We start from the raw sequence: 144,179 nt of genomic DNA, 5'->3' as shown, positions 1-144,179 counted from the left end.
GGGTTCACTTTTATGGCATGTAATGAACCCTGTCCTGTCAATCAGTGGGTCCGGTAAATGTATTTTTAATCCATGATGTTATGTACGTGTATGTAATTTGTGTTAATTCAAACTGTGACAGGGGAAAAGGTATTTGTGTTTCTGTGGATAATACTTAAAGCGTGCACTTAAAACAGTACTTTGAAAAATACTGGCCATAATAGGGGCAAAATTAACAATCAGTATCAGTTTTTGACACTTAGGACAAGATGGATGCAGATGTGTGAAGTTATACTGATATACAGAACTGATTCCTAGTTGAACGCATAGGACGACAAACAGGAAAACATGTACTTTAAACATGATCCCAACTTTCACAATTGTCTCGTCACACGTCCGATGCAGTTATATGAATTTAAAGCACAAATGTATACTATCAAAATATGGCTTATTCCTGCAGTTCTCATGAATAAATAAGTCAAATGCATGATGGAATATGTCCATCAACATTAAGAACCCTAACGGGACAACTGATGAGTGGAATACTAGTAGTCAAGCCAACACGATGAAGGGCATCATTGGGTAAAGGAGAAACTGAAAAAAGCATTAGTAAAATCATTTCCCTAAATTTCCAAGTCTTCAAACTGTCATTTTTTCCAATGAAAATGTTTTGAAAAATGATATTTCCGAATTGTAAATTTTCTTTCGCGTGTACGTTTAAGATTAGGATCAGATGTTTTTGGATGTAGTGACAAAGTATTATTAAAAGTTCAGGGGACAAAGCAGTGGGAAGAGAGTATTGCAGTGTTAACGCGCATGCTTGTTATTGATTTTGTTGCACGTATTTAAGCAAACGATTTCTACCGAGGAAGTGGTGACTGATTGAAGTGGGTTTCGTTCTATTAGATTTTCTGTTTTAGAAAGTAAGTAATTGAACGAGAGCATGAAGCAGTTGAAGTTCTTCCAAAACCTGTGTCTTGTATTAACCCTTCATTTCACGTTTGTTTTGGCCACGGTGGAAGGTGACAAGGCGGCTCGGCGAACGGTGCATTCGGAAACACACAAAGTTTATTACACAATTGGCATCAGATTGTGTGAAATTAAATGTCTGGAATATTATTACTGCTTATGCATTGCATATAACAAAACTGCTTTAAGCTGTAACTTATTGGATACATTTTATGAGGCAGGAGATAAGTATGGATTCACCTTCATTCCCGTGGATTCTAAAGTAAGTTTTGCTTTTGTTGGCAGCAAGATTAATGTCTGCTCGTTATCTGCATCTGCCATTTAAATGGATGTTGGCTTGTCTCACCAACTCCTTTTCTCATCGTTAACGTGGTCTCATCAGTTTCTTGCGGTTTAGCAGTTAGAAATGGCAAAGCACTGAAAAGGCTTGACAAAACAGACTTTTAATCAAACAAGTATGTGGTTTACTTAATATTTAGTAGTATCAGAGCAACCTTCAATTTCCACGTGCACATCATTCAAAAGTTTAGTTAATTTACTATGGGAACATAACAAAGAAAGTCAGAAATAGGTATGTTTGGACCCTATAAGGAAAATCATGCGGCCCAAAAGATGAGAAATCCAAAGTGTATCACCACCAATCTAATTTTTAGACCAAATTGTTTCCGTGTAAATCGACAAAAATATAAATGTCCTAACCCACAAAAGACACATCTTCTGTTTCATACATCTGTTGAAGGATATTGTAAGGTACCACTTTAGCCTCCAAGTTTGGATGAATATTTTTTCATGGTTTTTAAGCTGTATTCCCGAAACGAAATTCCCCACTCGTTTGAAACAAAGTCGTATGTTTATATGGAAATCGAGAAACATAAAAACTTACCATCAACCGGCAAGTAGTAAAGGTGCCGCTTTTTTTCTGCAAAGTTTGGTTGGCAGATGTGGAGCATTTTTAATTATCTTCTCGAAGCAAATGAAACCCTATTTTGATATTAAGTCCAGATGGTTACCATGGTAACCGAGGAAAGTAAAACTTCCAAAGATGAGCAAAAACCAAAACATAAACACATCAGTTGAGGTTCTAACGTTAGAATATTTCTTGATGAAACGTGATGTTTAATCAGCCAGGTGATGATGTTTGTGATGTTCAAATATACTGATCTGCACACGTGTCGAAATGCTGAATAGCATGAGAACAGACAAACGTGTATTATATATGTGTTTTACTTCTTTCAAAGGATCGAAATGGCACGTGTCTTTCGGAGCCGGCAGATGAGAACATGAAATGTCAGAAAACTCGATCTGGAAAGTATGCCTGGTTCGATGAATATGGGATAGCATTTTGATTTAACGCAGCTTTTGAACAGTGTTTCATCCATTCCATATCTTGTCAGCTTACAGTGGGAGTGGAGCCCGAAATGATGAGATTTTTTCCACCATCATCTTCCATCGTTTTCACTGGTCAAGGAGACGCACAACGATGTATTTTGCATTGTTGCGAAACCTCATATCTTCGGTTTTAAAATTGTTGGAAACATTCAGTTACCTTAAGCAATAAAAAAATTACCCCAGACGTACAAGGCTGAAGCGATCTGATTAATGGAAAGAAGAGTTACAACATAACATTTAATGCCACAATGGCATTGTTGCAAGAACATGTATACTTGAGCAAGAGACATCTAAATATCATGGTTTGAAACTTGAAGAGAGAGGATCAAACAACGAGGAGGAAACTTTTCGAATTGCTCGAGGTTGTACCGTCAAAGGGGGTGAAGTATTGTAAAGATATTGTCTTCCTGAGAGGGTACGTAAGTCCATATACATTCAAAGTAAATTCAAACTCTCCCCTATTTTAATCATAGTATACGTGTTCTTTTAAATTTATGACTAGATGTGTCTAAATTGCTAACGACGTGAGGGGGTGGTGTAAATCCATCTAGGGTCCATACAGGAAGCAAAACTAATGTAAGTCCCCATGGACCCTAGAATGGTGATCTACCTTCAGTTGTTAGCAATCTATAGCCCATTTTTATATTGTATTGTCAAAGCGTCCCAAAGCGTTCAAAGTCAATGTAAACGTACCAGGAATTTTAAACGTAGTATTCTTCTTGTGTTAATTTTGGCTGAAATTTCTTACTCTCCCCAGCAACTGAGAGGATGATGTACTAGGCCAATGCAGATAGCAAAGGTACTAGAAGTTCCAATAGTCCCTAGTGTGGTGATCTAACTTCCGTCGTTGGCGATCTATACATCATCCTCTCATCTGTTATCAATTTAGACACATCTAGCTAAACATTAAAAATACACACATGCTGTTATTAAGAACAGTGGAAAGTTTAAACTTAATTAAATGTTTTACATGTTTTGGGACCTGAAAGAGGGCAATAATTTTACAGTACTTTAACCTCCTCGAGAATGCAGCCGCTAACAATCTGAGTTACTAATTCAAACTTCCGATAATAAAATACTCATCTATTTAGAAAACATGTTAGCAAATCTAATTCTTTCAAAAATGAAATAATTAAATGAGGACTATTTTCGTTAAAATGATCCTTAAATTTCGTGAGTTAAAATATTTATCCCTTGTCATGGAGTATTCAACAGTGAAGCAGGACATGCTTGACTTTGTGTCTTTAATCACAAAGGATACAAAACGGAGGATCTTCACCTTTCAATAAATATCCATGAGTATATCTTGTATGGCCAATCCGACATCATCAGATAATGATCTCTTCAAATCTGGAATGACTACTCAAGTAAGTATAACCGATGTAGGGTTTTATTGCATGCAATTTATTTACACCCACTTGGGTGTCCCACTTCTTCTGCATCATCCCGTGTGGAGCCGGGACAGAATGTGTCCACAGCACCCCATTTCTAAGAGGCGACTAAATTGGGCAACCTGTTTGCCGTGGGTTGCCTCCCGTGTCGGTGGAGGACGGGGTCCGGGTGGTTGAGGGTAGTTGGGCTTTTAACTGCGTTCCATTTGCCCAACTTACCACTTTGCCCCTTACTTCACCTAGACGGGTGGTTGAATGGGCCCGATTCAACCAATCGGCTGGTGCTGCCAAGCCCTGTGCATAGACTACGTATGTGTCATTGCGCAAATCTGATTTTTTCAATTGTTTTGAATTTTGTCTTGGCACTATTGTTAACCTGTAACTTTTTGCATTGAGAATTATGATAATATGAACTTTGCCTAGAGTCTTATGCCAGAAGACGATGGCTCATGGGCCAGTCTGGTAGATTAATTATATATAATTCTTCTACATTAGTATATCATCCGGGTATCGTTGGTGCTACAAGCTGGAGGCCCGCTTGCTTTAGCATTGCCCTTGTGATACTCCGTGGTGGGTGGGGAGCTCGGATGATGAACTGTTTTACACTAATCATGGCTTATGAAATCCCAACGAAGAAAACAAAACGTCCACTTGATACTGACCCTGTTGATAACGACCACAGACCCTCTGCATCGATGAGTATTGGCCGCGTTTCGTTGTGACTGAGACTTGACAAGACACCGTTAAAGCTGAACCCCTTCGCTGTCTCCAAAGGTATTCAAGGTATTGCTGGGGATGTTAAAAACATTAGACGTTAACGTTCGGCTGCGCTATTAGTTGCGTGTGGGAAAAAACAACAATCAACCAAGCTGATGAACATTAAATCTTTCGTGGGCATTACGGTTAGGGTGTCTGCTCACAAAACCTTGAACACAAGCAAAGGTATAGTTAGATATCGTGATCGATTGTTTGATGACATGTCGGACCTTGATATAGATCTGAAATGAAGGATCAAGGTGTACTCTACGTCAAGCGCTTTTCAACAATGAAACAATCAAAACTTGTTCCTCTCCAAATGCGCCCAAATCAGTGAAGGCAGGCTACTGTAACATTCAAGTTGACACCCACATCCCCAACCCGCTCAGGTGTTTTAAATGCCAGAAATATGGAAACGGAGTAAATACTTGCACATTGTCTGTTGCGTGTGCTCACTGTCGTGAGAAGACACACACAACAGAAGATTGTGACAGTGATTATACAAAATGGACCAACTGTTCAGAGGACCATTCATCATTTTCTAAACAGTGGAAAGAGCAAATGGAGATAAACAGAATACAATATACTCAAAATATCTCTTTTTCAGAGGCAAAAAAAACTGGTAAAGAGATCTGAACTTCCAGAAATTTTTGCTACAGTAGCAAAAACAACATCGGGGTGTAGCTCTAAAATAACATCAACCACAGGCTGCCAAACTACCTTGACTTGGGTAAAGGGCGACTCTCAACAGCTGTTGTACCCTGCTATATCATCTCAGACTGAGGAATCACTTCCCAGTACATCAAAGTCTTCTTCTTATCACAAATCATCAGCATCTGTCACACTCAAAGTCTCAGTTGACAGCTGATAGTCAAACTGTTACAAGTAAACCTAAACCTAAGCCTGATGCTTCAAAACAACAGAGTGGCAGAGGGTCACAAAATAAAATTCAATTGTTTAATAAATATGGGTCACTTAAAGACATGGACGTTTCTGAGAACGTCCATTCTAGGGCACACAGCTTGTCGCCCTCCAAAAAAGATCGGGGTAGATCCCCAGTAAATCCCCCCAAAAGAAAGTTTATTCCAATAATATTGTACAGTGGAACTGCTGAGGATTGAGGACAAATTTACATGAATTACAGCTACTAGCCTTCAGGGTTATGTCTCTAAAAGACATATTTAAAACAAAGAGATACATTTGACCTTCGTCATTTTAATTTAATCATTGTTTTTCACCTCCGGGTGATAGGGCCACTGGCGGATCACCCATTCTAGTCAGACAAAACGTTATTCAAAGCCCTTAACTTCACTTAGCCCTTTCACTTAATACTAGTATGCAGGCTGTTGCAGAGAGATTACTTTACATGTAGCGTTTACGCTATGCTCTCTTTATATTTCGCCGTTTGCCAAAACTGATCTTCAAGCTGTATATGACCAACTCCCGAAGCCCTGTATTATAATGGGAGTTTTAAATGGGCACAACCCACTCTGGGGTAGTGTAAATACAAACACTAAGGGTAAATTGTTGGAGGACTCTTGTTCTGACAATGATTTATGTATTTAGAATGATGGTTCCAGCACATATTTACACCCAGGTACAGGGACTTATTCTGCTCTCGACTTGTCACTCACAAATTCAGAACTACTAAATGAATTCGAATGGTCAGTCCACTATGACCTCTGTGGAGGTGACCATTTTCCTACTGTATTAAAAGCTGTATCTCCATCTGATGTTCCTCCATCATCAAGGCGGAGTTTGAAAAAGGCTAACTGGGCTTTATGTGAAACACTGTGTGCTGCAGAACTTAAAGCTCAACGTTCCTGATGATATGAAATCTTTTTCTGATGAACTGAATTCCATAGCTGATAAGTGTGCACCAAAGTCCTCTGCAGTTCCACATATTCGAAAACCATGGTTCAGCGATGAATGGAAACAAGCTAGGAAGGCAAGGAAAAAAGCAGAATATTATTTCCGTCGCTATCCTATGGTGCATAATTTAAATAAATTTTAAATTTTAAATGCTAAAGCACGGCGTACTTTTGAACAGAACAAACGCCAATCTTGGCAAAATTATGTATCCAAAATAAATTCTCGGACACCCATGTCCAAGGTATGGGACATGGTCCAGAGAATTAAAGGTAAAGGTACTAAATCTACTGTCCATCATCTAAAACATGGAGATCAATTACTCACTGATAAATCAGATAATGCAAATAATCTGGGCGAAACTCTCGCTAAACATTCTTCCTCTTCTAATTATACTCCTAAATTTCAGCAATATAAAAAACAAAAAGAAAAGAAAACTATTAATTTCAATTCTGATAATGGGAAAGATTATAATGAAACGTTTTCTATTCATGAACTCCCTACTGTTCTTGATCAGTCTCCTGACACTGCTACAGGAGCTGATAACATACATTATCAGTTCCTAAAACACTTACCAGAATCCTGTTTAGAGACGCTCTTATCAATTTTTGATGATATTTGGACTTCCGGGAAATTTCCCTCTTCATGGCGTAATGCTATAGTAGTACCAATACCTAAACCTGGACGTGATCATACGGATCCGTCCAATCGTTTTAAACGATTCAGTTTATGGATCGTTATTTGTCTATGATTTTAATATTTCTTGTCGTGGTAAAAATATGCATACCATTGAACGGCAACTGCAGTTGTGTTTAAACAAGAATAATAAATGGTGTCTTGAAAACGGCTTTAAATTTTTTAAATCGAACACTAACTGCATACTTTTTTGTCTGTCAAGGAAGGACCGTAAAACAACTAGAACATCACAGTTTCAATTAAAGGTAGCATGGAAGTTAAAACTAATATCACTATTCAAATCTGGACCGACAACTCAAGTGGTTATAACCAATGTAAGGTTTTTTTTCTCATGTAATTTATTGATACCCATGATCCGTATGATCCAGATTTAGGTATTGGTACTACTATAGCATCACGCCATGAAGTCCAAATATCATCAAAAATTGATAAGAGCGTCTTTAAACATGATTCTGGTAAGTGCTTCAGGAGTTGATAATGTATGTTATCAGCTCCTGTAGCAGTGCCATGAGCATGACAATGTGCAAGTATTTACACTGTGTCCATATTTCTGGCATTTAAAACACCTCCAATACTCAGTCGATAGAGACCGTCCATGGTCAGTATCAACAGGATCAATTTCAAGTGGACGTTTTGTTTTTTGTTGGGTATTTCATAAGCCATGGTTGGTGTTATATGGTTCGTCATCCGAGCTCCCCGCCCACCATGGAGTATCACAAGGACAATGCTAAAGCAAGCAGGCCTCCAGTTTACAGCACCAAGGATACCCGAGCTGACGGAGGGGCAAGAATTAGCCTTGAAACGTCGTGTTAAAAGAATTAAAGAAGTTGTCATCCATAATAGTGTCTTGTATTACCTCACCAACTTCTAAATGCCTTTGAAGAATTTCAAGGATACCCGGATGATATACTCCAGCAGAAGAATTAAAACATTAATAATTAATTACATTAAAAAAATAATAATTCCATCAGATTGGCCCAGGAGCCACCGCCTTCTGGCATACGACTCTAGGCAAAAACATGAACTAGTGAAATTGAAATTCAGAAGATCCAAAAATCGGCCAAGACCTAATATATACATATTACAATTCTCAAAATTTTGTGCAACATTACATACAGTAATGCTCAGGGTTTGGCGTGACCAGCCAATTGTTTGAACCGGGCCCATTCAACTTCCCGTCTAGGTGAAGTCAGGTCATAAGTGGTGTGTTGAGTAATAGTGTTATAGTGTCTACTTCAGGACAGCCATGTCCAAATATTTCTACTGACCAAAAACTATGTGGCCAGGCTATATGATATTTAGTTATTATTATTCAATCTGCAATCTTGATCTTTATCACTAGCGCAGAGCACATTGTTTTGTCAGCTACCTTGTTCCTCTTTGTCACTTCCATTAATTACTGTATATGACATTTGTGGCCTTTATTGGTCATCCCCCTTGGCTGAGCCTGTCATCCCATCAGCTGTAGAAGGAAGTGCTTTTAGCTTCTCTATCTGTCCATTGTTGAATCTTTGCCTGTCTATTGTTGTTAAAAACTATATATATGTATGCTCACATCTGTACTGTATGTGAGAGATGAGATGTGAGTGTGGAGGCCGGCATTCCGACTGTCTTTGTGGGGACGACCGCGAGCAGGATTATGTCGCTCACAGGAAAGGCCCTAGGGTTGAGCTGGAAGTCCGCTCACCTCATTCATGTATACTTGTTTGTCATGTCTTGTGAAACCAACTAAAGAAGTTTGAACAACTAAACCATGCCTTCGTCTTCACCAACGTATTCATTTGTCTTCGTCAACGTAGTGTTCATCGAAATCTTCAGCTAATTCACCCCGAGTCGATGAGTATATGAAACCCGTTGACAATAGGAACACTGGTCCTGCTCCCACGCCCTCAACCAACAGGATCCCCTCCTCCACCGACAGAGGACCGCAACCCATGACAACCCTGATCACGCCAAGCCCTGACCATTACATTTTATGATGTAAACATTTTTGAAATTTTTTATTAAGCTATTAGATTTGGCGATTTTTCAGAAGTTCAAAATTTCAAATAGTCCCACATTTTTGCTTAGAGTCGTATGCCCAGAAGGCGGTGGCTCGTGGGCCAATCCTTTATTTTTTCTGCTGGAGTATATAATCGGGGTATCCTTGGTGCTGCAAGCTGGAGACCCGCCTGCTTTTAGCATTGTCCTTGTGATACTCTCTGCTGGATGGGGAGCTTGTATGAAGAAATAACAGAAAATAACCATGGCGTATGAAACCCCCCAGAAAAGAACAAAACGTGTGCTTGAAGAAGATCACACTGCTACTGACCTTAGACTGTCCAAACCTACTGAATATTGGCCACGTTTTCTAGTTGTTCAGACTGAAGATAGAACACCCTTGAAATTAAATCCTTTTGCTGTGTCTAAGGTTTTCCGTATGGAACATGGTTGAAAGAATGAAAGGCAAAGGTTCAAAATCTGCTGTTCACCATCTCAGAGATGGTGAAAATTGAATTACTGACAAATGTGAAATTGCAAATAAAATTGGCCAAACTCTTGCCCAAAATTCTTCATCGGCAAATTACGTCCCTGAGTTTCAGAGATATCAGAAACGACACGAGAAGACAAAACTTAAATTTGAATCAGATAACGATGAAAACTATAATGAAGTGTTTTCTTTATATGACTTATACACTGCTCTTGAGCAAGCTCAATGACACAGCAGCGAGTGAGGACGATATTCATTATTAGCTGCTGAAACACTTGAACCTGGACCATGTCTGGTCACGCTTTTAGATGTATTTGACCAAATATGGACATCTGGAAACTTTCCTCCTTCATAGCGTAATACCTTTGTAATCCCTATACCCAAACCTGGCAAGGACCATACTGATCCTTCCAATTACAGACCGATATCTTTAACCAGCTGTGTCTGTAAAACCATGGAGTGAATGGTAAATAATAGATTAATTTGGTATCTTGAAAATAATAACCTCATTACAAATATTCAATGTGGTTTTCGGAAGAATAGAAGTACCATTGAGCATTTGGTACGTTTAGAACCCGTTGTCAAAAATGCTATAGTAAATAAACAACTTGCAGTAACGATATTCTTTGATCTAGAGAAAGCGTATGATACCACCTGGACGCATGGCATTTTAACTCATTAAGCCCGAGAGCCACTTCACTGCTCAACACCTGGAATCCCGTGCTGATTGCCTGGCTCGCTGTGGTGAGACTAATTAGGGCTATTCACGCCTGATATCCCTGTCAGGTTTCGCAGATTACAGGAAACTGTCTCGTCATACGAGCAAGTCCTGATTGTTAAATTGTTTAATTGCGTTGTAAAGGTATAGGTTGAAAGAAAGCAGGAATGAATACATGTCATATATGTAACGTTTTACGTAATTTTAGTGTAGTCTCTCTTGCAGACTTTTGGTGGCGTGTACATATGTATTTTCTTTACACATGTTTGTATTCTTTGTATGTAAGACATACTTAAACAAATTGTCCCTCTCATATTATTGTGTGAGGATAAATTGTTCAAAACAAACAAAAATAATTAACGCACATGCTTAATATTCTTCTATGAAAGAGGCGTTTTCGCTGATACATTGCTAGTGTATACTGAATATTGTAAGGAAAGTAATAATAAACTAGTGCTTGACTTACATGGTGCAGATTCACAGTTTGTCACTTTGGTTCATCTAGATTTAACGCAGAAAATATACGTTATCAAACAAACATACATGTATACATATTGTTTAATACTATTCCTTGCATATATATCAGACAACGGGCGTTGGGATGGGGTGTCATCAAAGATGCCAAATAGAACGTTTTGTATCTCAACTGTTCAATCTAGTGGGTCATTTGTTATCTATGACCAATCGTATCATGAGATACCTGCCACAGAGGAAATGATAGGTGATGGGGCGTGGGCTAAATTTACGAAGAGCTCGTTTGGTCACTAGACAGCTTGGATACAGATTGATTATTGGCTAGATCGTTGATCAATCGATATGCTGGATTTCGGCTTTATCAACTCTAGCTATTGTGAAAACGTTTGCGTATCGTGAACATACATAATCGCAAGGATGCATGAAATGTACACACAGGACTAATAAGCACGTTGGCGAGTTTATTTTTTCTTAAAGCTCTCAAGGCGCTACAATTCGATCATTATTATCCCGGATAGCCCAATCCAGCTATTGAGTAGAGATAGCATTTATTTGCATATACATTTTGAGCACACTGCATGTACATTAAACATAATGTCTTGCTGAACATTTCATTATAATCGGCACATTGTTACGAATGAATATCATAATTCAAGTACATGTATTATAGAATTGAAAGAGATACTGAACATTTCATTATAATCGGCACATTGTTACGAATGAATATCATAATTCAAGTACATGTATTATAGAATTCAAAGAGATACTGATTTATTACAATGTATACACTTGCAGTTGAATAACCCCCCCCCCCCAAAAAAAAAAAAAGAAAAAAAAAAAGAAAAAAAAGTTAATGAAGAATGCATATTTGTTTTGAATGCGAGCGATGTTCAAAAGATAGATAATGGGCGTGACTCCATAAAACAGCTTGTCCAATGCGCATTAGTTTGTTTAACACTCGTCACGGTACAAACATTACTTTGGCATGCATTCTGCTAGAGGCTGTATTCGGAGGTTGAAAGAGGTGTTCAAATATCTCATTTATGTTGTCTGATTAAATAGCTATGTGCATGTGTATCAATTTCGTAATTGATATATTGTCCTCCTTTTCTTGACGATGGATCTGATACACGTGATAATTATACTGGATAAGATAATTACCGAGATCAAATACAAACGTTTCTTACACAATGCTTATGTAAACTGCATTGAAAAATCACATTTCAAATCAACATGAAACTTTCAACAGCTTGAGCACAATGCTACAGTTAGCTATGTATGTTTTATGTGCGATATAGGTGTGTTCATACATATATGTATATATATAATGAGTCTGTGCAAGAGTTATCACTTCATTATCACTTCATATTCAATTACGTCTTATTATCAACTTTAGAATTATGAAAAATCAATAGTCGCAATTGAGTTAGGTGTAAATTAGTAACCTGGTTTATTTCAAATCTATACGAACATGGGTGGAATACCGAATTGCTATTTATGTCTCCGATTCATTATATAAACTATTATAACGAATGAATGACTGATTTTATTTAGAAGAAGGTTTTGTAACCTTGTCACCGTTAATCCAATTACTGTGTTAAAGTAGTATTTTAGTATTCACTCCCAGTGATGAGTAACAAACGCTTACCTCCTGTAACAACATCTCATAATTCCCTTTCTTGCAGACATGTGTTCATTTGCCTGTAAATTTATAAGCCCATGACATTGCTAGCTATTGCTATCAAAACACTTTAATACTTCCTGTGATTAACACAGGAAGTAATCTCTCTCGTAAGAAAAGCTAATCTTTGATCATTACTGCTAAATTGATTGAAATAATAGGTACAGCACGAACTTAAAATGTAAAACGCACATGCGAGTCTCTCGCTGAATGAGAGGTGCTTTCTGCTGACGATCATGTGCGGCTCTCGCTCAAAGGCTCTCGGTGTGACACGCTCCCGTGACGAGCCATCTTCTCGTGGTGGGTGCTGGGTTACGCGAAGAGCTCGCCAACCCAGTGTGGATCCGGGTCAACTAGGTCCATAGCACCCCATTGCTGGTCGCAAGGAGAGACCGAATCGGGCAACCTGTTTGCCATGGGTTTCGTCCCGTGTCGGTGGAGGATGGTAGTCTGGTGACTGAACTATATATTTTGCTCTTATTGTTCAACACACCACGTCTGCCCTTACTTCACCTAGACAGGTGGTAGAACTGGCCCAGTTCTATCAATCGGCTGGTCACGCAGAGCCCTGAGCTACAGCCATCTAATGCTCAAAATGTTTGAAACTGTTAATTTGATTTTTCATGCTTGGCTATTTTGAGATTGTTATTTCAAATGCATCATTTTATGCAGATTTTTGCCTACAGTCGTATGCCCAGAAGACGGTGGTTCATGGGCCAATCTGGTGGAACTATTAATCTTTTATTTTTTCTGCTGGGGTATATCATCCGGGTACCCTTGGTGCTGCAAGCTGGTCTTAGTATTATCCTTGTGGTACTCCGTGGTGGTGGGGAGCTCGGATGCCGAATCATTACCACTTAGCATTGAATACCAAAACCCAAACGAAAAACCAAACGTCCACTTGACAGTGATTATGATGAACAAAATCTGTTGATTATTGGCCTCGTTTTCTAAATCTTGAGACTCTTGATCAAACTCCATTAAAGCTGAATCCGTTTGCTATATCAAAAGGTGTCCACGGAATAGCAAGAGAAATTAAAAACGTGAAACGCTTGCGTTCAGGATCTCTGTTGCTCAAATGTAATAGGAAACAACAAGGATCCAATCTGCTGCCCACTGAAATGTTTGTTGGAGTTCCGGTTAAGGTCACTGCACAAGGTATTGTAAGAGATCGAGACCGTCATTTGCAGATATGACGGAGTCTGACATTGCATCGGTAATGAAGGATCATGGAGTGATACTTGTAAAAACATTTTCAAGCTGGAAAAATAATGAGGTTGTTCCAGCTAACACGTATCTATTTTCGTCCTCTGCACCAAATGCGCCAAAATTAACCAGGGCAGGTTACTGCAATGTTAACGTTGATTTGTACATCCCCAAATCTTTGCTGTGTTTTAAATGCCTAAAATATGGATACAGTGTGAACACTTGCACATTGTCCGTTCCATATGCTCACTGTGGTGAGAATATACATATAACAGAAGATTGTGAAAGTATATAGCTCCAACAAATGTGCCAACTGCTAACAGAATGTTATCCACAGCCATGTACCACTTACAACTAATCTCCAAGCAGTTGCAGTGAGACTTACACTTCATGTTGTGCTTACGTTATGCTCACCCTACATTCCGCCTTCTTCAACACTATATTCCGCCTTCTATGATCAACTTCCGAAACCATGCATGTTAATGGTCACAATCCATTCTGGGGTGGTACAAATACTAACACTAAAGGTAAAACACTGGAAGTTTTATATCAAATAATGACATGTGCATTTTTAATGATGATTCAGGCACTTAGATGCATCCTGCAACCGGTACTTACTCCTCTCTAGATTTGTCTCTTGCAAACTCTAATCTACTAAATGAATTTGATTGGTCAGTCCACAACGATCTCTGTGGAAGTCATCACTTTCCAACGATATTATTTGAATCTTCTCCGACTGATTCTTCATCTTATACAAGATGGAAGTTTTCCAAGGCGGACTGGTCCTTATTTCAAACCCAGTGCACATCTCAACTAAGACCCGAATGTTTCAGTGATATTGCGGATCCTATTCAGGTATCTTCTGATGTTTTAAATGTAATTGCTGATGAGTGCATACCAGGATCCTGTACAACTCCACATGTATGAAAGCAATGGTTTACGACAGACTGTAAAAATGCTAGAACAGCAAGGAAAAGGGCGGAGAAATATTTCCGCCATCACCCAACTGCCCATAACTTAAACAGATTTAAAATACTGAATGCAGAGGCGCGTCGTATCTTTAAACAAAGCAAGCGACAATCTTGGAGGAACTATATCTCAAAAATAAATTCTCGCCGGTGTCCAAAGTATGGAACATGGTTCAAAGAATTAAAGGCAAAGGTTCAAAATCTGCTGTTCACCATCTCAAAGATGGTGATAATTTAATTACTGACAAATTTCAAATTGCAAATAAAATTGGCCAAACTCTTGCCAAAGATTCTTCATCAGCAAATTATGTCCATGAATTTCAGAGATATCACAAACAACACGAGAAGTCAAAACTTAATTTTAAATCAGATAACAATGAAGACTATAATGAAGTGTTTTCATTACATGAGCTATATACTGCCCTTGAGCAAGCTTATGACACAGCAGCAGGTGATGACAATATTCGTTATCAGCTACTGAAACACTTGTCTAAACCATGTCTGGTCACACTTTTAGATATATTTGACCAAATTTGGACATGTGGGAAATTTCCCCTTTCATGGCGTAATGCCATTGTAGTCCCAATACCAAAACCTGGAATGGATCATACAGATCCGTCGAATTACAGACCAATATCTCTAAGTAGCCGTCTCTGTAAAACCATGGTACGTATGCTGAATAATAGATTAGTTTGGTATCTTGAAACCAATAACGTGATCACAAATATTAAATATGGTTTCAGGAAAAATCGTAGTAATATGCTATAGTAAATAAACAACATGCTGTATCGATTTTCTTTGATCTCGAGAAAGCTTATGATTCAACCTAGAAGCATGGTATTTTGAAGGATTTACATGATTAAGGGTTGAGAGGCCGCTTGCCTCTCTTTATATCAGATTTTGTGAAAGACAGGCAGTTTCAAGTCCACAACAATGGGTTCAACCCTGTCTAATCATTCCAATCAGGATCAGGGTCTCCCTGAAGGCAGAACTTTAACCCAGAACTACCTATAAATGGCGCATCCATCAAAGTTATAAAGGTGGCCAAGGTCTTGGATCCATGTTTTGATTCCCATTTAACATTCCTGCCACATATTAAATCTCTCAACGTTAACTACCTGAAGGCGCTCGATTTATTAAAGGTTGTCTCCAATTCAAAGTGGGGAGGGGATCAAACTACCTTCATTTGTACGATCATTAGTACGATCATTTGTATTTTTATTTGTATAGATCATTTGTACGATTTACACTTGATTATGGCTCCATCGTATATGGTGGAGCCTCAAAAGCAACCTAGGCACCCATGGCGAGCCACCTCCTCGTGGTGCAATGTCCATAGCACCTCATTGCTAGTCACGAGGCATTTAAACTAATAAATTATAACATAAACAAGAATAAAATCAACTAAAACATAAATACAGCAATTATAAATCCTTATTTACAGATGGGTCTAAGGATGGTGGCGCAGTGGCTTGTACCACCGTCACTGGATCGAGAACAATATCTTCTAGATTACCAGATAATAGTTAATTTTTACAGCTGAAGCTAACACCATATTAACAGTTCTTAAATATATTCAAAGACACCCTAAACGTAAACAGTATATAATCTATTCAGACTCTCTTTCTTGTCTTCAGGCGATTAAACATTGATCATGTAAACATCCACTTTTAATTGACATTATTGAATTGTATAATAATGTTGCTACTGGCCAATACGACATCGTCTTCTGTTAGTTACCCAGCCATGTAGGCATTTCAGGTAAGAAATGTCCGATCTTGATGCTAAGGCAGCACTCAACAAATCTGTGACACCACTTCTTATTCCTTATTCTGACTACAAAGCTAGCATTAGAGCTTACACTCGTGATCTGATGCAGAAGAAGTGGGACACCCAAGTAGGTATAAATAAACTACATGAAATAAAACCCTACATTGGTTATACCCACTTGGGTTGTCAGTCCAGATTTGAAGAGGTAATCATGCGGCGTTGTCGTATTGGCCATACTAGATATACTCATTCATACCTATTGAAAGGTGAGGATCCTCCGTTTTGCATCCCTTGTGATGAGAGAACCACGGTCAAGCATATCCTGCTTGACTGTGTTGAATTCTCCATCACAAGGGATAAATATTACAATGTCAAAAAAAAGTACCTTTTTAACACCGTAAGTTCTCATTTAATTCTTGGATTTTTAAAAGAAATTGATTTCATCATTGAACTTTGATTATTATGTTTTGTAGATAGCTGCATTTTAATTCATGGTAGTTTAGATTAGAAACTTGAATTGTTAGCGGCTGTACCCTCAAAGGGGATTGAAGTATTGTAAAATTATTGACCTCCTGAGAGGGTACGGAAGTCCTAAAACATTTCATGTACGTTTAGATTGTTTTTTTATCGTAGTATATGTGTATTTTTAATTTTTGGCTAGATGTGTCTAAATTGCTAACAGCTGAGGGGATGATGTAAATCCAACTAGGGTCGATGCAGGTAGCAAAGGTACTGTAAGTCCCCATGGCCCCTAGTATGTTGATCTGCCTTCAGTTGTTGGCAATCTATAGCATGATTTTATGTTGTATTGTCCGAATAGTGATATTAGTTTTAACTTTTTACACTAGTTTCATCCTATTTGTGATATTCTAGTTGTTTTACTGTCCCTCGTTGACAGGTTTTCATAGTATCCATATATTTCATTTCAGTATTAAACGTTCTCGTCACGATATAGCTGAGATATTGCCAATGTGACGTTAAATATTAACTCACTCACTGGTCACGAGGAGCGACCTAATTGGGCAACCTGTTTGCCGTGGGTTGCGTCCCGTGTCGGTGGAGGAAGGGATCCTGGTGGTTGAGGGCAATAGGGGCCTGCAACCGTGTTCCTGTTGCCTAACACACCGCTTTGGCCCTGACTTTACCTAGACGGTTGGTAGAACTGGCCCGGTTCTATCAATCGGCTGGTCACGCCATGCCCTGAGCATGGACACGTTCATGTTGACAATATATATTCCTTACATAGTATTTAGACACTGGTTATTGAGGGCATTCTGTTGTACGCATAATAATTGCCTAGAGACCTAATGCCAGAAGGCGGTGGCTCATGGGCGATTCTGGTGAATTATATGTGTCATGGGCCGAACCAGCCTGAATTTCTTCTGTTGGATATCATGGCTACTCGTGTCTTTATTCACTGGAGTATTAACACCTCTGTAGCCCTGATGTTACAAGCTGGCTTCCAATGTAACGTCGTCCTTGTTGACACTCGATGGCGGATGGGGAGCAGAGTTGTCGAATGTGTTTATCCCATCATGTTTCTCCACATTCACTCTGGTTCTTCAAAAGCTAACAAATGTTGACATGTTGATTCTGATGATGAAATATCGACTGAAAAATCTGAAATCATTGAAACTCAACCTATTTCTTATCTCCAAGGTTATTGAAGGTGCCTGCGGAGAAGGGGTTCATTGTTAGTTAAATGTGCTCGGGGGCAGCAATCTGTCAGTCTGCTCGGTCTTAAGCTGTTTGTTAATACACAGATTGTTGTCTCAGTGCACAGAACATTGTACTCAAGTATAGGAATCGTTCGAGATCGGGCGAAGTGTCTTTCCTTTATGAGTGAGGAGGAAACTGTAGCTGAACTGGGAACTCAAGGTGTTACAGCTGTGAAGCGTTTTACCAAAAGCAAGACGACAAAATCATTCAAACAAATACCTACCTGTTTACTGTCAGACCATTCCAAAGACTATTAATGCTGGTTATTTCAACCTTGTAGTGGACGTATACGTGCCTAATCCACTCAGATGTTAGAAATGTCAAAGATTTGGGCATGGTGCTAAGTCTTGTCATGCAAAGAGTTCTGTTTGCTACCGTTGCGGTGGCACTCACGAGAGTTCTCAAATGTACAAATGATTCATTCAGATGTGACAACTGTGACGAGGAGCATGCAGTCTCATCTAAATCATGTCCTGTCTTTGAACAAGAATAAAAAAATACTGAAAATTAAACATACACACAATGTTTCTTATCACGAAGCAAAACGGTTAGTTCCAGTTTCATCTCAGACTTCGTCTATTTCTTACTCAGCTGTAGTTTCCTTTCTTCCTCTACCTGTTGTCAAATCCTCCAGAGTTTCTACTCAATGCCAAACGTCGATCGGTTGGGTGAATGATGATCAGATCATTCTGGAACAAGTTTCTTCTGAAGCGGACACATCAGTATCCGAAACACAAACAGATGTCCATCTGACACGACACTCAGAATCAGACAATGTTACTAGAGAAACTCCAGTACAATTTTCGAAAACGGAAAAGAAACAAATGAGAAGAAAGGCTAGGGCCATACAAAACATGGAAGTGCATTCTTCTTCCTCAACCCCTGCTTCGGTTCGAAACCGATTTTAACCTTTGGACATGGAGGTCAGCCCTCCAGTCTCTACTCAAGGGAGTAGGCGATCATCTCGTTCACCAGTTAAACCACCATGAACGGTTATCGACCAGTAATCCAGTGGAGCTGCAGTGGACTTTGGAACAATTTCAATGATTTGCAATTGTTATCACAAGATCTGAAACCATCAGCATTTTGCGTACAGGAAACATATTTTAAAAGTACAGATCAGCTGAAAATCAGGCAATATGATTCGTGTCATTTCCTTTCACCTATGGGAGCTAAGACCGCCGGGGGTACTTCAATGTTGGTAAAACAAGGCATAATTCACAGTCCTGTTTCTCTCAAAACACCTCTTCAAGCTGTGGCTGTTCGTATCACTATGCACATTGTTTTCACTTTGTGCTGTCTTCACATTCCTCCATCTTATTCTCTTCAGCAAAATGAACTTCAAACACTCTATGACCAGCTCCCAAAGCCTTGTATTATAATAATAATACATAATTATAATAATCGAAACGCACATAATCCCCTTTGGGGAAGTACGCATACCAGCAGTAGGGGGAAGATTTTGAAAGAATTTTTGTCCGCCAATGATTTGTGTATTTTGAATGATACTTCTAAAACACATTTACATCCTGGTACTGGCACATACTCTTCACTTGCTGACCCAACTCTTCTTAATGAATTTGAACGGTCAGTTCATGATGACCTCTGTGGTAGTGATAATTTCCCTACCATTCTACAACCTGTAAACCCTACTGATGTTCCTCCATCATCACGATGGAACTTTTCAAAGGCAAACTGGTCTTTATACGAAACAGTATGTATGTTCCTGATCCTATAAAATGCTTTTCCGATGTGCACTAACCACTACAGTTGATGAGTGTATTCAGATGTCCTCTGTGGTTCCCCACATCCGTAAACCATGGTTTTACAACGACTGCAAACAAACTAGGAAGGCAAGGAAAAGGACGGAGAATTATTTCCGTCGCCATCCTATGGTCCTTAATTTGAACAAATGAAAATCGTAAATGCTAAAACGCGGCGTACCTTTAAACATCATAAACGCCAGTCTTGGCAAAAATATGCATCTAGAATCAATTCACGTACGCCAATGAATAAGGTATGGAACATGATCCAGAAAATCAAAGGCAAGATTCTGAATCTAGCATTCGCCATCTTAAAGACGATGACAAATTATTGACTGATAAATCGGATATTGCTAACAAACTTGGTGAAAGTCTGGCTGAACATTCTTCCTCTTCAAATTATGTAACCCAATTTAAAAAATATCAAAGACAGCATCAAAAGAAAACTATCAATTTCCATTCCCATAATGGGGGAGATTATAACAAATTATTTTCTGTTCATGACCTCCATACTGCCCTTGGACAAGCTCACGATACGGCTACAGGTTCTGTTAACATCCATTATCAGCTCCTTAAACACTTACCGCAGCCATGTTTGGAAACTGTCCTGGACACTTCCCACCATCATGGCGTGACGCAATTGTTGTTCCCATACCAAAACCGGGTCGGGATCATACTATGTCCTTAACAAGCTGCAAAACCATGGAACGCATGGTCAATAACAGACTAACATAGTACTTGGAATCCATTAATTTAATAACTAACATTCAATGTGGATTTCGGAAAAATCGCAGTACCACTGACCATTTCGTTCGATTAGAGTCATTTGTGAAAAATGCAATTATCAATAGCCAACATGCAGTGTCTGTCTTTTTTTGACCTTGAACAAGCATACGACACTACATGGAAATATGACATTTTAAAAGATTTGCATTATGTTCGATTACGGGGTCGTTTGCCTAAGCTAATATCCGAGTTTTTAACTGACGGAGTTTTCAAGTCCGAGTGTCACATGGTTCAGCATTAAACTTAATAGTCTCTCTGAGGTTTTAAATGATTCATATGATGGATCGTTATTTGTGGATGATTTTAATGTTTCTTGTCGTGGTAACAATATGCATACCATTGAACGGCAACTGCAGCTGTGTTTGAACCAAAGAGATAAATGGTGTCTTGAAAATGGCTTCAAAATTTTCTAAATCAAAAACCAATTGTATGCATTTCTGCCGTAAATATAAACCTCATCGAGATCCAGAACTATTTCTAAGTGGCACCCCTATCAAAGTTGTCAAGGAGGCTAAGTTCTTGGGACTTATTTTCGATTCACATTTGACTTTTTTGCCCCATATTAGATCCCTAAAAGCCAAATGCTTGAAGGCTTGAAGGAGGGGATCAGACTACCCTCCTCCACTTATATAAATCGCTCGTCCGCTCAAAACTTGACTATGACTCCATCGTTTATGGTGGAGCCTGGAAAAACAATCTAAACCTATTAGATTCTGTCCATCACCAAGGTCTAAGACTTTGTCTTGGCTCCTTTAGAACCTCTCCTGTTGACAGTCTATATGTTGAAGTCGATGAACCATCTCTTACAGAACGTCGTATAAAATTATCTTTACAATATAAAACAAAGCTATATTCTCACGAATCTAACCCTGCATATAACTGTGTTTTCAATCCTCTCTACGAGGATTTGTACGACAAGAAGTCTTCTCTTGTTCCACCTCTAGGGCACAGAATTAAACCCTTTCTTTCTTCGGTCGGCATTGAGCTGGAAAATATAGCTCCCTCCCGTCTTCTTTCTTCTCCTCCTTGGCAGATGGTTAGGCCACAAGTTGACCTAATATTAATTACATAAGGCAGCACTCAAGAAATCTGTGACACCACTTCTTATTCCATACTCAGATTATAAAGCTACAATAAGATCTTATATCCGTGATCTGATGCAGAAGAAGTGGGACACCCAGGTAGGTATAAATAAATTACATGAAATAAAACCTTATATCGGTTATACTTACCTGGGTTGTGAGTCCAGATTTGAGGAGGTCATTACGCGACAATGTCGCATTGGTCATACGAGGTATACTTACGATTATCTATTAAAAGGTGAAGATCCTCCGTTTAGTATCCCTTGTGATGAAAGAATCACAGTCAAGCATGTCCTGCTTGACTGTGTTGAATATTCTAGCACAAGGGATAAATATTTTAATTCACGAACTTTGAAGGATCTGAGAGGGTACGTACGTCCCAAAACATTTGAAGTCAGATTTGATCTTCTTTTTAGCCGTAGTATTTCTGTCATTTTAATTTGTGGCTTATCTTGCATACAATCACCAGCGGCTGAGGGGATGGTGTAAATCCAGCTAGGGACCATGCAGGTAGCGGAAGTACTGTAAGTCCCCGTGGCCCCTAGTATGGTGATCTATATAGCCTGTTTAATATTGTATTGTCTGAATAGGGATATTAGTTTTAACTTTTCACGCTAGTTTTATTTCTTATTGCGATATTCTAGTTGTTTTACTGTCCGTTGTCGACAGGTTTTTATCATATACATAGATTCCTTTTTAAAGAAAGCTCTCGTCAGGATATGGCTGCAATACCGCCGATGCGACGTTAAATATTAACTCACTCATTCACTCACTCACTGACCTGGAGCATTGCGTTAACACTGTGCAGATTGTATATACCTCCCTCTTCTACCATTCAACAAGCAGATCTTCAAACCCTATATGATCAACTTCCAAAACCATGCCTCATGATGGGCGATCTTAACGGACACAAACCACTTTGGGGAAGTGCTCACACTAATACTAAAGGTGCAATCCTTGAGGAATTGATTTCCAACAATAACTTATGTATATTTAATGACAACTCAGCCACTTACCTACATCCAGCTACGGGAACATATTCTTCCCTGGATTTATCACTGACCGATTCAACCTTATATAATGAATTGGAATGGATCGTTCATGATGACCTGTGTGGGAGTGATCACTTCCCCACCATTCTCAAAACAGTCAACCCTAGTGATGATCCACCTGCGTCAAGAAGGAACTTTGCCAGGGCTGATTGGACATTATATAAGACTCTGTGTGTTGAACACTTGAAGCATGATCTTCTTAGGGACAATGAAGATCCTATACAGTCTTTTTCAGATATTTTAAATGATATTGCTGACAAGGCAATTCCACATTCCTCTGCAACTCTACACATTCGGAAACGGAAACCATGGTTTAATAATGAATGTAAACAGGCCAGAAAGTGCAGGAAGAAATTAGAAAAATATTTCCGCAAACACCCTACAGTCCTTAATTTAGATAAACTTAAAACTTTACATGCCAAGGCTCGACGCGCGTTTAAACAGAATAAGCGTCAGTCTTGGAAGAATTTTGTTTCCAGAATGAATTCACGTACACCAATGTCTAAGGTGTGGAACATGGTCCAAAGAATTAAGGGCAAAGGTTGTTCAAAATCTACTGTACACCATCTTACGGACGGTGATAATCTCTTAACTAATAAAACTGACATAGCCAATAGAATTAGGGAAACTCTTGCCAAACATTCTTCATCATCAAACTATGTCCCGGAGTTTCAGAAATACCAGAAACAGCAGGAGAAGAAAATAATCAATTTTAATTTTAATGTAATAAATAAACAACATGCAGTATCGAGATTCTTTGATTTGGAGAAAGCATACGATACCACTTGGAAGCATGGCATTTTAAAGGATTTACATGATTTTGGTTTAAGGGGTGGTTTACCCCGTTATATATCACAGTTTTCACAAGATAGGCAATTTCAAATCCGAGTAGGTCCAACTTTGTCTGACTATTATAATCAGGATCAGGGTGTCCAACAAGGCAGTATTTTGTTTGTCACACGTTTTAGTATCAAGATCAATAGTTTATCCAGGGTTCTAAATGATTCAGTAGATAGATCACTTTTCGTGGATAATTTTAACATTTCTTGTAGGGGCAAAAATATGCATACTATTGAACGGCAACTGCAATTGTGCTTTAACAAAATGAATAAATAAAACGGGTTTAAAATTTCTAATTAAAAAAAAATTGTATACACTTTTGCCGTAAACACAAACCCCTTAGGGACTGAGAACTATTTGTAAGTGGCAGCCCCATCAAAGTTGTCAAGGAAGCTAAGTTTTTGGGTCTAATTTTCGATTCACATTTGACCTTTTTGCCACATATTAAATCCCTAAAAGCAAAATGCCTGAAGGCACTAGATTTGCTAAAGGTTGTTTCTAATTCAAAGGGCACACGTGGCGAGCCACCTCCTCGTGGTGGGAGCTGGGTAACGCCAAGAGCTAGCCGACACCCCCGTAGTGGACCCGGGGGATATTTGGTCCACCAACCCGTTTGCCGTGGGTTGCGGCCCTGTGTCGGCGGAGGAGGGGATCCTTGTGGTTGAGGGCAATAGGGGCTTGCAATCGTGTTCCTGTTGCTCAATACACCACTTTGGCCCTGACTTCGCCTAGACGAGTGGTTGAATGGGCCCGGTTCAACCAGTCGGCTGGTCATGCCAAGCCCTGAACATGAAGTATATATATGTATGTCATTGCACAAATTTTATTTGGACTTTCACTTTCGGTCTTGGCGTATTTGTTCATTGAGCTTTTCTGATTTTAAAATGCATTTTTGAAGTTCTGAACTTTTGCCTAGAGTCTTGTGCCCAGAAGACAGTGGCTCATGGGCCAGTCTGGTACATTAATTATTTCTAATTCTTCCGCTGGAGTATATCATCCGGGTATCCTTGGTGCTGCAAGCTGGAGGCCCGCCTGCTTTAGCATTGTGCTTGTGATACTCCGCGGTGGGTGGGGAGCTCGGATGATGAACCATATTACACTAACCATGGCATTTGAAACGCCAACCGAAAAAACAAAACGTCCACTTGATATTGACCCTGTTGATACTGACCATAGACCGTCTGCATCGATTGAGACTCCTGACCTTTAAAGCTGAACCCTTTCGCAGTATCTAAGGGTATTCAAGGTATTGCAGGGGATGTAAAAACATTAAACGTTTACGTTCGGGTGCGATGTTGAATGCGAGAAAAAGCAACAATCTACCAACCTGATGAACATGAAATCTTTTGTGGGCATTCCGGTCTCGGTCTCTCCGCACAAAACCTTGAACACGAGTAAAGGTATCAATAGAGATCGGGACCAATTGTTTGATGATATGTCGGACCTTGATATAGGATGTGAAATGAAAGATCAAGGTGTGCTCTATGTTAAGCGCTTTTCAACTCGGAGAAACAACGAAACCATCAAAACCAATACGTACCTGTTTACTTCTTCAACTCCAAATGCACCCAAATCAGTGAAGGCAGGCTATTGTAACATTCCAGTTGATACCTACATTCCCAACCCGCTCAGGTGTTTTAAATGCCAGAAATTTGGACACGGTGTAAATACTTGCACATTGTCTGTTGTGTGTGCTCACTGTGGTGAGAAGACACACACAACAGAAAATTGTGACAGTGATTATAAAAAATGCACCAATTGCTCAGGCGACCATTCTTCATTTTCTAAACAGTGTCCTATTTGGAAAGAGCAAATGGAGATCAATAAAATCAAATTTACTCAAAATATCTCTTTTTCCGAGGCCAAAAAACTGGTAAAGAGATCTGATGTTCCAGAAAGGGATGCTACAGTAGCAAAAACATCATCGGATTTTACCTCTAAAACACCATAAACCACAGGCTGCCAAACTACCTTGACGTGGGTCAACAGCGATTCTCCACAGCTTTTGTACCGTGCTATATCATCACAGACTGAGGAATCACTTCCTAGTACCTCAAAGTCTTCTTCTGATAACAAATCATCATCTCAGTCACACTCAAAGTCTCAATCGACAACTGATAGTCAACAAACAGTGAAAAGTAAACCGAAGCCAAAGCCTGATGCTTCAAAAGAACAAAGTGGCAGAGCTCCTAAAGGGTCACAGAACGTTTCTGAAAACGTCCATTCTAGGGCACATAGCTTGTCGCCCTCCAAAAGAGTTCGGGGTAGATCCCCAATAAGTCCACCCAAAAGATAGTCCAAGATTTTACACCTTCAGTGTTATGTATCCAAGAGATATATTTGAAACAAACAGATACATGTGACCTTCGTCATTTTAATGCATATTATTCTTTTTCACCTCCGGGTGATAGAGCCACTGGTGGATCATCCATTCTAGTGAGACAATACGTTATTCAAAGAACTGTTTTACTTAATACTAATATGCAGGCCGTTGCTGTGAGAATTACTTTACACGCAGCGTTTACGCTATGCTCACTCTATATTTTGCCATCTTCGACGTTTGTCAAGACTGATCTTCAAGCTCTATATGACCAACTCCCGAAACCCTGTATTATAATGGGAGATTTAAATGGGCACAACCCACTATGGGGTAGTGTAACTACAAACACTAAAGGTAAGTTGTTGGAGGACTTTTGTTCTGACAATGATGTATGTATTTATAATGATGGTTCCAACACATATTTACAACCTAGTGCAGGGACCTATTCCGCTCTTGACTTGTCACTCACAAATTCAGAACTACTAAATGAACTCCATCTGATGTTCCTCCATCATCAAGGCGGAATTCTGAAACGGCTAACTGGGCTTTACATGAAACACTGTGTGCTGAAAAACTTAATCCTGAACGTTTTATTGACGTTCCTAATGCTATTAAATGGTTTTCTGATAAACTGAATTCCATAGCTGGATATACCAAAGTCCTGTGCAGTTCAACATATTCGAAAACCATGCTTCAGCGATGACTGCAAACAAGCTAGGAAGGCAAGGACAAAAACAGACCATTATTTCCGTCGTCATCCTATGGTGCATAATTTAAATAAATTTAACTTTTAAATGCTAAAGCGCAGCGTACTTTTAAACAGAACAAGCGCCAATCTTGGCAAAATTATGTATCCAAAATAAATTCTCGGACACCCATGTCCAAGGTGTCCAAGGAACATGGTCCAGAAAATTAAAGGTAAAGGCACTAAATCTACTGTCCGTCATCTTAAACATAGAGATCAATTACTGACGGATAAATCAGATATTGCGAATAAACTGGGTGAAACTCTCGCTAAACATCACAAGAAAAAAAATGGTGATTTACAAAAAATTACAAAATTTAAAAGTCATATGTACAAACATTTTACAACGATTGTAAAGGTGGTGTTTACAAGAGTTGTAATTTTTTGTAAATTTAGGAAGGATTTTACCACTACTGCTTTCAATTTTGCCATTTCTCAAGAATCCCCATGACTCTGTAAACTTACTAATTTATTATTTCTTTTGTTCTGTTAGAGTGCTTACTGTTGATATGCATAATGGATCTTGCATGTGACATATTTATTCATGAAAACTGAGGGAATAAGCCATATTTTGTGTAGTCCATTTGTGCTTTATATCAATGCAACTGCGTCTGGTGCGTGAAAACATGAAAGTTGATGTGTACGGCCAGCCTTGATCTATATACCAAATACTTGTGCATGTTACAACAGATGTCTTGCCTTTGTTCGAGATCATCATCCCGGCTCATTTCGGTGATTTTACCACTCCGTGGGAACTATATGCATTCTCTAAATAACACCTGTCACTAGACCTTTTATGTTGGTGCTCATTAACGGTGTTATGCAATTGACGTATTCAAGAAATCTCATAAACATGCCAATAGATAATTGGTTGTGATGTCAGTACGTGTGGATTGCAGCAAATAGTCAAATGAATTAATAAAAATCATTGTGTAACAAGATTTATATAATCATTTACAAGAAGCATGTTACAGAATATTTAAATGGTGCGTGCCGGTATATCATTTGTTTGTTTATGTTCGGCGTACATAAATTTTTAATTTATCATTCATACATAAAACATAACTTACATAACTGTACAATGTGTTTTGCATTTGGTAACTTTCGTGAATATAAGAAATTCTTAAAGTGCTACACAATCATGCATCATCAGTGTCAACAGTGATAGTTCACTTCATACACAACTGACTCAACAAGATGGGAAAAAACTTTTCCACGCTCTGTCATGGTCTTCCTTTCTGCTTGAAGATGTTATTTGTCTTACGTCTATGGTTACTTCGGTGAGCATCCACAATTTTAACATCAAGACACCCAAAATAATTATCTTACCAATAACATTCTCATAAATGCTCTATATTGATACAATTTGTTTGTATATGTGGAGTGCACTTTACAAAGGTAAATAAACCAAAGTTCTAATACAAGATTATCATATCACAAACCACGAGGTTAATTCTTCAATCATATTTAGTATCAAATCTAAAAGAAGCAGTGGCGAAGAGGTAGGCAGATCTTAAGATGGACAGATTATTAAAATCAGATAATTCACTATTTCCATATAAGATTGTCTTCAAGGTTTACCCATGTTTGTAATTCAAATTTATATACATATGTGACAACACATGCTGCATTTAAATTTTGTATTGTATGTTGTATGGTACCGGTGTCGATATAAACTGTAAAGCTGTTCACAATTCCATTTCATTTTTTATCAATAAAAACAAACACAATAATTACGCACAAAAAAATGAAATGTGTAAATCATTCCCTCTGCTGGTGATGGCTGTGTGGGATTAGTTAAACGACCAAACCAAGTTGAGCATGCCTTATAATCCTCTTACTCTTAAAACTTCAGTCCAAAGATGATACCACTAGTGGGATTATTTGGCTGATTTGAGTTAGTGTTTTCATGAACAATAGTCTATTTCAACAACATGGTCAATTGGTAAAATTCATATTAAAGTGACATGCCTTTATTAACATGTTTCACAAACTGTTATGTACACGTGCACTGTCCATTGTATTTCTTGGTTGGAGAAGTTACAGAGAGGAAGAGTAACTCAAAGTAATTCAATGACCTTTTGAGATCTAAATACATATATGAACACCCGATGGGAAAATGCACTTGATCATTGCACACCGACATACGGACAGTTTTGCTATCGTGAATTTGAGACTTTACATCTACAAAGCCGTTCAGAATGTCTGTCAGCGATATTTCTTCAGAGGGCACATTCAGCTCAGGTGAGTATATTGCAGATGACGCAAGTATATTATTTGTAAAACCAGTAAGGCAATCCTGATGACGCCATGTGTTCCTTCAGCAGCATGGTTGTTGAGAAATCTTACACTCAAGACTACCATGTCATTTAGCAGGGAGCTCAATACACAGAGTCGTAGAGTATCCCTGCCATACAGTAAGTGTTTAGTATATTGAATCACGATATGAGAACAACAGCCCGACTAATTGGCTGATCAAAGGTTCATAAATATCCTTCCTGGGACTTAATCAGGCTATGGGGGTGGAATATAGTCCCCAGGTAACACCAGATGTTTTTTGTGGTAGAGCTGAAGGATTACCTGTTGCATGTAATTTCAATCATGATGTCCAATTAGTATAAGACTGATTTTGGACGTATTCTTACAGACGTAAAACGTTCTGTTTTATGTTTTAAGAGATAGGTTTCATCAATAACAACAATGACGGAGCAATACAGACTAATCCCATTATTCATGCATATACATATTTTGGGTTCCCATATCACACGTCATTATATGGATGGAACAGTGACTTTAATAGATATATCCTTTTCAAAATCGCTAAGGTATTTCAAAATCAAATTTAACACAAATATATTTTAAAAACTAAATTGATTGTTTATTTCTTTGTAAATGTTTGTAACGTTTTCAGACAAGATATTTTTATACGAAGTTGTATTAGAAGTAATTCGACTTTATTTAAGACTTTAGTTGTAACACCTGCTAGTCATTTTGTTAGGTTTTTCAAAATAATAATTGCATTTTTCCCATGAATTTACTTTCACAGACAACTGTGAGGTAGGCTCTACGGAATGCTGCTGAGTCTGTAAGAGGAATGACCCTAAGTCCACAACAGACATAAGAATATATTTTAATATGATTTAAATACAGTAACTGCAAGAGTTTCAATACATTAAACCATTCAACAAGTACACCTTCAGGGGTTTCTACAATAACCTCGACATGAATTTATCTTCATTGTGATGACAATAAATTTAGAATTGTATTTTAAATACAGTAACAGCAAGAGTTTCAATATAATAAACTATTCAACAAGTAAAACTTCAGGTGTTTCTACAATAATCTCGACGTGAATTTATCTTCATTGTGATGACAATAAATTTAGAATTGTATATTGTGTCAGGTTGGAAACAGGACAGAGGTTCAGGTTGGAAACAGGACGCTAAGGCAGCTCTCCCTGTTATTCCAAGAGTTTCAAGGTATTGCAGTTCTGCTTAATGCTCTGTCCTATATACATCAGTGCACAACAAAAAATGAGCACAACCCACTGTCATATAAATAAGAATGCTCATTTCTTGAGTTCCAAACGTGACTTTTGTTGCACAGTAAAATTATGCAACAAAATGTGATGTTCATGGGCTATTTTGTTCAACCGTGTGAATCGGGTGCATGTGTTTGGTGACGACTTCTTGTTATAATTCTGTAATCACTGTATAATATACGTCAGTTTCATTGAAACATAAAGTTTCTGTCAGGGTATTGTATTTCCTTTGTTGCAGTGGCTATGACAAGATGTTAGCAGACAAAAAAGGAAACCGTCTCAAGAAAGAAAAACAACCAAAACAAACACAATGATGTCATGAGAAAATGTTCCAGAAAAACTACAGTAAGTAAACATGAAACCAATTTAACTGGCTTTCGGGAATCAAGAATTAGATGAAACTGTTTTAAAAGCATGAACTACGTAACTTGACTTACCATCAATTAACAAGGAAGAAGGCATGTTAATTGATGAATCTTAACTGAGATGATATCAATTAACAAGGCATTAGGCCTTGTTAATTAGTGAACCCTTACTGACATGACTTGCTCATCAATGAACATGGGATTAGGCCTTGTTATGTGTTGAGGCTTTGTTCAAGGCTGGGAGATACAATAACAATCACCCCACAGTATTGATCCGTGTGATCTTTCAAAGGAGAAAAAAGGTTGTGCCATACAACACCTGTTTTCTAATGCACTAAATACACAAGTATCAATAATACTTGCTATGAGATTATGAGAATAACCATTGATTCTATTTTCACATTGGTTTACCATTCACTTAATGCAAGTATGATCATATTGACTGTTTTCTTCAGAAATCGAGTCGAAGGGATGCAACAGGCAGACCTCCCCAGCCAAAGGAAAACAAATTATGAACAAGTATTAAAGAATGCACAACTACAATGCTACCCCATTGTTTGTGATTGTATATTTGATAATAATGTGTAACATATTTTCCGTAAATTTGTAAATGGAATGTTTTTGTATGAAATTTAATCTTCCTCTTTCTTGTTGTAATCTGTAAATAAACATCTAGTGTAAGCTTGACACTGTCTACTTGTTTTGGGATGATTTAATTCGCATGAAAGACGGGAGTATTATAAAAGTGAAACAAATTCCGCATTATAGAACCATTATATACCATTTCCATCAACAGTGCAGTATTGACCATGGAGCACTATCAAGCGAACATTTATTTCAATGCTATGATATGCTAAATTCCTTGTTCACGCGTCATAAACCAAATTCAGCACATTACAACTTTCACCACCTAAACAACCCACTCCTCGGCGCATTATCGCGATGATGACACTGCAAGATGTCAAACCAGCCTACAACTCATCAGAAACAATTTCAAAATGTTTTTTTATCCAATAAAGATGCAGCAGAGTAGCGAGGGAAATGGAAGCAGTGTGACTCACCACACCTCAAATATGGTTCCTATGCCATGTGAATCAAATGACAATGCACAAAGTCGAACGAAGGCAATTCTGTGTTTTTTACAGGCACAAGGTGGATCGGAACTTACTAGTATTTGGCGTTACCACTATTGATCACGAGATAAGAAAAACCCTAAAAACATATGAAATATCAACATGTCAAATATTCCACCACTATTAGTACCAGTAACATATATTCCATTATATCAGTTCTACTGTTTGTAAGAAAATAAATAACATTACAAGCGTACAATCGCGATTCAGAAGTGCAATATGTTGTACCAGGGAGCCTATATAGATCATTGTAGAGTATCCCTTGTTGTACTTGGACGTTCGTCCCTCGTAACGAAGCCCGTGGGAGACCAAACCCAGTCATAGCTGGTGGATGTGCACTCACGTGTAACGACGGCTACCGATTGTTTGCTTCATTTGCTGATACGCCGAGGGCTCATAAGGTGGGGCCCATAGTGTGTTCAGAAAGATGATGTGTTTGATGGGCATTTTAGTAGTATGGTGAGTCACAAGAAAGTAAGATTCTTTATGGATAACAACTTTTGTATTGTATATGATGCATCGTTTCAGTATGGATTGATATACCGTTGTCAAACAAAATCATATACACTATGTTGTTATCCATAAAGAATGTACGTAGAGATGTTGGGTTTTGTAAATCCATCTCTGAATTTCCGTTCGATCCCATCAAAAATCATCTCAGTAGAGATGGTGAACTACTGGAAACTGTCATTCGTCCAAGTACAAAGCAGGACTTGAAACTGACAAGCGTTTGCACCAGTTTCCATGAGATCCAGTGAGAAAAACGGATGTAGTTTCTTTGCAACCCGTAGACATAAAAACATGTCATATGTACAAGTATCACACCTGCTTAATTACATAATGTGGCAGACACAAAATAATACAACATATCAATAATGCCCTATGTTCCATGGTGGGCAGTTCTCTCTGGAGGTCTTGATGTTTCTTTTTCTTTGGGAGCAGTGTCTGGCCAGCACCATGTTGCACCATGTTCAGTTTATTAATTTGCGTCTCCAGACCAACATGAAATTTATCATCTCGAAAACGTTGGGATGGGCTTTTCCAACAAGTTACTTTAACCTCCCATGCCAACCTCCAACCTATTATTTGTCCAGGGCACATTTCTGTCACGGGATTCCATTCCTGAAGGTTATTGTTTAGTTATGGTAAATATACCAGTATGTGTTAACTGCAACTAGCCCGTGTACAACAGGTGTAGTCCCACGAAGCCTAAAATTATTCAGTCAGGTACAGTTCATTCGGCTCATTCATGCCTCAGTGGATTTATGGGATTATGGTGGATTGTTGCTTGGCTGACCACAGAAAGGAAGAATCAACAGAAACAACAAAAATCAAATATGATTGTGAAATATTTCAAAAGGTGACCTATCCCATCTGTATCACTGGTACTATTGGTAAAGGTTGGATCGACCACATGATTCATAGCAACATATACTGTCATGTGTTATGTTATCACAACACAATCTCTATCATTTAGCATATTATCAGACGTGACAAGGTGATACTGTTTATGGTTATTGTTATTCACTGTTCCCAAACACAAAATAAGTGGGATAATGAGTCGGAATTCTTTTCTAAACAGCTTGCGCATAGTGAAAGAAACACCCATGCATCTTCACTCCACCGAACACTGTAGTAAGAGCATCAGCATCCTACCCCTAACAGAGTGACCCCTGTCCACTGAACAGTGGTCTGTCCCACTCTTATTTCACGCCCCAATTACCTCATTAATTATGTCGTGGGGTCAAACTGTAATTAACCTTTGGGATTTATTAGGTGTGAATTTGAGGCCTTGCGGACCGTTTTACCATCACCCACCAGTTATCTCCCCTTGTGGATCTTTACAAATTGTAAATGTCTTGTAAACATCATCTTTCCAAAATTGTAAATGTCTTGTAAACATCATCTTTACAAGACATTTACAAGCTTGCAAAGGTGAACTTATTTCCAGTGCATTCTTCCTGTTCTAATTATATACCTGAATTTCAGCAATATATAAAAAAAAAAAAACAACAAGAAAAGAAAACTACTAATTTCAAATCTGATAATGGGGAAGATTATAATGAAACGTTTTCTATTCATGAACTCTATACTGCTTTTGATCAAGCTCATGACACTGCTACAGGAGCTGATAACATACACTATCAACTCCTGAAACATTTACCAGAATCCTGTCTGGAAACTCCTAAATATTTTTGATGATGTTTGGACATCGGGTAACTGTCCTCCTTCACGGCGTCACGCCATAGCAGTACCAATACCTAAACCTGGACGTGATCATACGGATCCGTCCAATTATCGTCCGATTTCGTAAATACAAACCACATAAGGACCCTGAACTGTCTATAGATGGGACGCCCATTAAAGTTGTGAAGGAAGCCAAGTTCTTGGGTCTAATCTTTGATTCACATTTAACGTTTTTACCACATATTAAATCCCTTAAAACTAAATGGCTGAAAGCCCTTGACGTGTTGAAAGTGGTTTCAAATTCAAAATGGGGAGTTCTAAACTTGATTATGACTCCATCGTATATGGTGGAGCCTGCAAAAGCAACCTTAAACTTCTTGATTCTGTCCACCACCAAGGTTTAAGACTTTGTCTCGGGTCTTTCCGAACTTCACCTATTGGCAGTCTATACGTTGAGGCCGATGAACCATCTCTTGCACAACGCCGTATCAAATTATCTTTACAATATATCACAAAACTATACTCTAACGAATCTAACTCTGCATATAACTGTGTCTTCAATCTCTTTATGAAGATTTGTACAGCAAAAAGTCTTCTCTTGTGCTCTTGGGCTCAGAATAAAACCGTTTATTGCTGCTGCTGGTATTGAACTGGACAATATAGCTCCTTTCTGTCTTCTTTCCTCTCCTCCTTGGCAGTTGGTTAGGCCACAGGTTGGCCTAACATTAACTTCATTTAAAAAATCAGAAACAAATGAGTTACAGTATAAACAAGAATATAGTCAATTGAAACATACATATAACAATTACAAATCCTTATTTACAGATAGGTCCAAGGACGGTGGCGCGGTTGCTTGTGCTACTGTCATTGGATCCAGAACAATATCTTCTAGATTACCGGATAACAGTTCTATTTTTACAGCTGAAGCTAACGCCATATTAACAGCTCTTAAATGTATTCAAAGACACCCGAAACATAAACAGTAATCTATTCCGACTCTCTTCCTTGCCTTCAGGCTAGTCAAAATATTTTTGTAAACATCCACTTTTAATAGAAATTATTGAATTGTATAATATTCTTGCTACTGGCCAGTACGACGTTGTCTTCTGTTGGTTACCCAGCCACGTAGGCATTTCTGGTAACACAATGGCCGATCTTGCTGCTAAGGCAGCACTCAACAAATCTGTGACACTACTTCTTATTCCTTATTCTGTGTAGAAAGCTAGCATTAGAGCTTACGCTCGTGAATTGATGCAGAAGAAAAGGGACACCCAAGTAGGTATAAATAAATTACATGAAATAAAACCGTATATTGGTTACACCTACTTGGGCTGTCAGTCCAGATTTGAAGAGGTTATTTTACGACGATGTCGTATTGGCCATACTAGATATACTCATGCATACCTTTTAAAAGGTGAGGATCCTCCGTTTTGTATCCCTTGTGATGAGAGAGTCACGGTCAAGCATATCCTGCTTGATTGTGTTGAATTCTCCATCACAAGGGATAAATATTTCAATGGCACAACTATCAAGGATCTTTTTACCAGCATTAGTTCTCATTTAATCATTGTTTTTTCAAATAAATTGATTTCATTGTTGAATTTTGAGAAATATGTTTCTGTAGATAGATATATTTTAATGATTGGTAGTTTAGATAAGTAACTTGAATTGTTGGTGGCTGTACCCACAAACGGAGTTGAAGAATTGTAAAATTATTGTCCTCCTAAATTTAAATCTACCAGGTTTTCATGCGTAGTATTCTTGTTATTTTAGTGTTGGGTAGCATTTTGTACACTCACCACCAGCTGAATGGGATGGTGTAAATCCAACTAGGGTCCATGCGTTTAGCAAAGGTACTGTAAGCCCCCTTGGTACCTGGTATGGGTGATCTACCTTCTGTTGTTGGCTATCTATATCCTGTTTTTATATTGTGTTGTCTAAATAGTGATATTTGTATTAAGTTTTCATGCTAGTTTTAATTGCAATTGTGATATTCTAGTTGTTTTTCTGTCCTTCGTTGACAGGTTTTTATAATGTACATATGATCGTTTTCATTGTTGAATGTTCTCGTCACGATATAACTGAGATATTGCCGATGTGACGTTAAATATTAACTCACTCACTCACCCTAGGTGGATTTACACCATCCGTTCACCTGCTGGTGATTGTATCCAAGATGAGCCACAAATTAAAATGACAGAAATATTACGGCCAAAAACATGGAAGACTAAAAAATTTGACTTCAGATGTTTTGGGACTTACGTACCCTCTCAGGAGGACAATAATTTTACGGTACTTAATCCCCCCCCCCCTCCCTAACAGCCACTAACAATCTCAATTACTAATCCAAACTACCAATAATTAAAATACAGAATGGAGGATCCTAACCTTTCAAAAGATTCATGCGTATACCTGATGTGGCCAATACGACATCGTCGTATAATGATCTCTTCAAATCTGGACCGACAACCCAAGTAGGTGTATGCAACATATGGTTTTATTGCATGTAATTTACTGATACCTACTTGGGTGTCCCACTTCTTCTGCATCAGATCACGGATGTAAGATCTAATGGTAGCTTTATAATCAGTATAGGTAATAAGAAGTGGTGTCACAGATATTTTGATTGCTACCTTAGCAGCAAGGTTAGTCAAAGTGTTACCAGAGATTCCAACATGGCTGGGTAACCAACAGAAGACAATGTCGTATTGGCCAGTCGCAAGATAAATATAAAGTTCAATAATTTCTATTAAAAGTGGATGTTTACATGATAGGTTTTTAATAGCCTGAAGGGAAGAAAGAGACTGAGAAAAGATTAAGTATTGTTTATGTTTAGGGTGTCTTTGAATATATTTAAGAGCTGTTAATATGGCGTTAGCTTAAGCTGTAAAAATAGAGCTATTATCTGGTAATCTGGAAGATATTGTTCTTGATCCAATGACAGTGGCACAAGCAACTGCGCCACTGCGCCACTGCACCACCGTCCTTGGACCCATATGTAAATAAGGATTTTTAATTGCTATGTTTATGTTTCAATTGATTATATTCTTGTTTATACTGTAATTCATTCGTTTCTGATGTTTAAAATGTAGTTAATGTTAGGTCGACCTGTGGCCTAACCAACTGCCAAGGAGGAGAAGAAAGAAGACGGGAAGGAGCTACCTTTTCCAGCTCAATGCTGGCCGAAGAAAGAAAGGGTTTAATTCTATGCCCGAGAGGTGGAACACGAGAAGACCGTTTGTTGTACAAATCCTCGTAGAGAGGATTGAAAACACAGTTATATATGCAGGGTTAGATTTGTTACAGTAGGGCTTTGTTATATACTGTAAAGATAATTTTATATGACGTTGTGTAAGAGATGGTTCATTGGCTTCAACGTATAGATTGTCAAGAGGAGAGGTTCTAAAGGATCCAAGAGAAAGTCTTAGACCTTGATGATGAACAGAATCCAATAATTTTACGTTGCTTTTGCAGGCTCCACCATATACGATGGAGTCATAATCAAGTTTAGAACTCCCCATTTTGAATTTGAAACCACTTTCAACACGTCAAGGGCTTTCAGCCATTTAGTTTTAAGGGACTTAATATGTGGTAAAAACGTTAAATGTGAATCAAAGATTAGACCCAAGAACTTGGCTTCCTTCACAACTTTAATGGGTGTCCCATCTAGAGACAATTCAGGGTCCTTATGTGGTTTGTATTTATGACAAAAATGTATGCAGTTAGTTTTCGATTTAGAAAATTTAAAGCCGTTTTCAAGACACCATTTATTAATTTTGTTTAAACACAACTGCAATTGTCGTTCAATGGTATGCATATTTTTACCACGACAAGAAATATTAAAATCATCCACAAATAGCGATCCATCAATTGAATCGTTTAAAACTTTTGACAAAATATTCATCTTGATACTGCTTTGTGAAACACCCTGATCATGATTGTAATGATCAGACAGGGTAGAACCCATGCGGACGTGAAATTGTCTGTTATTTAAAATTTTGGCGATGAATTCAGGCAAGCGACCTCGCAAACGAAAATCATGTAAATCCCTCAAAATGCCATATTTCCTGGTTGTGTCATATGCTTTTTCGACTTCAAAACAGATAGACACAGCATGTTGTTTATGAATAAGTGAGTTTTCAGAAATGATTCTAAACGCACTAGGTGATCGACAGTACTTCTGTTTTTACGGAAAACACATTGCATATCTGTTATGAGGTTATTTGTTTCCAAGTACCAAACAAGTTGCTTATGTATCATGTGTTCCATGGTCTTGCAAACACAACTAGTTAATGAAATCGGAAAATAATTGGACGGATCCGTATGATAACGTCCAGGTTTAGGTATTGGTACTACTATAGCATCACGCCATGAAGAAGGAAATTTCCCGGAAGTCCAAATATCATCAAAACTTGATAAGAGTTTCTCTAAACAGGATTCTGGTAAGTGCTTCAGTAGTTGATAATGTATGTTATCAGCTCCTGTAGCAGTGTCATGAGCTTGATCAAAAGCAGTATGGAGTTCATGAATAGAAAACGTTTCATTATAATCTTCCCCATTATCAGAATTGAAATTAATAGTTTTCTTTTCTTGTTGTTTTCCATATTGCTGAAATTTAGGTGTATAATTAGAAGAGGGAGAATGTTTAGCGAGAGTTTCACCCAGTTTATTCGCAATATCTGATTTATCAGTAAGTAATTGATCTCCATGTTTGAGATGATGGACAGTAGATTTAGTACCTTTACCTTCAATTTTCTTGACCATGTTCCATACCTTGGACATGGGTGTCCGAGAATTTATTTTGGATACATACCCTGTTTAAAAGTACGCCGTGCTTTAGCATTTAAAAATTTAAATTTATTTAAATTATGCACCATAGGATGGCGACGGAAACACTGTTCTGCTTTTTTCCTTGGCTTCCTAGCTTGTTTGCATTCATCGTTGAACCATGGTTTTCGAATATGTGCAACAGCAGAGGACTTCGTTATACACTTATCAGCTATGGAATTCAGTTCATCAGAAAAACATTTAATAGCGTCTGGGACGTCAATAAAACGTTCAGGTTTAAGTTTGTCAGCACACAGTTTTTTATATAAAGCCGAGTTAGCCTTTTTTAAAATTCCGCCTTGATGATGGAGGATCATCAGATGGAGTTACAGATTTTAGTATAGTAGGAAAATGGTCACTTCCACAGAGGTCATCGTGGACTGACCATTCAAATTCATTTAGTAGTTCTGAATTTGTGAGTGACAAGTCGAGAGCAGAATAGGTCCCTGTCCCAGGATGTAAATATGTGTTGGAACCATCATTATAAATACATACATCATTGTCAGAACAAAAGTCCTCCAACAATTTACCTTTAGTGTTTGTAGTTATACTACACCAGAGTGGGTTGTGTCCATTCAAACCTCCCATAATAATACCGGACTTCGGGAGTTGGTCATATAGAGCTTGAAGATCAGTTTTGGCAAAGAGGGCGCAATATAAAGAGAGCCTAGCGTAAACGCTACATGTAAAGTAATTGTCACTGCAGCAGCCTACATATTAGTAATAAGTGAAACAGGGCTGTGAATAATGTTTTGTCTGACTAGAATGGATGATGGACCAGTAGCCCTATCACCCGGAGGTGAAAACCAATGATGTGCATTAAAATGATGAGGGTCAAATGTATCTGTTTGTTTTAAATATGTCTCTTGGAGACATAACACTGAAGGTGTAAAATCTTGGACCAATAGCTGTAATTCATGTAAATTAGTCTTTTGGGGGATTTATTGGGGATCTACCCTGCTGTCTTTTGGAGGGCAACAAGCTATGTGCCCTAGAATGGACGTTTTCAGAAACGTCCATGTCTTCAAGAGACCCATATTTATTGAACAACTGAATTTTGTTCTGTGACCCTTTAGGAGCTCTGCCACTTTGTTGTTTTGAAGCATCAGGCTTTGGCTTCGGTTTACTTTTCACCGTTTGTTGACTATCAGCTGTCGATTGAGACTTTGAGTCAGACTGAGATAATGATTTGTGATCAGAAGAAGACTTTGATGTACTAGGAAGTGATTCCTCAGTCTGTGATGAGAATCGCAATTTACCCAAGTCAAGGTAGGTTGACAGCCTGTGGTTGATGTTGTTTTAGAGCTAGATGATGGTTTTGCCACTATGATGTACTAAGAAGTGATTCCTCAGTCTGTGATGATATAGCAGGGTACAGAGGCTGTGGAGAATTGCAATTTACCCACGCAGTTTTGGCCTCGGAAAAAGAGATATTTTGAGTGAATTTTATTTTATTGATCTCCATTTCCTCTTTCCAAATAGGACACTGTTTAGAAAATGAATGAAGAATGGTCGCCTGAGCAATTGGTGCATTTTTAAAAGTCACTGTCACAATCTTCTGTTGTGTGTGTCTTCTTACCACAGAGAGCACACACAACAGACAATGTGCAAGTATTTACACCGTGTCCATATTTCTGGCATTTAAAACAGCTGAGCAGGTTAGGAATGTAGGTATCAACTGCAATGTTACAGTAGCCATCCTTCGCTGATTTGGGTGCATTTGGAGTTGAAAAAGTAAACAGGTACGTATTGGTTTTGATGGTTTCGTTGTTTCTCCGAGTTGAAAAGCGCTTAACATAGAACACACCTTGATCCTTCATTTCAGATCCTATATCAAGGTCCGACATATCATCAAACAATTGGTCCCGATCTCTATTGATACCTTTACTCGTGTGCAAGGTTTTGTGCGGAGTGACCGTGACCGGAATGCCCACAATAGATTTAATGTTCACCAGGTTGGAAGATTGTTGCTTTTTCCTGGATTCAATTAAAAGCGCTCTCGAACGCAAGCGTCTCATATTTTTCACCTCCACTGCAATACCTTGAATGCCCTTGGATACAGCAAAGGGCGTTAAGCTTTATCGGTGTCTTGTCAGGAGTCTCAATCACAATGAAACGCGGCCAATACTCATTCGATGCAGACGGTCTGTGGTCAGTATCAACAGGGTCAGTATCAAGTGGACGTGTTTTTTTTCGGTTGGCGTTTCGTAAGCCATGGTTAGTGTCATATAGTTCATCATCCGAGCTCCCCACCCATAACGGAGTAGTGGTGACAATGCTAAAGAAAGCAGGTCTCCAGCTTGCAGCACCAAGGATACCCGGAGGATATACTCCAGCAGAAGAATTATAAATAATTAATCTATCAAATTGACCCATGAGCCACCGCCTTCTGGGCATAGGACTTTAGGCAAAAGTTCAGAACTTCAAAAATGCATTTTAAAATCAGAAAAGCTCAATGAACAAATACGCCAAGACCAAAGTAAAAGTCCAAAAAGTTCAAATAACACACACATATATATATATATATATACACACACACACACACACACACACACACACACACACACACACACACACACACACACACACACACACACACACACACACACACATACATACATACATACACTCCATGCACAGGGCTTGGCATGACCAACCGATTGGTTGAACCGGGCCCATTCAACCACCCGTCTAGGCGAAGTCAGGGCCAAAGTGGTGTATTGAGCAACAGGAACACGGTTGCAAGCCCCTATTGCCCTCAACCACAAGGATCCCCTCCTCCGCCGACACATGTACGCAACCCACGGCAAACGGGTTGGTGGACCAACTATCCCCCCGGGTCCACTACGGGGGTGTCGGCGAACTCTTACCGTTACCCAGCACCCACCACGAGGAGGTGGCTCGCCACGGGGGCCTTCTGATTTTCTAAATGTGGTGAATGTGACTGGGAAGATGAATTGTGATCAGAAGAAGACTTTGATCTACTAGGAAGTGATTCCCCAATCTGATATGATATACATGTAGTAGGGTACAGAAGCCATGGAGAGTTGGAATTTACCTACGTCAAGGTAGTTTGGATGATTCTGTTATTTTTGAGCTAGACTCAGATGATGTTTTTGCTACTGTAGTATAACTTTCTTGAAAATCAGATCTGTTTATCTCCATTTGTTCTTTCCAAATAGGACACTGTTTAGAAAATGATGAATGGTCGCCTGAGCAGTTGATCCATTTTTTAAAATCACTAGTACAATCTTCTGTTGTGTGTTTTCTCACCACAGTGAGCACACACAACAGAAAAGTGCAAGTGTTTACACCATGTCCCTATGTCTGGCATTTAAAACACTTGAGCGGTTTGGGGACGTAGGTGTCAACTTGAATGCTACAGGTCCGACATATCATCAAACAATCAATCACGATATCTGAGGATACCTTTACTTGCGTCCAAGGTTTTGTGTATATATATGTATATATATGTATTTGGACTTTTAATTTCGGTCTTGGCCTATTTGTTCATCGACATTTTCTGATTTTGAAATGCATTTTTACGTTCTGAACTTTGCCTAGAATCTTATGCCTTAAAGGCGGTGTCTAATGGGCCTATATTAATGTTATGCCCTGTGCACGGAATATATGCATATTTGCATAACCAGCCGATTGGTTGAACCGGGCCCATGCAACCACCCGTCTAGAAGTAAGGGCCAAAGTGTTGTATTCAGCAACAGGAACACGGTTTTACAGGTCCCTATTTCCCTCAACCACCAGGTTCCCTTTCTCCACCGACAAAGGGCCACAACCCAGGGCAAACGGGTTGGTGGAGCAAATATTGCCCCGGGTCCACAACGGGGTGAACGGCTGCAGCGTCACCCAGCACCCACCACGAGGAGGTGGCCGTTCACGGGTGCCCATATTCGTGGAAACAAAATCGAAAATATGCAGATAAATTAAACACCTGCCCGTGAATATATCCTTCATGAGCTTGTGCATTTGAAAATTAGTAACAGCAAGAGTGATATTTTGTTCGCAGAACGAACAGAATCGATTAGGATCTTATTCCTGTAACATGATCGGCGTGGATTACAGCTGTATTTTCAAGAAAGGTCAGAATTATGATTTTCTGTCGATAATTATCTCAAATCGCACATATTTTCACCTCTGTTTAGCAAAGTTAATAAATTATTTCTGCTGATTTCCTTCCAGTCTCTTAACTCAATCTAAAAAAAATGTTTGCATAATGAATACCTGTGAAAATTGTTGGAACATTATTTATGACACGTTCGTCTGACATATTGCATCTAGTGACTGAGTGAGTTAATATTTAACGCCACATCGGCAATATCTCAGCCATATCGTGACGAGAACATTTAATACCGAAAATAAATATATGTCCATTATAAAATATGTCAACGAAGGACAGTAAAAAAACTAGAATATCACAGAGTAGAATATAAAACTAGTAACTATACCTAAAACAATTTATCTATAGAGGACAATACAATATAAAAATGGGCTATAGATTGCCAACAACTGAAGGTAGATCACCATAATAGGGACCATGGGGAATAAGATTACTTTTGCTACCTGCATGGACCCTAGTTGGATTTACATCATCCCCTCAGCTCTTAGCAATTTAGACACATCTAGCCAAAAATTAAAAATACACATATACTACTACTCAGCCGTCAGCAATTCGGGAAATCTAGCTATTCAGTAAAGTAACACTTATTCTACGATTAAAAACCTGGTACACTTAAATTTACATTGAGTGTTTTGGGACTTACGTACCCTCTCAGGAGGAGAATGATTTTACAATACTTCAACCTCCTTTGAGGGTACAGCTACTAACAATCTCAGTTACTAATCTAAACTACCAATAAAAAATATCTATTTACAATTCATTCAACAAATCAAATTCTTGAAAAAATGCAATATTTAAATGAGAACTGATGTTAGTAAAAAGATCCTTCATACTACGTGATTAAAAACAGGTATCCCTTGTGATGGAATACTCAACGCAATCAAGCAAAACATGCTTGACCGTGATTCTTTCATCACCAGGGATACAAAATGGAGGATCCTCACCTTTCAATTGGTATTTATGCGTATATCTGGTGTGACCAATACGACATCGTCTCATAATGACCTCTTCAAATCTGGATTGACAACCGTAGTGGGAATAACCAGTATAGGGTTTTATTTCATGTAATTTATTGATGCCTACCTGAATGTCCCACTTCTTCTACATCAGACCACGGATATAAGATCTAATGTTACCTTTATAATCAGTGTATGGATTAAGAAGTGGTGTCACATATTTGTTGAGTGCTGCCTTGGCAGCAAGATCGGCCATTGTGTTACCAGAAATGCCTACGTTGCTGGGTAACCAACAAAAGACGATGTCGTATTGGCCAGTAGCAAGATTATTATACAATTGAATAATTTCAATTAAAAGTGGATGTTTACAAGAAATATTTTGAATAACTTGAAGGCAAGAAAGAGAGTCTGAATAGATTATATACTGTTTATGTTTAGGGTGTCTTTGAATATATTTAAGAGCCGGTAATATGGCGTTAACTTCAGCAGTAAAAATAGAACTATTATCTGGTAATCTAGAAGATATTGTTCTTGATCCAATGACAGTGGCTCAAGCCACTTCGCGACCGTCCTTGGACCCATCTGTAAATAAGGATTTATAATTGCTATAGTTATGTTTCAATTGATTATATTCTTGTTTGTATTGTAAGTCATTTGTTTCTGATTTTTTTAAATGTAGTTAATGTTAGGTCCACTTGGGGCCCAATCAATTGCCAATGAGGAGAAGAAAGAAGACGGTAGGGAGCTATATATTCCAGCTCAATGTCGGCTGAAGATAGAAATGGTTTAATTCTTAAAACAAGAGGCGGAAGAAGAAAAGATTTCTTTTTGTATAAATCCTCACACAGAGAACTGAAAACACAGTTTGACTCACTGGAGTATAATTTTGTTACATACTGTAAAGGTAATTTTATACGGCGCTGCTCATCAGCCTCAAGGTACAGGCTGACAACAGGTGAAGTTCGAAAGGAGCCTAGACAAAGTCTTGATAGTCATGGTGACCTTGATGGTGAACATAATCTAAGTGCTAGGTTGCTTTTACAGGCTCCACCATATACAATGGAGCCATAATCAAGTCTTGACCGGATCAGTGATCGATAAAACTTGAGCGTAGCTTGATCCCCCCACCACTAGGAATATGAAACGACTTTCAACAGGTCAAGTGCTTTCAAGCATTTAGTTTTGAGGGATTTGATATGTGGTAGAAAGGTTAGATGCGTTAGTCAAAAATTATTGCCAAGAACTTGGCCTCCATTACAACTTTTATGGGACATCCATTTAGAAACAGTTCAAGATCTTTATGCGATTTATATTTTCTACAAAAGTATATACAATTAGTTTTGGATTTAAAAAATTGAATGCCGTTTTACAGACACCATTTACTATATTTTTACCACGACAAGAAAATATTAAAATCATCCACAAATAACGATCCATCAATTGAATCGTTTAAAACTTTTGACAAACTACTTTTAGTCTTGATACTAAAATGTGTGATTGACAAAATACTGCCTTGTGGAACACCCTGATCCTGATTGTAATGATCAGACAGGGTAGAACCCACGCGGACTTGAAATTGTCTGTTATTTAAAAATAAGGCTATGAATTGAGGCAAACGACCTCGCAAACCTAAATCATGTAAATCTCTCAAAATGCCATATTTCCAGGTTGGGCCATATGCTTTCTCAAGATGAAAAAAGATAGACACAGCATGTTGTTTATTAATTGGTGCGTTTTTCACAAATGATCCTAAACGACAGTACTTCTGTTTCTACGGAAAACACATTGTATATCTGTCATGAGATTATTTGTTTCCAAGTACCAAACAAGTCGATTATTTATCATGTGTTCCATGGTCTTGCAAACACAGCTAGTTAACGAAATCGGACGATAATTGGATGGATCCATATGATCACGTCCAGGTTTAGGTACTGGTAATACTATCGCATCCCGCCATGAAGAAGGAAATTTCCTGGAAGTCCAAATATCATCAAAACTTGATACGAGCATCTCTAAACAGGATTCTGGTAAGTGCTTCAGGAGTTGATAATGTATGTTATCTGCTCCTGTAGCAGTGTCATGAGCTTGATCAAGAGCAGTATGGAGTTCATGAATAGAAAACGTTTCAAACGTTATAATCTTCCCCATTATCAGAATTGAAATTAATAGTTTTCTTTTCTTCTTGTTTTTGATATTGCTGAAATTTAGGTATATAATTAGAAGAGGAAGAATGTTTAGCGAGGGTTTCACCCAGTTTATTCGCAATATCTGATTTATCAGTAAGTAATTGATCTCCATGTTTGAGATGATGGACAGTAGATTTAGTGCCTTTACCTTTAATTTTCTGGATCATGTTCCATGCCTTGGACATGGGTGTCCGAGAATATATTTTGGATACATAATTTTGCCAAGATTGGCGTTTGTTCTGTTTAAAAGTACGCCGTGCTTTAGCATTTAAAATTTTAACTATATTTAAATTATGCACCATAGGATGGCGACGGAAATAATGTTCTGCTTTTTCCCTTGGCTTCCTAGCTTGTTTGCATTCATCGTTGAACCATGGTTTTCGAATATGTGGAACTGCAGAGGACTTCGATCTCGTTATACACTCATCAGCTATGGAATTCAGTTCATCAGAAAAACATTTAATAGCACCAGGAACGTCAATAAAACGTTCAGGTTTAAGTTTTTCAGCACACAGTGTCTTATATAAAACCCAGTTAGCCTTTTTAAAATTCTGCCTTGATGATGGAGAATCATCAGATGGAGTTACAGATTTTAGTATAGTAGGAAAATGGTCACTTCCACAGAGGTCATCGTGGTCTGACCATTCAAATTCATTTAGTAGTTCTGAATTTGTGAGTGACAAGTCGAGAGCAGAATAGGTCCCTGTAGCAGGATGTAAATATGTGTTGGAACCATCATTATAAATACATAAATCATTGTCAGAACAAAAGTCCTCCAACAATTTACCTTTAGTGTTTGTAGTTACACTACCCATAGTGGGTTGTGTCCATTTAAATCTCCCATAATAATACAGGGCTTTAGGAGTTGGTCATATAGAGCTTGAAGATCAGTTTTAGCAACCGTCGAAGAGGGCGAAAGAGAGCCTAGCGTAAACGCTACATGTAAAGTAATTGCCACTGCAACAGCCTGCATATTAGTATTAAGTAAAACAGGGCTTTGAATAACGTTTTGTCTGACTAGAATGGATGATCCGCCAGTGGCCCTATCACCCGGAGGTGAAAAACAATGATATGCATTAAATTGAAGAAGGTCAAATGTATCTGTTTGTTTCAAATATGTCTCTTGGGGACATATGGCTGATGGTGTAAAATCTTGGACCAATAGCTGTAATTCATGTAAATTAGTCCTCAATCCTCTCCAGTTCCACTGTAGAATATTATTGGAATAAACTATCTTTTGGGGGGATTTATTGGGGATCTACCCTGCACTCTTTTGGAGGGCGACAAGCTATGTGCCCTAGAATAAATAGACTAGAATGGATGATCCACCAGTGGCCTTATCACCCGGAGGTGAAAAACAATGATATGCATTAAATTGACGAAGGTCAAATGTATCTGTTTGTTTCAAATATGTCTCTTGGATACATAACGCTGAAGGTGTAAAATCTTGGACTATCTTTTGGGTGGACTTATTGGGGATCTACCCTGCACTCTTTTGGAGGGCGACAAGCTATGTGCCGTAGAATGGACGTTTTCAGAAACGTCCATGTCTTCAAGAGACCCATATCTATTGAACAATTGATTTTTGTTCTGTGGCCCTTTAGGAGCTCTGCCACTTTGTTGTTTTGAAGCATCAGGCTTTGGCTTTGGTTTACTTTTCACCGTTTGTTGACTATCAGCTGTCGATTGAGACTTTGAGTGAGACTGAGATGATGATTTGTGATCAGAAGAAGACTTTGATGTACTAGGAAGTGATTCCTCAGTCTGTGATGATATAGCAGGGTACAAAAGCTGTGGAGAATCGCAATTTACCCAAGTCAAGGTAGGTTGACAGCCTGTGGTTGATGGTGTTTTAGAGCTAGATCCCGATGATGGTTTTGCTACTATAGCATCACTTTCTGGAAGATCCGATCTCTTTACCAGTTTTTTGGCCTCGGAAAAAGAGATATTTTGAGTAAATTTGATTTTATTGATCTCCATTTCCTCTTTCCAAAATAGGACACTGTTTAAAAAACAAAGAATGGTCGCCTGAGCAATTGGTGTATTTTTTATAATCACTGTCACAATCTTCTGTTGTGTGTGTCTTCTCACCACAGTGAGCACACACAACAGACAATGTGCAAGTATTTACACCGTGTCCATATTTCTGGCATTTAAAACACCTGAGCGGGTTGTGGATGTAGGTATCAACTGGAATGTTACAGTAGCCTGCCTTCACTGATTTGGGTGCATATGGAGATGAAAAAGTAAACAGTACGTATTCGTTTTGATGGTTTCGTTGTTTCTCCAAGTTGAAAAGCGCTTGACATAGAGCACACGTTGATCCTTCATTTCAGAGCCTATAACAAGGTCCGACATGTCATCAAACAATCGATCACGATCTCTCACAATACCTTTACTCGTGTTCAAGGTCTTGTGAGGAGAGATCATGACCGGAATGCCCACGAAAGATTTCATGTTCATCAGGTTCGTTGCTTGTTGCTTTTTCCCGCACTCTACTAGGAGGGCACCCGAACGCAAGTGTCTAATGTTTTTCACCTCCAATGCAATACCTTGAATACCCTTGGACACAGGCAAGGGGTTCACTTTTAACGGTGTCTTGTCAGGAGTCTCAATCACAATGAAACGTGGCCAATATTCAATCGATGCAGACGGTCTATGGTCAGTATCAACAGGGTCAATATCAAGTGGACGTGTTGTATTTCGTAAGCCATGGTTAAGGTAATATGGTTCATCATCCGAGCTCCCCACCCACCACGGAGTATCCCAAGAACAATGCTAAAGCAAGCGGGCCTCCAGCTTACAGCACCAAGGATACCCGGATGATATACTCCAGCAGAAGAATTAAAACATTAATAATTCCACCAGATTGGCCCATGAGCCACCGCCTTCTGGCATAGGACTCTAGGCAAATTTCAGAACAACATATTTCAAAATCAAAAATGTTTTAGATAATAAAACCAAGTGAAAAGTTACAACAATTGCGAATGATATGTGTGCATTGATAAATATAATAATACTCCATGCACAGGGCTTGGCATGACCAGCCGATTGGTCGAACCGGGCCCATTCGACCACCCGTCTAAGCAAAGTCAGGGCCAACGTGGTGTATTGAGGAACAGGAACACGGTTGCAAGCTGCTATTGCCCTCAACCACCAGGATCCCTTCATCCACCGACACAGGACCGCAACCCACGGCAAACGGGTTGGTGGACCAAATATCCCCCCTACCCCACTACGGGGGTGTCGGCGAGCTCTTAGCGTTACCCAGCACCCACCACGAGGAGGTGGCTCACCAGGGGTGCCTGATAATCTAAAACAAAAAATCTGTGTACCATGAGGCAGTCATTTCTGTATTTTTTCAGAACTGGCAAGATGGGTATGACAAATACAGAGATTAATTTTGTTGATTTATTTGTTACTTGGACAGTTTGAGGAAGATGATGAAAACATTTTGTTACTAGCAAGCCTGTTTAACAGTTTGAAGCAGATGATCGAAAGTTGGATTTCTTTGTTAGTTGTAAACCTGTTCGACAGTTTAATAAATTCATGACGATTACTGTCAACTTCTAGTTATTTTTTTCTGAGTTCCTAAAAGAAACAAATTTAATTGTAGTTTATTTAAAGCACAATGTCTATGGTTTTGTTTACATTAGAATTTAATTCTTCTTTGGCTTCTATTAACTTGTTCTGAAATGTCTCTCCAGCAACGCTGATATGCTTTTATTGTAAGAAATCGGCATAGTTCTAAAATATAGACTATATATTATGCACTTCAAGTGTGGTAAAAACAATATTTTAGAAAGTGATTGATATGAAACTAGCTTATCATCAATGCCACTGATGTATTCTTGTCCTGACTCAAATATGCGACTGAATTGTCTTCTCTGTAACAAACATGTCATTGTTAGTCACCTTATTTGGACATGTAACACTTACTATACTTCTGAGGGTAACATGCAAAAATATATTTCTTTCATTACAGATAGATCAAAGATTTGTGGTTAAAATTAAATAGCTTTTCAAATTTATTTGACATATTTTCTTTCCAATAACATATAGTGTCTTTGGCATAACGATGCTGTTTTTCGTATAACAGGACTAGAAAGTAAGTGTTTTATGATCTAAAGAGAAAGACATTGTCAGAAATCAACCAGAAATATCAAAATATTCTCTTCAAATCACCTCCAGTGCAATAATTCTTTTTATGCGAGACAGATGAGGGGATACCAAGAGTATTGAAAAGTACTAATTGATTTCACTTTTCCATCTGATACAGTGTAGAACAGGTTTATTTCATCAACATACAATCACGGAACTGAATATTTAAGTGTGTGTAACAAAATAAAACCTAAGGTAATATCTCTAACTATCAATGTATTTTTAAGAAAAATGTAAATAATACTGTTGTTACAGGAAAGACCTTGTAGCTTCGACCTGATTAGTGTTCATAACAAAATTGAATATAATTAAGCCTAAAATATTATTGATATGTCAACCTTAACAATGTATACGTAGCTTGCTATTTGTGAAAATAGGGATTGAGTTTTTTTTCATTTGAATTATGTTGTCTTTTGTACACTAAATAGCTGCAACTTTTGAAAATGACTCAGGTCGGTAGTTAAGTGGATCATTTATCTCATATCCAACTTCTCATAGCCAACACATGTCATATTTGGGATTTCACTTCCTCAGTAAAGTACAAATTCTAGTACTTTTTTGGTTGAGTCCCATCCGAGATTCCTACACGCACCCTCAGAGTCAGGCACCTAATCGTCAGCACTCGTCCTGGCCGACGGCAGTATAAAGTGGACCACGATGATGATAATAGTGTTAAGAAGATTTATTTACTGTAAATGACCAATATAACGCTGGTATTAGTAAATTGTGGGCCTGCTCTATTGTGATTGTACGCCGCATTTTCCTTTAGGCTTGTAGGTCTGTTTGCATACTTATTCTGTTTTCCATAAGTAATGTTCGTGCCTATAAAAAATCATCTCTGTCAAACATGTTGATAATTGTCATAGTTGTTTGTTTTGAAGCTCGGATTTGTGCAATCTTCAGTACCTCAATGTTTATTCGTTCCTTGTAACATTCTTATGATAGGCCATGTTATGATAACATACATGAAAACTGCACACGAAATCATAAAATAAAATTGAGGTTAATTTTGATATTACGTATCACTCCGCGCGGGGGCGGATCATAGAGCAGACCTTGATCATACATTCCTCCGCATGACGTCATGAATCAAGTTCCACTTTCACAACTTCCCATGGGCAAAATAGTGATACCAGTCTAATGAAATTCATTCATATTCTAATACATACAATTTGTATGAAGCAATGAACAGTCTATTGGACTTTAAATTGATCTGTCAAGCAATAAACGGAAAATTCCGAGCTCAGAAGAAAGTAGGACCGGCAGGGGTAACATACGGAATCTTGGGTGCAATACGAAAACTGACTGTACTGTATTACTATTCTTAGTTCAAATGGGTATACAATAAAGTAATAAAGTGTGTAGATTCTAGCACTTCGTTACGTGTTCTGATAGAAAAGGGGACAGATCCGTAAAATGTCAGGCCTAAAACATCAATATTACTGTTCGCCAATTTCCATCACATTATATTCACAACTGTCAGCGTGTGTAGATGTTGAAAATACGTACTGTTTAGATGCACTGCGTACAATATCAGGCAAATGAAGGGATGGTATAAATCCAGCGAGGATAACAAAGTCCCTGTGGTCCTTGGCATGGTGACTCGCGTTCAGTAGTTGGCTGTCTTTAGCCGGTTGTACATTGTCTTGTGATGTACAGTTAAAACATTTAGTGCCAAGAGGGGGCAAATGGTATTTGGCTGCGTCCGTACATACGTGCGAATTGAAATAACTTAAGAAGCGATACTTAAGATTAGATACTTGTCATATTTGGTGCCTAGGTTAACTGCAGTATCCGAAAGGTCCCTGTCGGGTTTGGTGACCTTCATTTCAAGGTCACAAATGGACTTTTACCCTTGACAGTAAGATAACTCAAGAACCGTTCACTGGATTGTTTTCATATTCAGCACGAAGCTTCATCGATGGGTCGGAGGTTTCAGTCGATTTTGGCGACACTATTAGAATTTTAGCATGTAACTTACATGATAAAATTGTCAGTTAGATATCTCAAGGATAGTTCACTGAGTGTTCTTCATAGACTTGACTTGACTTCTTTTGAATGTCTTTGGTGAGCAATTGCTTTATTACTATTTCTGCCTATTTCATACACCATTACATTCAAGTTAAGGTCAAAGTGAATCTTGAAAATGTTTGCGTTTGAACAGCTATAGGGAAAGACATCAAGAGAGGTTGACTAGTCAAATTTTGCTTACATAGAACTACACCTTAAACTACGACCTCAACTTTTATATATTTGATTTGATAATTTGCGGCTGGGTTAGTGACAACTACTTGTTTCGATTTCATTTCTTGTTTCGCATTTATATCAGTGATGATCTAATTGTTTCACTGTCCTTTGTTTATACTCTTACTCTTAATTGTAATATATCTATAACTTATTTAGTCACGATGTAGCTAAAATACCACCGATGTGATTTAAGATCTTCACTCAGTCATTACTTGGTTTTCAGATGAGGGACAGAACGTGACATCACACACAAACTATGTGCATTAGATACCATTGATACGACAACATCCGATAAAGTGAGGGAAGAAACGTACGTAAAAGGCACCCGTGGACGGCCACATCCTCATGGTGCGTGCTGGGTAACGCCAAGAGCCGTTCACCCCCGTCGTGGACCCGGCGGGATATTTGGTCCACCAACCCGTTTCCCGTGGGTTGCGGCCCTGTGTCGGTGGAGGAAGGGATCCTGGTGGTTGAGGGGATGGGAGCAGGACCAGTGTTTCTATTGCTCAACACACCACTTTGGCCCTGACTTCACCTAGAAGGGTGGTTGAATGGATCCGGCTCAACCAATCGGAGCAGTCCTGAGCATTGCTATATGTAATGTTGCACAAAATTTTGAAAAATTGTAATATGCCTATTATTAGGTCTTGGCCGATTTTTGGATCTTCTGAATTTCAATTGTACTAATTCATGTTTTGCCTAGAGTCGTATGCCCAGAAGGCGGTGGCTCATGGGCCAATCTGGTGGAATTATTAATGTTTTAATTCTTCTGCTGGAGTATGTCATCCGAGTATCCTTGGTACTGCAAGCTGGAGGCCCGCTTGCTTTAGCATTGTCCTTGTGATACTCCGTGGTGGGTGGGGAGCTCGGATGATGAACCATTTACACTAACCATGGCTTATGAAAACCCAACAACCCCCCCCCCCCCACACACACACATACACATCCACCCCCACCCCCGACCCCCAAAACGTCCACTTGATATTGACCCTGTTGATACTGACCATAGACCGTCTGCATCGATTGAGTATTGGCCACGTTTCACTGTGATTGAGACTCCTGACAAGACACCGTTGAAGTTGAACCCCTTTGCTTTATCCAATTGTATTCAAGGTATTGCAGGGGATGTGAAGAACATAAGACGCTTACGTTCGGATGACCTGCTAGTAGAGTGCGGGAAAAAGAAGCAAGCAACCAATTTGCTGAACATCAAATCTTTCATGGGCATTCCGGTCACGGTATCTGCACACAAAACCTTGAACACAAGTAAAGGTATCGTTAGAGATAGAGACCGATTGTTTGATGATGTCGGACCTTGTTATAGTATCTGAAATGAAGGATCGTGGTGTACTCTACCTCAAACGCTTTTCAACTCGGAGAAACAATGAAACCATCAAAATCAATACGTATCTGTTTACTTTTTCAACTCCAAATGCTCCCAAATCAGTGAAGGCAGGCTACTGTAGCATTCCAGTTGATACCTACATCCCCAACCCGCTCAGGCGTTTTAAATGACACGATGGCTTTTAGGAAGTGGTCAAATGCAACATATGTCATATTTGGGATTTCAGTTCCTCAAATATGCCATATGTTGCATTTGACCACTTCCTAAATGGCATCTTGTAACCATAGCTTTCGGACGTGGGAGCCGTGCCAAGTCACATTTATCAGAGGGGTACACAAAGTACGCAGTCTAGACTACCAGTTGTCCGACTTTAATTTTTGTGGAAGTTGCGGTGGCTGAGCGGGTTAGGCGGCTGACTTTGTGTGCTGGTAGGTCCTTCACTCTGTACTTTACTGAGGAAGTGAAATCCCAAATATGACATATGTTGCATGGTGTAAGTACTTGCACATAGTGTGCTCACTGTGGTGAGAAGACACACACAACTGAAGATTGTGACAGTGATTTTAAACAATGCACCAACTGCTTAGGCGACCATTCTTTGGAAAGAGCAAATGGAGATAGACAGTATATCACTTTTTCAGAGGCAAAAGCACAGGTAACGAGATCTGATCTTCCAGAAAGTTAAGCTACAGTAGCAAAAACATCATCTGAGTCTACCTCTAAAATAACAACATCATCCACAGGTTGCCAAACTACCTTGACTTGGGTAATTTGCGATTCTCCACAGCTTTTGTACCCTGCTATATCATCTCAGACTGAGGAATCACCTCCAAGTACATCAACGTCTTCTTCTGATCACTAATCATCATCATCATCTCAGTCACTCAATCGACATCTCAGAGTCAGCAAACTGTTAAAAGTAAACCTAAGCCTACCCATGATACTTCAAAACAGCAAAGTGGCAAAGCTCCTAAAAGGTCACAAAATAAAATTCAATTGTGCAGTAAATATGGGTCTCTTGAAGACATGGACGTTTCTGAAAACGTCCATTCCAGGGCACATAGCTTGTCGCCCTCCAAAAGAGTGCGGGGTAGATCCCCAATAAATCCTCCCCAAAGTTAGTTTATTCCAATAATATTGTACAGTGGAATTCCAGACAAATGAGAATTACATGAATTACAGCTATTGGTCCAAGATTTTACACCTTCAGCAATATGTCTCCAAGAGACATATTTAAAACAAACAGATACATTTGAACTTCGTCATTTTAATGCATATCATGGTTTTTCACCCCCGGATGATAGAGCCACTGGAGGTTCATCCATTCTAGTCAGACAAAACGTTATTCAAAGCCCTGTTTCACTTAGTACTAATAAGTGACAATTACTTTACATGTAGCGTTTACGCTATGCTCTCTCTATATTTCCATAGCTGATGAGTGTATAACGAAGTCCTCTGCAGTTCCACATATTCGAAAACCATGGTTCAGGGATGAATGCAAACAAGCTAGGAAGGCAGGGAAAAACGCAGGACATTATTTCCGTCGCCATCCTATGCTGCATTATTTAAATAAATTTGAAATTTTAAATGTTAAAGTGCGGCGTACTTTTAAACAGAACAAACGCCAATCTTGGCAAAATTATGTATCCAATATAAATTCTCGGACACCCATGTCCAAGGCATGGAACATGGTCAAGAAAATTAAAGGTAAAGGTACTAAATCTACTGTCCATCATCTTAAACATGGAGATCAATTACTTACTGATAAATCAGATATTGCGAATAAACTGGGTGAAACTCTCGCTATACATTCTCCCTCTTCTAATTATATATCTAACTTTCAGCAATATAAAAAACAAGAAGAAAAGAAAACTATTAATTTCAATTCTGATAATGGGGAAGATTATAATGAAACGTTTTCTATTCATGAACTCAATACTGCTCTTGATCAAGCTCATGACACTACTTAGGAGATGATAACATACATTATCAACTCCTGAAGCATTTACCAGAATCCTGTTTAGAGACGCTCTTATCAATATTTGATGATATTTGGACTTCCAGGAAATTTCCTTCTTCATGGCGGGATGCGATAGTATTACCAGTACCTAAACCTGGACGTGATCATACGGATCCATCCAGTTATCGTCCGATTTCGTTAACTAGCTGTGTTTGCAAGACCATGGGACGCATGATAAATAATCGACTTGTTTGGTACTTGGAAACAAATAACCTTATAACATATATACAATGTGGTTTCCGTAAAAACACTTAGTGCGTTTAGAATGATTTGTGAAAAGCGCTTTAATCAATAAACAACACACTGTGTCTATCGTTTTTGATCTTGAGAAGGCATATGACACAACCTGCAAAAATGGCATTTTGAGAGATTTACATGATTTAGGTTTGCGAGGTCGTTTGCCCCAATTCATAGCCTTATTTTTAAATAATTTCAAGTCCGCGTGGGTTCTACCCTGTCTGATCATCAACAATCATGATCAGGGTGTTCCACAAGGCAGTATTTTGTCATTCACACTCTTTAGTATAAAGATAAATAGTTTATCCAAAGTTTTAAACGATTCAATTGATGGATCGTTATTTGTGGATGATTTTAATATTTCTTGTCGTGGGAAAAATATGCATACTATTGAGCGACAACTACAGTTGTGTGGAAACAACTACAGTTGTGTTTAAACAAAATAGATAAATGGTGTCTTGAAAATGGCTTCAAATTTTCTCAAGCAAAAACCAACTGTATACACTTCTGCCGTAAATATAAACCTCATAAAGACCCAGAACTATTTCTAAGTGGCATCAAAGTTGTCAAGGAGGCTAAGTTCTTGGGACTTATTTTTGATTCACATTTAACAATTTTGCCCCATATTAAATCCCTAAAAGCCAAATGCTTGAAGGCACTCGATTTATTAAAGGTTGTTTCTAATTCAAAGTGGGGAGAGGATCAGACTACCCTCCTTCACTTTTGTAGGTCACTCATCCGCTGAAAACTTGATTATGGCTCCATCCTATATGGTGGAGCCTGCAAAAGCAGCCTGAAACTATTAGATTTTGTCCATCACCAAGGTCTAAGACTTTGTCTTGGTTCCTTCAGAACTTCACCTATTGACAGTCTCTACGTTGAGGCAGATGAACCATCTCTTACACAACGTCGTATTAAATTATCCTTACAATACATTACTAAATTACACGCTAATGAATCTAACCCTGCATATAACTGTGTTTTCAATCCACTTTATGAGGATTTGTGCGACAAGAAGTCTTGTTCCACCTCTAGGACACAGAATTAAACCCTTTCTTTCTTCGGCCGGCATTGAGTTGAAAAACATAGCTCCCTCACGTCTTCTTTCTTCTCCTCGTTGGCAGATGGTTTAGGCCACAAGTTGACCAAATTAACTACATTTAAAAAATCAGGAACTAATGAATTACAGTATAAACTAGAATATCATCAACTGAAACATGAATATAGCAATTATATATCCTTATTTACAGATGGGTCCAAGGACGGTGACGCAGTGGCTTGTGCCACTGTCATTGGATCCAGAACAATATCTTCTAGATTACCGGATAATAGTTCTATTTTTACAGCTGAAGCTAACGCCATATTAACAGGACTTCAATATATTAAAAGACACTCTAAACGTAAACAATATATAATCTATTCCGATTCTCTTTCTTGCCTTCAGGCTATGAAAAATATTTCTTGTAAACATCCAACTTTAGTAGACATTATTGAATTGCATAACGATCTTGCTACTGGCCAATATGACATCGTCTTCTGTTGGTTACCAATACCTACTTGGGTTGTCAGTCCAGATTTGAAGAGGTTATTTTACGACGATGTCGCATTGGCCACACTAGATATACTCATGCGTACCTGTTAAAAGGTGAGGATACTCCATTTTGTATCCCTTGTGATGAGAGAGTCACGGTGAAGCATATTCTGCTTGACTGTGTTGAATTCTCCATCACAAGGGATAAGTATTTCACAGTTAACACAATTAAGGATTTTTTTACCAGGGTTAATTCTCATTTAATTATAGGTTTTTTAAAAGAAATTGATTTTTGGTTGAATTGTGAATAGTATGTTCTGTAAATTGACGTATTTTAATAACTGGTAGTTTGAATTAGTAACTTGAATTGTTGGTGGCTGTACCCTCAAAGGGGGTTGAAGTATTGTAAAATTATTGTCCTCCTCAGAGGGTACGTAAGTCCACAAACATTCACAGTAAATTTAAGTCTACCAGGTTTTTAATCGTAGTATTCATGTTCTATTAATTTTGGCTAACTTTTCGTACAATCGCCAGCAGCTGAAGGGGTGGTGTAAATCCAACTAGGGTCTTCTTCTGATCACAAATGATCATCATCTCAGTCACACTCAAAATCTCAATCGACAGTTGATAGTCAGCAAACTGTTAAAAGTAAACCTAAGCCTAAGCCTGATGCTTCCAAACAACAATGTGGCAGAGCTCCTAAAGGGTCACAAAATAAAATTCAGTTGTCCATTCTAGGGCACATAGTTTGTCGCCCTCCAAAAGAGTGCGGGGTAGACCCCAATAAATCCCCCCTAAAGATAGTTTACTTCAATAATATTGTACAGTGGAACTGCAGAGGCCGCAAGATCGGCCATTATGTTACCAGAAATGCCTGCGTGGCTGGGTAACCAACAGAGGACGATGTCGTATTGGCCAGTGACAAGATCATGTCTATTAAAAGTAGATGTTTACATGACAAGTGTTTAATCGCCTGAAGGCAAGAAAGAGAGTCTGAATAGATTATATATTGTAAGGGAACAGCCAAGGACTAGTCAAAATACTAGTAGACAAACTACACAAATATAATGGATGCTGCCACCAGTCACAACATGTGACAAAAGATATCTCAGAGTTCGGAGATGAAGTTCAGTGGAAATATATCACAAGGACCTAACAGGTAAAGAATGAAGAAACTGGCGATATGCAGAAGGATCACACAACAAACAGACAAAGTTCCAATAACGATTTTATTTAATGAGCACGTACTAAACTGAAAATACACGATCTCGAAACTGTCACGTGGACTATCATGAGGACTGGATATCTTGCTTGTCAACCCGTGTCTTCGTGCTTGTAGAAGTCTTGTAATGCTGTATGGCAGTCTTGACTGAGACTCCTGGCTGTTAAATGAATTAAACTGTGCAATACACTTTGAAACTGGAAAGTGAATGAACTTGCAGCAACCGGAACTTGATCCAGATAGTAAGCAACGTATTCCGGAAGTCACGTGATCTGGAATGAATGACAGGGAGGCCACACCTCCGATAGCTGTCAAAATGTGATACAAGTAAGAATTAAAACGTGCACTGAAAAACGTATCTCTAGGCTTTAAGTGATTCCAATAATGCCCTGTGTAAGAAACCCACAGCAGAGACTGTAACTTGATAAGGTCAACATAGGATACCGGAATGAATCTGCCGGAATGAATCCGGATCACCTAACTACAACTAGATACTTAGAGAGCAGACCAAGTGTTAACAATATCATTGTTAATTAAAAATTATACAATAAAGCTGCGAGGTAACCCAAATTTGCCGCCCCGACTTTAACCTTGACAGCTCTATTTATAGGTGACATAAGGTCACATGACACGCGAACGTGACGTCAGGGAATTCAAGATGGCGACTGTAAACATGACTTGACGTTACTTGTGCCGTAATTTACTGTTATACCTGATACTGTAGCTTGAAAGCTGACAGCACAAAAGGTAGGTCATCTCAATTAAATGCAGCATAAGGCTGGTATCGTGGCTGGAATCATTGTGATGTCTGGGAAATTGATTATCTCGATATTTGAAGCAAAGAACACACATGAATTTCTGTTACAATATTGTCTATGTTTAGGGTGTCTTTGAATATATTTTAGGGCTGTTATTATGGCTTCTGCTGTAAAAATAGAGCGGCTATCCGGTAATTTAGAAGATATTCCCGTGTGGACCCGGGACAGAATGTGTCCACAGCATCCCATTGCTTGTCGTAAGAGACAACTAAATTGGTCAACCTGTTTGCCGTGGGTTGCGTTCCGTGTCAGTGGAGGACGGGATCCTGGTGGTTGAGGGCAATTGGGCATTTAACTGCGTTATATTTGCTCAACACACCATTTCGGCCCTTACTTCACCTAGACGGGTGGTTGAATTGGCCCGATTCAACCAATCGGCTGGTCATGCCAGGCACTGTGCATGGACTATGTATGTGTCATTGCACAAATTTGATTTGGAATTGTTGTGAATTTTGGTCTTGGCACTACTGTTGATCTGTAACTTTTTCGATTGTGAATCATCCAAATTATGATCATATGAACTTTGCCTAGAGTCTTGTGCCAGAAGGCGATGGCTTATGGGCCTATCTGGTAGACTAATTATTTATAATTCTTCTGCTGGAGTATATCATCCGGGTATCCTTGGTGCTGGAGGCCCGCTTGCTTTAGCATTGTCCTTCTCATACTCCGTGGTGGTCGGGAGCTCGGATGATGAACCAAATTAAACTAACCATGGCTTATGACATACCCCACAAAAAAACCAAAACGTCCACTTGAAATTGATCCTGTTGATACTGACCACAGACCGTCTCTATCGATTGAGTTTTGGCCGCGTTTTCTTGTTACTGAGACTCCAGACAAGACACCATTAAAGCTGAACCCTTTTGTGGTATCTAAGGGTATTCAAGGTATTGCTGGGGACGTTAAGAACATTCGACGCTTACGTTTGGGTGCGCTGTTAATTGAATGCGGGAAAAGCCAACAATCAACCAACCTGATGAACATTAAATCTTTCATGAACCAGTTGAGTGACTTACCATCATGGTGATATGTGAAATTACCACTTACAGGTTAGGAATTTATAAAAAAATCCAGCAGATTAAACGAATCGTTCAGTTGCCTAAGCAACACTAGCAACAAAAGTAGGAAAAAAAGAAAGAAAATGAAACAGAAAAAACAAAAACAAAAGAAAGCACTCAATTCTCATGTGGAGAAAGTGTACCAACAAAATACATAACATCTAAATGTCGCCATAGCTGTAAGACAAGTTCGTCTCTGTTTTCTTCTTCAAAAACACACATGGTTAGTTGTAACATAGCGCCTTTAAGGTATGCAAGACTAATTTATTGTTCTACATTAATTTAGACAGAATAGCAGTCTAAGTAAACTTGTCCTCGGTTCTTTTCGTTACGCTCCACTACTGAGTCAAACAAGACCTTATGGGAGGTTGCGTCAGGTAACCTTTGCGATTGACCAGTCAGAACACAGCTTACCAAATTGCGAAAATGCACATTCGCACATACCTTTGAACTTTTTATCTCGAAAAGTATCATACCCAAACAATTCCGAATGCTATTTAGCGTATGCTCGCTTCCGGGTGATACACACGGCGTATGAAGCGTACGTGAACATTCTCTTTTCTCTCCGGACAGTTTGAAGATGACGTTGTTCTCAGCGGGCGGATTGCAAGCATCACAAGTCAGACAAGGCTGTGTCTGACAGTTTGGAATGACAGGGCATCCTATGACGAAATACAACAAAAAAGCACTGCACTGGACATGATAATATTTATCCAATTAAGGGATAAATTCTCTTATCGACTTTGAGCTGCCAAATCTCGGATCTCTATGATTAAGGGGAGATAACTCTTATAGCTCTCGGTAGTCAGTAGAAAATCGCGGTAGGACGTAGGTTCCACTACACTATATCAATATCACATGCTGCCCGAGCGAGGACTCAAACGGACAAAGGCCAGTGACAGCTGTGATTGGATGACATAGTGTAAGATGTGTATGTGTTTTAAAAGCTTGTGTTTTATTGTAGCTTAGAGGCCAGACTGTGCCCATGTGTACATGGAATGGCTGTTGATAGCCTGGATATTTTTTTAAAAAAAATATAAGGTTACTATAGAAGTCTATGGGAAAACATTTGGTGTTGTGTAACCTGTAGGGTTCGAGCACTTTTCAGTAATTCATAGTTTACATGCTTTCCTGTGTTTATTTCACCATGGAAACAAGTCAGTATTAATGTGGAGGCAAATTTAAAGGTAATGGGAGTAAAGATGGGGCTGTTTTGAGTGGAATAGATTGTTCTAATGTTGTGAATATGAACGCTGCTTCGTTTTGAGGCCCAACAGTGGTGAAAGACCCCCATGGTGAGTGTTACCCTTGATTAATGGTTATCTGCTTCTAAATTTGTTGGAACTGATGAATTTGACAACAAAGTAAGCCAAAATAAACACTATTATAACAATGTGAGTGTCTGGGGTAATCCCCTGAGGGTCAAATTAAAGTAACATGATAAGAAAATCATGAAATATGTTCACTGCACAGCAGAACATGTCACAAACCCTTGTTTTAAATGTAAACATTGAAGCATATGGTCAATTCTTTCTGTCTGACCCCTTTTGCATGTGAATCAACTTAATTTTCTTCCTTTTTTTAAAAAAATCCCCCTTTTTAACACATATGACTTTCAAAATTATTTTTTGTTTTATCTACAACTGTCTCATTGCTGTTTTGGATTTTATGATTTGCCATTTAATATAATAACAACATTATTTTCAGCTTGCAGAATGCCTGTTGATGAATGGGGAGGTGTGTATGCACACATATAGCAGAAACAGAAGCCTTCACATCCAATGTGATATTTCGACAAGCCGGTCTGAAGTCTGATGTTGACTGCGTCTAATCAAGCACATGCCCTTTTCTTCGATATGTCTTACCACCTTGTGGCACCCATGAAGAGCCACCTCCTCGTGGTGGGTGCTGGGTAACGCTAAGTGCTCTTCTCCCGTGTGGACCCGGGACAGAATGTGTCCACAGCACCCCATTGCTTGTCGTAAGAGGCGACTAAATTGGACAAACTGTTGGCCGTGGGTTGCGTCCCGTGTCGGTGGAGGACGGGAACCTGGTGGTTGAGGGTATTTGGGCTTTTAACTGCTTTCCATTTGCCCAACACACAACTTCGGCCCTTACTTCACCTAGACGGGTGGTTGAATTGGCCCGATTCAACCAATCGGCTGGTGCTGCCAAGCCCTGTGCATGGATAATATATATGTCATTGCACAAATTTTATTTGGACTTTTTAATTTCGGTCTTGGCTGAATTATTCATCGACTTTTCTGGTTTTGGAATGTATTTGAAGTTCTGAATTTTGCCTAGAGTCTTATGCCCAGAAGGCGGTGGCTTATGGGCCAATCTGGTAGACTGATTCTTTGTAATTCTTCTACTGGAGTATATCATCCGGGTATCCTTGGTGCTGCAAGCTGGAGGCCCGCTTGCTTTAGCATTGTCCTTGTGATACTCCGTGGTGGGTGGGGAGCTCGGATGATGAACCATATTACTCTAACTATGGCGTATGAAACCCCAACCAAAAAACCAAAACGTCCACTTGATATTGACCCTGTTGATACTGACCATAGACCGTCTGCATCGATTGAATACTGGTCGTGTTTCGTTGTTATTGAGACTCCTGACAAGACACCGTTAAAATTGAAACCCTTTGCTGTATCCAAGGGCATTCAAGGTATTGCTGGGGAGGTGAAAAACATTAGACGCTTGCGTTCGGGTGCCCTGCTAGTCGAATGCGGGAAAAAGCAATAATCAACGAACTTGATGAACATGAAATCTTTCGTGGGCATTCCGGTCACGGTCTCTGCTCACAAGACCTTGAACACGAGTAAAGGTATTGTGAGAGATCGTGATCGATTGTTTGATGATATGTTGGACCTTGATATAGGATCTGAAATGAAGGATCAAGGTGTGCTCTATGTCAAGCGCTTTTCAACTCGGAGAAACAACGAAACCATCAAAACGAATACGTACCTGTTTACTTTTTCATCTCCAAATGCACCCAAATCAATGAAGGCAGGCTACTGTAACATTCCAGTTGATACATACATCCCCAACACGCTAAGGTGTTTTAAGTGCCAGAAATATGGACACGGAGTAAGAACCTCCACATTGTCTGTGAGTGAGAAGACACACACAACAGAAGATTGTGAAGGTGATTATAAAATATGCATCAATTGCTCAGGTGATCATTCTTCATTTTCTAAGCAATGTCCTATTTGGAAGGAGCAAATGGAGACCAATAAAATCAAATTTACTCAAAATATCTCTTTTTCTGAGGCCAAAAAACTGATAAAGAGATCTGATCTTCCAGAAAGTTATGCTACAGTAGCAAAACATCATCGGGATCTAACTCTAAAACTACGCCAACCACAGGCTAACAAACTACCTTGACTTGGGTATATTGCGATTCTCCACAGCTTTTGTACCCTGCTATATCATCACAGACTGAGGAATCACTTCCTGGTACCTCAAAGTCTTCTTCTGATAACAAATCATCATCTCAGTCTCACTCAAAGTCTCAATCGACAGCTGATAGTCAACAAACGGTGAAAAGTAAGTGGAAGCCAAAGCCTGATGCTTCAAAACAACAAAGTGACAGAGCTCCTAAAGGGTCACAGAACAAAATTCAATTGTTCAATAAATACGGGTCTCTTGAAGACATGGATGTTTCTGAAAACGTCCATTCTAGGGCACATAGCTTGTCGCCCTCCAAAAGAGTGCGGGGTAGATCCCCAATAAATCCTGATGCTATTAAATGTTTTTCTGATGAACTGAATTCCATAGGTGATGAGTGTATACCAAAGTCCTCCGCAGTTCCACATATTCGAAAACCATGGTTTAGCGATGAATGCAAACAAGCTAGGAAGGCAAGGAAAAAAGCAGAACATCATTTCCGTCGCCATCCTATGGTGCATAATTTAAATAAATTTAAAATTTTAAATGCTAAAGCACGGCGTACTTTTAAACAGAACAAACGCCAATCTTGGCAAAATTATCTATCCAAAATAAATTCTCGGACACCCATGTCCAAGGTATGGAACATGGTCCAGAAAATCAAAGGTAAAGGTACTAAATCTACTGTCCATCATCTTAAACATGGAGATCAATTACTTACTGATAAATCAGATATTGCGATTAACCTGGTCGAAACTCTTGCTAAACATTCTTCCTCTTCTAATTATATACCTAAATTTCAGCAATATCAAAAACAACAAGAAAAGAAAACTATTAATTTCAAATCTGATAATGGGGAAGATTATAATGAAACATTTTCTATTCATGAACTCCATACTGCTCTTGATCAAGCTCATGACACTGCTACTGGAGCTGATAACATACATTATCAACTCCTGAAGCACTTACCAGAATCCTGTTTAGAGACGCTTTTATCAATATTTGATGATATTTGGACTTCCGGGAAATTTCCTTCTTCATGGCGTGATGCTATAGTAGTACCAATACCTAAACCTGGACGGGATCATACGGATCCATCCAGTTATCGTCCGATTTCATTAAGTAGCTGCGTTTGCAAGACCATGGAACCTGTGATAAATAATCGACTTGTTTGGTACTTGGAAACTAATAATCTTATCACAGATATACAATGTGGTTTCCGTAAAAACAGAAGTACTGTCGATCACTTAGTGCGTTTAGAATCATTTGTGAAAAACGCACTGATTAATAAACAGCATGCTGTGTCTATCGTTTTTGATCTTGAGAAGGCATGTGACACAACCTGGAAATATGGCATATTGAGAGATTTACATGATTTGCGAGGTCGTTTGCCTGAATTCATTGCTAAATTTTTAAATAACAGGCAATTTCAAGTCCGCGTGGGTTCTACCCTGTCTGATCATTATAATCAGGATCAGGGTGTTCCACAAGGCAGTATGTTGTCTGTCACTCTTTTTAGCGTCAAGATTAACAGTTTACCTAAAGTTTTAAACGATTTAATCGATGGATATTTATTTGTGGATGATTTTAATATTTCTTGCCGCAGTAAGAATATGCATACTATTGAAAGGCAACTGCAGCTGTGTTTAAACAAAATTGATAAATGGTGTCTTGAAAACGGCTTTAAATTTTCTAAATCAAAAACCAATTATTGTATACACTTCTGTCGTAAATACAAACCCCATAAAGAGCCAGAACTATTTCTCAGTGGTACCCCAATCAAAGTCGTCAAGGAGGCCAAGTTCTTGGGACTCATTTTCGACTCACATTTGACCTTTTTGCTGCATATTAAATGCCTTAAAGCTAAATGCCTGAAGGCACTGGATTTATTAAAGGTTGTTTCAAATTCAAAATGGGGAGGGGATCAATCTACCCTTCTTCACTTATAAAGATCACTGATCCGATCTAAACTTGATTACGGCTCCATCGTATATGGTGGCGCTTGTCAAAGCAACCTAAAACTACTTGATCCTGTGCACCACCAATGCCTGAGACTTTCTCTTGGTTCTTTTAGAACCTCTCCTATCGACAGTCTATACGTCGAAGCTGATGAGCCTTCTCTCAACTTACGTCGTATCAAACTATCTTTACAATACATTACAAAATTAGCTTCTGATGAGTCTAACCCCGCATTTAATTGTGTTTTTAATCCTCTCTATGAGGATTTGTGCGACAAAAAGTCTTCCCTTTTTCCGCCTCTTGGGCTCAGAATTAAGCCATTTCTTGCTGCTTCTAGCATTGAGCTGGACCATGTAGCTCCTTCCCGTCTTCTTTCTTCTCCTCCTTGGCAGTTGGTTAGTCCACAAGTTGACATAACATTAACAGCACTTAAAAAATCAGAAACGAATGAATTACAGTATAAATAAGAATATAATCAATTGAAACATAAATATAGCAAATATAAATCCTTATTTACAGATGGGTCCACGGACGGTGGCGCAGTAGCTTGTGCCACTGTCATTGGATCAAGAACAATATCTTCTAGATTATCAGATAATAGTTCTATTTTTACAGCTGAGGTTAAGAGGCATATTAACAGCTCTTAAATATATTCAAAGACACATTAAACGTAAACAATATATATTCTATTCTGATTCTCTTTCTTGCCTTCAGGCTATTAAAAATTTATCATGTAAACATCCACTTTTAATTGATATTATTGAATTGTATAATAGTCTTGCTACTGGCCAGTACCACATCGTCTTCTGTTGGTTACCAAGCCACGTAGGCATTTCTGGTAACACAATGGCTGATCTTGCTGCCAAGGCAGCACTCAACAAATCTGTGACAACACTTCTTATTCCTTACAGTGATTACAAAGACACCATTAGATCTTATATCCGTGATCTGATGCAGAAGAAGTGGGACACCCAAGTAGGTACAAATAAATTACAAGAAATAAAACCGTATATTGGTTACACCTACTTGGGCTGTCAGTCCAGATTTGAAGAGGTTATTTTAAGACGATGTCGTATTGGCCATACTAGATATACTCATTCATACCTTTTAGAAGGTGAGGATCCTCCATTTTGTATCCCTTGTGATGAGAGAGTTACAGTCAAGCATATCCTGCTTGACTGTGTTGAAGTCTCCATCACAAGGGATAAGTATTTTACAGTTAAAACAATTAAGGATCTTTTTACCAGCGTTAGGTCTCATTGAATTATTGATTTTTTAAAAGAAATTGATTTTCTGGTTGAATTTTGAAATTATTTTGTGTAAATAGATGTATTTTAATTATTGGAAGTTTGGATTGGTAACTTGAATTGTTGGTGGCTGTACACTCAAAGGGGGTTGAAGTATTGTAAAATTATTGTCCTCCTGAGAGGGTACGTAAGTCCAAAAACATTCACAGTAAATTTAAACTTTCCACTGTTCTTAGTCGTAGTATATCTGTATTTTTAATTTTTGGCTAGATATGTCTAAATTGCTAACAGCTGAGGGGATGATGTAAATCCCACTAGGCTCCATGCAGGTAGCAAAGGCACTGTAAGTCCCCATGGTCCATAGTATGGTGATCTACCTTCATTTGCTGGCAACCTATAGCCTGATTTTCTCTTAATGCCTCACTGTGCAGTATTTCTTTTTGCCAGACATGAATTAAGGGCTGTATATGAACCCAAGAAGTTGATTAGATGTAAATAATAACAACTGACCCTTGTAGAGTGGGTCTGACCACAAAGTTTATTGACATGAGAGTGTGTGATGTCTTTAAATTATCTCCCTTGTTTATCCATTTACAATCTGTCTTCTTGTTACCCAGTAACCCATAAATTATTGCAGAGAAACACTGTTTTAGCTGATACTGTCAACAACTGTTAACTGTGAATAGAAGTATTCAGTTTTGGGCAGGTTAACCAATACATTTCCAAAATTATGAGGATATTTTCACTTTGTACCCTCTAAACTGGCTTATACATGAAACTGTCAAGTCTAACAACCGCAAAACAATACTGGATATTTTTTAAAAAATATAAGGTTACTATAGATGTCTATGGGAAAACGTTTGGTGTTGTGTACGTCTTGTCGTTGTAATGGGCAAGGGCAGGTAACTCTAAGGTTCTTTTTTGCGTAAAGTTAAAGTGAAATCTAATGCTAAAATGCAGACAATATCGATAAATGGGATGAAAACGTTTGTTGGAATTCAAATGCTTGTAATTTGCAACTGCAGTTGTAGTTGCAATTGTTCTGAAACGGCCATGGTGGTACCTCACGTGGAAGTTCACCTTCCACGTCTGAAGGTCAAGCGAGCAATATGCAGGCAACACCCACGACGGTTCCCCACAGAGTAAATAGGTCAAATGCTGTCCCAGCAGATGCAGAGTCCAAATGAGATGAACGCAGATTTCGTTCACAATGACTTAGAATTACCAGTTGTGTTTAATCAAATTGCCGATGTTTGTGCCTCTCCCATCATTCCAAGAGTAGCTATCCAGAGTCCAGAGTCACTCGGTTCACTGATCCCTCAAGGGGTTAGGGATGAAATTCACAATGGGGACTTTGTGGAGTGATATTGCTGAGAAATGACATTCAAGATTGGGATGATATACAGGTGGGGTTTGCTTTGGGTGCTATTGGGGCAATTGAACTGTTTAAAAAAAGGCATATTAACAAGACTGAAACAACTGAGCAATGGACTAACGCATTCTTGATATTTGCAAGTATCTATCTTGATCTTTCCAGAGAAACACCAGGAGCTCCTGAAATATATGAGCAGTGTCAGGATAGCGTCACGTAGGGCCAGAGGATTAGGGTGGCGAACATATGATCTACAGTTTCTGGCAAAAATAGCTCGTTTTACCAACACATCTTGGGGTGTCGCCGATCATGATCTATGGCTAGTCAACATGATACCCTCAAACAATCAACCGTTCAGGCCATTTAGTCAGATACCCCCAAAGAGGTACATAACAAATAAACAGATGAGGGCTCCATGTTGGGATTTCAACGTTAGGTCATGTACACGCTCATCTTGCAAATATGCATTGGACATAAACATAATAATAGGCAATGGCTTTATGAGATAATTTATATGGCGTTCAGCGCAGATATATTTTACCTATTCTTGCTGTTCATAATTTTTCAGTTTCATTTTGCTTACAAGCCATCCATCATTATCTCTCTCTGTGTAAAAAATACTGAAGATGAAACACATGTCCTCTTTGATAGTAAATATATAATTATGCTTCAAATAGGTTTATTGTTCTTTTATTACAGTACTATCAGCAATTCTAAGATGCTTCGGTGAAAGATCAAAGGTGCCGACAACACTTTATCAGATGATAATGTGCACTTTTTGCATTACATCACAATGTGTTGACGTCACTGCGCCATTCCAGTCTGCCCCCTCCTAATCGAACTTTTTTCATTACGTCACAATGTAACCGACGTCACGATGGATGTCAGTTGCCATCGCCTCGTACAGCCTCCCACAGTAAAGTGCTTCGTCGCATCCCGTTTCTTGGTTTGCAGTTGCATCACACAGCTAACATCAGGTGGAAACATTACGTTTATGATTACACGATGCCACTTAGAAAGTGTTAAAATGCAACATGTCATATTTGGGATATCACTTTCTTACTAAAGTACAAATGCTACTACTTTTTTGGTTGAGTCCCATCCGGGATTCGAACCCGCACCTCAGAGTCAGGCACCTAATCGCCAGTACACAAAGTCAGCCGCCTAGCCCGCTCACCCAGGCTGATGTGGAAGTCGCGGTGGCTGAGCGAGCTATTTCAAATTTCAACTGTAAATTATTTATATTGTGAGTCTTTTGGCCTTTATTGTAAATATAATAGTATACCTGTGTTGTCTTTAAGGATTCTTATCGAAACCATGTTGTTTAAACGGTTGCGTCGTATTGAATGTGGATTTTTATGATTTACCCATCATTTAAATGCTTGAAACATCAACTCACGGTCACATGTTCTTCTGTTTGCAGATAATCTGTAGAAAACATCATTCGAACGCGAGTTGCATGTTGTACAGGTTTGACAACGCTGTGTTACACAGTTGGCTATCCATGGGCAACCTTGAAGGAAAAGAGATGATTATCTTTCATATGTGATACAAATACGAGTGAGTTAGCGAGCTATAGTTTATATAAGAAGTTTGGCAATATTTCGGCCATATTGTGACTGTATAAGGTCATAAACAAGCAGTCAAAAGAAAAACGACAGTAAAATGTCAATGTAATTGTGAGTCTGTTTGAAAATATAGCTAAAGGCATATATCTCGAACACAACATGTCTATTCCCAGTGAACATTTGCACTTCCATTTCGTATTTGTTGAAAAGTCTTGACTTTACACGAATAAAACGGAAGCTTTGCACAAAGTTACCCGTATCAAATTAGGGGATAAAAGCTAACAGTTTTCTTCTCTTACATCATTTTAATCCATTGACAACGAGTAACATGCCTCATTTAACACCAGAGCAGACACAGAGAGCAAAAGGTATCTTACAGATTGAACAGTCACAAGAGCATGTGGCTTGGACCATGGGATACTGCAAATCTACCATTGGAAGACTTGTCACAAGTCGATGACAGACAGGTGATACTGCAGACAGGTTAAAGGGCAATAGACTGGTCTCTACACTGGTCTCGATTCAACACGAAGACCAGTATTTACGTATTTTACGCTTGAGGAACTGACACGTCATCAAGCGCCAACAGTGTTAGACATCCAGTCAGCAGACAGAGTGTGACCAGACGACTCCGCATTCATGGTCCCTTTGCCAATCTTTCAAGAGCATTTGGTTGACGTGACAACACCGACGTGCAAGACTGAGATGTACTAGGACTGCGCCATATTAGATCACGAGCCGCGTCGTTTTTCTTCTTGTTATCCTTAAAATACTGATTCCAAATGATTGCCATATTTTGCTTAAGTTTTGTTTTAGACAAGGAAAATATTTGGTGGCGTTCCTTTTGGACGCTGAATTTGTTTAAATAATTTATCTTATAAGCTGTCTGCGAAGGACTGTAAAAGAACTAAAATATCACAGTTAGTGAGTCACTTAAAAGTATGAAATATTTAAGACAATGTAATATAATTACAGATCACCGATCACCAGCAGCTGAAGGTAGATAACCGTACAAGGGACCATGCGGACTTACAGTGCTTGTGCTACCTGCATGGACCCCAGCTGGATTTACACCATCCCTTCAGCCACTGGTGAACACAAATACGAAGCTGTCTTTCCTTTTTATTAAGATTTTCATGCGACGATAAGTCCTGTACCGACCATCATGGAAGGTCAAATTCAATCTGCTTTCAAACCATTGACGTTAAATCCAGCGGCCATGATGACTACTCTATCCCAAAGGTGCTTGCCAGTGACGTGGTGGCAATGGTGTTCGAACTGCATGTCGCCTACAGCGAAAAACGGCTGACCCTAAACGTCGATGAAGCATGCTTCAGGATATACATTGTTCACATTGAAGTGTTCTATCAGAAGATCTGTGCCTATCATGTGTTAATCATTTGCCTGTTATCTCGGACTGCTGTGACTCAGGGTCGACCTGGTCGACGTGCATATTCCACGGAACCACTGGCTTGACATATTTGTCTATATCACAGTCGAACAATAGCAATCCGACTCACATAAAATCGGACAGCAACCTGACGCAAAGAACAGATTCCAAAGACCTATTGCCTGACCCCCTTCAGCAAGAAAGACCCGTTTCATTTTAAAATGCGATGTCAAATATACTACCGACAGAAAATAAGGGAACCAAGAAATTGAATGTAGATGACTTTGACTGTGACAGGGTCCGTTGTCGTGGCGTATCTCCCAAACGCAACATCCAATGACAATGGAATTTCGCATAATGCATGCCCAGCACGTGCTACACGTGCATACAGAAGTTAACTCCTGTAAATGTACTGGAGAAGTCGCAATCACTAATGCAATAGAGATTGACACTTACTGACAGAAATGCCTCCGTGGCAGTATCTCGGTGAAGCAACAAAATGGAGAATTGTGGGGATGATAGAGGGGGGGACATCATTATGTGAAGTTGCCCGGCAGATGGGTAAATCAAAAAGTGTAATTTCACGCATGTGGGATAAGTACCGTCAAACGGGTGGGGTTGCAACGAGACCTGGGCGTGGTAGACCAAAATCAACGACACCACGACAGGATCGTCTGATTACGTTAATTGCTCTACGCGATAGGTTTAAATCGGCCCCTGCTATCAGTAGAGAATTCCGCACACTCACTGGAAGACGCATTTCAACCTCAACCGTTAAAAACCGACTCTATCAAGCTCGTCTGAAAGCAAGACGGCCTTTTAAGGGTGTCACCCTTTCAGCTCACCATAAGCGCCAAAGATTGGCATGGGCTAGGCAGCATCAGGGACGGGCTATGCGCCACTGGCGTTACACCATGTTCTCTGATGAGTCAAGGTTTTGCCTACGATTCACAGATGGCAGAAAACGTTGTTGGCGATATGCCAGAGCAGCAATTCTTGACCATGATCGATATGGAGGTAGTAGTGTCATGGTGTGGGGTGGGATTACACATGACAGACGATCAGATTTGGTCATCATTAACGGAGCCATGACTGGTCAGCGATACGTTGACCAAATATTCCGTCCTGTTGTGGCTCCATTGGCTAGAGTTATCGGCCGAAATTTTGTATTCCAAGATGATAATGCCAGACCACATCGGGCCCGAATTGCCTCCGCTTATCTCCGACAAGAAGGTATCCAGACATTGGACTGGCCCTCTAAGTCCCCAGACCTGTCCCCAATTGAACATCTCTGGGACGTTCTTGGTCGAAGGGTGTACGCCAGGGACCCAGGACCCGCCAACCTGGCCCAGCTTGGTGCAGCTCTCCAAGAGGAATGGCGGGCAATACTACGGGCAACCATCTGGAAATTGATTAACAGCATGCCATCAAGGTGCCGTGAATGTGTTGCCCAACATGGTGGACACACCAGATATTGAACTTGACGCCTAAAATTGATTTAGTGGATATTTAAAGCAGTTTCAAATTCGCTATTATTTCATTAGTTCCCTTATTTCTTGTCGGTAGTATAGATACATGAACAGTGAAGGACAGTGAAAAAGCATCTATGCATGTGTATTTTACAATTTTTAAGAAATACTATCACCAACAGCTTGGCCGTCATTAATGACGTCGGGTATATGTCCCCTCGCAAACTATCTGCTGTCCTTCCTCCTGAGAGGGTGCGTAAGTCCCAAAACATCTGATGTAAATTTAAGTTTTCCAGGTTTTTAATCGTAGTATTTTTCATATTTTATTGTATGGCTAATTCTCTGCATACATGCCAATGGCTGATAGATGATTAAATCATTGGAAACAAATGTTGCATTTATACCTTCAAAACGATTTTGATTGAAAACATCAAAGTACTCGATTACCTGACGATTAACTGTCTGGTATGGCTTGCTTATGGAGGAGCAAGTGAATTTATAGGACGTAGAAACTGAAACAACAATTGATAATTTGGGAATTATTAGTAGCTGGAAAACGTGTCAACAAATTGCCCAGGGGATGTTCTCTGTTGATACGGTGAGTGGGTGAGCATTATTTTTTTCCAGCGAAACTACGCCGTGACACATCAGAAATGGGCTTCACACATTGTACTCGTGGGGGAATCGAACCCGGGTATTCAGCATGACGAGGACACGCTTTAACCACTACACTACCCAACCGCCCCTCATATCCAAAAATACCAGCGTGTTTTGAATTTGAATGTATCCCATCACATATGTATCCATCACACACGGAAAATCAGTATGATATGTTATGACCCCTTGTTCGTTGTTGTTTTCAAACCTGGTCCCTTGGACGAAAACACAACTCGACAACCTTCATACAAAATGTACCCATCATCATAGCAGCAGGCACAGGTTGGTGCAAATATATATTCAAGCATGGTAAAATATCAGCAATATTGTACTGTAAATCTATACATATATACAGCTTAAACAACCTTATATACTTACCTGTCTGCGATAGACAGTAAAAGAAGTAGAATATCACAGTTATAGATTTAGAACTAGCGTCCGACGTAAAATTATCTACTAACTGGGACATAACAATATAAAAATGCTATAGATCGACAACTGAAGGTGGATGACCTTAATATTGACCATAGATACTTACAGTGCACGTGCTATCCTCTATGGACCCTACCTGGATTTACATCCTCCCTCCAGCTATTGATGATTGTAGTTAAATTTAGCCATGGTTTAAAACAAAAAATAGTCTACGATTAAAATTTCGAAGGGCGAAAACGACTTCTCAGAACGACACTACTGTATGCTACTATCTAAGTTGCAACTTAAACTCTACTAATATGTAAAACATGATTAAAAAGATCCTTCATTGTTGTTCCATCGAAATATTTCCCCCTTCTGATGGAAATCAATACAGTCAAACAGGACATGACTGACAGTGATGCTTTCATCACAAGGGATGCGGAATGGAGAATCATCTCCTTTTAACAAATACTCCTGAGGATACCTGTTGTGGCCAGTGTGACATAGTCGCATAATGAAATCTGGACTGACAGCCCAAGTAGGTGTAACCGATAGTTGGCTTTATATGATGTAACATATTGATACCAACATGAGTGCCCCACTTTTTTTTGTATCAGATCACGGATGTACGATCTGATCACAAGTGGCGTCAGATCCCCCATTGTGTTACCAGAAATGTTAGCATGGCAGGGGAACCAACGAAAGACGATACCGCATTGGCCCCTTGCAAGTTTATGGTATAATTCAATAATTTCAATTAAAAAGAAATTAAGAAATGTTTCTAATAGTCTGAAGACATGACAGAGCAAGAAAAGAAGATATGGTGTTGATATTTAAGTTGTTTTGGAATATATCTAACATATATATATATATTATATAATATGGCGTTAGCCTCGGCTGTAAACATAGACCTGTAGTCTAGAAATTATTTTTGCGGATCCAGTGACAGTGGCTGTTGTAAAACGTTAGTTTCTTGGTTTTTACATGTCGTCAGTGTTTGTTCGACCTGTGGGTTCACTAATTACCCTGGAGGAGAGAAGTCGGGAAGGAGATATATTTTTCAGTTCGATGTGAGAAGCGACAATTCAGATTTATACCAAGAGATGGAACAAGAGAACATTTCCTCTTATATAGATCTTCATAGAGGGGATTAGAAACACAGTTATATGCAGGTTTGCCTCGTTGGAATATAGTTTTGTTGTATACTGTAAAGTTAATTTTATATGGCGTTGGTTAAGAGGGTTCATCAGGTTCGACACTGAGGTTAACAAGAGAACTTCGAAAAGACCCAAGACAAAGACTAAGTGATGGACAGAATCTAATAGTTCTAGTTTGCTTTTGCAGGCTACACAATGTATGACCAAGGATCTATATAGGTGTAGGTGGGTAACTTGATCCTCTCCCCAGTTTCAAGAAGTTAAGTGTCTTCAATCATATATTTTTAAGCATTTTATATGCGGAAGAAAGGTTAAATGGGAGTAAAAATTTAGATCCAAGAACTTGGCCTCCTTTACACTTGGGCCCTTATGCGGCTTATATTTTCGACAGAAGTATATACATTTAGTCTTTTACTTTAAAGCCGTTTTCAAGACACCATTTATATATTTTATTTAAAAAAAAACTACAGCTGCCGTTTAATAGTAAGGCTAAGTTTACCCCCGGCATGAAATATCAAAATGATCCACAAAAAGTGATCCATCAATTGAATCGTTTAAAATTATTTATCTTGATAGCTAACGGTGTGGCTGACAAAATATTGCCTTCTGTGACACCCTGTTCTTGATTATAATTGTCACACAGGGTTGAACCCACTCGGACTTGACAGATTGATAGTTATTTTGACAATATACAGTAATAGCCAACTGAAGACCTCCTGTATACTCCGCTTTATGACACACTGACGTGTCACAAATCCACTGCATTAAAACTGCCTTAATGAGTTGTGTTACATATCGAGTTGACGACAGAGCATTCACTTGTAACCTGCGTTCATCTATGTAGTGTGTGGTCCGAATGTTTTCCCTGAATCCCCTTACTGATTTATGTGTTAAGATGTATGATTCTGCCGATTGAATTACATTCTCTAATTTATATTACTGCTTTGAAAGCACTGCCGTTACGCTGAAACCCCTGTATGTGAAAGGTTATATTGCAAGTACTTCATAATTACTTGATTAATCATGCTTAAACACGAATTACAAATTAATGGAAGACCAGGCCTGTTGTGACCAACACAAGTCCCAATTTCTTGAAACAAACTTAAGTCTGAATTTTTATTTAAGATCGAGTATTTACTGAAATTTGGGAAAACGCATTGCACAGCATGAACTGAAACTGGTATAAAACGCAAACTACTCGTGTAGTAGACAATTTGAATTTGGTGGATAGAGATTATTTATGTTATTTGGGCTTTTATATATAAAAAAATGCAGCTGAGTTTAAAAAAATCAACTGATTCAAAATGTTGAACTCAGTTTGAGATTTGAGTAAAAGTTTGATCGGGTGCACCACATTCCTTAAACAGTTTTAAGCAAATCCAAACCTTCTTGGCAGCAGGTGCTTGTCCATCCGTGTCTGCACCTACATTGTCTGGTCTTTTCATTAAACGTCCCTCCGTTTAAGCAAAATGAATGGTATAATAATCTTGCTACTGGCCAAAACGACATCGTCCTTTGTTGGTTACCTAGCCACGTTGGCATTTCTGGGAACGCGATGGCCGACCTGCTTGACTGTGTTGAATTCTCCATCATGAGGGAGAAATATTTCAATGTAAAAACAATTAAGGACCTTTTAAACACTGTAAGTTATCATTTAATTCTCGGATTTTTAAAAGAAATTGATTTCATAACTGAATTTTGATTATTATGTTCTGTAGATAGTTGTCTTTTAATTAATGGTAGTTCAGATTAGTAACTTGAATTAGTGGCTGTAAAGGGTAAAGGTTCCAAATCAACTGTCCACCATCTGAAGGATGGTGACGATGTTTTGACAGATAAGGGTGACATTGCCAATAAGCTTGGTGAAACTCTCGCCAAACATTCGTCTTCATCATATTACTGCTTGACACGCATTAGATGAGCCTGCGCAGTAAACGCGTTTGTGACAACTAGGCTGGGCAAGGAATGTAGACGAATACACTCGACTGCTACAGGTACATGAGGTAGGTCGGGTACTAAGCACGTGAAATCAATACCACTACTGTTTATCACGTGTCTCGTAGAGAGATTTCGTTAAGCAAGCAGGAAATTGAACATTTTAATATTTAGGCGACAACCTGTTTCCCTCTTGTTTCAAATGGAATGTTCTGGAGGGCGTTCCCATATATGCAAATTGGGGTCATTTGTCAGGTCGTGGCTCATCTAATACTTGTCAAGCAGCACGTCCCCGAGTTTAAGAAATACCAGAAACAGCAGGAGAAAAAAAAATCAAGTTTAACTCAGACAATGGTGACGACTATAATGAACTATTTTCATTACATGAGCTATATACAGCCCTTGAGCAAGCTCATGATTCAGCAACAGGTTTTGATGATATTCATTATCAACTTCTGTAATATTTACCTGAATCATGCCTGGAAACACTGGTAAATATATTTGATACCATATGGACTACAGGGACCTTCCTAAATTCATGGCGTAATGCCATTGTAGTATCTATACCAAAGCCTTCGAATTACAGGCCAATCTCTCTAACGAGTTGTGTCTGTAAAACCATGGAACGTATGGTAAACAATAGATTGACTTGGTATCTTAAAAAAATAATTTTATAACAAATATTCAATGTGGTTTCAGGAAAACTCGTAGCACCATTGACCATTTGGTACGTCTAGAATCCTTTGTCAAAAATGCTTTAGAAAATAAACAACGTGCTGTATCGATATTCTTTGATTTGGAGAAAGCATACGATACCACTTGCAAGCATGGCATTTTAAAGGATTTACATGACTTCGGTTTAAGGGGTCGTTTGCCTCTTTTTATATCACAATCTTTAAAAGACAGGCAGTTTCAAGTCCGAGTGGGTTCAACCCTGTCTAACCATTATAATCAGGATCAGGGTGTTCCACAAGGCAGTATATGCAATATCTACCATATGATATTTTAAAAGTAATATTTTCTATCAATCCTATACATTCACGGGTCACTATGCAATATCGCTACCGTTCAAACGAAATTCAACTTGAACAGAGAGAGAGCATATCCAAATGTCGAAAATGTTTTAGTCACGATATAGCTGAAATATCGCCGATGTGACATTACGTCTTCACTCAATCACTCATAACCAAATGCATGATTGTTTACGAACGCCGCATTTAGCATTATTATAAGTATCAGTTTGTGTCAGTGTTGTACATGAAAACCTGAGTCATTTACTCTCCATTTCACTCCTGCAAGGCAGCACGGAATGATTGATGGAGTGAATGAGATATGATTTCCAGTCACATCGGCAATATTTCAGTCATGTGACTAAAACAAGTAATAATTTAAAATAAATGAAATAAATTAAAAAAAATACATGTCAGCGTTGGACAGTTAACAGAAGACAATACAAATGACATGACTGGTTGATCGTAAACATCTGGTTAATGTGCGTTTGTTCGTGACGTTAGTAAGAGGTTTAATATAATTGCAAATAGTTTCCACATCATAATTGTGACAATTACTACCTGAACTCGAGGATATTATTCAAGGAATATTGATACACACAGCTGAAGAGGATATGGCCAGACAGTGTAGGTTACTGATTCAGGTGTGGTGTTTGTGTTCACGGCAAAGCTAAAATGCATACAACATTTGTTTTAATCAATAGTGAACAAAGATCACTGTTTAATATAAAAGGAATGAACGTCTCAATCAACAGTTCATGACAGTAAGAGACTGACTGAATCAGCTGACTTCAAGAATGCAAGTACTCGCTACTGGTTTGGCATGGATATACAAACTGACCCCGATTTCTCGAAACAAACTGAAGTCTGAGTTTTGACTTAAATTTGAGAAAACGCAGAAAAATGCAATTTCCAAATGAACTGAAATAGATATCTAAATCAAACATAATAGACAATTTAAGTTAGAAGGATTAAATAAGTTATTTGGGCTTTTTGAAAAGGCAATTGAGTTAAAAATTCAGCTGTTTCAGTTTGAAATTTGAGTAAAGATCGCGGTCAGATCGTAAATGACTGCAAATAATGTACTACGAAAGTTCAGACGTGACACATTTTTATGGAAAACAACTTCTTTTTATGTTATTCATTATAAGACGTTTTAGAGCTAATTCTTGCTTCTTGATCCTGTGATTGCTGAAAAAACGTGTCGTGTTGTCTTTATGTTCCACTTCTAAATGTAAATGATATGGCTGAAATATTTCTGATGTGACGTTAAATATCAACTCGCCACCAAAATTTAAATGCCTTTGAAGAACTACAAACGTTTGAGGTACGACACAAGATACATAAGTATTACCTTCAGATACATTTTGGATTTGTGTGTCACGACGCCAGATATAGTGTAAAGTTTTAATCATTGAATCATCAGTTATACATTAATTATCTGGTAAACTATTCATGGAGAACACTATTGCTGATTATGTATCCTTAGAAGAAAAGAAAAAACGTTCTTGCAGATATGTTTCATAAAGCAGGAGTATAATTTACATATATACGTTTAATACGATACATGCGTGGTCATGTTAAAGTTCTATTTCTTGCTGATAGCGAGCACTATAGCCACATGGGTCTATTGCGGTCACAGCAGCAAAGAGAGATTCTGGTAGAGAATGGATGGAGATCACGGTCATGTTTGTTTCAGTTCTTTTCGTGAGAACCCCATCCAAGATGTCTGCTCCTCCAACCACTGTCCCAATGTGAAGCTCATATTGAAGATCCTTCCATGGAGAGTCGAACAGCCCGTCCCAGTTCAGGGAGATGTGCTTTCCTTTCCGAGACACAGCTATCGCAGCAGATTCTATAATAACATTCATTGGGCATCAAATCTTATGGTGAGTGAGTGCTACAAAGTTCAATAATTCTTGAAGTAATTACAGGTAGAAACTTAAGACAAGCTTAACATAGAGACAATTTCATTTTCATTGAATGTTAAATAAGCAGAAATACAATAGGACAATTTAACCTGTTATTGTCGGAGGATTGCCATGGGTGGTAAGGTTAAGAAGAGTTGTTTCCCTTTGTGTCCCAAGCACGTTGTCTTGAGATACTGCAACTTTTTAAGAGGCCAGGTTGTTGAAGTGCAGCCCACACAACGAGGCGAACTCATAATCGGTGGCTACTTTGGTCTGATATGTGCCGGACTCATCTGTTACCTTAATCTGAAGTTACGAGTCAACAAGGACACATCATTACTAGCAAATCGGTGATTGTAGAGTAAATGATGTATAGGATATAGGATATTCATATAGCGCACATATCCACGCACTAGTACATGCTCAATGCGCTGATATTTGTTCCCTCGATCACTGGATGTCAATCTCAACAGCATATCGTAAAGTCAATCTCAACCCCCTGAAGAGTATACAACTCTTGCAGCCACTAGACGCACCGAGCCATTGTGGTTTTCCCATCCTAACGAGGCACCAATTAACAGTTAGGTGGACTAGGACACATAGTCACAGTACTTTGTCCAAGCCCACTGTCCAAGTTGCTGTACCCGCAAGTTGTTTGCACGTATTCATGTGGCCACCATCTGGTTACATACCAACGGATTCCTGGGTTCTTCAAAGTGCATAGGGTTATATACTGTACACAAGGGGTTGTGACAACACTGAAAGAGTCTGCACACAAAGTTGACTCCCTATTTTTTACACCCGGTCACACGTGGGCTCGATCCCGACACAATGACACGTAATTTCATCAACTTAAATGACATGCCAGGTTCCTGTTATACAGAAATAGTTGCAAGACTTACCAGACGTTATAGTTGTTAAACTTACCACGGTTGACTGAAGACGATTCCGGGCCCAGTGTATCCGTACTGTGTTGTCGTTAAAGCATTGATCACGTTGATAGAAGTATCTGACGTTGTCCTCCAAGATAACCGCCATTGTAGGCTTCAGTTGACCATGAGTCAGCGTTAGACCATCGGAGACGGCTGACGACATCAAACCCACGTTGTTGATACAACGAACTGTTGAGAATATCTTGAGAGGAAGGCTGATATTGACATTTGTGATGTCAAAGTTAGCTGTTGTTTGACTTCGGGAAACCAACTGAAACATCTTGATGTCAGCTTTGCCCGGTATCCTGCCTGGATAGATCAGTTACTTTTCTGTAGTGTTTTAGAAAGTCTATTAATCTAATTTATAAATAAAAAATAAACTTATGAACAAATCGCCGCAGCATTCCACGCTTTAATGCATATCACGGTATATCAGTGGGATGGATCGATGCTCATGACTTCAGTTACTAGATTCTCATGTACAGACTCAAGTATTTACACACCGTCAAATAGCTGAAATACTACAGAGTGTCTCGTTAACTAAAGACAAACTCTTCTGCAGCACAATTCAGTAGCAATCCGTTCTTCCGTTGGCAGATGTTTCAATCAGCGGAACCATTGCAAAATGTCTCGGCTCCACTCACACTTAAACAGCTACATGGCAATGTTCGCTAACTGAGCCTTTGTTGATAGTCCTATAATGTATCACTGGTCGGACCAGTCTGGAGTTACTGTTCCAAACTAGATGCGAGGTTCGTATTGCACCATATGAGTTAGGATTAAGTGAGTAGGTGTGTTTACTTTTACGCCGCAGATATATGGTTTATGAAACTCACATGTGTAGAGAATATGTTTAACTCCAAATTTAAATCGTCTTCAAATTGTGTAGCATATAATTTTCTGGTAAAAAGCGTCTTAACTAGGGTACAGTCAAGGCAGACAGCATCTCAGTTAGCGCTGAGTTAGGATTCTTAAATTTGACATCTCAGAAAAATACAACAGCTCGTTCTACCCCTAGCCCTATGGATAGTGTAATAAAGTGCAATTTTCCCTGATTTATTATAACGTAAGCGTCCTCGTATATTAATAATAGTTCAGGCCAAAAGTGTACTCGATTACACTATACATAGGAGTAGAGAAAATGTATTTCTAATATATTACATACCTATTGCCCAGCTACAATGCAGAATACTCGACTCAGCATCATTGACGGCCCAGTTGACGTACACATTACCCAAAGCCTGGTAGTCAATGTCAATTCCTACAGGAAGAATGAATTAGTGTTACAGCCAAATGTAGCCACTTTATTTTGTTGTCCGCTGTTATTTATAGATCCATTCTGTCTCATGAGTAAGAAACTCTGGGGTTCACCAAACAAAAAGTTGACTTTCCCAGAAGGTTTTGACAGAAACAAATATAGATTGATGTAACTTTTAAAAGCAATTTCTTGACTGATGATAGATTATCTGTTCTTTTAATCTGACAAATAGTTGACAATCCTAAAAGTAATCTGACAGAACCACAAGTATTTCACTTTACCGTCTCCATCACTGACGTGAGAGAACACCGGCGGGGTCATGTCGACAGTGATTGGGTCAGGGTGGGACACAGTTGTCAGACCAGCAGCATTCTTGGCAGTGATGGTGAGGAACAGTTTCTGTTTGTGGGACATTCTCAGACCTGACAGAGTTTCATGCGTGTGTCGGCCAACACTCTTAAAGTCCTGCACCTGAACACCTCCGGGGACATTACCTTTAAGAGTGAGTGAGTGAGTGAGTGAGTGAGTGAGTGAGTGAGTGAGTGAGGCGGCGGTCTGTAAATAATTGACTTTTGACCAGACAATCCAGTGATCAACAGCACCTTCGCACTTTGGACACGATGACGTGTGTCAACAGTCAGCAAGTTTTGACCACCCGATCCTGTTAGTCGCCTCTTACGACAAGCGGTTGCTACTGAAAATCATCTTTGAATCCGGATCTTCACCGGTTACCTTTAACAGACGACACGATGTTTCGGGCATTTAAACGATTATTTACACAACCACAGACATAAGTGGCTATAAGCACGTGAATACTGACGCGGTGCATGCAAATTGAAATTCTACCCTATACTCGACAATACAGTGACAATACTGAGTGTTAGCAACATGATCGAATTACACAAGAGGGGTTAAGTGAGTGACTGAGTTAAATTTTAAAGTCAGTATAGCTATATTTCAGCCATATCTTGACTAAAACAGTGAATACTTTATAATTGTATTTAGTAGTGAGTGAGTGACTTAAACTTTTATATAGCATAGGCAGTATTACAGCCATATAATGAAAACAAGGTAATCAGTCTAAAATATTCGTCGACAAAGGACAGTAAAACTAACTAGATTATCACAGATATATTGATGTTAAAACTAGTCGTGAAATCTAAAATATTTTAACTAGAGACGACGATACAGTGTATCAAAAAGGCTATGGATCGCCAACAACTGAAGGTAGATCACCATACAAGGGACCAAGAGAGGTTAAACGAATAAAATATAAACTGATAAGATATTTGTTTGCAAAACGCACCCGCAGCCACTGTGTATTGTACGATTGGAGATTCTCCATCATCAAAATACCAAGATACATGGACTGATGACCAGTGCTTCCGGAAGACAGCTTGATGCTTGACGTTACTTTCTGTTTCCATATTATGTGCATTCCCTACATGATCCACTCTCTGCAACAACACATGATCTAGGACCATTTCCATGTTGATGGAGGACGTCCCAATCTTCAACAGCGTTGTAGAGTTTTGTGCCAGGAAACTGAAGCTATACTGGCTCCACAGGATCACCCGTCCATCAGTACTATGACACGAGTCTACACATAGGTGGGGATCGAGACTGAAGGTAAAGATGTCGTTTCCAAACGATATGGAACCTTCCACTATTTTTTGGTTGACAGTTATGTCCAAAGGATAACCAACATGGATGGTTGCTTTGTATCTGCTTCCAACTTCAAGGTTCATGACAGTCTGTTGTATGCTGCCTCGTACAGAAACTATTGTCTTCCCGTGTGTGGCATGATGACCACCAGGTGTCAGTAGCTTGATGCAGGATTGTCTCTCACTCTTCCATGAAGGTAGTTCAGGATAACAGTCAGTGGATTGGTTAATATTTTCCTCAAAGGAGGGATTGGACACCAGATTCTCCCCCAGATAGGCAATGTCCTTAACTTCAGGTGGCGATGAATCAATGATGACCCCATCTGATACAACCACTGTTGATGTGTGGCCAACAACGTCTACTGCATAAACCTTCGCCCATATTTGTATTCCTGTAAATAATAACTACAAAGGTCATACCTCAACAGAGGTGTTTTACGAAATACATGTCAACAAATGTCTGTTTTATACTGAAGTTAGGATGCATTGAAAAGGCATGAACTATTATATGAAGTTATAATCTAACAGAGTTCCAAGGACTGGCATTCCTGCCAAATGTATGAGCACAAAAATGCAGAAGTAGTTAACGTTAGAAGTACGATGTATTTAATGTGACTAATTATGTCGGTTACGACATGTTTATGCGACACGCGAAATTTTACTATAATAAGATCGAATTTTTAAACGTGCATTTAGAACGGTGGGTTCCGCTCGATATATTTCAAAGGTGAGCTACAGTGCCGTTTCAAAAAACAATCAGGTAAATTATCTATCTTACTACCATTAACAAGTGGCGACTCCAGGCGAGCCCTTGCTGATGTGTGTAGTCCCACGTCCTGCCAATCCATGATGCTGCATCCAGATGTATCATTGGTTGAACCAACACACCAGAAATACTTGCTGATTGTGGAATCCTTGTCAGCAAACCCAAACCAGGAGGCAGATAACTGTGTCTGGGAGGACTGGTAGTCGACATCCCCGGATCCTGGACAGTGACAGGACGACAAAAGTATGGTGACCGACTTTATGCGACATGTCATGCCATTTACAATATACATACTAAATCCATTACTGAAATGGTACATAACGCACAGGCTTACCATCTCCATCTTCTACAGTCCCTGCTACCGGTGCCGTGACATCGACCTGTACTCCACCTGAGAATGCCCAAGCAACCAGTCCAGCTTTGTTGTAGGCTAGTATATTGGAGAAGTATGTTGTTCCAGGTTCCAGAGACAACCCAGACACTGTGCAGTTGGTGGCAGTCATGTCAGACGACGAATGTATGCTGTAACCTGAAACAGGCCCAGTTAATTTTATTACTGAGCATTCAGATTTAGGCGAAAACATTGCAACAGATATTTGGGTGTCCTAGGCTAATATGTTTTGTCAGCTTACCGCCAGGTGAAGTACTTGTGTAAACCCTGTATTTCAAAGGTTCTGCCTGTGTGTCCATTAGTACATTCTTCCAGCTCAGGTATATCCTATCTACGTGACGCTGGTAGTCGACGTCTTTTCTGTCTCCAGATTCCATGTGCTCTTTCACCTGTAATGAAAACTACTGAATGGTGACTGAACGAGAACGTCTCTATGGAATACGCTTACTTCAGTAAGTGGAAATCTATTTGTTCATACCCCATGGAATGTAGATACTCTTGTTGTTATGGTATACTCGGTACGTATTGTATGGTTCAAGTGATCGAAACCAACCCACCGCTACTCCTTGTCGGGAGGATGTCCTTGGTGTTGTAATATCAATAAGGACGCCATCGGATTTGCAGATGTAGTATGTGTTCTCGTCATACCATGCCCGCACAAATACACTGTAGCTGAGTCCTGGTGTTAGTTCACGCCCTGTGAACATTCCAGTACAAAGTCCATAACTAAGATCACATGTGATGACAGACAAACCCATTTGGCTGGCAACTTCTTTTATTTGTGTGATGTTTCCATACATATTATAGTACCGTTGACAGTTGTCAGTGCGACAACGGTACAGGGATCTGTATGGAAATGTCGCAATAAAAGAAGCTTGACAACGATAAAAGAATATCTATGAGGACGTGAAGGAAGATTTACAGTCACATGGGCAATATTTCACCCATATCGTAACTATAACATGTCATAAATTCACCAGAATTACATGTAAATTATCTCAGCTGCCTGTTCGTTTGTTTTTCAGAAATTCAATAATTAAATGATGATTAACATTAAAAAGGGCCGTCACTGTTTTGAGGGTATTATTTTCGCACAACTTGATAAATACCTGTATGCATTTTACCCCTACTTTGTAAATCGTTATAAACAAGCAGAACATACTTGACCGAGATACTTTCAGCAGATGGGATAAAGAATTGAGGATCCTCACCTCGTAAATGGTATTCATGCATATATATATATATATATTAAGGCCAATACGACATCGTCACATGATGACCTCTTCAAATCTGGTCTGACAGCACATGTAAGTAAAACCAATATAGGGTTTTCCAGCAGTGGGCGATGTCGTATAGGTCAATAACAAGCTCATTATTTAAGAGTATGGGGTTAGTGAGGCAGTACATGGATTCACACACATGTCATGCATGTCTCATCCCAGGACACGAAAGAAATTTACCAAAACAGGTGATAATGTCAGTATCGAGTGTATCCATTCCTGTCAGGAAGATCAGTTGAAGACACTCTCTGACAGAGTACACCGGACGCTGTATTTGGCTCGTATTCCAATCCTGGGCCTAGAGTTTCGAAGCTCTCTTAGTGCTGGTGGAACCCTCTCACGCACACGGTGCCCTACAGTGTCCCCAACATGCTCAAGTGGATTGAGATCTGGACTTTGTGCTGGACATGGTGTCGTTGTGATTACGTAATTAATACGTCACTGTCCAGCTTCTGTGGGGCCTAGAGTTGTCATCAATGTACACTGAGCTTTGGAGATTGTCAACGTGTGGCACAACAACCCTCTCCATGATCTCCCTCCGATGTCCATTGATCATTACGATTACCCCTCACAGTAACAAGCTGACAACTCGACACCATAATCGACCCACCACCAGATGGAAATGCTTCACAGTTTTCCTGTATGCATATGCCATGTTTCTACGAAGCAATAGACATACTCTGCCATGTACTGAAAAAAAACCCCACCCACAAGGTTCCAGGGACCATGTGCTCTACACAACGTTAAACGTGCGTTTTGTGCCCATCTGTTAACAGGGGTCATCTTATTGGTCTTCGAGTATGATATCCAAAAGCTTTCAATCGGTTTCTTAATAGGGAAAACTGCCGATTGGATAAACAGTCGCATTTCAACACAATACTTGTAGCACATGGATTACCGAGTGCATGCCTAATCAGAAGATGTGCAGATGTGCACTCGGGTCTACCTGAGCGTTGCCTGTCCCTTATATCTGCTATTTGTAGGTACTTAGGTACGAAGCTATTGATTGTGGAAGGATGATGACCAACTTGGACAGTAATCTGTCTCAAAGACATTCCAAGATTTCTTCTGCCGAGCTTTTAGGATTTGACAACTGGGGGTGGGTGTTTGTCCATTTCATCAGGTATTGTCCACGTATTCAAAGGGCTGCAACCTCGGCACGTGCAGGGCGAACATCCATCGTGATCTTATAGGGTGAGCCATTTACACCAACATTCTTATATCGATAAACCCAGTGCTCGAAATCAACTTTTTTAAGCAAGAAACAAGTACTTGCTACCTGATCAAAATATAGGCAGCACAATCCCTTACCAGGTAGCAGCGTTCTTTCATACACATTGCTGTAATTACCTCTTATTCACACATTTTATGATACATCCATCATAAGTTCCAACAGAAAACTGGGCTGTTTTATCCTTGGTGAAATCACGAAAGACAGAACACCTTTTTTCTTCACAAAGGATCATTCTCACCTCTCCCAGGATCCACGTATTTGCAATTTATTTTTCTTAAAGCAAGATTTCCACTTGTATGCTGTACAGACGGTTGTCTCCATACTGATGACTTAGCATCCACGCCAACTCCTATCATACAATGCAAAGCTCTTTACAAAGTCATGCTATTCCATTTTTCTCTTTCATTAGCTTTAGATACAATACAAAGGCTTTACAGACAGACAGACAGACAGACAGACAGGCAGGCAGGCAGATATCTTATTTATGTCTCACCTCATACATTAGAACATATATTCAGTACAATAAAATACATTGACGAGCCACCTACTTTAGGGTTATGAGAGATTGTAAAAAAGCTATTACATATATGTACACAATCTTAAAAAGTTATACACCTTTCTTACAAATACCCCAATAAGATTATAGATACATGATAAAAACATACAAGTCAAGTTAACCTCATAAGTAATTTTCTGAGAACGCAGGATTCCAGTAACGCTTGTTCAAGAGAGTCTGTGTGTTTTCCCACATGAAAACTTCTCGGATTCTGGTCGCACAGTCGCTTGTACAATCTTGCGATACTCTTCTATAGCTGGACCACCGGTGTCAAACATCCCATATATAAATCTCTTTATCTACACTGGCCTTAAGTTCAGAAGTTATTCTAGCCTCCATAAAATCAATAAGTGTCTGAAAGATAGTTTGTCCGCACTGTTGTAAATACATTCTTCAAGAAAAAAAGAACCAAATATCATTGAAAATTTGGTGCTATTCAAGGACATGTAGATCGGTGGAAAGCAAAGATATATGAATGAAATTTTGTGGAGCAATGCATTGCTATCTTGTCCATATTTTATGAGAATAACAGTCATCAGAGTCATTTCTGCTGTCTACCAGGTGGTGTTGAAGTCAGTACCTCGCATGACCACCTCCAGCTGCTACCACTGCCAGGGACCTCCTGGGTACAGGTCGAATCAGTCGTTAGATGTTTTGTTGTGGAATCCTTCCTCATGCAGCATGTGAAGAGTCTGTGGTGGATTACCACGTTGAAATACCCGTAAATCGATTTGATCTCAAAGCTGTTCGATTGGGTTTAGATCCGGGGATCTGGAGGGCCAGGGAAGGGTATTGATGTTGTTATTTGCCAGGTGGTCCACGGTGGACGGAGAGTCTGGTCGATGTATCGATTGGTCGTCAGATTGCCTTGGACAAGCACCGATCTGCGGGTGTATTAGATCGCTGTCCATACCATAACACTCCCCTCCCTCTCCCCCTCCCCCTCCCCCACCGAATCTGTCCACCTGTCTGATGCAGTTAGAAGCAAAACGTTCATGACGTCGTCTGTAGATAGGGTCTCTACCATCACGTCGTCTGAGGAGATAACGGGAGTCATCGCTAAATCATAATTGCCTCCAGTTTGCCAGGTTCCATGGCAGCACCGTGTTGCACCGTCTCACTCGTCGGCATCGATGTAGTCGTGTCAAGGAGGGGGCAACTTTTGGACGTTTATCACGTATTCCTACTTCTCGGAGACGGTTCCTGATTGTCTGATCCGACTCCCTTTGGGCTCCAGATTGTTCTTGCGCGGTGTCACGGGCGATACGATGGCGGTCACGTAGGTGGGTTACCCGGATGTACCGATCTTGGGCAGGTGTGGTGACTCTAGGCCTTCCTGATCTTGGGCGGTCATTTGTTGAATTTGTTTGACGAAATCGATCACACAACCGAGTTATTGTGCTGTGATGAACGCTGAAGATCCTTGCCACCTCGCTCTTTGATTCGTCAGCTTGCAATCGTCCAATTGCCTGATTTCGATCGGCAGCGTTGAGACGTCCCATTTTCGTGTACACTACTTGCAAAGATCGTAGGTGAAATTGTGAGATTCATTTGGGTCTTTTATAGTCTTCTAATGCTGTTCTCATTTTCACTCATAATACAAGCAGACGGCGTTTTATCGCAATTACGGTTCAGGAAATGACGAATGTCCGTTTTCAAACACCGGAAGCAGTAATATTATACTTATGCGCATGCGCGCTCAGTTGACTGGTTCTCTGTTTCAGTTATGCGAGTTTTGCCCTGCGTTAGTGACCAACAAAAGCACCGATGAACATTTATTTAAAAAATTAAAGTTTGATAAACACCAGTATCGGTACATTTGCGAGTAAGAGTGCACAACTGGTGATCCATCTTTGGAAAATGACGCCCAGCTGATGAACGTAAGTCGTTTCTCTAAAAATACCTGGCAGCGAGTTGAAGCTACTGTTTTTTTCAGGTAGCAAAATAGAATTTTGAATAGCACATTTTCCACCTCAAAGCATTTATTTCTAACCCTGTATGTTATACCATCAGTCTGTAATATTTTATATTTTGATAAGTGATTGTGGTGATACTAATTACCGGTATGCATTTAAGGTGTCTCTTAATATATCTGTTAGTATTGCGTTTGTCTCTGCTGTGAAAATTGAACTGTCAATGGGAAATCTAGAAGATATTGTTCTGGTTCCAATGAGAGTAGCACCAGTCTGTAAATAAGGATTTGTATATGTTGCATTTTGGTTTAATTCTTGTTTAATTCATTAGTGCGTGATGTCTTTGTCAGTGTTGTGGCCTTACTAACTGCCAAGGTGAAGAAGGAGGAAGACGGGAAGAAACTATATATTCTAGGTCAATGCCAGAAGAAGAAAGGAAAGGTCTGATTTCTATTCCCAAAGGAGGAATTGGGACAATTCTTGTTATGCAGATCCTTTTAAAGAGGGGCACCCGTGGCGAGCCACCTCCTCGTGGTGGGTGCTGGGTAACGCCAAGAGCTCGCCAACCCCGGTGTGGACCCGGGTCAGCAATGTCCATAGCACCCCATTGCTGGCCGCAAGGAGCGGTCGAATTGGGCAACCCGTTTGCCGTGGGTTGCGTCCCGTGTCGGTGGAGGACGGGATCCTGGTGGTTGAGGGCAGTGGGAGCCTGAACCGTGTTCCTATCTGCTCAACACACCACTTTGGCCCTTACTTCACCTAGACGGGTGGTAGAATCGGCCCGATTCTATCAATCGGCTGGTCACGCCATGCCCTTTGCATGGGAAATATTATTATTTCAAGTATCTTTATATTACTTCCACTGATGTATGATGTGTTTCTATCATGAAATGTTCTAGCGGACGTATTCTGTTGGTAATCATTCTGCCTAGAGTCCTATGCCAAAAGGCGGTGGCTCATGGGCCAATCTGGCATTATTGACCTCCGGGTTCTATTTGTCTTCAGGTAAGTGTCTAGGGCGGAACCAGCCTTGCATTTTCTCTGTTTGGCAATTGTAGCTACCTGTGTCTCTTTTGCTGGAGTATAGCATCTCTGTAGCCCTGGTGTTTGTAGTCGGCTTCCACTTCGACATCGTCCTTGTTGACACTCCATGGCGGGTGGGGAGCAGGGATGCTGAATTATATTATCACAACATGTCTCAAACAAATTCTTCTGGTTCTGGCAAGACAATTAAACGCCGACATGTAGACTCTACTTCATCGGATGAAGATGTTTCTCCTGAAATTACAGATGCTTGGCCTCGGTTTATTGTGATATCATCTTCGGATGGACAGCCACTAAAATTAAATCCATTTGCTATCTCCAAAGGCATTCAAAGTGCCTGTGGTGACGTGAAAAACGTGACACGTCTTCGAAATGGCTCCATTCTAGTAGAATGTGTAAGGAGACAGCAGTCGATCAATCTGCTGGGTTTACATCAGTTTGTCAACACTCAGGTTGTTGTGTCAGTTCACAAGACATTGAACTCAAGCAGAGGCATTGTAAGAGATTTAGCTCATTGTCTGTCTGACATGAGCGAGGAAGAGATTGCTGCAGAACTGAAAAAGCAAGGAGTAACACATGTTAAACGTTTCACAAGGAAAACTCAAGATGGCAATATTGTTAAAACGCACACTTACCTGTTTACCTTTTCTCTCCCAGTTATACCAAAATGTATCAAAGCAGGTTACTTCAATATCGGGGTTGATGTTTATGTACCACAGCCACTGCGATGTTTCAACTGCCAAAAATTTGGTCATGGGGCGAAGTTCTGTCGTAGCAAGCAGATAGTATGTTGCCGTTGCAGTGGAGCACATAACAACTCTGAGTGCACACATGATTTGAAATGTGCCAACTGCAAAGAGGGGCATATGGCTTCCTCCAAAGTTTGTCCAACTTTTGAATTTGAGTCAAAAATCTTGAAACTAAAGCATACCAAAAACATCACTTACTCAGAAGCAAAACAACTTGTGCAATCTACAACAGCTCCGTCTTCTTCAGTAAAAACGTACTCGGCAACAATTTCTTCCCCACCTCCAACCTCTAGAATTATTACTTCTTCAATATCGTGCCAGACTGACATCTCGTGGGTCAAGGATAAACAGGTTATCCTTGATGTCTCATCTCAGCGAAATCAATCAGTTTCCACAGCTTCATCTCAGACTGAACCAGAAACTGAACCTGATACAGTAAAGTTATCTGCAAAAGAGAAAAAGAGACTAAGAAAAATCAGAGCACTCCAGAATGTGGAATCTTCTCCAGTTTCCTCTCTTGAGGTTCACAATTCATATGAGACACTTGAAGATATGGATGTGTCTCCTCACCCACGTGTACGCGACAACAGTAAGTCGCCACGGGTTGGCAAACGTATATCCCCAGTACTTCCACCATCACCATGAGTCCTAGTTCTTTAATTCAGTGGAATTGCAGAGGTATGAAAAATAATCTCAATGAAATACATTTACTAATACAGGATGTTCGACCGGTAGCGTTATGTCTCCAGGAGACGTATATAAAATCTACAGACGATATTAATTTACGGCAGTATAATGGTTATCACTGTTTCTCTCCCCAAGGAGACAGAGCAACTGGAGGTGCTTCAATTTTGGTACGGCAGGGTATTATCCATAGCCCTGTTTCTCTCCGTACCAATCTCCAGGCGGTTGCTGTTCGTCTCACCTTGAGCATTGCGTTAACACTCTGCAGTTTGTATATACCTCCCTCTTCTACCATTCAACGGGCAGATCTTCAAACCCTATATGATCAACTTCCAAAACCATGCCTCATCATGGGCGATCTTAACGGACACAACCCACTTTGGGGAAGTGCTCACACTAATACTAAAGGTGCAATCCTTGAGGAATTCATTTCCAACAATAACTTATGCATTTTTAATGACGACTCAGCCACTTACCTACATCCAGCTACGGGAACATATTCTTCCCTGGATTTATCACTCACCGATTCAACCTTATATAATGAATTCGAATGGATGGTTCATGATGACCTGTGTGGGAGTGATCACTTCCCCACCATTCTCAAAACAGTTAACCCTAGTGATGATCCACCTGTGTCAAGAAGGAACTTTGCCAGGGCTGATTGGTCATTATATACGACTCTGTGTGTTGAACACTTGACGCATGATCTTCTTAGGGACAATGAAGATCCCATACAGTCTTTTTCAGATATTTTAAATGACATTGCTGACAGGGCAATTCCACATTCCTCTGCAATTCCACACATTCGTAAACCATGGTTTAATAATGAATGTAAAAAGGCCAGAAAGTGCAGGAAGAAAGCAGAAAAATATTTTCGGAAACACCCTACAGTCCATAATTTAGATAAACTTAAAATTTTAAATGCCAAGGCTCGACGCGCATTTAAACAGAATAAGCGTCAGTCTTGGAAGAATTATGTTTCCAGAATAAATTCACGTACACCAATGTCTAAGGTGTGGAACATGGTCCAAAGAATAAAAGGCAAAGGTTCTAAATCTACTGTATGCCATCTTAAGGATGGTGCTAATCTCTTAACTAACAAAACTGACATAGCTAATAAAATTGGTGAAACTCTTGCCAAACATTCTTCGTCATCAAACTATGTCCCGGAGTTTCAGAAATACCAGAAACAACAGGAGAAGAAAATGATCAATTTTACCTCAGACAATGGTGAAGATTACAATGAATTATTTTCACTACATGAGCTCTATACAGCACTTGAACAAGCTCATGATACAGCAACAGGGGCTGATGATATTCACTATCAGCTCCTGAAACATTTACCTGAAACATGCCTGGAAACATTGCTAAATATATTTGATAAGATATGGACTACAGGAGATTTCCCAACTTCATGGCGTAATGCCATTGTAGTTCCTATACCGAAGCCTGGCCGGGATCATACTGATCCTTCAAATTACAGACCAATCTCTTTGACGAGTTGTGTCTGCAAAACCATGGAACGAATGGTAAACAATAGATTAACATGGTATCTTGAAACCAATCACCTTATAACAAATATTCAATGTGGTTTCAGGAAGAATCGTAGTACCATTGATCATTTGGTACGTTTAGAATCCTTTGTAAAAAATGCATTTATCAATAAGCAACATGCTGTATCGATCTTTTTTGATCTTGAGAAAGCATACGATACCACCTGGAAGCATGGCATTTTAAAGGATTTACATGGTTTCGGTTTAAGGGGTCGTTTACCTCTTTTTATATCGCAGTTTTTACAAGGCAGGCAATTTCAAGTCCGAGTAGGTTCTACCCTGTCTGATCATTACAATCAGGATCAGGGTGTTCCGCAAGGCAGCATTTTGTCTGTGACCTTATTTAGTATCAAGATCAACAGTTTATCCAAGGTTTTAAACGATTCAATAGATGGATCACTTTTCGTGGATGATTTTAATATTTCCTGTCGCGGTAAGAATATGCATACTATTGAACGGCAAATGCAATTATGTTTAAACAAAATAAATAAATGGTGTCTTGAGAATGGTTTTAAATTTTCTAAGACAAAAACTAATTGCATCCATTTCTGCCGTAAGTATAAACCACATAAGGACCCAGAATTATTTTTAAATGGCACTCCTATCAAAGTCGTTAAGGAGGCCAAGTTCTTAGGTTTGATTTTCGACTCTCATTTAACTTTTCTTCCGCATATCAAATCCTTGAAAACAAAATGCTTGAAGGCACTTGATCTATTGAAAGTTGTGTCAAACTCAAAATGGGGAGGGGATCAAGCTACTCTCCTGCACCTATACCATTCACTTGTCCGTTCGAAGCTTGACTATGGCTCCATCATTTATGGTGGAGCCTGTAACAGCAATCTAAAACTCCTTGATTCTATCCACCACCAAGGTCTGAGACTTTGTCTTGGGTTATTTCGAACTTCTCCTATTGACAGTCTCTATGTCGAAGCCGACGAACCATCTCTTACACAGCGCCGTATCAAATTAGCTTTACAATATATTACAAAACTATACTCTAACGAATCCAACCCTGCTTTTAACTGTGTTTTCGATCCTCTTTATGAGCATTTATACAACAAAAAGCCTTCTCTTGTTCCGCCTCTTGGGCACAGAATTAAACCATTCATTTCTGCTGCCGGCATTGAGCTGAAAAGTATAGCGCCTTCTCGTCTTCTTTCTTCTCCTCCTTGGCAATTAGTGAGACCACAGGTTGACCTCACATTAACAAAGTTTAAAAAATCAGACACAAACGAATTACAATATAAACAAGAGTTTATGCAATTAAAAAATAATTATAGTACATACAAATCCTTATTTACAGATGGGTCCAAGGATGGTGGCACAGTTGCTTGTGCCACTGTCATTGGATCCAGAACAATATCTTCTCGATTACCTGATAACAGCTCCATTTTCACTGCAGAAGCAAACGCAATATTAACGGCTCTTCAATATATTCAAAGACATCCTAATCATGTACAGTATATAATTTTTTCTGACTCTCTTTCTTGCCTTCAGGCTATTAACAATTTGTCTTGTAAACATCCACTTGTAATTGACATAATTGAATTGTATAATGATCTTGCAACTGGCCAGTGCGACATCGTCTTTTGTTGGTTACCCAGCCATGTAGGTATTTCTGGGAATGCAATGGCCGATCTTGCTGCTAAGGCTGCACTCAACAAATCTGTGACACCACTTCTTATTCCATACAGTGACCATAAAGCTGTCATTAGAACGTACATTCGTGATCTGATGCAAAAGAAGTGGGACACCCAAGTGGGAATAAATAAATTACATGCCATAAAACCTTATATTGGTTACACTCACTTGGGTTGTCAGTCCAGATTTGAAGAGGTCATTATGCGACGATGTCGCATTGGACATACGCGCTACACCCACAGTTATTTACTGAATGGCGATGATCCTCCGTTTTGCATCCCTTGTGATGAGAGAACCACAGTCAAGCATATCCTGCTTGACTGTGTTGAATTCTCCATCATAAGGGATAACTATTTCAATGTCAAAACAATGAAGGATCTTTTTAGCACAGTTAGTACTCATTTAATTCTTGGATTTTTAAAAGAAATTGATTTTCTTATTGAATTGTAATTGATATGTTCTGTAGATAGTTGTATTTTAATGATTGGTAGTTTAAATTAGTAACTAGAATTGTTAGTGGCTGTACCCTCAAAGGGGGTTGAAGTATTGTAAAATTATTGTCCTCCTGAGAGGGTACGTAAGTCCAATACACTCATAGTCAATTTAAATCTACTACAAGTTTTTAATCGTAGAATATTTGTTGTTTTAAGTAATGGCTAAATTTTAGGATTATCGCCAATAGCTGAGGGGATGGTGTAAATCCAGCTAGGGTTCATGCAGGTAGCAGAAGTAATGTAAGTCCCCATGGACCTTAGTATGGTGATCTACCTTCAGTTGTTGGCGATCTATAGCCCCGGTTTTATGTTGTATTGTCTTCTTTAATTCCAATGTTTTATCTTTCAATGCTAGTTTTATGTTCTGTGATACTCTAGTGTTTTTACTGTCCTTCGCTGACAGGTTTTACTTTTTCTCTTTTTTCATCCTAACATTACTATAACTTATATTGTTCTCGTCACGATATGGCTGCAATATTGCCGATGTGACGTTAAATGTTAACTCACTCACTCACTCACTTTTAAAGAGGAGTAAAGCCACAGTTAAATGCAGGATTGATTCGTTAGATTGAAGTTTTGTTACATACTGTAATGGTAATTTTATATGTCGTTGGTTAAGAGAAGGCTCGTCAGGCTCGAAGACTGTCAACATGATTCTGAAGGACCCAAGACAAAGGCTTAGACCTTGGTGGTGGGCAGAATCTAACAGTTTTAGGATGCTTTTGCAGGCTCCACCTCATACAATGGAACCATAGTCAAGTTTCGATCGGACCAATATCATGATCCCCTACCCACGTATAATTAGAAACTGCTTTCAATAAATCGAGTGCCGTCAAACGTTTATTTTTGAGATATTTAATGTGCAGAAGTGAAATAGAAGTCGAAAATTAAACCCGTGAACTTGGCCTCCTTGACACTTTAAGATAAACTGAACTGTAGAATGTCGTCGAAAATGCTTTTTGGCTTTTTTTCAAGTGCAATGAAGCACGAGTCTACAATGTCACCATAAGGAGGTTGCTTTTCAGGTATGCCGAATCTGTATCGAAACGTCTCTCACAAAATAAGTCGTTATCCATAAAGATTGTCTACATTCTACTTCCACAGTTCTAACATGCCACATATGAGGGTATTGAAATGGCGGCTACAACGAACAATGTAAGTCTATATGGTTTATATGTGCGTAAAACAACATAATACGACCTCACCCCTTTCTCCTCTTACCTTTTGGTATCACTTTTCGTGGATGATTTTGATATTTCTTGTCGTGGAAAAAATATGCATACTATTGAACGGCAACTGCAGTTGTGTTTAAACAAAATTAACAAATGGTGTCTAGAAAACGGCTTTAAATTTTCTAAAACGAAAACCAATTGTATACATTTCTGTAGGAAATACAAACCGCATAAAGATCCAGAATTGTTTCTAAATAGTACTCCCATCAAAGTTGTTAAGGAGGCAAAGTTCTTGGGTCTGATTTTCGACTCACATTTAACGTTTCTCCCCCATATCAAGTCCCTAAAAAATAAATGCCTGAAGGCGCTGGATTTATTAAAGGTCGTTTCTAATTCAAAGTGGGGAGGTGATCAAGCTACCCTCCTTCACTTATATAGATCATTGATACGGTCTAAACTTGATTATGGCTCCATCGTTTATGGTGGAGCCTGTAAAAGCAACCTAAAACTTTTAGATTCTGTCCACCACCAAGGTCTAAGACTTTGTCTTGGATCTTTCAGAACTTCACCTGTTGACAGCCTTTATGTCGAGGCTGATGAGCCATCTCTTGAGCAGCGACGTATAAAATTATCTTTACAGTATATCACAAAACTATGTTCCCATGAGTCAAACCCTGCGTATGACTGTGTCTTCAATCCTCTCTGTGAGGATTTATACAATAAGAAACCTTCCCTTGTTCCGCCTCTTGGTTTAAGAATAAAATCACTTATTTCTGCTGCCGGCATTGAGCTGGATCATATAGCTCCTTCCCGTCTTCTTTCTTCTCCTCCTTGGCAATTGGTTAGGCCACAGGTCGACCTAACATTAACTACATTTAAAAAATCAGAAACTAATGAATTACAGTATAAACAAGAATATAATAAATTGAAACATAGATATAGCAATTATAAATCCTTATTTACAGATGGGTCCAAGGATGGTGGCGCAGTGGCCTGTGCCACTGTCATTGGATCCAGAACAATATCTTCTAGATTACCAGATAATAGTTCTATTCTTACAGCTGAAGCTAACGCCATATTGACAGCTCTTAAATATATTCAAAGACACCCTAAACATAAACAGTATATAATCTATTCCGACTCTCTTTCTTGTCTTCAGGCTATTAAAAATATTTCTTGTCAACATCCACTTTTAATTGATATTATTGAATTGTATAATAAGCTTGCTACTGGCCAATACGACATCGTCTTTTGTTGGTTACCCAGCCACGTAGGCATTTCTGGTAACACAATGGCAGACCTAGCTGCTAAAGCAGCACTCAACAAATCTGTGACACCACTTCTTATTCCATACACTGACTATAAAGCTATCATTAGGTCTTACATCCGTGATCTGATGCAGAAGAGGTGGGACACTCAAGTAGGTATCAACAAATTACGTGAAATAAAACCCTACATTGGTTACACCTACTTGGGTTGTCAGTCCAGATTTGAGGAGGTCATCATGCGACGATGTCGTATTGGCCACACACGATATACTCATGAATATTTGCTTAAAGGTGAAGATCCTCCGTTTTGTATCCCTTGTGATGAAAGAATCACTGTCAAGCATGTCTTGCTTGACTGTGTTGAATATTCCATCACAAGGGATAACTTTTTTAAATCAAGAACTATGAAGGATCTTTTTAGTAATGTTAGTTATCGTTTAATCATTGCGTTTTTAAAGGAATTAGACCTGTTACATGACTTGTAAATAGATAAATGTTTTATGATTGGAAGTTAAATTAGCAACTAAGATTGTTAGTGGCTGTATCCTCGAAGGGGGTTGAAGTACCGTAAAATTATTGTCCTCCTGAGAGGGTACGTAAGTCCAGAAAAACAGTTGAAGTCAGATTTAATCTTCCACTTTTTTAGTCGTAGAATATGTGTAATTTTAAATTGTGGCTAATCTTGCATACAGTCGCCAGCAGCTGAGGGGATGGTTTAAATCCAGCTAGGGACCATGCAGGTAGCTGAGGTATTGTAAGTCCCCATGGTCCCTAGTATGGTGATTTACCTTCGGTTGTTGGCGATCTATGGCCTGTTTTTATAATGTACTGTCCAAATAGTGATAATATTAGCTTTTAAGTTTCTACGCTAGTTTTAAATACTAACTGTGATAGTCTAGTGGTTTTACTGTCCTTCGTCGACAGGTTCTTCATAATATGCCTATATATTCCTTTTTATGTCACGTATATTCTCGTCACAATATGGCTGCAATATTGCCGACGTGCCGTTAAATGATAACTCACTCACTCACACACTCACTTACCTTTTGGTAGGGTTATGACTGCAGACATTAACGATCCTGCATCAAACCACACTCGTTCGATACTTCCCCTGTATATTCCTGTCGGATTTGTCTCACTTGAATACCCAGCACTGAACTCGTATCTGCAAATAACATTGTTCAGGGCCTTTATCAATGGATAAGGAAGAAGGGGAATTAACAGATTTCGAGAAAATTTTTATAGCTACCTTACGGGCTGTGGGGATTGTGTGTTGGTTACCGTCCATTTTGCTGCAAGCAGTGAGTCAAAGGGAGAGAAGTCCACGTCATTCCCCAAGACAGGAGATTCAAGGGATTTCAGATCAGTGATGTCTGTGACGGTCACAGAAAAATTTCCCATGCCTGGTATAAATTAAAAGCACATGTGAGACAGAGAATACTGGCATGGACATGATTCTAAATCTCTCAAAACCATGGTTTAATCTATAAAGTGGTGTTATACGATAAGACGTGGTCTTTTTGTTATTTTACTAATTGATAGAGTTTGAAACCCTCTTAAAATATATAAGCATACCATTGCCCAAGGATCTACATCCTTGTCTGGTACCACACGTCTTGTCCTGGGCAGCGCAGACGCAGTGTCCCTCACAGTTGTAGGGGTTGCACCGTCTCACCAACTCCAGCTCACCCCCGTCTCCCAGAACCAGCTCCGAATGGAGGAGACTGCTTTTTAGGCCGGCCTGAATAACCAAACGAACTGAACATCAAAGAAAGGAAGAAAGGAAGGAAGGAAGGAAGAAAGTGTAAATGGCAATTTGCAAGAGAGTCATCTTGTACTTACTCCGTTTACTGCCCACATGGTGATGAATACAGAAGATGTAGAAGACAAGTCCTTGGTGCTGATGTTGAACGTCTGCACGATTCCCTCATCCTCCAAGTCCACTCCAGTGATGTTGTGGATTATCTTCACCAGCGGGTCCTGGGCACGGTGCACAATATACACATTGAGGTAAACGATACCATTTAAATCCTTCAAAACTTATACACCTCCACCAACATGTACTGGACATCGTATACGATAAACACATTCAGTTAACCCATACCATGCACATCCTTCAAAACATATACAGCAACACCAGCGGGTCCTGGACATCGTATACGATAAGCACATTCAGATAAACCATACCATGTACATCCTTGAAAACATATATCCCTATACTAGTGGGACCTGGACATCGTGCACGATAAACGCATCAATAAAAACATGCCCTTTACATCCTTCAAAACTTATATTCTTTGGAGATAGCACATGAAGTACATCTTGAACATCATGATATGATATTTGAAATCGATATTGAAATCCACTGAACCCTGAACTAAAATGCATTGAAATGTTCAAGGCGTGCAAGTCTTGAAAAATCTTCAAAATTTATGAAACCTCTGCTAAGTCGGCAGCAAATGGTCTGGAGCCCACTGTAGTTATGTAATGATCTATTCCAGAATGTAGATCAGCAAACCCAAGCCAAGCAAGGCTGAGACTGGTCTTTGTCCAAGTCATCCAGCCAGACTGATTCCTTGACAGTTTGGCAGCATGGTCCGTTTGTACAGCAAGAACTCCTGCAAAAGTGAACTACAGTTAGATGTATGTGCTTCTTAGTTTTATTTTCTACAAACTAAGACAACGCAAATCCTAATACAAGAGAAATTATGTTCATATCCATTATGATAAGTATGTACCGACCTGTTGTTGGACCGGAGCTGTCGACCAAGATGCTTTCACTTTGACTCTGTGTACAGAGACCAGCCATGTTGCATGCTATAACCTTCACCATGTAATGACTTCCATCTTGAAGATTAAGTTGTGTGAAAGTATATTCTCTCAAAAGTCCTGGTATCTGGAGACAAAACGTGCCTTCTGCGTTGTAAAATATCGGAGACAGCATAATGCACTAACACGCACTCATTATCCTGTTATACGTGCATTAAAGAAAAACGTAATTGAAAAGGTCAGCTAATTCTTTGTTACTTCCCTGTTTTCAGTGACTGACATTACGCAGCCCCTGTCAGCACCTTACAGTGGCTCTCACCTTCATCAAGGAAGAATCAAACTCCCCTAAATGATGAGAGGAGATTGAGATGTACTGCTTCTCAATGAAAGACTCCTCGTCCTTCACGCCCCAGCTGACCTTCACAGTGGACCGACTTATCAGCGTCATAGCAACCAAGTATCCTTGCCCTTCCACAATATCAGGGGCATTCGTCACTTCAGGTGCACTGTTGTCAATGATGAAGCCATTTGATGTCGATGTGGTGAACACCCCTAGAGTAATAACCAAATGAAATACCAACATACAATGCTACATTTATCGACACTTCAATTGTAGAGAAACGACAATGGCATAAACTCGCTTTGGTGACATGACGTCATTCTGAAAGTAGTACATCATTTGTTAATCAAATAAATCTGCCTTTCCTGAAGAATGTGATAAATGTTACACACATTCAGTCTTATGTTTTCGGGTGGAGTACTCGTCACTGTTGGTGCAAAAATGATAGATGGGTTTGTGAGCAGAGCAAGGAATAATTTTATGTTGAAATCAGTTTTATTTATAATGAATCTCAACATCACTCATACCTGCTTTGTTGAAAGCTCTAACTGTTATGTATATCCTTTTTCCTATGGGTAGCATCTGACTTTCGTTCAGTGCGAAGAATGCCATCTCTTTGAGGGCAGCATGTTTTGGTGAGAGAATGTCATTGCCTCCTGGTGTGGTCCCCACCTGCCACTCATAGTGGTCCAGGCCTGATTCGGGGTCCTGAAACCCATGCCACTTGCAGCCCAGGAATGTTCTAGTGATACAAACACAAGCGCATAAAATCATTGTTAAGTTAAAAAAACTTTGATATTAAAATCACTAAGCAGGAATATGAGTGGACCTGCTAACTATGGTGGCTGATTTGGGCCATATTTTAAGGCGAGAAAGCGAGAAAGCGATATCACAAGACGAGTGAGTGATAACATAAAACGAGAAAGCGATAACATGAGATGAGAAAGTGATAGCACAAGGCGAGAAAGCAAGAAAGCGATAGAGCGATAAAGCGAGAAAGCAATAAAACAAGGCGAGAATGCGATAGAGCAAGAAAGTCATACAACCAGTTGTGAAAGCGATAAAGCAATAGAGCGATAAAGCGATAATGCGAGACGAGAAAGTGATAACATGAGACGAGAAAGCGATAATGCAAGATGAGAAAGCGATAGCACTAGAGAGAAAGCAAGAAAGCGATAGAGCAATAAAGCGAGAAAGCAATAAAACAAGGCGAGAATGCGATACAGCAAGAAAGTGATACAGCCAGTTGAGAAAGCGATAAAGCAATAGATATTTACCTTAATTCTCCCCTATCTGCGCATGTCGTCTTGCCTGTGTATGGCTTAATCCAACGGGAAGCTGAATCACCATTTGTTTTAGTCGCATAGCATAAAATGCACATGCTTTCAAATTCTATGGCAATTTTGTAATTAATCTTTTAACTTGTCTTGCCAATAATCCAACAATACCTCCAGAAACCGAGAGTGTTTTTGTTGAAATAAATGAGTGTTTTGAAAGCCTGTGAGAAGTTTAGCAAGTTTTAGCAGGATTAATTCCTGGCTTACATTATTCTATTGTCATTTCCCTTGTTAAATGCCACCATTGTTGTCTCATCACACATGCCTGGAACAATCCCTGGCTTCCATTTGCCCATCCACCCTACCAGTTTAGCGCTAATTAACTATCGGCTTCCCTTGTTATCTTATCACGGTTGTTTCAAATGTTCGTATATAGCTTTCCGTTTCATAGTTTCTTCATACACCTGATGCAAGAAGTAAAAATATACTCCGTACTTAGTTTTTTTTCACTAGGATTTATTATTCTCTGTGCTAAAGCTACACCTTTACCTTAGTCTTCAGCAACTTATGCTTGTTGTAAGAGGTGACAAACGGGATCAGGTAGTCAGGCTCGCTGACACATGTCGTCGTAAACCAATCACGAAGATCGATATCGCTGCTCATGATGTTGATCACTGGATTGTCTTATCCAGACTCGATTATTTACAGACCGCCGCCAACCCGGTGAATGTCATCTGTTGCTTTCATTAGATTCCAATAGTTTTGACATAAATTGACCAAATTATAAATACTAGGATAATACGGGTAGATCATTACATATATTGAAAGAGTTTCAAGTCCTTGCCTGACAACGAAAATGTTACAGACTGAAGAAAAGTTCAAAAGCTGTAATTTTTGATAACCATGGAAAACATAAATGGATACAGCTTTTTTTAAAATCTCACTCACTCACTTATAATTCATGGGGTTGTTGTGATTTTATTTTAGGATGAATGTTTGGATGTTGTTGAATGCACCGTTTTAGGTTGCACTAGTGCTATCACAATGTCGTATTTGGCATTACCCCCTCCCCACTAACAATAATTGGTTGATGTCATTAAGTAGGTTAAGACAATTCCAGTTCAGTGATGGTATAAAATATGTAATTCCTTCAGTCACTTCACAAAATGAAGTATGCCAAAGGAAAGTCTACATATATCTTAAATTTCTCTAAACGTCAAGCCAAACAATGCCAAGAACAATACTGAAAACCACTTTATACTAATGAGAAACTACCGTAACGAATGGCGATTAAGCTCCAGTTTGTCGTCATTCATGCCCAGACAGGACTGAATTGTGGGTAATATTGCTTTCTCGCTCTATTGCTTTCTCGCTTCCTTGCTTTCTTGCTCTATCGCGTTCTCGCGCAATGATATCGCTTTCTCGTCTCGCGATATCGCTTTCTCGCCTCCAAAATTTAAGGCGAGACAGCCAGCTAGCTGGATGTATGGTAATGGGTGTCTCGGTCTTGTGTGCCGAGGTTAGGATTAGGGTTAAACCTTGATCGTAAAATCACTAAGCAGGAATATGAGTGGACCTCTTAGCTGGATGTTCGGTAATGGGTGCCTCGGTCTTGTGTGCCGGGGTTAGGATTAGGGTTAAACCTTGATAGTAAAATCACTAAGCAGGAATATGAGTGGACCTGGTCGCCTGGTACTGGGTGTCTCGATCTTGTGTGCCGTCCAAAACTCTTCCAGAAACAGGAGGACTTTGATCCAGGATAACACCATCGGATGTTGCGCTGCTGCACAGTCCTGCCATGTTACAAGCTGTCACTGTCACGTAATACCTGACACCCTCAGTGAACATAATGTGATGGAAGACTACATCTGGAAATAAGCAAACACTTGTTAAATTTGCTATATCAGTGAGGAGATAATGCTATTTTCATTTTTGCGGCTGTTTGGCTTGTGGTCTAGACCAGTAAACCGGCAAAAGCCGCTTGTAACGGGTGCACAAATGCGTTTTTTCACGACTCGGTGTGGAGTTGTGAGAACAACGTCGTTTGCAAGATTTAGATAACTATATTTTGGATAATAATTATGACTTTTAGTGCTTCTTATAAATATAAACATCATACGATTAGTGCACCATTAAGTGCAGGCGACAAAAAACACCTCATTCCTACAGTATATTATTGATTGAGATAAGACACTTATTTTGAACTTTATAACTTTTACCAATAAAGTAATTATAGATCAGCGCGGTGTTATTTCCAGTTTGGAACAGACCAGACATGTCGGTATTTACTTCATACTTTAGATGTTGGACACATACACTGAATATGATTCATAGTCAGGTGCACCAGTCTGTTTAATTGTGGACTTTTCATGACAGTTTTTCATCGATCGTGTTCGGTCGAGAATGATTTGAATTGTTGAATATGAAGCTAGCATCCACGAATACCAACAACTTCACAGGGGCGCCCTTAGGTATCAATGTATATGTTGTGTAGCGAACATCCTGTGGAATTCAGAAAGTATAATCACATTGATTTTAGAGACAATTTATTCAGTGTTACGTTTAAAAATCTGCCGTGACAAAGGGTATACTGAGTTAAACAGAAACTTCACATTCTTTCTTCAGGGCACTATAAAAGAACAAGAGATGGTAAGATGTTTTTTTTTTTCTGCAGAAATTTTTTTCCCGCAGAAATTTCTGGCAGAATGTTTTTATTTCACTACCAGAATTATCTTAATTTAACAAAATTAGAGAGTATAAGTAATGATACTGCTGCGTGAGTGGTAATTTCATGTTTATTCCAAGTAATAAGCACTTAGCGTGATCCACGGATCTGATATTTTTGTTTCACTACCAGAATTATCTCAGTTGAATAAGATTAAACACAATCGTTAAATAATTTAATATAGACTTTCTTTAAATGATGTCGTTTTCCCTCTTTAAAGAATATTAGTACCAGTACCTGTATTGGGGTGAATTTTCTTTCTAATCCCAATAAGTCTACATTGTTTTTGTATGCGACATGGGTTGAAGGCGAATAAAGACGAAACCGGACATATACTACATGCAATAATAACAATGTAAGATAAGTAAGTGATATAAACTGCCATCATCACAGACACATTTGTACAATTTAACATTTCAATCACTGGCCTTGTTACGAAAACACGCCAATCAACTTATCTCACTAGCTTCTGTCATGATGGGACGATAATTCACTCACTAGGGTCTTGGTTAAAAAAAGGTAGGAATAACAAATATAAAGGGGATATTGTACCACATTAGTCATTCTTGAATGAGATTAACAGGTGTGAATACTCGGTGGCCACTTCGGCATAAATCATTGTTTCAACGAGGCAATTACATTTTCGCGGGTATTGACACTTTGAACACTGATGCATTGTCACATAGGTATTGTTTATCATCTCATCTGGTACGCTGGTCTTTTCGGGCATGTTGATGAATTCAAATTATGGCTCACGCGTCTTACATTGTTATTATTGCATGTATGTAGTATATGTCCGGTTTCGTCTCCATTCGCCTTCAACCCATATCGCATACAAAAACAACGTAGGCTTATTGGGATTAGAAAATGCACCCCGATACTGCTAAATTAATCTTGCACAACGTGAATCCACTAAGAAGTTACAACTGTGTTATAATGAAACGGATGGGAATAATGCATAAGCCTTTTAAATTGTAAAAACTATAATGAAATACGGATAAATTCACACTGTAAAATACTCGGTTGTCTGGTACTAATACGCTTTAAAGAGGGAAAACGACATCATTTAAAGAAAGTCTATATTAAATTATACTGTATATTTAATCTTATTCAACTGAGATAATTCTGGTAGCGAAACAAAAATATCAGATCCGTTGATCACGCGAAATGCTTATTACTTGGAATAAACATGGAACTACCACTCACGCAGCAGTATCATTACTTATACTCTCTAATTTTGTTAAATTAAGATAATTCTGGTAGTGAAATAAAAAATTTCTGGCAGAAATTTCTGCAGAAAAAAAAATTCTGCCAGAAATTTCTGCAGAAATGCATTTTCAGAGCCAATTTGTGAGCTTATTAACACGTGAATACACTGGCACATGAACTTTCTGTGTTCATCTCCTCGAGATCTTTCCAATGATATAAAATATGTCTTTGTAGCTTGCTCCCTTCTGTGTGTCAAGTTAGGACTCGCTGGCCATTTCTAAGTTGTCCCGCCCGGCCTTAAAGGCAGAAAACTCTAAAGCGCTACCTTAAAGGCGTGCCGCTTAACACTATTATCGTGCTACGAAATGTGACCCATAATAACTATCACTCAAAAATCTAAACATTGTTATCCAATAATAACTGTTATGCATGCTGAGCATGACCCACCTGTGCTTGCACCTGTATCAAATTCCGCTACTGTGTCCTCACATCCAGAGCAGGTTCCAACTTTGACCAAGAAGTGAGACACGGTAGAATGGGGATCAGAAAACCCCTCCCAAGAGGCTCCCATGTCCTCAATCTTGGTGATGTAATCTTCATCCTTCACCTCTTCTGAACTAGCTGATGATCTTCCATCAAACACTCGGCCGACAAATGGCGGCGTTGTATCCACTTCCAGGGCACTTGACGTAATGAATGCGGTGAGGCTCACTCTATTGTAGGCCTGCAGACCGGAGGGAAATACATATATGATTTTCGCATGCAGTGATAAATAAAGGACTTCCACTGGATCGATTTACATGTATACTTTCAAGAGAAACCAGAACCACGTCTTTCATTTATGGCAATGCTCTTTGATAACTCATTTGATCTTTTAATCAAAGTTCCTAATTATTATATAGTACTGAGTAAATGCTGAAGGCTTCAAACGTTTTAGGACATTCACCTTCACAGTAACATACACACTGTGACCATCTTTCATTGTTTGGGAAAGGTCCAGTTCTGTACATAGCCCCTGTACTCTTCGCAATACCAAGATGTCCTGGTGCCCTGGTCTACTTCCAACATAAACATCGAAGTGTTTCACTCCACTTTCTTCGTCCACAAACACTCCCTCCCAGCTGGAATAATGCAAGGTAGCACACAACATCACTCGTTATCGTACTATTATTTAGCACTGTCAATATCCAAAGTAGGAGTGCAGACAGGAATTGAAAGTGTTTGATTATCTTTATGATTATAGTTGTATATCAATGACAAACTTCGAGAAAGTTCACGAAGAATGTTAAAAATATGTTTGTACGAACTGATAAGTTCTTCAAAGAGTAAGTAAACTGTATGTTACTATAAAATATTCAGGAAGTAGGAAACTTATGTGTTTTAACAAATTCAAACATTTACGATACATACCACACTGGGAGTACAGGCGATGTGAGGTATCTTTCTTCAACTTGTATGTTTTTCCTTGTGTGATAAGGTGGAGTTGAATCTATGACAAATCCTACTGACGATATTGTGGTGTGGCGGTTGACAAAGTCGGTAGCTGTACACAATATAATTAAACATACAAATCATTCTACTTGCGGCGAAATCACAAATGAACACATTTCATGATGTAAATTGGAGGATGATTCGTATAGTACAAACGTGGTACATTTGGATTTTTTAAATGGCCACTGAAAAAGTTGTAATATAGATAAACTGACGCATTTCTCCGAGACCATGTACCTCTGACACTAGCATAGACGATATGTCCGCCCTGTAGTTGAAGACCTGAGAACGTGGTGTGGTGGACGTGTCCAACATTTGTGAACGCTCTGATGTCATCCTCTCCTGGCACAGACCCTGTCACATTGAGCCATGTGTAAGTTCAGCAGTGCAGACGGCAATGCACCTTAAATATTAATCTGTTGAACGTAAAGTATAAAGTCCATGTTCCTAAACTCCCTCTCAGAACATTTAACATTAGAATAAAACAAATATACTGAAATTATATGTCATACATCTAAGTGTACAATATTGCCGTACCTAATGCAGTTTGATAGAAGGCGATGCCGCTCGTATGGGAACTCCGTCCCTCCTCTTCTACATCAGTAAATCCATACCAGTCAACCCTCACCTCAGATGTGCTGATCTGTTGAAAGTTCAAGGATGATTGAGCATCACTTTTTCATAAACAGGTAGGATACAACACAAGAACAAGAAAATGCCACTCTGTATAAATGCAACTAACACACATACATACGCGCACGCACGCACGCCCGATATTATGGTGACTACCACCAAGCCAGTATAGGGTTATGTGATCAAACTAAATACTTCCTACGTACTGCTCTACATATAAACTCTATTAAAAGCAAACGTCATTGTCCGATTCACACTACATCAGACAGGTAGTTTATGTTTCTTATCATTTTCCTATGTACAGGAAACAAAACTAGACATATATTTAATTTGAGATTAGTAATCACTGTGATTACTATTTATAGGTGCAACAAAATTATTAATGGTTGAATAAATACTAAAATATCTCTTGCTACTGTACACAGAATATGTTTCACAAATACAGAATACATTCCCTTAATCTTAAACTAGAAAATACCTTTGAAATTACATGGCTGGTAACACCTCCCTTCAGTCACAACAATTTTACATTTGCCAGGTTTATCTTCTAACTTAAAATTACGACACCTAAATGTTGCAAAGGAACATTCTTAAGCCATTGAGGAAGGCTCGTAAAGTTAAGTATTTTGCAGCATTTAAAGGAGATTTGATTTGTTGATTTTTTGTAATAACAACATTTACGGTTTGACTGTAGAAATAAATACCAGGATTGAAATAAATTATAACACACTGTCTGCTTGGAAACAACAACACAGGCTTTGGTATCCCCTGACTAATCCAAACCAATCTAAATCCATATTTAAATAGGATAATGTTTGTTTGTGTCACCGATGAACTGTGACCTACATTATCAGAAGATAAAAGCATAAAATAACATTGTTTTGTTAACCTACTGTCAGGCATACACAGTTAATCTAGGCCAATATTTAATATCCTTAGTCATGTATACAAATGACAAACGTACTCTTCCACATTCATCTAAACCCATACTGCAGATTTTCCAACATGTAATACATGTTTACAAAGTTTAATTTGGACATATCTAATGGCATTGCAGTAAGAAGTACCCAGATATTTCTGATAAATATCATAGCATTGGTGTGATAATACAATCAGACATCTTAAATTACTCTAGACAGGTTGAAAATTACCTAATTTGTTTTGAACATCATTGACAGAAAATATTGCTTGATGGGCCTGGGATACTAAACATGTTTGAGTTTTTACTATCCGTGTAAAAGGGTACAACATCAACAGAGATACTATCATACAACCATTTTCCATAAGACCCTAAAGGGCCACCATTTCTTCAAACAATGGTCTTAGTTTTCTTTAAATTCACGTTCGTACCAGTTTCCTACGTGGACGCATTTTTATAGACTAGTTGGTGTTCTCACACGAGTAGATGTACACAGATGCCATTACGTATTTTCCCGTTAGATAATAAGCAAGAGTATACAAAACACAATCCCGCAGTTATCACCAGATGTTCGCAAAATCGAGAGTGTACCTTGAGCCACTGGTGGCGTCTGTCCCCAAAACGTGTGAAAATCAGTCAGTTGATAACTCGAAACAGCAAAGGCAACATATTTTAATTACCAGTACAAAGAAATGAAATGCAATAGAATTACGTGATTAATATTTGACATACTTGATATGTGTTTTCCGTCAACCCCGAGATGCTGATCGATCCTGGAGATGGTGGAGTGAGGTCAACAGTGATACCGTCACTGCAAGCATTCACTTCTTCCAAGACAGTTGGCCACTTCTCATACGTCACTTCCGTCTCCTCAGCATGAATGCAGACGTAGAACCTGTGTCCATGACGAAGCTCTTCTGTCTTGTCAAAATGTACGTTGACAAATTCCCTTCCTTGACACAGAAGAAAATCACAACATAAATACTCCATTCATGAAGGGTTGTCATTTTTCACAATGTACATGTATACACAGCCTAACTTTATGATAATGAGTCTTCATTTACGTAACACGTGGTCATCTTGAAAGGACCTTGAACATGGTGAGATGTTTTATTATGGAAAGTTTGAATTATCAGCAAGGAACTGCATCCAAAATATCAAGAAGTCATGATCACCGACAAATAACCTGTGTTCACAACAATCACCTGTTTCTCCACACTTGATGACATGGGCCAGGGCGCAAGGGTCAGAGACAGTCATTAGACTCTCTCGCTTGAAGTGAGATGTGGGGTCCACCTTGTTACTCACTACCACCGCCCACTTGTACTTCCTGTGACGTAGACTTGGCCAGACAGCTGACAGGATGTTTTTGTAGGGAGTATAGTCGACGTCCAGCATAGGCCAGAGGGCATTTTGTTCTAGCATGACAGTGCTCCCAATGCCTTCTGCAATCTTTAATCCTGTATAAACAGTGCGGGTAAACATGCATGTGTACAGTATTACATTTCAAATGTCAAGCCAGTGATCAACACCTTCCATATACACAAATCACATGTGCTTGGAAGACATTTAGAAGCAGAAATCATGAGATAGTACTAGCAATCAATACAACTGGAAGAAAACGTATATAGAGTAAGAAAGTCTCAAAAAGAATTTATTTGGAAAACATATTTTACTGCCACCACATCAAGTCCGCGCAACGTTTTACTGGAGCCGTTGAATATTTGAACATTTCAAATAACTAACCAGTAGCGTCAATGACGAGTGAAGGCTTCACCAGAAGTGGATCAAAGGCAGAGCAGTTTCTGACATCAGCAGACACCAGGGTAGAGAGACCGACTTTGTTGTACCCTCTGACGGCCAGCCGGCGGCATTTGCTGAAATCTAGCGGCCTTGGGAGGCTGATCGTGAATAAAACCTGAACAGTTGCCAAAACATATGTATGAGATTATGACGAATCGTGACGAAGGTTGAAATCAAGACTGTGTTATATAAACGGGATCGCCATTTTAAGAAGACCTCAGGTTACCTGATTTTCCTGATGAGTCAGATTGACCACAGGTGCCCACTTGGTGAGGAGTCCAGGATCGATCAAACTCCACTCATACCTGTCCATCACAGCATACGACTCAGACGTATTAGGTATGTCGCGGTCACGGAAACGATCCATTGCAACCTCAAGCTGTGCAAAGAATAAAGGAAAGGGGAACTTGGTTCTTTTTGTTCTATCATACAATGATACATGAAATGTAGAACAATCAAAGGCGATTCTAATATGAATGTTTATCACATGTGGACTCTTTCCCAGCACCTCAAGCTTACTGGATCACTAGCCTGGCGTCCACAATGTCAACTTTTTATTGACAAAATGGAGGAACTATTATCTTTCCGTAAGATCCGCGTATACTTCCATAGCTGAAACTGTAGCTCTGGACATTCCCCCATAACATAACTGGCTACCATGGCGCTCACTTGTGACGAGATCTCTGTCTCGGAATATGTAATACTGATGCCCCCGGCTGCTGGCGGATGTTGAACTACAGTCACACCATGGCTGTGCACAGGTCTGGTGCAGACTCTCACGACACAGAACATGACGGCAGCCCTGTAGGTGTGCCCAGGGTCCAGGGAAAGTCCACTTAACACTACACTGTCAGCAACTCCAAGACTCGTGTTCCCACCAACAATGTGCCACAGATCATCTGGTGATAAATTATGAATATCTTAGGTATATGTTTTATGTAGAATAGAATGAAAGAACAAAATATGTATATACATGTACATTTCGATCTATATATGATCTCTGAACACATTGCATTATATATGTATTTCTTGCTGAGCGATATAGTGGACATATGTTCAGTAGCAGTTCACCTGCGTTTTAAGATCTAGTACACTCAAACATTTAAAAATTATTAGTAATGAACTAAGAGGTACTTGTGCTGAAGCTACCCAACCGTCATCCTAAATTAACGTGAACTGTGATTTGGCATGCGCATTTTATGGACAATTCTCTTGATCTGCACTTTCGATAATTGGACAACAAAACCCGAGGTATAAAACTGAGTTACAAGCGCAAGGCCCAGCACTTAAACTTCTTGCCACCTCTTTTATGACAAGGCGTCTATGAGTGTTTTGATGCCGAAATGATCGCTATTTCAATAACCCACCTTCTAATATCGTGGTTGGTTTACTATACATTTTGTCAAAACATTTTTTAGGGTGGCAAAATGGTGGAATTTGCTTTCAGTAATACATGCACTATGGTCAGTAAAATGGTAATGATAAGGTTTTATACCTGATCCAGCGAACTTTCTTTCAATAGATATTTTGGCATCAGTGTAAGAAATGCTGAAACCAGTCAAATCCCAGTAGGCTGCATACATGGATGTGGACAATTGGTAGATCGGATCAGGAACACACTGGCGCCAGCGTGTAAGATACATCATGAAAAGTAAACAGGCATATTCAATAATACAGTCATGCTATGTGCGATGAATGAATCATCCGTGAGTTCTCGAGACACACTTATAGAGGAGAGAGTCTGATATACTTACAGCTGCATCGCGAGTGCTGTTCTTTCTTGTTGTCGTATTCTGAAGCCCTGGATGGAAAGTAGCATCTGTAGTCGCACTAACTAAAGCATTTACGTTACTGAGAAACAATACTCTGGTCCAAATTGTGTTCAGAGTACACACAATTCCATCTTACCATTTGAACATCTGTATCCATCTCTCACTGTGACTTGGCCACCTACATCTTCATTGTATCTGATGATCCTGACCCCGTCCGATGACTGACTGACTTCTCCAGCAGGTGTCCTTGCCTTTACTGTCACATAGTACACCTGGAGGTTGAGCAACAACTGAAAGTGTGTGCACGGCTACATACTTGCTCATGATAGGGAACGCAGGTCAACGACATTTAGAATACACCATAACTGATTTTGCAACGAAGTAATCCAATATTGTCTGAGGCGAATCGGGTCACCTGTAATCTCTGCTATTCAATGACAGGCATGCCCATGTTCACTTACAGTGTTCACATTAAGTATCAAGTTGTTGAACGTGTGCGACATGGATTCTTCAAAATCTTCATAGGTTCGGACGTCTTGCATTCCAGGAGTTGTCCCGATACAGACGCTATACTTGACCCCAGGCCGGCCATCGTCAAATCCAAACCACTTTGTTTCAAGTGTGGTGGTGGATAACTGGACATCGGAATCCACGAAGTCCTGAAAAGAAACAAATTACGACAAATATCAAAAGCAGCTATTGAAACGGCGACTGAATGTCTTGTTGTAGTTTCCAAATGAAATATATTATGTATTTTCTCCCTTTGTGCGAAACATGCTTTCCGCCATATAACTGGAATCGGCATAAAACTAAACAAACTCACTCTCTGAAACATATTCTCTTAAAAAATATAGTCAATTAGTAATATTAATATTAAGATATTGAAGTTGGATATTTAACCTGTACGACACAGGTTGAGTTACCGTGATGTCAAAAAGTTCTTGTTCTTTCTGTGGACTGATATCAAAGACCACTCCCCGAGACGGTAGTCTGACGTCATGGACATAGGGGTCCGACACACCAATTGTCCACAGTCCAACAATGTTGGTCACTTTAACCGATATATAGTATGTGCGTGCATGATGTAGATCCCAGTGGAGATCGCTGGTTGCAACGGCTGTACATGTTGGCGATATACTGACAGTACACCCTCCGCCAGACAGTAGACGGAGGAAAGGGAGGATGTCCGAGCCACCAGGGGAAGAACCTGAAGACAACAAATATTGCAACATCCGTTCAAATACATTTCCGAGTTTATTTCTGATCCTTAATATATCTAGCACTAATTGTCAAATTAAAAGTTCCAATTTCCCAGATTATACATTGGTGTCTACATGGCATACAGTGCCAGGCGACACGACGATGGAACAACACTTGTCACATGGTGTTTCATATTTTGCAAAAAGACCATTGTTTTCACAAAAGGATTGCTTGGGACCCTTTGTGACTGGTACAAGACTGTTTCGATATGTAAAAATAATAAAATATCATTTCTGATAGCTCTATTCAACAGACGCACCAACAGCACATTCGTAGGTCAGATAGTCCTGCTTGACATCTGTGAATGAACCAGTTGTCCACGTGGCAACAAGGTGGCTTTCGTGTAACCCAACAGTGATTGGTGGTGTGAACCCTGGCGCCTGAGTGTACACTGTTATAGGACCCAAGACCTGCACAAGGAGGAGAGTGAAGATTGACGGCGGCCTTGTATGATAAACAACTTGTATGAAATGAAGTTTAGTTCGTGAAACAATTTCCTGACTAAAACAGTGTTTTAGTTTTACGATTGCTATAAGCTACGTTGATATATATTAGACTAACACATAAATATGGGTATATATTTGACGTTTTCATGACCAGGATTATTTTTTATCTCTTCAGAAATCATCATTTTGCAAAAATGTCAGAAATATCTGACGTACCTCAGTGACATGTAATCCAGCTCTATTTATAGATTTTACTGCTACATAGACCTGTTGCCCTTCACTTAGATGCGGGTGGTATCCTTCATAGTGAGGATGGTGGTGCGTGGATGTGTAGGGAAAGATGTCTGGAGCTGCTTCGCGAGACGAATCAGACATTAGTCCGAGCTGGTAATCGTAGATACCACTCTCAGCGTCACTGCTAGTCCAGTTGACAGACAGCTGGGGTGGAAATAATTCAGAGCAATATGAACGCAGTTTATGTATCAATTAAAATCAAAACTACTTGATTGTAATTTGAATCTGATCGTTCAGATTAGAACTCACTTGATGTTTCTCGGACAAATAAAACCGTCTGACGGAGCTGAGCAGGAAGGCTTGATGCTGACTGCAGGAAGACGCTTTGTGGGTAACCGTTGAACCGTTCAGAAGTTTTTGAAGGGGAAGTAGAGATAAGCTGTGATTGCTTATCGCTGTTGCTCGCATTCTGCAAACATTGACTTCTAGATTGACGTGGTGCACAAAACCATTTAGAGGACGTAGGTATCAATAACATGTATAATTGTATTCAGACGTTTCCTAACATATATTTTTGTCATTTTCATTTGAGGCTGAAGTCTGTAAGGATATACCTGCAACTACTATCCGGGTTTTCAATCTGACTCCTTCTCCTGTCTGCAGTGACGAGCCACACTTCCACGCCATTCGTCACCAGACCTTCAGCAGTGCGTGAGTTGAGGACGGCAATCTGGGCAAGAGATGGTGGTGTCTGATCCACGGTTACTCCATCAGAACACACAGGAAGAGATGGCTCCAGAGCTCGGTTGAAGGCGACTACTGTGATATAGAACTTGCCTTCAGAGGGGGCTGTCCAGGAAGCGTGGGTTGAGGACGTCTCGGTCACCTGAGTGTAACGAACGAACAGCAGGGTTTTACACGATACTCAGCAACCTGTTGCAAGAGGCTATTCCATGGAAATAATAATTCAGTTTGTGAAATTGATGTCTATTACAAAAGTGTTCCAACCTTGTATGTGTTTTACGAGTCAAACAGTTTATTCTATACTTACATTTGGTAATGGCACATCAATGTCGAAATTCTTTATCTCTAGACAGTGATCAGCATATCCATACTGGTAAAACTTGACTCCACTTTCTCTGTCAAAGAATCCGTCCCAGTGAGCATGGAGCTGTTTATTGTCTTGGTAGTCAACTTCGGAGTGGCCCCTTTGACCATCGTGAACAGAACCAGTGTGAGGCGGACTGGAGTCAATGGTCACCTAATCAAATATTACAAATGAATAGCATGACGAGATAGCTAGGCATGGGTTGACTTAAGTGTAATTGCATGTTAACAAGCATGTTTTACAAACCTTAAAATCTAGAGTTGTTGTGAGATGGGCATGATTCGTGACGGTAACTTCAAGATAGTAATCCGAGTCATGAACCCCTTTGTTCTTGTCATGGAAGATCCCTCCACCTAACAGGTCGGCAGACACAATCCTTGGCCTGACCTGGAAATGTCTGTGGTAACATCCTACTCCAGGAGTACAGTAACAGCTAGGGCCTCTGGGCGCAGTCTGGTATTTACTCTCACAGTCTAGCACGTCCTGAAGACCATTAAAAAAATACACCAAGGTGAGCCAAAATTTCACATTAAGCATATCAGTTTGATAGTGTGAAAATCAGTCGAAAGTGTTTACCTGTGTCTCACCCTGTGGAGAAACGTGCTCCACTCCATGGACGACATCAGCACCTGTGTAATTATCAAATAGTCGCCAAGTAACTGTCTCCAAACCACTGTGGTCATCATAACTCACCCATTCGATGCTGAAAGTTTAACAGAGGGTTATATAGTTCGTTGAACTATATTATAAATAGCCGGTTGCCTGGAAAACAAAATTTTAAAAAGCAGTCTAATGGTACTGTCTGGTATGCTTGCAGGGGACGTTATCAAAGTTAGCCGTTAGCAATGGTGTGTAGACTGAGGCATCTTCAGCATCATTGTATGTGAGTGGAAAAACCTTGAGGTAGATTCATTCAGAAAAGAGCTCAAAATTTGCAATGTGATGTCTGAAATTCTATTCCCACTGAGCATACACATGTATCCCACAGTTGAATGTCAACATTACTTACACCATTTGCTTAAATTCGTCTACGTTGTGTACACTGACATTGAGCCTGTTCCCCCGAGTCAGCCACAGGTTCTCAATGATAGGAGGTGATGTGTCAATGTGGACGGTCACTGTCTCCTCCATATACTCCCCGCGGATGTCATAAGCCCTGACCCAGTAGCGGAGAGTGTCCCCGTCGGCTAGGGAGGGCGAGAATGTGTGGGACTGGTTCAGGTAGAGGTTGCTGAAGTGAGAGTCATCTGGAACTGTTCCTATTGAAGTTCCTCCCTTATGGTCCACTTTGTAAGCACCTTTCACAGCAACAACTCCTGAGAAGGACAAAAGTCAACAACAACATTTTTCATGCTTGGTCCTCATACAACATATATGCGTTTGTCTTTGCGTTAGTCTTTTCATTTGCTGAATCATCGGACCTATTTAAAACATGTCAACAAGAATACAGTTATAGTACGAAGGAGGGGAGTAATACTTTCATACGTTTTTTTAAACATACCGCAGAAACACAGACTTTGGCATTCTGAAAAGAGACGTAAGGTGCAAAATGTCGATCTCGAAATCCCCACCTTGTGTATTGGGTATGTGAGCCACTCCTCGGCTGTATCCCTGGTCATCATACTCCACGTCAATATTAGGAACGGGTAATACCCTCTCCAACCATCCGTTGTTGTGGTGTAGCGTGTTGATGTAGCGATGGTTCCAGTCGATAGTCACAGAGTCCGATGTCCACTGCCACTTCCATGACGTCATCACAGCAGCTGACGTCGCACGTAACACGGTGTTGGAAGTCGTCTCTACTTGGGATTCCCCATCATGGATCATGATTCTTCTGGCACTTTTAAAGTTTCCAGCTTTGTCAATTACAGTAATTTCCACAGAGAATATCCCCTTGTCTTTGAGATGTACTCTGCCAGTGGACTGACACGAAAGTAACGTAAATCATGTTCACCTTTTGAAAATTTAATATTGTTGCATTCTAAAAGGAATGAACCAGATAAACTCTCCATCAAGATACAAGTATTTGTTGCAAATGTATGAACTTAAGCTCTGATAATTAGATAGACTGAATATATTATGCCATTACCATGTATCTCACCTGAGTTGAATTTAACGTTTGTATGAGTTTTCTACTTTTCATGCGAAGCCCATCTTCACTGGCAATAAACTCCATTTCAAATACTTGTAATTCAAATGATCCTATGCCAGATGTGTCGTCTCTCCATCCATTCCACTGAACGTTAAATGACGGCTGTAAACAATCAACGCATCAGCTTATACCGAACCAGAAAGGCCAAGTATATGTACGTAATGTACTAACTGTGCAATGCATCGTTTGGTGATATTACATTTGCTACTGCCTCATTGCTTACTTTGGAAACTGTTGTGGTGGGGTAGCCTAGTGGCAAAAGCTCTAGTTCGTTACGCGGAAGATCCGGGTTCGAATACCGACATGGGTAAAATGTGTAAATTCCATTTCTGGTGTTCACCGCCATGATGATGTTGCTGGAATATTGCTAAAAGCGGCGTCAAACCAAACTTAGTCAGTAGTTTTGAAACTGTAAACTGTGTCTTTGAGGGAACCAGGCCTATAACATACAAACAGATTGGTTTGCTGTTGTTAATGTCACACTAAGCAATATTCCACATATATTGAGATGGCCTGTAAATAATCATGTCTGGGCCAGACAATCCAGTAATGAATACGATAAATATCAATTTATGCAGTTGTGTAACGATGGCAACCAAATCATCGACCTAGACCACCAGAAACCCGTTTGTCGACCCAAACAAGCATGGGTTTAAGACCATTTCTAACCCTCATCTTCACATGTCTGCAAACAGTTAGAATAATATCATATGTAAGTCTTGTGGATATGAAAATGTAAACCATATGCTCACCTGCTTACTTGTCTTGCCAACAACGAGCATATCCTCAGAACATCCCCGAGATACAATGCAGTGATATGGATTCACATAGTCGATACCTATTCTCAAGGTTGCTGTTTTCGACTGTCCAGTATAGTAGTGTGTCTGCACATTGTTATTTTCCATGTTCTTGACCTTCACGAATCCGCCGTTTGAGGAAACGAACTGAAACTGCAGTCTGTAACAAACATTGATCAAGAATCAAGTTTTCTTAGCAATGTTCGAAAAAATTATTCACACAGCATATCTGTCCTTGATAAGGAAAATGATAGGCATTACGCAAATAAAATGACAACGTGTCATGCGAAAGCCATATATACTGAGTCAAATAGAAACTTCACAAAATGTAATTGTTAAAAATAATGAATATTTTTTCTCTGATGATACATCTATGTATCTGTAATGGGATCCCTATCTTTCGACTTACGTTAGCAAAACCCAATCAAACCCATCCATTCGTCGTGCAAATGGTGTTAGTGCCAAATCAGGTTTTGCACGTGCAGTCGATCACGTGATCTTCGCATCGAAGTTTTCTTCATTTGCACGTGTTTGCATTGGCCTCAAGAATTGAAAAAAACACACTTTTAAACCACAGTTCTAACGGTACTTTAAATACCACGATTGTCAAATGTGCAACGTGAACGTGCCGTTGGCACGTTGCAAGCGGGAAGAACAGTTATTGACGTCGCAAGAGCAATGGGATGCAGCCGTCATACTGTGTATAACTTGCGAGGTCGTCTACAACAAACTGACACTCCTTTTCAGATCGCCCAAAGTCGGGTCGTCCACGTGTGACGTCACGAGCAGAAGACCGTCAAATCGTCCTACGTCACCTACGTGACAGATTTCTGCTGGCTAGAGTTCGACTGTCCTCACAGACCTCGAAATCGGATGCGGGCTGCCAATCTCCATTCGAATTTTTATTCTTGTGACTTGACAGTCTGTATACCCATGTTTGGGAACGGCGGTGTAGCCTAATGGAACTGACTGTGGCACTGTCAGTGTATCGAGTACAAGTTAACAATTTTAACCATCTTAACATCTCTAAAGAAAAAATGTGAAGTTTCTTTTTTTGACTCAGTATATTTGTAATAAGCAATTTTGTCTTACACATCCCCTGTTGTCAGGTCCGATGAAGGCACGGCATCCATAACACTGACATCTCCATTGCATTTGAAGATAAGGCTATGTGGGTCAAGCTTAGAAACATTCTCACAGTCAATGGACGTTGAGTGGGAGATCCTCATTTCTGAAGTAAAAGGAAGAACATGTAAGATCTCATTGAGTTCTGTCGGCTACACGTCATTACAACACACAGCTAATACTCTTTGTGGTCTAATATAAGGTTCTAATTTGTGATCATCCTGTGCCTTGATATCGTGTGACATTTACCGCTTTCAGGGGCGACGCCAAAGATATAACATAGACGTAATTGCAAAGTATCGAACCAGTTGAGTTTAACATGATGGCGGAGGACTGTTAATAATCGAGGCTAGACCGGACAATCCAGTGATAAACAGTATATGAGTATCTATGTGGGATACAATGACATGTGTCAACCAAGGCAGCCTGACCACCTGATCCCGTTAGTCGCCGCTTATGAGAAGCATAAGTTACTGAAGATCAATTCTAACCCGGATCTTCACGGCTCGAAGCGAATATGAATGAACCACCGAAAATAAGCGGTGACACAGGGCGCTTCCGATAAGGATAAGCGCGTCTAAGAAGAGCTGAGACAGGAGATGGAATCGGATCGAATCAGGTTTGACATCAGAACCTTATTTCCGAAATTCGGAATTTTTTTCTTGATCTCTAATCGGTTCACCTTTGAAAATAAATATGGTCAGTTTCCCGTGTACTATTCCGACTTTGTAACCATCTATGAACTTATGCTTGCTTGGCGGCAGTCCCGAAGGGATGAAGCTTGAGTGAAAATCATAGTTGATGTTGTGAATGTTCTTCAGGTTTGTCCATGAGTCTTCTTGGGTCTCCGAGTTGTTAGGGTCGACTGGAGCCTCCGCTGTTTCGTTACCCTCACCATGCACAACAATTCTGTTCCATGATATCAGGGGTTGTGTGTCAACTGAAGGATTGAATAGTGAAGACACAGTCAAATTACTGGTGAGAAATTATGATATTGTCAAATATGGTTTCAGTTTTTAACGTGGTCACAATCACTGAGCGACCCATGTTGTCTACCCAAATATATAAAATCAGTGAAAAATGTGTTTGTCTATGTTTACCAAAAGAAGTTACACATTGTATATAAAACACCACCAAGTTGTTTAGGTGTGGATAATGACTGGAAACATAAATGTAAGAAATGTTGTAATGCTGAAGTAAACTTACTGTTCTGACAGCTTGAACCACTGAACCCAGGAGAGCAGATGCAGTTACTGGCCAGTTCCTCCCGGCAGACACCCGGATAACACCACGTGCTGTCAGGACGCCATGAACATGCTTCTGAAGTAGACAGAACATTATATCGTTTACCTCTTGCTTCTAATCAGTTGAAAGGTGATCTGATAGGTTCATGTGATGACACAAAAAAAACCCCAGCCATTCGCCAATGGGTAATTTTTTGTGGGCCGCATGCTCTCCACGATCCATTTCTGGTATTCTGTAGCATGTTGTTGGACAAAACAGCGAATGACCTTGGCCACTCCTCACATACTCAAATATATGGCTCAAGCATTCCCGAGGTGAAGCTGAATTTTAACTCAATGACTTACTCACACTCACGCAACAATATGTATTGTCAGTACATATACTCTCTATTAGAAACAGGGGGCCTAATTATGAAATCTTCCAATTAGACTGATACTACAAGTGACCTGACATTGCTCTCTTTTTCTAAACGTACTTACTTCTGCAGTGTCTTCTGTCCTTTGAAATAACATAAGCTCTCTGCCCTGGTGCATCTATCACAACGCCTTCACATCTTGAGCACTTCTGGCAGTCATTACAACCACACTCCTCCATATTTTGACAGTTAGCAATGTAGTGGCATCCTGAATAGATAGATGTTGTTGGATGTCACATGCACTGAAACATATTCTTCCTCAGCTTCCATGATGTTTAAAGGGGAAGTGTATACGAAAAATCATTGTTTTTTTTTCTAATGTGGACTTTTGCAATTACTTATTATCAGTATGTGAAAATATACATTCTTTTTTCTTACAATGAATGTATAACCCGCACTATATGAGTTGAAATGTTGTGCCATTATGAGGCTAAACTAAACAGGCCACAGTTACCGCCCTTTGATTATGACGGAACTGTTGCCAGCTGATGTAGACTGGTCTTCTGTCTAGTCCCAAAGCGAAAAGATGTAAATACGGACATTAATCACATAGGAACATATACTGTAAACAGGGCGACAGAAAGTGTAAGCAGCATTCGTAACTTCACCTCAGTGAAAATGTCAAATATGTATATCAATGTTGACATACATATGACATCACTCTCTGGCAGCTACTTCCTCAAAATGGTATGTTCATCGGCATGAGTAGGTAGGATGCTTCAAAGGAAACGTTCGTTGTTTCAAGCATAAAAGTGACATGTAAGTAGTTCGACATATTCTGACAATCTGCTGGTTGTTATTTTGTTTTCGTTGTGATCAAGGGCAAAACTCATCGTTGCGCGTTAGTTTGCGTCAGTCATGGCGTCACGCTTGTAACGGAAACTATTACATGTTGTGATGAATACACCTATTTTTATGCAGCTATCCCTTGCTACGTAGCACGTATGTGCATGTGTATGCAACGAGTAAGCGAATAGATCACACACAGAATGAGAAAACGACACACAGTGTAAAATCTGAGATATGCTTTGTTTACATTTCAAACGTGTGGTCCTTTCACAGCGATATATTTGGCTAGATTACTTTGAGATACTTGGTTTTGGTGACAAAGACCATTTGTCTGCATGAGGAGTTCAATGATTTGAACGGTATGAGGAATTCAAGGAAGAATCCATGGTTTTTTAATTTGAATTGTAATGTTGTGGAACGAACAATGAAAATGCCGGTGATCAGGATGATACGTTGTTTTTGTTTTTCTTTTTTTAAATAGACTCTCTCTGTATACTCGAACAATTAAATTCAGACTTCAGACGTACTATGAATTACGAAAAGCGCAACGAATGGTGATTTTAGGTCAAGACTGGCTAGACTTACGGGCAATGTAGCTTTTCACAAAATATGCCTTGCAATGAGTCGATAATATCATAGAAAAACGAATATCAACCCGAATTCAAAACTGCGAATTGTATCTTCGGGGCGTATTAGGATATGGTTTTCACATCAAAGCAAAGGTTGAAGAGGTGGGACATACATTTGTACCATTTATGCAGCAATGTATACGTAGAATGCCTTCACATTCACCGATGGCAAACAGTGTGCGTACGTTTGGCGAAAGAAGTTATTGTTGGTCGGAAACATGACCGATTCAGGTTGAATGTAATATAATTTGGTTACTTAGTAACGCTTTGTGTACAATATAACAATGTGGAACCGACCACAGAGCCAGCTGACGGCCAGGCAACAGGTGGATTAAAACAGTAGCTTGCGCATCGGGGACACAAGAACCACACCTATACCTGCACCACGTGAAATGGATCTAAAAAGATGTACCGACGTCATTCGTTTGACATTTGGGCACCAATGACGCCACTTTCAAGGGACGTAAGTCATTGTATGTTTACTCTGGACATACTCTCGGTTAATGTAGAAACTTTGAATCAATAGAACGCAAAAATAAATAAATAAATAAATAAATAAATAAATAAATAAATAAATAAATAAATAAATAAATAAATAAATAAATAAATTCGTTACTTATGATAAATGGTTTTTGGGGGCTATAAAACTACTTGATAAACGTTTCTTATCATGAAAACATGGAAGACGAAAAGATTCATTTTCATGTAAACATGTCATATAAAACAAATAACCCTTCACTTTACCACTTTGCCAAATTGTGATGACGCGAAAGATCGGTAAAAGGATACAGCTATCCTGCCCCATCGGTCACAGACACATGCAAAGGGACGTTAATTGTTTCCATTTAAAAACAATATCACCCACTTCAGAAGTCAAATGAGGGAATTGCATCAGACGCGTCCTATCTGGAAATGTTTTCATTACGCATACCATGGAACGTTCAGTAGTTACTGAGACCATGGATATGAAAAGAGGAAAATATAGGAAAAGAGCCGTATGATCCGCTTTAAACTCTCGGTGTTAAGAACGTGCTCGATGGTACTTCCGAAGTTGTGAAATATATACACCGATACTTAGGATCGTTTATACACACCGTTACTTAGGATCGTTTATACACACCGTTACTTAGGATCGTTTATACACACCGTTACTTAGGATCGTTTGAAAGATATTTTTACCACGTGACAACTCGTGCCTTTGCCAAGACACCTGATGACTAGAATCCGACATATCTCCGACATAGACTCTAGATAGCAACTCTCACAGGTCCGGTAACATAGGGGTATATGTAAGTACAGTCTAACGACGTCTACGCATTATCATGTGAGGAATAGAACGGATAGATTGATCTTGACAGCAAAACATCAATATATATGCCCCCTCATGTGCGTCCTTTTCGAATTATTACACCGATCAAACATAGCGTTGGCGGAGAGTGCACTGAATATGGTCATCCAATGATCTGTCCTGGAATGTCGGCTACTGGTGTTGTGTGCTCCTCAGCCTAGCATAGAGGCCAGGTCACAGATCAGTTGAAGTTACAAAAAAATGTTTCTCGGCGGACGGATGACCGTGAATGGCGTCTTGACTTTGACTTCCTAGGACTTCAGTCCTTTCCCTCTACGAAGCATACTTGGGCACATTTGACTGTTAATGTTTGAACGCCACCGAGGCTCAGGTTATCTGGGGTAATAATAATTCCTGGGCCAATTTTTTACAGACATAGTTTTGCATGAAAATCAATGTTTTAACCCATTTATGGATAAGGTCATAGGTTTTCATCACATTTTGTGAGCTAGTATTTTTGGCAAGTAATGAAAGGAATGGAATGTCATTTTACAAGTAAATAACATTTCCCATGTGTTTTTTCATTCAACAAAACTGCGTCCTAAATATGGGTACAGTCTTCATTTGTAGCCCTTAGTAGGTACATTCATACGCACGATGAAATGGCTACACCATTGTATTTCGCAGAGGAAATGAATGGCCTTGGTTAAGTATTTCTTAGAATTTGATAGCATATATTATATGGTGAAAATGTGCGAAAACCATAAAAGAAATTTACCAGGTTTGCTCAACGCAGTATTTTCGTGATTTTAAATTCTGGCTATATTTTGCTACAGTTGCGAGAAGGGATCATATACGCTCAGTTAGTGTCCATGTAGACAGCAAAAGTACTGTGAGTCCTCATGGTCCCTAGTGTGGTGATATTTGTTGGCGACCAATAGCCTATTTTGACACTGACGCCGCGCCACAACATTTGTATCCAGCTGCATTGTGACGACGTCACAACAATCTGTTAACTGTAATCGCTTCTCCCTGAAGATACGATATTGAAACATGTAGGAGAAGATCCTTATCGTGTTATCCTTTCGGAAACTACTTGTATATATACAGACTCACTCACTGTGACTATTTAAATTAAGGGAGAATGTTTAATGAGAACCGTACACATTAAAAGAGAGACTGGTAATAACCGCTGGACTGCTATTCTGGGATGGAGCCATTCTGTGTAATAGTGAACGTAAAACAATGTTTTTGTAAATATGCGAATTATTTAATACATCGGTTGGAGTACTTACGATAACACTGTCTTTTGGAAGAGCTGAGTGTATAAAAGTAACTTGAATCTGACGAAAGGCATGCTGCGCAGGTAACGCACCTTTGACTGCGACAATACTCGATGCTTGAACACTCTGAGACACAATCAGAAAGGGTAAAAATGAAAAAAATATCTTGCACATATTTTTCACGTTATTAGTTAGAGTATCTTACACAAACTGCTGGTACTACTTACCCGTTCCGACAGGGAGTGTTTTCTCAAGAGGGTCCCCTCCGCCTATCCAACAGCCGCATTGAAATACAAGAGTGTTGTCCTCTTCAAAGATTTCAATCTGTAACCACGAAGATAAACCATGTTTATAAATACACATGTTAATACCAGACAATAACCAGTCTTAGTTATCTGCCGGAAAGATTCATCCAGCTTAATATTGGTGATAGGTATACAGTGTATATCAGGCTCGTAGTAAGCCAGAATGAACTGTTTCGTGTAAGCCCGATAGGTTGCAAAGTCTTATATTGGGATGGTATTGAGGGCTTGCCCAAACCTTTTAGCAACAAGCATATGTAAGCCCTGGGTTTTTCTCGCCCCTGTATATGATAACTAAGAATTAGTGACGTCACAAGATGTGACCATGGTAAGCATGCCTTGTCTTAGCGGTATCACCCGCCACACACTCAAACCGCAAACACGATTGGTTCTTGGTGCCTGTGTTATTTGTGATCTGCCACATCTAATGGGACATTGGTCCCTCAAAAGAGGATGTAGTGATTACTAGATGCACACGTTCATTAAACACCCACACTTGGGCAGTTATAGGTGTATACAGTCGAACCCCGTTTACCACTCCTAAATCGTCCCGATAGCGAGACATCCGGTGAACTGGATCACACAAGCAAAACGTGAAAATTGTTTCATGTACATATATCAATAGACAATACTAATAACAGTGATAGCAGCGTATCTTTGAGTGAGTGAGTGAGTGAGTTAAGATTTAACGTCACATTGGCAATACTCCAGCCATATCGTAACGAGAACATGTAACTGTGTTACATGGTAATTTATTGTAAATTAAAGTGAGTGAGTTAAATGTTTACATCGCTTTGGCAATGTTACAACCATATAGCGATGAAAACAAGGTAATTAATTTAAAATATCTAAAATTATAAAAGTTATGAAAACCTGTCATCGACGGATAGTGAAACAGGACTAGAATATCACAATATCAAGAAAAAACACACTAGAATATACCTCCAAAATAAGACTTCAAATTTGGACAATAAATATACAAACAGGCCTGAGGAATGTTCCAACATTCTGGAAGTTGTACAATGAAGCGATATAATTATGCAGCTAAGCAAACATACATGTACGTTATATAACTATAACAGAACACTCGGTTATAGGTTTGTAGACTAATCTATCGCCGTGATGATGCTTGAACACACTGCACCTTATTAAGATGCCAACCGGAAAACGAACCTCCGTCGTCTGAGCGTATTCTGCAGAAAGTAAAGTTTACCTACATTAAGCATATGTATTACACTATGCCCATGAAATATTACACACATCTATCCCAAGTTAAACCAACTCAGATCGTAATCTGCAATATCTTTACAAGCATTCATTGCAACATTTTTCCAGATATAAATTTCGTCGCATTATCAAAGTATTAAACATTGTTCATATATAAGAACACACAATGCCATTTAGAAAGTGGTCAAATATAACAAATATTATATTTGGGATTAAACTTTCTCAGTAAAGTACAGATTGTAGTAGCTTGTTTTGCTGGGCTGAGTGCCTTCCGGGATTCGAACTCACATCCTCAGAGTCAGGCACACAAACTCAGTCTACAAACCATCTCAGTCACCTCCGCTTGCACTAAAATGGGAGTGGAACAAGTAGTACTCTAGGCCATAGACTTCGTGCACCCCTCTCTGGTGAGGAAAAACTGGCACGGCACCCTCTCGACCGAAAGCTATGAATAGACAATGCTACTGAGAAAGTGGTTAAATATGACAAATGTTTAATTTGGGATTAGCTCACTGATACGTGTAATCTGGCACGATCAGTTAACTCACCTGACTTTATAGAGTCGACCAATATCCCCAACGTCCATATTAGTCCTATCGACATCATTCCTTTCAAACGACCCAGAGAGTTTCTTTTCACTGCTCGATCCAGTCCGACCATGCACCCGCAAATACAAACCGGAATCCGTGCCAGCATAAAGTACGCCGCTTGTATACACTGTTATTCTGAGTCCTGGAAAACGATTGGTAGAACTATAATACATTGACTAATGTACGAAATGAGTAGATAGCCACACCTATTCACCATTATTCACTTACCCAAACGCCCCTCGACCCCTAACTCACAGATACGTATATGAAGGAAATCATGTTAAGTTGAATAGAGGTAGAAAATACTGTGAATGGCAGCATGTGAATTAAGTTCTGAGCTTTGAGGTTTGTCTAGCAGTCATAGTAAATAGAGACATCGTCCTACATGATTTCAGGGACACACTATATAAGCAGCAGTTATGATTCTGAAAGGTGATTGCTTCGAGAACCCTTGCCGTACCTAAGCTGATCTGGATGAGTGTAAATCGGTTCCTTATACTGCTCGCTAGTTCTCAGCACAATTATGTATTCATGAACGGAGCATGTACAACATTCAGGACGATAACTTACTGCTGCTGGCACAATTAGGATAGGTGGTTGCTGTAAACCCAAAGCTGCATATTTCAATGTTTGTCTAGTGGCAATGTGTCATGCATTTTAATACCACTGAATGCCATCTGATATACATTTACACATTACACAATCCAAATGTTCAACACACTTCTTGTGAAAGCTGCTCGAACCCTCCTCACGGTCTGTCCTGATTCCTGAACCAACTGAACACAGGAGAAATATTGACTTCGTGACGACTGGATGTTTGTTACTGTCACTCCTGCTGGTCGCAAGCCACATCCCGTATCTAGATTAAACTGTAACAAACATAAATTCATTCACAAAACAAGTCATCTGAAGATGACAGAACTGAAAAACAAATCATCTGACACTTACCCAAAGTCCAACTTGAATTGTGTCTGACCTGTCAGTCCGTATGCAACAGTAGCTGTATATATAATATAGCATAATATATATATATATTAATTAATGGCACATTAATCTGTCAAAGAAGGGGATTAAAACTATTTAGTATATCACGGAGAAGAATGTAAAACTGGTAATACGATCTAAAACAGTTTAACTATAAAGGACAATACAATATAAAAATGCCAACAACTGAAGGCAGATCACCACACTAGGGACCACGGGGACTTTCGCTATCTGCATGGATCCTAGCTGGATTCACACCATCCCCTCAGGCATTGTCTTTTAGGCAGAGAAGTAGCCATACATTAAAATGACAATAATACTACGATTAAAAACCTGGAAAACCTAAATTTGCATTAAACGTTTTGAGACGTATGCACTAACATAAAAAGAGGATTCGAAATTTTGGATTAATATGTCGGATACGCACCAATGTCAAGGTCAAAGGAACAATACCAGTCAAAATAATGGCAAATATCAAAAGTTGCTAAAAGACATTCTGTTTTTGCTTGTGCACAGTTTCATGAAAGATTCTCTAGTACTCTTTCGAGACATAATCCTGACACACAAACACAGTCAAATCAAAGATTCAGTTCATGGAAATGGGCAAAACATAAATTTCCAGCAACCCGAATATCACAAGGCACCGTGAAAAGTCTTAATGATCTTTAGGAAAATTGCAGGTTTGTGTGATGCACCGATACGATATGAGGTATATGTTTAACAAGAAACAATTAGTTCGCTGTAATTACCTCGAAAAATATCAATCTGATATTTCCTATCTGAGCTGTAATGTCATGTCCAGTTTTCACATGCATCAGCAAGGGTGGCCTATGGAGATGAAGACGTATACCAGTCGCTGATCCTCTGTCTCCCTCAATGTACATACGCAACAACTGCAACAAAGAAGCTATTTTCTAGAACAGTGTACTACCATTCTATCAGGCAATACTGGCGTACCGGGATATCAGCAATACTGGCACACCGGGATATCAGGCAATACTGGCATACCAGTCTATCGGCAATACTGGCACACCAGGATATCAGGCAATACTGGCACACCAGGATACAAGGCAATACTGGCATACCAGGATACCAGGCAATACTGGCATACCTGTATATACAGGAGTCCTCATTCTCCGTTAATAGGCAATATTTAATCTTTACACATAAACAACACTCACACCACAGCTTGGGTCATCATTACTTCCGGTCAGCACAAAAAATCGGTATCCAGTAAAGTCCTCGGGGAAAAGTTCAAGCTGTTGTTGATTCTGATTCTACAAAAAGATATACGTAAGCATTAAGAACTAAGAAATTGGTAGACATTGGGTATTATTTCACCTTGATTACTATGCTACCATATTTCGTGGTATCGTGAGCTTTCGTGAGCACGGGTCGGCACAAACCTAAAGCAGATCAAGATTTTATCAACAACATTATTTTAGTCTTGAGTTTGTTTTAGGTATAACTTATGGAAAAGACTCAGTTAAATGTGAACGCTTAATACTTACAGTGTTGTCAGCGGATGATACCTTGGGTATTTCTTCACGCCTGAATCTCAGAGCGTTTAATACTTACAGTGTTGTCAACGGATGATACCTTGGGTATTTCTTCACACCTATATCTCCCAGCGTTTAATACTTACAGTGTTGTCAACGGATGATACCTTGGGTATTTCTTCACACCTATATCTCCCAGCGTTTAATACTTACAGTGTTGTCAGTGGATGATACCTTGGGCATTTCTTCACATCTGTATCTCCCAGCGTTTAATACTTACAGTGTTGTCAGCGGATGATACCGTGAACATTTCTTCACATATGTATCTCCCAGCGTTTACTACTTACATTGTTGTCAGCGGATGATACCTTGGGCATTTCTTCACACCTATATCTCCCAGCGTTTAATACTTACAGTGTTGTCAGCGGATGATACCGTGAACATTTCTTCACATATGTATCTCCAAGCGTTTAATACTTACAGTGTTGTCAGCGGATGATACCTTGGTCATTTCTTCACACTTGTATCTCCCAGCGTCCGCAGCTTAATGAACAACAGAACGTTGCCAGTCATTAGTTCCGTATTAAATTTATTTAGCTGTTGTACATCAGTGACATTATACACACTCTAAGTAGTCCATAAAAGGGGAGTGGTAACAGTTCTGGCCGGTATCTGGTAAATCACAGTCTGAAATGGCTAGATTTGTTTAAGCCCAAAGGGGGCATCGCACGGTTTGCTGGACTGCCATATAGACCATGGATGTAGCTTGTGCTGAAGTCTCATACCAGATTATTTCATCATCAAACCAGTCCTAACTGCAATGCTGTAGCATCAAATGAAGCAAGTCTAGACTTTCCTCAATCTGAATCCTCCAACTCATTCGCTTTCCATTTCAACATAGATGTAGTTGCGTGTTCCTACTAAATTAACATGTCTTACGGATCTCTATACTTTTAACCATCCAGAACATCCAATTCAACTTTACAACTGTTTCGCAAGATTTTTGGTAAACAGTTCCGTACTGTTCCTTCCCATAGTATGTCGAAACCTGCAATACTCAAAAAGAAACTTGATATGCTGTTGGGAGATTTTTGTTCAGATTCACAGAAGCCTCCAACCTTATAGTCAGACTGAATTTTCTCTCATTTGAATTTTCTCTCTATTTGCACACACTTGGAATATTCAAGATTGATTTCAGCCAATGGTACTTAGTTTCGTTGAATTAGAACATGGATATAGCAAATTAAGAGCCACGTGACTATGTGGTTAATCCGAAATAATTGTCCCGCTTCAATGCGGAAATCGCGTTTTCTATAAATCTATAATGTATAAACATTCTGTTTTCACTTTTGAAAACGTTAATAAACAGATACAATTTCAGTTGAAAATTTTCTACAAGTGATGGAGCACACTTGCACTAGTTCAGTGCACAGTTTCGAATTGCAGAGTCGTAAAATCCATTCCAAATCCATTCCGAAACAAATCATCAAAAATGCCAATTCCAATTATAAAGTTAAAAAAACGCGATGAAAAAAAGTCCGCGAAATCGGAGTTCAAACGATTCACTAAATACCACATGCAATTTAAACTGTACACCTATCAGTCTATACGCCATAATCAAAATAAATTGATTTATGACTCATGTATCCGAGTCCTGTCTCTGCCACATTATGTAATTAGGCACGTGTGAAACTTGTACACACGACATGTTTTTATGTCTGTATGTTGCAAACAAACTACATCCATTTTTCTCGGATGGCTGGATCTGACGGAAACTGGTGCAAACTTTCGTCAGTTTCAAGTCCAACTTTGTACTTGGACGAATGAGTTTCCAGCCACGCAGTAGTTCACCATCTCTACTGAGATGATTTTTGATTGGGTCGAACGTAAATTCAGAGAACATGTATTTGCAAAACCCAACATGTCCATACACATTCTTTATTCTTTAAGTGATTGTGTTTAAATTATGTTTGATTTTGTTTGTTTCATGTGCCCTTTAACTACATGTTGTAAGACATGGTTAGACAAGTCCGTTGATATGAAATGGCATATACTGAAGATGCGTGTAGCGTATTTTCGATGCGACAACCGCTCTCTAATACAAACAATTTTCAAACAGACGGTGATTTGGTCAGATTCATCCTACTTCAGTTAGAGTAAAATCAAATTGCCAAAACATGTATTTTCTGAAAATGCACATGACATGCCGTGTCAAGAAGAGTTCCTTTTTCTGTGGGTTTTCCTCATGAATGGGCATTTGTTTTCTGCAGCCACAGATTACCTACTGTATGCTGGGATATAGGAATCGATTACATATATTCCGGTAGATGTGATAAAAGAAACACCAGTTGACAGATTAAGCGAATTCGAATGACGAATGACTTTGATGCCGATTAAGTTCTAGGAAGAGGTATGCGCATCACCTTACATGACAAGTGATGGGCTACATTTTGATTTGATTGAATGGGTTAAGACATAACGTCACAGTATCTGAGCTATATCATGACGAAAACAATTTATACAATAAAGTGAAAACATTTAGAAAATTAAAACCTGTCGACGATGACGGTAAAAATACTAGACTACACAACTACGAATACAAAAATACCAAGCAAAGCTGAACCGTTCCAATTACAGAAAACAATACAGTATAAAGCATGGGCCATACATTGCCGACAACTGAAGGTAGATCACCATACTAGGAACCATGGGAAATTACATTGCTTTAGTGACCTGCATGGACCCTAGCTGGATTTACACCATCCCTTCACCATCCTGGCGATTGTAGGTACATTTAGTCTGTTATTAACACTGACTGTTGTGATGGTTTGTATTTAATCAAGGCTGCACATAACTGCAACTAAGTGTTGTTGTGCTAGGAAATCATGTAAAACTGTTTCGCCTTTGCCAGGACTAAGAAGGTTGAATATGTAAATCATGATATGCACAGAAGACTTATATATGACATGTGATGCTACATCATAATATGTATTCTGTAAGTCTTAGGAGAAAGAAAATTACCCCATCTTAAAATATTGTGCCTGGTAAGTTTCAGTTGCTTTAGGTCTTTCCATATTTTGTCATTTTGTGACTTGTAGCTTCCTACCATGTGTTCATGCCAGATACCCACTATTTTTATTGAGGTGATAATTAATAAACAACATGTTTTGCTGCCATGTCTAATGTTAATGCCTTGTGAACAATGCTGAATTGGAAACAGTTGTATTGTTTTAAATTTTACCTTATAGTGTTTGAACATATTTTAATTAATGGGGCGTAGAGGATGCTTCTGTTCAAAAAGTATTTCAAATAGATACTTTGGTTTGTTTACTACAAACAATATCTCTTCAGAAATATGATGGGTATAATGTTCAACGTCACAGGTATGTATATTTGTACATTTAATGTTGGTGAGCCAGTGGTATTACATGTCTGTTGGATTCTTTTCAACAGCCCTAAAGATATGTTTGTGTACCAGCCTAATGACATCAATACTACATACTACTATGTATAACATGGTATTCTGCTAGCCCGTCCCTTGAGAAGACAGGCTGCAAATATTTTTGTAATAAATTGATTTCTTTACACATTCATACTCAGGTGTGATTGTATATATAAATGCAGAGCACTGGATAGCCGAGTGGTACAAAGAATACCATGTGATGTCCACGGATATTGGTTTGGCTCCCTATCCAGTGCAAATGTGAACAGTTGATTCCCTTCATTGTGATTTCACTGGCATGATGCTGATACATACATATTAACATTAGTATAGTGCCAACATCCAGCTCAGGTACCTTCATTAAATAGGGGAGCAGAGAATGTTGTTATTGTTCTGTTTGTGTGAAACATGCATACATGGATTCGTTACAGAACTGTTCTCAAAAACAATCTCTTCTTGTTTTAATTGAATTGTTTTTGTTTTCAGTAATAAGCTGTCAAGTTTGGTTTACTAGCTTTACAACCTTAAAGCCTGTTACTTTCAGAATTCGATTCACTGCTGCTAATCCCTGTCTAAAAGCCCGAATAGGAAACATTAAAACATTAAACTATTAAACTGTTTAAAGCAAGTTAGGAAATTGCTGACGATTTCTCGACACCTAAATTTCAAAAGGCGACTTGGTCTTGGCTGTTCCGACATGTTGATAATCACCTGACAAAGGCACACCCCTTCACAACAACCGACCCTACCAGTTGTGACGCAATGCATTAGTATTCACTTGATCAGGTCAAGCTGAACAACCTGTAGTCACAACACGTTGTTGAATCAGCCCGATTCTATCAATCGGGTGTGGTAAAACTATGTACCCTTACACAATATTATGAGTAATGTATAGTATAACATTTTTAAGTATTGGCAGATTTTCAAACTCTATTTCAACTCCTCAAATTCATGTATTCATGAGTAATTCATGAGTCTTATGCCCAGAAGGCGGTGGTTCATGGGCCAATCTGGTGAAATAGTTATTTTCAACATTTTTTTTCTGCTGGAGTATAACATCCGGGTATCCTTGGTGCTGCAAGCTGGAGATCCGCTTGTTTTTAGCATTGTCCTTGTGATACTCCGTGGTGGTGGGGGAGCTCGGATGACGAACCAATATAACCTGAACATGGAATACGAAACACCCTTAAAAAGACCAAACGTCCACTTCATAATGATGATAAACCACAAACTTCAAAACAAACAGAATATTGACCACGTTTTCTTGTTGTAGAGGCTAGTGACAAGACACCTCTTAAAGTGAACCGATTTGCAATATCAAAGGGCGTTCATGACATAGCTGGCGAGGTTAAAACATCAAAAGACTGAGATCAGGCTCTTTGTTGATTGAATGCAGTAAGAAAAACAGCAATCTGTTAAACTTCTGTCAATGACTTCGCTTTTCTGTGCTCCAGTTTCAGTCACTGAACACAGAACTCTCAATACCAGCAAAGGAATAGTACGTGATAGAGATCAGTTGTTTGCAGACATGACTGAAAGTGAAATAGCTTTTGAAATGAGAGACCAAGGTGTGTTATACGTGTAAAGATTCTCAACCAGGAAAAATTCTCAAACTCAACTCACTAACACATATCTCATTTCCTTTTCAGCACCAACTGCCCCCAGATCAATTAAAGCCGGCTACTGTAATATCAATGTTGATATTTTCATTCCAAATCCCTTACGATGTTTTAAATGTCAAAAGTATGGCCATGGTGTCAATTCCTGTTCAAGACCTGTTACATGTGCACACTGCAGTCAGCAGTCTCATACTACTGAAGACTGTGATAGTGATATCAAGAAATGTACAAACTGTTTAGGAAGTCACTTATCCTTTTCCAAAGACTGTCCCATCTGGACACGACAGATGGAAATCAATAAGATCAAAATTTCTAGAAACATCAGCTAGGAAGCTAGGAAACTTGTCCAATCTAATGATGGTACAGATTCCTATGCATCCGTTGTTAGTGCACTTGTGAAACCTAAAGTAACAACAAATCTCACATGGATGAGCACAGAAGCACCTGGGATTTATACTAGCAAACAGGCCACACAAACTACGAAATCACTTTCAGTCACACAACATCACTCTCAAGCTCAGTCACAGTCTTCATCTCTGTCTCAAGATCGTTCAAAAGGACAACAACATCAAACTCAGCATAATGTTAAACCATCCAAGCCTAAACCAACATCAAAAGGACAGCAAACTTCGAGAATTTCAAAGTGATCAAATAACCAAATCCAACTTTTCAATAAGTTTGGATCACTTGAACAGATGGGTGTTATGGAAAACATCAAACCGAGGGCACACAGCGTTTCGCCCTCAAGGAGAGTGCGGGGCAGATCCCCAGTCAATCCACCCAAATAATAATGTTTTCGAATAATCTTATACAGTGGATTGTCGAGGACTGCGGACCAACTTCAATGAATTACAATGAATTATTGGTCCAAGATTTTATACCGTCAGCTCTCGGCCTACAAGAGACGTATTTAAAGCAGAACGACACAATAGCTTTTCGCCAGTTCCAAGCATACCATTCTTTTTCTTCTCCGGGTGAAAGGGTCACTGGAGGATCTTCAATTCTTGTGAGGCAAGATGTTATCCACAGCCCTGTTGTTCTTAAGACTAATCTTCAAGCTGTTGCTGTGCGTCTGACACTTCACGTTGCTTTCACTCTCTTTTCACTTTATAGTCACCATCTGCAGCTCTCCAGCAAGCTGATATTCAAAATCTTTATGATCAGCTTCCCACACCATGTATTATCATGGGGGATTTGAATGGACACGATCCACTCTGGGGAGGTAGAAATACTAATACTAAAAGTAAACTTCTGGAGGAGTTCATCACTAATAACGACCTGTGTATATTTAATGATGATTCCCATACTTATTTGCATCCTGCTACTGGCACCTACTCTTCTCTAGATTTGTCTCTAATTGATGCGAACCTTCTCAATGACTTTGAATGGTCTGTTCACAATGATCTTTGTGGGAGTGACCATTTCTCACGTATACTTTCAGCAGTACATCCATCTGATGCTCCACCATGTACAAGGCGGAATTTCACAAAAGAAAACTGGTTGATGGTTGAAACTTTATGCACAAGGAAACTAAAACCTGAATTGTTTAGTGGTGTTGTAGACCCCATTCAGATATTCTCTGATGCTTTGAATGAAGTAGCTGATGGATGTATTCCAAAGTCCTCTGTCAATCCACATATAAGAAAACCATGGTTTAACTCGGATTGTAGACAGACCAGAAAAGCGAGGAAAAAGGCAGAGAAATATTTCCGCCATCACCCAACTGTCCACAACTTAAACAAATTTAAAATGCTCAATGCAAAGGCACGTCGACGTCGTACCTTCAAACAAAATAAACGACAATCTTGGAGGAACTATGTCTCTAAGATTAATTCACGTACGCCAATGTCCAAGGTATGGAACATGGTTCAAAGAATTAAGGGCAAAGGTTTCAAATCTGCCGTTCACCATCTTAAAGAAGGTGATAATGTACTTACAGACAAATCTGAGATAGCCAATAAAATTGGGGAAACCCTTGCCAAAAATTCTTCATCGGCAAATTATGTCCCTGAGATCAGCGATATCAAAAACCTCAGGAAAAGGCAAAACTTAATTTCGACTCAAATAATGGTGTAGATTATAATGAAGTGTTTTCATTACATGAGCTGCAAACTGCTCTTGAGCAAGCTCATGACACTGCAACTGGCGATGATAATATACATTACCAGCTATTGAAACACTTGCCTGAACCTTGCATGGTGACACTTTTAGATATCTTTGATCAAATATGGACATTTGGAGAATTTCTCCTTCATGGCGTAATGCCATCGTAATACCAGTACCTAGACCTGGCAGGGTCATACAGATCCGTCAGATTACAGGCCAATATCTCTAACTAGCTGCGTCTGTAAAACGTATGGTGAAAAATAGATTAGTTTGGTATCTTGAAACCAATAACCTTATAACAAATATTCAATGCGGTTTCAGGAAAAATCGTAGTACCATTGACCATTTGGTACGGTTAGAATCCTTTGTTTAAAATGCTATAGTGAATAAACAACATGCTGTATCAATTTTCTTTGATCTTGAGAAAGCTTATGATACTACGTGGAGGCAAGGTATTCTAAAGGATTTATAGGATTTTAGTTTGAGGGGCGGTTTGCCTCTTTTTATATCACAGTTTTGAAAAGACCGGCAATTTCAAGTCCGATTGGGTTCTACCCTGTCTGATCATTACAATCAGTTCAGGATGTTCCTCAAGGTAGTATTTTGTCTGACACTTTATTTAGTATTAAGATCAACAGTTTTCCAAGGTTTTAAATGATTCAATTGATGGATCATTATTTGTGGATGATTTTAATATTTCTTGTCGTGGTAGAAATATACATGCTATCGAACGACAACTGCAGTTGTGTTTAAACAATATAAATAAATGGTGTCTTGAAAACGGCTTTAAATTCTCTAAATCCAAATCTAACTGCATACATTTTTGAAGAAAATACAAACCTCATAAGGACCCTTAAATGCTAAACTATCCTTAAATGGCACTCCCATCAAAGTTGTAAAGGAGGCCAAGTTCTTGGGCCTAATCTTTGAGTCCCATTTAACTTTTCTGCCGCACATTAAACCTCTTAAAGCCAAATGCCTGAAGGAACTCGATTTGTTGAAAATTGTTCCCAACTCAAAGTGGGGAGGGGATCAGGCGACCCTCTCACACCTATATCGATCATTAGTCCGTTCTAAACTTGACTATGCCTCCATCGTATATGGTGGAGCATGCAAAAGCAACCTGAAGCTTCTTGATTCTGTCCATCAGCAAGGTTTAAGACTTTGTCTTGGTTCAAGAATGAAGATTTCATGGATATCAACAATCTTTATTCGTGATGAAGGAGTAAGCATTAACCCCGAAACGTTGTGTTCTCATATAAAGAAGTTGATATCCATAAAATCTTCATTCTTATGCATTTCACTTCTAAATGCCCTTCAAAGACTTTGTCTTGGTTCCTTTAGAACTTCACCTGTTGACAGTCTCTACGTCGAGGCTGATGAGCCATCTCTTGACCATCGCCGTATAAAATTAACTTTACAGTACATCAGAAAACTGTATTCCAATCAGTCAAACCCTGAATATAACTGTGTCTTCAATCCCCTCTATGAGGATTTTTACAACAAGAAATCTTCTCTTGCTCCGCCTCTTGGACTCAGAATTAAACCGTTTATTACTGCTGCTGGCATTGAGCTGGAAAATATAGCTCCTTTCCGTTTTCTTTCACCTCCTTGGCAACTGGTTAGACCACAGGTCGATCTAACATTAACTACATTTAAAAAATCAGAAACTAATGACTTAATATACAAGCAAGAGTATCACCTATAATATAGCAATTATAAATCCTTATTTACAGATGAGTCCAAGGACGGGGGCGCAGTAACTTGTGGCACGGTCATTGGATCCAGAAAATCTCTTCTAGATTACCTGATAACAGCTCTATTTTACAGCTGAAGCAAACGCTATATTACATTATTTTAAAGATCCACACTTTTAGCTGTAGTATTAATGTCATTTGAATTAGTGACTAAACTTGCATACATTCGCCAATAGCTGAAGGGACGGTGTAAATCCAACTAGGGATCATGTAGGTAGTTAAGGTACTGTAAGTCCCCATGGTCCCTGGTATGGTGATCTCCCTTCAGTTGTTGGTGATCAATAGCCAATTTTTACGTGGTATAGTCTAACATCGTTTTCTGCTTTTAAATGTACATTCTACCTAGTTTTAACTCTTTTTGTGAAACTCTAGTTATTTTACAGTCCGTCGATGACTGGTTCTTTAATTACTTGTATTTTTCGTGTGCATCTGCAACATTTCTCGTCACGTTATGGCTGCAATATTGCCGATGTGACGTTAAATTCTAACTCACTCACTCACACACTCACTCAACAATATTCCAGCTATATGGTGGTCAGTAAATAATCGAGTCTGGACCTGACAATCCAGTGAACAACAACATGAGGATCGATCTACGCAAATGGGATCCGATGATATGTGTCAACCAAGTGAGCGTGTCCGTTAGTCGCCTGTTATGGTTGGCATGGGTTAATTTCTGAAGATCAATTCAAAACACGGGTCGATTAAAGTAAATCATATGTATGACTGAATGTGGGTGACACGTAACATTCCCTTCCCCTGTCGAGCTCTTGATACAATGATACATAACTGATTATGTGTTTCACTATAATCAATGTAGTAGTAGTAGTAGTAGTAGTAGTAGCAGCAGCAGCAGCAGCAGCAGCAGCAGTAGTAGTAAGTGAGGGAAGCATTTTTGTTATACTGTAGACTAGCAAAACACTCATTGCACGCGCAAATGTTATTCATCTTTGCACGACTCAGCAGAAGCTGGGGCACTACCGTGTCCAAGTGAGAAGTAGAGAGTACGAAACATGTCTGACGTTGTGGTATATGCTCCATGACTGTTCATGTTCATTGTGGAATTACGAACAGTGTAGGTTTAAGGGCACAGCATATGAGCCTGTGATGATCACGATGATCCACATGAGCCTGTGATGATCACGATGATCCACATGAGCCTGTGATGATCACGATGATCCACATGAGCCTGTGATGATCACGATGATCCACGACATCGTGGAGTATTCCATATAGGACATGTCTTTAGTTATGTCTGTGATGTTGTCTTGAGGACCTTTGTGATGGGCAAGGTGTAAATGGGCCTAGTTGCCCGAACACCTATTAAAACTTAAATTATCTATCTGTCTTGTCGTCAGGAAATGGTGTGAAAAATCAAATATCAGCGTAGCAGTGTAACGCTGAGTGGTCAAACTATCGTTAACGATAACCAGTGGTTTTCTCTCCTGCCAACACAGATTCTCCCCACACAATAACACATCCCACACCACCCGTTTTCTAGACGTGCTATGGATATGCTACATGGTCTGATCAGCAGTCATGTTTTATCCGTTGTTCACTGAAGCTTGTGACTTACACCATACAACTAAACAGGTTTGACTGGTATTGATTACAAACCCGTAAAACATGTATATAAATAGAACAGGGCGAGGTTGTCTGGATTCTTTTTCGTTCATCTCCTAAGGTAGTCTTTCTTCGAACACCGTGTCACTGCTTGTCAAGTGAAACAGGAAGATGGAATGGTACTCCATTGAGTGATCATATTTGTGATAAATACGATAATATCAATAATGTTTGTCTTTTAAGGATGCTCCTAAATTGTATATTCCACGTAACTATAGTAGAGTTATTATTTATCGTCACACTAGCAATAATTGAGCCATATCGAGAACAAATACCAATATTATTATAGATCAATGAAATGAAATAGTAAAACTATTCCTGCGTCACAGATATCCATTAAAAATATTTAAACATTTGACTGAAAATAATAAACAGGCTATAGATTGCCAACTACTGAAGGTAGATCACCATACTAGGGGCCATGGACTGTTATGGTACATTTGCTTCCTGCATGGACCCAAGTTGAATTTCCACAATCCCTTCAGCCCTTCAACATCTAGCCAAAAGCTAAAAGTGCATACATTCTACCATTAGAAAAGTGGAAAGTTTTGATTTACTAGGAATGGTTTGGGACTTACCAACCCAATGTAAATATAGGAATCAAACAGATACGCTCTGTTACTCTTCAAGTATCACCGTTAAAAGAAACCTTATAAATATACCGGAATCATTATGAAAGTCGCTGAAGTCCTCTGTCGGTTTCATGTTGTTGTGTGTGTTGGTACGTGATATGGCGATAACCTTTGTCTCAGTGTAATAAAGTTCAGTTACACTGTGACTTAATGCTTATCTAACAAACGAAAGTACGGTTATGTTAATGTTCTCTGTGTTGAAACAATAATAATACAAACATATTAAAGGTCTGTTAAAGATCATTGAAAGGGTATTAACGTTTCCTCCTGTGGGAAAGAATCATTTCAAGATTTTGACCGTCATGAAACATTATGAGGTGGCTTTCATGGGCAGAAGAGTAATTTTCTAAAGCAAATGAATGTTTCACTGACATTAATTAAACTATCAAACCGCGGTCACATTTCGACGACTTCGCCTACAGGCCTCGACGTCTACTAAATTTGTTATTGCTGACACATTTCTATGTTGCAGCGTTCTGATAATTCTGAAAATTAGAAAGCAACATTTGAATGCACGTCTTTCTCAAGGATGATTGCTTCGTGAATCTTTGAGATTCTAACCGTATTATACGAATGAGAACTTCATCTCGGTTTGGGAATTCCAAACAGTAGTTTTGCAGAGAATTTTAACTGATAACACTCAATAGTTATTATTTACAATATTCAAACGAAAACGTCTTTCGTGTTTATGTCTATATCTATATTTTGTGTGACAAAATACAATCCACACGATTGTACGAGTAGGCAATTGATTTCTAATTTCGGACAATCAATGATCTTTATTGCTGATTAGTATTCCAGAAGACATAGCCTCCGGTGTATGTATTTCACACTTCATGCCATTGATAAACCGATAAATTTCAGTCATAAGCAACTGATGGAAATATGTTTCGGTTTCTAACATTCCTTAAACAATGTAAAACATTTCCTTACCTTCTTGGCAGCAGGTGTTTTTCCATTCTGGTCTGCATCTACACAGGCCAGTGTTTTCATCAAACTTCCCTCCATTCAAGCAGAACTTGTTGCACGATCTGGTGGTTTCTGGGATATTGCCATCGGACTTCCTCTGACACCGTTCAAGGCATGATACCGTAGATTCGTTGTCATGACAACAACGTGTTATGTTTCTGGTTTGGTACCCTCCACCACATGACCTACTGCATTCTCCCCACTCTCCCACACTCCAGTCACAGTCCGTCACACAAGATCCACGTGCAGAGTCGATACCAAGTGTTGAAACAATGAAAATCAACGGCAATGTCGACATAATGTCTCAACTGGCGCCTTTACAGTAGTGTAAAACCCACAGATAACAGCGTCTGTATGGCGCCCCTTTGTGCCACTGTTTGTTGTCACACACTTGTCTGCCTTGGGCAACCAGCAGTGCATAGTATGATTGTGCACGGGCTCATCGTAGAGCTCAAACAACAAATAGCATGATAATATGGAATCCTAGAAGGGACATTAACGCGGTGTCGCATTACCACCTTACAACAACAAAATATCAAGACCCAGTATACACGTCAAAGTGGTTATATGACATATATGGTGCTAGTCTACCATACACGATCATCTGAAGCTATCGTTTTGCAAGAAACACATTTCATTCGGACCGGTATACACGAAACGATGGACAATGTGTAGTCCAGACGCTTCGGTAATAGCACTTTGTTCGGTATACCACTAAACCATGTATGAAATTTAAATATAAAAAGCATGCCCAAATTCAGTAGAACCAAAGGAAGAGCAACTAGCGATACGTTGCTTGAAATGACATGTGGATATGTTGAATGAAATATTATCATAGCAACTGATTATGGGTTCGCTTCAGAACCGGTATATTCGTGACGCTAAAATGCTTTCGCATTTCGCATTGTGGGATTCCATTTTAGGTGGCCCCGCACTACAATTGTCAACAAACACATACAGATATGGAACATTGTTCGGTTACAAAGCTAATTACAACGCCAACCATAAGACATCTATCAGAAACCTCACGA

At 39.3% G+C, this 144,179-nt stretch overlaps 1 pseudogene; it reads right to left on the bottom strand.

The window, feature by feature from the left end:
* Positions 1–79,510: 79,510 nt before the first annotated feature.
* Positions 79,511–143,163, bottom strand: LOC137295349 (uncharacterized; annotated as a pseudogene).
* Between the last annotated feature and the right edge of the window lie 1,016 nt (positions 143,164–144,179).

This window comes from Haliotis asinina, chromosome 8 (assembly GCF_037392515.1).
Source record: "Haliotis asinina isolate JCU_RB_2024 chromosome 8, JCU_Hal_asi_v2, whole genome shotgun sequence".
Lineage (NCBI taxonomy): Eukaryota > Metazoa > Mollusca > Gastropoda > Lepetellida > Haliotidae > Haliotis > Haliotis asinina.
The sequence above is the reverse complement of the archived record's forward strand: the minus strand, read 5'-3'. Positions and strand labels throughout refer to the sequence as shown.